The following is a 144,179-nucleotide window of genomic DNA, read 5'->3' on the forward strand; positions in this document are numbered from 1 at the left end:
AAATGAGTGTTATTCCCTTCCAGCCGCAATGAAAAGTTAAGAATACTTAACATTTACAGACACTTGATAAGATACAGTACCAGTGCTGGCATATGGCATAATGGGTGATTCCATGCCAGCTTCCCATATGGGCACCAGTTCATGTTCTGGCTTCTCCTCTTCTTACCTAGATACCTTCTAATGACTTATGAAGAGCAGCAGAAGATGGCCTCTGTCACCCATGTGGGAGACTCAGTGAGGGTCCCGGCTTCAGTCTGGCTCATCTCTAGCTGTTGTGCCTCCCTCTCTCTTTTTTAAATAAATAAATATTGGTGATAATAGATAAAATTCCACCAAAAATGTGATGATACAGAATTTCCTGAGAAATACTGTGGGAGCTGGAGGGAAGGATGCAGGAAGTAGAGAGAAGAGAATCTGATTAAGGAGATACTGATAAAGCGTGATTTTAAAAGCCAGATGTGTTATGGGATAAAATTTGTAACTGCTGCAACTGTAGCATTATGCCAAACAATGGTCCTCATAGTAATTGTTGGGGTAAATTGCTGAATACACAGCAATTTGAAAAGACCACTCTGAGAAGATGCTATGGTTGGGAAAGTCCTTGTCACCCAAGGTTTCATGTGCTGGGAAGACGGATCTCCAGTGTAAGAGGTGGTAGAATCTTCAAGAAGTGGGGCCAGATGGGAGGTGCTTAAGTCATTGAGAGTACTACCTTTAGAAAGAATTACTGTAATTCTTATTGGTCCCTACTTCATTTCCAAGAAAGAAGGTGATTGTAGAAGACTAAGACTGGCCCCTTCCTGTCTCGAGCTTCCTGTCTTGCTGTGTGATCTCTTCTTCATGCAGTACCATGTGATATCATCTAGTATGAATCCTCACTAGAGCTGGTAACATGCTGTTTGGACCTTCAGCCTAAAAGACTGTATAGCCTCTTTTCTCAGATATTTTGGTGTAGCAACAGAAAATGCACTAATACTCATACATATGGATGTGGCTTGTGTTTTTGCTATTAAATACACTAAATTTCAATTTTGCTTTACAAAATCCTCAAATTAACAAAAACTAATTCTCCACAGTTCTATGCTTTAAAAGCAAAGGATTGGCATTGGCTTATCAACAACCAGATATTCTCAAAGTTAGTAGTCGAGGACTCACTTTGCATACTTTCTGGTGAAGGAATTACCCTGGAACCCTACAGATATTATTATTTTCACTAATTGTTTAACTAGCCACCCTCTCGCCTCACATATGCTCTTCTGGAAACCACTTAACTATGTTTATTGTATGTTCAATCATTTGAAGAAATGTACTTGGCCACAGTTGACTACACTGGGGGGACGACAACTGACCAAGATGGAACCATCAGACTTCCTGTTAGCAATTTTAGAACTTGGACAGGAAGAAAGAGATGGAACTCACTGTTTGGTGAAAAGCTGAAAAGATAACACTTTGTAGCACATTTCATTGTGCATTAGGATTCCCTAAAGAGCTCTTATAAAAATGTCTATTCCAAAGTCATTGAACCAGAATTTCTGAGAGCTGAGACAAACAATATTTCCCTTTCAATTTTTCATGCTGTATAATTTCATTATTACTGAAAAATAAAAATAATATCTATTTGAATAGTATTTTCAACAATACCCAAAGTTCATGTGTTACAGACTTAATCTTCGGTTAATGGATTAAGGATAAAGACTTGATCCAGTTATGATAGCTCAGAGACAGGTCATTAGGTCTTTAATCATTATGCCCTCTAACCATGGTTCTTGAGAGCAGGTTGTCTTTTAGGGCAGAGTTGCAGCTGGTTCATTATGTGACCCTTTTTCTACAGGTGTTCCACCATCTAGTGCCCTCATTAAATGGCACATCAATAACGTAGCTGAATCTTAAACTATGAACCTCTAAAATCTCCATTTATAAACACTGTGTCTTAAGGATTTGATTGCAGTGCTGAATGTCGGGCCAACACATTTCTCTTCACCTGAATTGAACTAATTATATTACATTGGTTAAAGAAAATGGAGCTTGTCAAACTGTTCAGTTGATATTAATACACAGATTTGAGAATAAATCCCATGTGACAGTAACATATAATCGGAAACCAGTACACTGCAGAAAAGACAGAGAAAAACAAAGCAGATATACCAAGAAGGACAAACCCTACTAAAGAGCTCTGATCACGCTCAGCCCTCACATTCATTCCTTAGATTCTATGAGCTATTCAAGTATCATTACAATCAAATCACTTTCCCAGCTTAAGCTAGTATTATTTATAAGTTTATCCACTGTAATCAAAATATTTAAGAATAATATGCAGAAAAAGTAAGCTTCTACCATCTCATTCTTAAATAAAGATAAAATTTGAGTTATCCTGGTGATATTTGTCTATATAATGGCTACTGTGTAAAAAAAGAAATATAAAGGATTAACAATTCCATATAGACATGAATCCCCAGGTAATGGAACTAATAAGGCAAGTGAAAGCTACAGATTCTCAGGAGTAGGCATTGTCCTAAATAAAACTTTCCCACCAGTGAATTGAGTACCTGTGGCAGGGGAAAATGGCAGTGACTGTGTAAGGCCCTCTTAGACATGGTTTACAATTACCAGAACACACTGATTATAAAGAAGAATACAGGTTGAATTTTTATTGCTATTATTCTTTTCGACATATTTAGAAATACTGAACTCTGTAGACATTTCACCTTATTATTGCCTGGATCCAGGACAAACAGACCCACAATAGACCTCTGCTTTCCTCCCATGTTCAATGTTAGAAAAGCCAACAATCACCAGCCCTTTAGCTCTTCCCTAATCATATTATCTTTGAATAAGTCCTGGTTTCTGTTTATAAATCCTCATCCATTTTACAAAAAGACAATGATACTGTATTATGTAAACACTGTCAGAATGGGAATGCAACCATTATGATCTTAGGATTCAATGTGTAAACACAGAAATACAAACTCTGTAATCATTTAAGGTTAACCATTTGTTAACAAAAACCAAAATCACTTACATGGGATGTAATAAGTCAATATTTTCTTGTCTTAAAGGTATAAACTTTGTAGGAAGAAACAATAAAATAGAAATAATGCATATGCAGTCAAGCCTATCAGTTTATTTTGAAGATGAAAAAATAGATTTTGTCAAAATTCAAACAAAAAGTGTTGTAAACTTTCAAAATTCACAATTGGGTCAGGCATTTGGCACAGTGGTTAAATTATTGCTTCAGATTCTGCATTCAATATTGAGATCTAGGGTACTCTGCTTCTGATCAACCTTTGTGCTAATGTACATCTTAGAAGGTAGCAGGTGATACTGAGTCCTCGCCATTCAGTGGGAGAAACGGATGGAGTTTCAGGCTCCTGGCTTTAGCCCAATCCCACATGTTGGAGTGTTGCCAACAGCTGGGGAGTAAACCAAGAGATAAAGAATCTCCGTGTGCCTTTCCAATTCTTGCCCTCTTTTTCTGTCTCACACCATGTGTGTGTATAATTCAAACAACATGAACACAGATAAGAAAAAATTTATAATTCACTTCCAGCAAATACTAATAAAGAATCCATCAGTAAAAGGAAGGAATACATTTAAGCATGGATTACAAAAGTATTTTAGGACTACTATCAAAGGCAGTATAAATGAAGGTGCTTGAGTATTCTCTCCCACAATGAAGATCAGCTCAAGAACTAGGAGAAAACTCTCCAAAGTTAACATACCTCTTAAGAAGTCTCTTCTAAAGGAAAAATTGTCTAAGATCAACAGCTTTCTGTGCCACAGGTTGGTAGTAGGAAATGCAGGGTTCTCACAAAGGTGTAAAATAATAACCCTTTTGCTTTCAAGGAGGATTTTAAGTTCATGGTATCTTAGCACTAAGTCAAAACTGGAGACAATACATTACAAAGTCTAATGACAGGGAAAAAAATGATTAAAAGAATCTGTGAACCTCTGTATTGGCACTTAGTCACTTGGAGATTACAAGGAAAACAATGAAGTTCTTAGAGATTTCAGGTTTTTTGTTCTGGTATAGGATGGATGGGATCAGAGGAACACAGAGCAGAGCGATAGATAAGTGACAATAAAAATAGCTTCCCAGTAGACCAGTGCTGTTGCTGAGTTGCATGAAGTGGTTCCAAGTTACCAAATTTCTTGTTAATACTTATCTACCATCACGTTATTACTTAAACCCCAAAGTAACAAAGCCTTGCATATATAGAATTAAAACTGGCTGCTCTTCTCTGGAATTCCTCTCTCCAAAGTAAGTCGGTTGGAAATAAAGGACATGGAATTACTCACTGTTGCTGGCCAACAACAAGTTCACTGACAAATGTGCTCCCTGGTGGCTGGAGACAGGACATTAGTGGTTTTCCTTCGTCCTATCTTGCTACAAATCAACAGGCTAGACTCCTGTACCTCTGAGCAGTCAATCAGTCCCAAATGGCAGATCCAAGGGCTGAGGCTGCTGGGTTAGGTCCTGCCTTCGCTCAGGTTGTCAGCCCCACGTGCAGGGGTGCCCCAGCCTGACAAACAAGTCCTGACTGGGAGTAGCTCCCGCAGTGGGAGGGGCTGTGGTGGAAACGGATGAGTCACACACGAGGTGGCACGCATGGACTCTCACAAAAAGCAAAGGCTTTCATCTTTGTCAGAGATCCAGGAGTGTGGTGGTGGCCCAGGATCCTAAAGTACTTGGCCATGGCTACTTCCTGCTTATGATTCGGCCTAAGCCTGGAATGCAGATATAGAAACCCCAAACACCTATGAGTGGGTCTGTGTAACTGGCGTGTGGTCTTTCTATCACCATGATTATGAGATATGCATGTTGTACTCCTTGTCCATGGTGGTCCCCACTTACAGACAAAAGGTAACATTGCAAATTCTAATCTCCTTGGGATTGGACAGCGCCCACCCATTCTAGTAATTCTAACATGGTGATCAGCAATTCATAATGGTACTTCTCCATCAGCCTGAGTCACAGAAGGACTGTGTTAAGTAGAGACACCTGATCATTCATGATAGGCCTAAGAAAAGACTGATCTTTACTGTCCTTATCCACTGAGATTTGGGGCTCAGCATCACCTGGCCTGTATGACTAAGATAAGGGCAAAGACTCCAGAAAAGCAACAAGATCAGTGACATATCCCTCTTTAACCTTGAAACACTCAAAAATCTTTTCAAGAGCAACACTTGGCCTAATGATTAAGACAACGGGTAGGATTTCCACATTGCATACCAGAGTACTTGGGTTCAATCCTTGGCTCCACATTTGATTCTAGCTTCCTGCTGGCGTGAGCCTTGGCAGGCAGCATTAATAGTTCAAGGAGTTGGGTTCTTGCCATTCACATAGAAGAGCTTGATTGAAATCCTGTCTCCAGGCTTCAGCATACCTGGACGTTTGGGGCATTTAAGGAGAGAATCAGTGGATGGGAACTGTCTCTCTCGTTCTTTCTGTATGTATATATGACTTTCTAACTTTAAAATAATCATTTCCAATGAAAACCTAGATTGCCAATACTCATGGACATTTCAACATTCCTAACACCGTGCTTGAAAACTCCCTCCACAAGTATCTCAAGTGGTCATTTTTTTTAAGATTTTTTTTTTATTTGAAAGTCAGATATGCAGACAGGAAGATCTTCCGTACATTGATTCACTCCCCAAGTGGCTACAATGGTCAGAGCTGAGCTGATCCAGAGCCAAGAACCCTGAGCCTCTTCCGGGTCTCCCACGTGGATACAGGATCCCAAGGTTTTGGGCCATCCTCGACTGCTTTCCCAGGTCACAAGCAGGGAGCTGGGAGGGAAGCAGGGCTGCTGGCATTAGAACTGGTGCCCATATGGGAACCCAGCACGTGCATGGTAAGGATTTGAATCACTAGGCTACCATGCCAGGCTCTCAAGTGGTCAGTTTAAAGCCCTCCATCAAGAGGTTACCATAATCTTGTGGAAGATACCCTTGACTTTAATCCCTGCACTTCCCCATTTTTACTCTTTGTCTCCTGGAATGGGCAAGTTGGGAAAACACATGACAGCAATAATTTGTTTCTATGTTTCACTATCTTTAGGTTTGTGAACCCCCAGATCCCCACTAGAGAGCTAATTATTCTCCCTCTTGAATCCACTCTCATGGAAATATTTTGTGGATTTTTACATAGATTCTATTTTTTAAAGTAAGTTGGGGTTCATAGGAAAACTAAGTCAAAGGGGCAAAGATTTTCTGTGTGTTCTTTTCCCCGCACATGCATACCCTCTCTTGGCCATGGAGATTGCACACAAGCATGATACTTTTGTTACAATTAGTTAACCTCTACTGATACATCCTTACCAGCCACATTTTCATCTTGGAGGTTAAAAAAAAAATGTCCTGTGTGCCATGCATTTGTGGATATACACATTTGCTTAAAAGATGACGTCAGATTACACAGAGCACTTAAGTTGGAAGTAGATGACACAAATATGGAAAATTTATCAGGTCTTCTGTGTTAAACACTGAAGCAGACGGGAGAGGTAGATGGAGGCTGAGCGGGTCAGGGGCCACTTTGTGGAGCATTCACAGTCCATTTATTTTGTTGAACAAAGTTGTGTCAGCAAAAGAGAGTGAGCTTGTTCCCAGCTCATTTGTTCAGCATATGTTTATTGAGCACCTGTTATATATTCTTGATGATCATCCAAGTCCAACCCCAAACTATACAAATGATGAAGCAAACTCAACTAGTGTAACTAGCTCTGGGACCCAAAACTGTTTTAATAGGCAAGGGTTAGTCTTAACTGAAACACACACACACACACACACACACACACACACACACACACTCCAAGTCATGACTCCAGCCTCACCACCTCACTCCCTCACTCCCTCACTCCCTCACTCACATTACTCTGATGAAAATGTGCAGGTTTTATTTCGTGTATGCTTCTGTGCTCTCAGGACATTCTTCTCACCTCTGATCACTGGTTGATGCTTTATAGTTGGTCAGGATTCAATCCAACTTTCTTTAGGAAATTTCTTCCAAAACCCTCAGTGAAACTGGATACTCCCTCTCTTTTTGCATCTACACTATCACTGATTTTAAATCAGTGCAGTTTCCATCAAGACTGTAAACTACCCCATCCTGTTCCTCTTGCTCTAGCCAGTCACAATGTTCACACCGCCTTTGCTTTCCATTGGCTTTGGCTGAAGCCTGAAAGGCCTCCACCCATCTCCACCCACAGCTTCACCTGGCTGACTCATTCTTGTCCTCTAATATCTATTCACTGCCAGGCCTTCCATGACCAAAGTCCCTATCCAACTTCCCCTTTTGCACCATGATGCCATGGTCTGCATGGCACAAGATTTCAGTCGTAATGTCATCTACTCAGGTCCTTGTGGTCACCTATGGTTGATATTGTTGTTGTTGATCCCTGAACCAGATAAGGCAGGTGACCACCTGTGTTTAGTAAGGTACGGAGAAAACTCCATGGTGACAGGAGAGATTCTAGGAAGACTATTTTTCTGATAAAACAAAAGAGATGCACCAGAGGGAAAGATCTCCCCATCCACTGCTACACCCCATCCCTCCCTCCTCTCTGGATTTGGATACTAGGAGAGACTATTAGGTTGAAACCATGCTAGCCATGTTGCAACCAAGAGGCAACCAGCCTGAGGAAAATGAAAATAAGCTGAGGATCAAAGAATATGCTGATAGAAAAATGCTTGATCTTTATAACTTTAAAAACTTGATCTGTACAACTTTACAAACTTGAAAAAGTTTCAAATAGAGGCTGGACATGATAGTCTGGTGGCTAATATCCTAACCTAGAATATGCCAGGATCCCATGTGGTTGCCAGTTTTGTGTCCTGGCTGCCCCACTTCCCATCCAGCTCCCTGCTTGTGGCCTTGAAAAGCAGTCAAGCATGGCCCAAAGCCTGCATGGGCATGGGAGACTCGGGGAAAACTCCTGGATCCTGCCTTTGGATCAGCTCAGTTACGGTGGTTGTGGCACTTGGGGAGTGAGTCAGGGGATGGAGGATCTTTGTCTCTCCTTCTCTCTGTAAATCTAACTCTCCAATAATAAATAAATAAATCTTTTAAAAAATGTTTCAAATAGATAGTTAATATTCCTTAACCTTATGCTTTTATTAAAATTTCTGTTATTTGTAGTCAAAAAAGATGTTTGATTGGTTATTCTTAACATTCTATCCCTGATCATTCTCTGTAATACTTCACTTATTTTCCTCTTATTCAGCCACGCATAGCTTCACCATGACAATATATTCTGAAATGCATCATTAGACAATTTAATCACTGTGAAAATATACTTTCACAATATCACATCACTTACACAAACTTAAATGGCACAGGTCAATCACTTCACATCATCTCATGATGCAGTCACAAGGCTTAATAAATACAAAATGCATGGAGCCTCCGGCTGGCACACCACAGCTCTTCACTTCACAGGAAACTTGTTCCTCAACAAGTAGAAATACAATGCACGATAAGGAGAACAAATGTAATAAAGAAAATATACAAATATCCAAGTAACTTATCATCATCAAATGTTATGCACTCTCCATAACCATATTGCTATTCTTTTGTGTGACTGGCAGCACGTAAGGCTCATTTGCAACAGCAGCAACACAAACAGTGAAGTAATGCATTCTGCTACAGCAAAGATTACTAGGCTATAGTAATTTTTCAGCCCTATCACAATATTGGCCTGCTAAAACACAGGTATGTGTTAGATAACTGTACATCACTTATTAAAATGACCATGTTTATTGGTGTTATTAGTTAACTGTCTCCTCTCCATGAAAGTAAGGACCATAGAAGATGAGATATGATAATTTTGTCAATACTCTATTTCTGTCAGCAAGAATAATACCTGTCACTTTGTAGGAGCACAAAAATATGTTGCACAATAAATTGGCTGAATTAATACTTCTTGTGCAAACTCTGGTGTCAGACTACATTTCTTCAGAATCAGACATCCAGATATCATTGTTATTTTCCCCCAAACCAACAGAGTGATGAGATTATGTAGGTAATTAGTGCAAGTATGACAAATGGAGATATATGATTCCACTTCTTTTTAATTTAAAAAAAATTTTTTTAAAGATTTATTCATTTTATTACAGCCAGATATACACAGAGGAGGAGAGACAGAGAGGAAGATCTTCCGTCCGATGATTCACTCCGCAAGTGAGCCACAACGGGCCGGTGCGCGCCGATCCAAAGCCAGGAACCTGGAACCTCTTCCTCCAGGTCTCCCACGCGGGTGCAGGGTCCCAATGCATTGGGCCGTCCTCAACTGCTTTCCCAGGCCACAAGCAGGAGCTGGATGGGAAGTGGAGCTGCTGGGATTAGAACCGGCGCCCATATGGGATCCCGGGGCTTTCAAGGCGAGGACTTTAGCCGCTAGGCCACGCCGCCGGGCCCAATTTTTAAAATTTTTTTAAAGATTTATTCATTTTATTACAGCCAGATATACACAGAGGAGGAGAGACAGAGAGGAAGATCTTCCATCCGATGATTCACTCCCCAAGTGAGCCGCAACGGGCCGATGCGCGCCGGTCCGAAGCTGTAAACCTGGGACCTCTTCCGGGTCTCCCACACGGGTGCAGGGTCCCAATGCATTGGGCCATCCTCAACTGCTTTCCCAGGCCACAAGCAGGGAGCTGGATGGGAAGTGGAGCTGCCGGGATTAGAACCAGTGGGATCTCGGGGCTTTCAAGGCGAGGACTTTAGCTGCTAGGCCACGCCGCCAGGCCCGACAATTACATCTTAAACAACACTGGGAAACTATGAAACTACACTAGAATATATCTCAAATTCAGAGGCTAAAAAATGCACATCTTCCCATTGATAAGAGATAAGCTCTGGTAGTTTTACCTAGTAATGAACACAGAATTCCATCATCGCTGCATGCAGTTTGCCAATCCAGCCATGACTCACGGCCAGGCTTGCTCTTCCACAATCCTGATTAATGATACTCATTGGTTTTCTTCAAACTACTGATGCAACATCTCCTCAGCTTCACCTTGCATTTTACAGAGATAAGTAATGTCAGCAGAGGAGAATCCCACGGACTTCACACCAGCAGTTCCACAGTCTCACTCCACATGGGCTCCTGTCTTCACTTTCTTCTTGTCATGGGACGAAGTGCCTGTCTGCCTATCAAAATCATTGTCATCACAGGTCCTTTATCCTCTTGGTCTCTCTCAGGACCGTATTCCTTTCTATTTCCTGCATCATCAATCTCTTCCTTCACCATGGATCACACTATTAGCATAGGAGTGTACTCAACTACTTTCCTTCCTAACCCAAACTGCGGCCAAGCAAGATTCTCCCAATGGGATACAACATGATCACGGGGCTCATCCTCCTGAAGATTCTGATACAGATCCTACTTCTTGTTAACCTTTCCCTAAGAACTGCAGTTGTTAGTGTTGTGATTCTCTCCGTCCCTATGCTAGCTGGATAAATACTGCCAGTGTACTCCATCTACATATGCACTTCCTACCTTCATCTTATTTCAGCTTGTAGGCACTCAACTAAGGGAGCACTCAACTAAGTGGGTCACTTTTCCCTTCATTGACTATGTTTTTTTTCAAAAGTTGCTTTCATTTGCTTAACTTTAGGAATTTGCTCTTATGTTAGATTCTCAGCGTTATGGTAAATGAATAATAATCACTAGCACACAATTCTCATCAGTTCTTACATCAATGTGATATTAATACAAAGAACATATTCAAAGTAGTTCATGGAAGTAATTCTAAGAGTAGTATAATACTCCCCTCCAAGTGTTTTACATTGTAAGTGTTCAGCTCTGCAGTATTATCTCCCATGGTTGCATCACAGGGCATTAAAACTTCATTACAAAAAATTAAGAATCTGTACCTATTGAGAAACCACTCCTTTCCTCTCCTCCCAGTCCTTGACAGTCATGTTTCTGTTTCTACAAACTTGATTTTTTTAAATACTTCAAATACCCAGAAGTTGAATCACATATTACTTGGACTGTCTTTGAGATTTACCCAAGTTGTGACATATAACAGAATTTCCTTCCTTTTGGGGCTGAATAATATTTCAGTATATGTATATGTCACATTTTCTTTATTTTTTTATCCTTCAATGGACATTTGGGTTGCTGAAGTATTTCCATTCATAAGTTCACAAACTCTTCATTGTCCTTTTTATCCTCTGCTATCCCCGAGTGGACTTCTACATGTCATGAGCAACATGCCCCAAAAGGACTAGCGTTAATCAAGGAAAATGAAGTCTATAAAATCTTTCGTTCACAGCGAGAAAGAAATCCGCTCCCCTCACCTTGAGAGTAAGTTCCTGAAGGGAGAGGTCAAAGAGTATATTCAGAGTTTTCAGGCCTTGAAAACTAGGGAATTGGTGGGGTTGGGAAGACTTATTACATAATGGCTCAACTGGGTGGGCATTGGACACAAAAACTCTTAAATGAATTTGGTAAGCAAGCAATTACTCTTGATTGTGTGTGTGAAAAAATTTGTTATTTTATGACACAGTTCCATAGGTTCTGGAATTTCCTTTACCCCATCTTCAAATCCCCTGCTGATCTATATCTATATCTGTATCTGTATCTAGATAGTTAGATAGATAGATAGATAGATAGATAGATAGATAGATAGATAGATAGATATAAACACAGTGTCATTAGGAGTCCATCTTTGATCTGGAAGTAGAGATGCATACTGCATTGTATCCTTATATCCGGGTATGATAGCCTCCATTACACAGTCATTGTACATCCCTTTTAATGAAAAGTCACAAAACAAAATCAACAACAGGAAGAAAAATAGAAATTTGCAACAACATGAAGTTAAATAACATGCTACCAAATGACAAATGTGTAATGAAAAAGGAAATCAAGAACCTTCTTGAAGAAAATGATGCCCCTGTATGACCTATGAGTCAGTGAAGAATTTAATATGAGAAAAAAGTCTTTGAAGAAATAAAAAAAGGAACAAAAGTGTTAAAATCTATGAGATATGATTTCCACCGATCTTTGTTGGTGAGGTGTGTCTCCTGTAGACAACAGATTTTTTTTAATCCAGTGTATTAATCTATGGTGTTTGATTTATGGGTTTAAGCCATTTACATTCAGGGTTAATATGAATGGGTGGTAATTTGGTCCTGTCATTTCAGCAGTGGGTTGTTCATAGTTTAATTGAATCTTCTGTTGTTATTTTACTGTGATGTCCTCCACATTTGCCTTTGGTTTGGGTGGGTGCTATTCCATTTTTCTGTCAAGAGAGCATCTCTAAGTATCTTTTGTAGGGCAGGCTTGGAAGAGGCATATTCTTTGAGCTTTTCTTTATGGTGGAAGAATTTCATTGTATTTCCAAAGACAAAGGGAAGCTTTGCTGGGTGTGTTATTCTGGGCCAACAATATTTTCCTCTTAGACTCTAGAATATATCACTACATTCTTTTCTGGTCTATCGAGTTTCCTCTGAGAGGTCATCTGTGAGTCTGATTGGCATTCCTGTATAGGTCAGTTGATTTTTCTCAAATGCACATTTAAGGGTCTTTTCCTTCTGTTTGAAGAGAGCTGCACTATCATGTGTATGAAAAATTGCTTTTGGTCAATCCTGTGGGGAACTCTGTGCCCCTCTTGTATTCTGTTTCTTATTTCGTTCTCCAGGTTAGAGAAATTTTCCTTTCTTAAATGCATTTCATTAAATGCATTTTAAAGCCCAGCTTCTCCCATAACTGTTATATTTGGCCTTTTAATGGTGTCTCTTAATTACTGAATAATTTTTCTTAGCTTAGTCCAGCTGCACTTCCAGCTTTTTGATTGTTTCCACATCGTGGCAAGAAATACCTTCCAATTTTGAGATTCTTTCTTCTGCCTCATTCATTCTATTATGGAGACTTTCGATTGAATTTTTATTTTGCTCCATTGTGCCCTGCATTTCTGATAATTCAGCTTCATTTTACTTCGGTGTTGTTATTTCCTGTGTGACATATTCCTTAAATTCCTTAAACTCCTGTGTTACGTGTTTCTCATTGTTAATAAGAAGCTTTATGACAAGTGCTTTGAATTCTTTGTCCCCCATTTTCTTGATGTATTCTTCAGTTAACTCTGAGGTTAGCAAAGGTTTTTGTTCCTTTGAGGGGGAGTCTTCAGTAATATTCATTTTGCCTCTGTCTCTTCTTTTGCTCTTGATTACTATACTTCTGCTTATCAGATTCTTCTCCTTAGGACAGACTTCTAAACTGTGTCACCCACAGGTCTACAGTTTTACTTATTGCGTTTGGTACCTGTTTCTTTGCAGTCACTTGTGCCACTCCCTCCAGCAAGTTTCAGGCGTGTATTCTTTTGTTAGACTTCCGCCACAGTCTCTGTAGTCCCAGCTCCTGGCTCACCATCTCCTCCTCCTGTGATCCCTTGTGTGACTGCACTGTTGTCTCTACAAACTTTCTCCCACTTACGGGTTGAGCAGTCCCCAGGATTAGGGAGACATCAAGTGTCCTAAATTATTAGATTGTTGGTGGTGCTGATCTTTCTGGAACCTGATGACTGTTAGGTCTGAGGATGTATTTCAACCCATAGGATGCCAAAGACAGTATTATTTTCCCTGTGGGACCAGTGCAATGCACTGAACTGAAAGTGAATTTGCTCACAGCTTAGTGCATACACATCTCGCTGTTATGTCTCCAACTTGAAAGCTTTTGCCACACTATACAGAATGGTGCCTGATATGCCTCTAGTAGAGTTCTGGGTCTGCTGACCATAAGATCTAGGGGCTACCGGGACCTATTTTGGGTGGTATCTGTAGGATGTCACATCATTGCAGTGCAGTGAGCTAGTAATGAGTTCTCTCTCAGCTCAGTGCATGCACAGTCCTGTCCCACAAACTTTGCTTGCCCATGTGGCTCTGGTCGGGATCTGGGCTGTGAAATCCATTCTGTTCCTATACCGCCTGTTTGGGGTATATTGCTGTGTCTCTGCTCCTAGTTAAATCAAACCAATCAGCAGGATGGGCAGTTCTTTGCCTGGGTTCACCTGCTGAGCGCCTGATGAACTCTACTCCCCACCTTGCTGCTGGTGCATCTCTGGCCACTGGTGGAGCTCAGTCCACCATTCGTTGACTGCCACTGGGGTACTGCAACATCACACCGTTGTCTCCTTTGCTTTCCCATGTCCGTGGGTTTCCACGAGGCCCGCTGCCATCAGTCTGTCTTTTCCTAATTTCTGGAATATGCCCTCTCTGCTTCATTTTGGCTAATGATTCTTCATCTATTTAAATGTGGCCTTACTCTATTCTGACACCTTAATTTTTCCCAAGCAGTTACTCTTGATAATGAACTATTTTATTTGGTTCGAAAGTTTAACCTTCTAAGAAAATATTTCATGGAGAGCAAATACCTAAACTATTTTTGCTTTTATTATTATTTTTAATTAGCATAGGGAAAATATTCATTTCTACTATTTGTTTCTTAATACAATAACAGGAAAGTATGTTGGATTTGTATTGTCAGTCATCATAAAATCTTATTTAAAGGTCCCAACATCATGTGCACAATTTTCATTCCCTTTCCCTACCCTTTATGTACTAGCCAGCTTTCTTCAACAATTGCCTTAATTCTCATTTAGCCGCTAAATAGACGTTTAAGCTCAAATTGATCAGCCGGCCTCCGATCATTTTTTTCTCTCTTACAGGTTTATTATCTACCACACTCTTTGCCACCTGGCTAATTTTAAGAGTTTAGTTGTTGGAATTGACCATAAGGACAAATTACTCCTGGGCTAAAGTGCTTCCTTTTCATTACATTTGTCAATTTCCTTCAAACTGCTTCGTTGCTTTCTTTTTAAGGACTGGCCCTTTCAGCTGATTTCCTGTGTTAGTTATTATATTTTTACTATCTGCTCCAGTCACATTTCTCTCACACATGCATCTCCCAGTACTTTTATTCTGCTGTCTGTGTGCTGGTCTAGGCAAGGGCTTTCTGGTTTCTTCCCTATTTCGGGGGTTGGTTGGGGGTTCACTGCTGGACACTGTTGATCAATGTTGACTACCACTGCAACTCAACATCTATAATTTTCTAAAAAAATGACTTGAAACTAATTTTCTTATTCTTACAGTTGACATAAAGAGCAAAAAATGGAAGCACCTTAAAAAACAGGATGTTAGTTAGAATTGGTCTTAAAATTCAAATCAATAATTTTTTCCAGTGAAATTAAGAGATCCAAACAGATGGCAAACACCAGGCCAGGTTACAATGTCATATATTGAAAGCCTGTTTCTCAGCTGAAGAGTAGAAAAATCACTCATTAGTAAACTAAAATTCAAAAGTGTAACCTTTTTTTCACATGTTGTCTTTTTTATCCTCTCTTACAAAACTATCTTACTAGAAGGAAGAGGATTAGTTCTTATCAATGTGACTTCGCACCATCAAGGAACCTAAGGGTTCCTATGACGGTATCTATTCATCAGCTTCGGGCCCAGCACAGTGGCCTAGTGGCCAAATCCCCACCTAGCAAGCACACGGATCCTACACAGGTGCCAGTTTGTGTCCCAGCTACTCCAGTTCCTATCCAGCTCCGTGCTTGTGACCTAGGAAAGCAGTAGATAGTACAAGGCCTTGGCACCTTGTATCCATGTAGGAGACCCAGAAGAAGCTCCTCACTCCTGGGTTTGGATCACCTCAGCTCTGCCGTTTGCAGCCATTGAGGAATGAACCTCACTGTGGTCATTTCTTTCTCTGTATGTCTCCTTTTACCTGTAAATCTACCTTTCCAATAAAAATACATAGATCTTAAAAATCCATGAAACAGATTGCATGCAAAACTGTGTATGTCCATGAGTACATTTTTTCCCCTATGGTGAAAAAACATAGCTGTTGGGAGAGACGCCAGATGGAATTCCAAACTTCCTAACCAGCTCTGTCACATTTCCTTTACCTGCCCCCTTTTTTTTAAACCTAGGTTGATTGTTGGGTTTAATGGAAATCAAATGTTATTATCATTGATGTATTCCTGAAGACTTTTTTTTTTAAAAGAATTTTTAATTTTCGCGGAAAAGGCAGATTTACAGCAAAGGAGGAGGAGACATAGAAAGATCTTCCATCTGCTGGTTTACTCTGAAAAATGGCTGCAATGGCCTGAGTACAGCCAATCTGAAGTCAGGAGCCAGAAGCAGGTGCAAGCTGCTCCAGGCTTTGGGTCACCTTCTAATGCTTTCCCGGGCAAGAATCAGGGAGCTGGATTGGAACTAGAATAGCCGGGACATGAACTGGCACCTAAATGGGATGCTGGTGCTTGGGAGTAGAGGAGTAGTAGCCAATTGAGCTATCAAACTGGTCCCTCTTTTTTTCTTTTTAAAGGAATTCACATCCACTAATTCAATCTACCAAATGTTCTCTGGTTCCTACTGTGGCTAAGGCTGGTAGCCAGGATCTTAATCCAACTACCTGAGCCACTGCTGCTTTTTCTAAGGGTATGCAATAGCAGGAAGCTGAAACCAGGAGTTAAAGTTAGGCATTTTTAAAAATTTCACTTTATGACACAGTTTCATAGGCTCTGGGGTTCCACCAACCCCTCCCACCGCCCAGGCTAACACAGAACTGACTTCACTGATATCTCATTTTTTTTCACATTTTACATTTTTATTACTATTATCATTTTACGATACAGTTCCATAGGCTCCTGGTATTTCCCTTATCCCAGCCCTAATCCCCCCACCACCTAGTTTCTCTATTTCATTACTAAAGTATATAGTTCTTTATACACAGTCATATGTCCATCATTGAGGGCATGGGCAGTGGCAGAGAGTCCAGAATCCTATTGTCAAGATACAGTAAACAGTTTCATTGTAAGTTCATCTTTGTCTGGAAGTAGAAATGCATACTACATTGTATCCTCACATCTGGATATGTTAATCTCCATTTCACAGTTACTATGCATCCCCTCAAATGAAAAGTCTTAATACAAAATCAATAATAGAAAGAAAAATAGAAATTTACAATGCCATGAAGTTAAATGACATGTTACTAGATATGACAGTCTCCATTACACAGCTACTATACATCCCCTTAAATGAAAAGCCACAAATCAAAATCAACATCAGGAAGAAAAAGAAATGAACAACACCGTGAAGTTAAATAACATGCTACTAAATGACTAATGTGTAGCTGAAGTAATGAAAATCAGGAACCTTCTTGCAGAAAATGATGCCACTGCATGATCTATGAGTCACTGAAGAATTTGATCAGAAGAAAGTGTTTTGAAGAGATGAAACTAACAGAAAAAATCAAAATCCATGTGGTATAGCTTCCACTGATTTTTGTTGGTGAAATGTCTCTTCTAGACAACAAATAGATGGGTTTTGTTTTTTAATCCAGTCTACTAATCTATGACATTTGATTGAGCTTAAGCCATTTACATTCACAGTTTAATATGTATGGATGGTACTTTGGTCCTGTCATTTTAGGAATGGGTTGTTCATTGGTTGAGTCTTCTGTTGTCATTTTACTGGGATGTTCTTCCCATTTGTCTTTGGTTTTGGTAGGTGCTATTTCTCTTCTCTGTCAAGAGAACATCTTGAAGTATCATTTGTAGGGCAGGTTTGGAAGAGGCAAATTGTTTTAATTTTTCTTTATTATAGAAGAATTTTATTTCATTTTCAAAGTCAAAAGAAAGCTTTGCTGGATATGTTATCCTGGGCCGAATACTTTTTCTTTTAGAATCTGGAATGTGTTACCCCATTCTCTTCTTGACTGTAGACTTTCCTGTAAGAGATCTCCTGTGAGTTTAATTGGCATTCCTTTATATGTCAATTGATTTTTTTCACGTGCACATTTCAGGATCTTTTCCTTATGTCTGATTGAAGAGAGCTTGAAGATCATGTATCTTGGTGAAGCTTGCTTTTGATCAAGCTTGTTGGAAGTTCTGTGCCCCTCCTGGATCTTGTTTCCCAATTCTTTCTCTAGATTAGGGAAATTTTCCTCTATTGTTTCATTAAATACATTTGCAAACTCAGCTTCTCTTTCTGCACCTCTGGGACTCCCATAACTCTTATATTTGGCCTCTTAATAGTGTCTTTCAATTCTTGAATGCTTTTTTTGGCCTGATCCAGCTCTGCTTCCAGCTTTTTGTTTGCTTTCCCCTGATGTCAGGATATATCCTCCAATTCTGAGATTCTTTCTAGATTCTTTCTTCTGCTTGCTTCATTCTATTTTGGAAACTCTCCACTGTACTTTTAATTTGCTCTACTGTGTTCTTAATTTCTGATATATCAGCCTTGATTTGCTTTATTGCTGCCATTGCTTGTGTAAAATATTCCTTAAATTCTTTGAACTCTTGCATGAGCTTTGCTTCATTGATCAGAAGCTTTAAAATGAGTTTTCTGAATTCTGTGTCCCCCATTTTCTCAATTTCTTCCTCAGTTAACTCTGAAGTTGGCATAGGGTTTTGCTCCTTTGCAGGGGAGTTTCCAGTAATATTCATTGTGTCTTTGTCTCTTCTTTTGCTCTTGGTCATTGTACTTCTGGTTAGCAGTCTTCTCCTTGGGGCAGGTTTCTAAGCTGTGCCACCCACAGGTCTACAGTTTAATTTTACTTATTGCAGTTGGTACACAATTGATTGTGGCTTGCAGCCAATTGTGCAATGCCCTCCAGTGAGTTTCAGGTCTGGTTTCTTATGTTATATTTCCACCATGTTCTCCATAGCCCCAACTCATGGCTCACCAGTCTCCACCTCCTGTGATACCGTGTTGAGGCTGCACCGTTGTCTGTACAACCTTCCTCCCACTTTCGGTTGGAGCAGTTCCCAGGATTAGGGAGACACCAGGTATCCTATATAGTTATGTTGTTGGTGGCGCTGATCTTGCCGGAACCTGTTGGACATTAGGTCGGGGTGCCACACGGACCTATTTTGACTGGTATGATGCTACAGTCAGTATTGTTTTCCTGTGGGATCCGTGCAATTCACTGAACTCAGTGAGCTCTCGTGAGCTCCGCACATGCGCAGTTCATTGTTGTCCCCTGCAGTCCTAAACCTTTTGCCACAGTGTACAAAATGGCATCTGATATACTACTACTAGCGTTTTTGATCTGCTGGCCATCAGGTCTGAGGGCTACCCAGACCTGTCTTGGGTAGAACCTGTAGAATTCCACGTTGATGCAGTTCACTGAGTCAGAAATGAGTTTACTCCTAGCTCAGCGTATGCTCAGTCCTTTCCCTTGCCTTTGCCTCTTTACACAAAATGGTGCCCAATTCAGCTCTAGGGGGCTGACTGGGCTGTGAAATCCACCCTGTTCTCTGTTCTCACACTGCCCATTTGGGATCTGCTGTTCTGTCTCTGCTCCTGGTCAAATCAAATGGACCAGCAGAATGGACAGTTCTTTGTCTGGGTCCCCTCCCAAACTCCCAGTGAAAGTCTCTTTCCACCTGGTTGCTGGTGGAGTTCAGATCATGGCTCCTTGAACACCACTGGGGTATCAGTCATTGCAACAATACACTGTTTTGTCTGCTGCTTTCCTGTGTCTGTCAGTCTCCAGGTAACCCTCTGCTGTTGTTTTGTCTTCTTCTATTTCCTGGAATATGTCCTCTCTGCTTCATCCTGATTAAACGTTTCTCCATCTGTTTAAACGTGTTCTTATCCTATTCCGCCATCTTGATTCCTCACTGATATCTTAGTAAGCCAAATACCCTTGTCTTGGGATGTTTGCAAGTAGAGGGACAAGGAGGAGTAAGAACAAAGACAAGAGTGTGACCAGAGTGTGAGGTGTTAAACAGTGGTCTTTTTTCCATGCCTCAGTTGGGAAAATCTTCAAGAGCTTTGGGAGAAACTGAGCTGGGCTGAAGAGGTATTGTATTTGCAGACTTGCTATGGGGGCTTTTGATGGGAATCAAGTGCAGATCAGCCTCAGGGCCACATACATGACAGAAATAGCAATGACTCAGTATACATTAGGGGGAAAGTCTCCACTTGGGTGAGTAGCAGGGGCAGCACAGAGCTGAAGTGTTTCCTTAATGCCAGGATGATGCACCCACTTTACACTGTCTCCTCTCCCAGCCCAACACACATATTGCACTAAAAATATAGATGGGTCCCTAGAGTGGGGAGAAACAGAATTTTGTTTTGAGATAAATACATATATATATACATATATATATTTGCCTTTGAGTAGCAGATTTTATTTTTCCATCAATTAGTAAGGAAGGCCTAGATTAAGATGGACTTCATTAACAAAAAGATATTTTTGCCTTCATACATGCCATTTACTGAAAATAATATACATAGTGATACTTCAAAAAGCTCATGGAAATTGCATATTATGAGGTAATTTCACATAGATCTCAATTATTTTTTTGCACCAAATAAACATTCTTTTTTTCCATCTTTTTCCTTGAACTTTACTAAATTCCCTCTTATTTTACTTTATTTTCCATTTATTTCCCTCTCAATGGCTCTAGTGTTAATTCTAGTGAGACTAAGAGACTGACCCCTTTTACATCTGAGTAGTTTACTTACTCCATGTGGCTATTCATATACCATAGGGCATCTATTACTATTAGAAATCATTAGTTTTGTCCCTTGCTTGGAATATTGCAATGTCTGAGCCAAGATAAGCTGGTATCTGTGGAAGGCTTCATTTTTCCATAAAATATGATGTGGTTGACTCTTGGTTTACATGTTGTTGGAAAGAGCTATGTAAAATGTCCCTGCTGCCTACACAGCAAGTTTCAGATACCATGTCTTTCACATGACTATGTCCCTTCTAGGGCAATACTGATCTCTGCTGCTGTGATCCTATCATCCTGACATTACTACATGTTGGACATTTCAACCCCACTTCAGAGACAGAAATCATTCCCTGCTTAGAATTTGAGCTGAAAATGGATGCTTTCAGGGTATGATTCACTGGCATCACAGAGACCTCACTGACCACCTGTCCTGGGTTGTACTGTCAGTTTTTAGCTCTGGGTGAATTATAACAGGCCATTCAGGAGAAGACCAAGTGTTAAAACCAAGACATGATACACACCAGTACCTCCTTGGGAAGCTCACAGCTTAATCTCCCTGTCTTCCTTACATTTGTAACCAAACAGGAGTCTTCTTTCCTCTTAGTTATGGTTGAAGGAGGAGCTCATGCCAGATCAAAATGAAGAAACAAGACCTGAGAATAAACACTAATACATGGTAACTTGATATGGCGAAGGGCCTTGGATTTCCTAAAGAAACAGGGATCAAAGGAACCTTCCATGCACCAACATCCAATAGCAATGACACACAGTAGTAAGATGGTATTGTTACTGAGTGCTCTCTCGGAGCTGAGCATCCCCACCCCTTCTCCTGAGTATTTGACGAGAGGAAAAGCTTTACTTGTGGTAAGGAATATTTTAGGCCTCTTGCAGTTGTCAAAATTTGAGTGATTTCCCAAGTTCACTCAGCCACTAATTTTTACAGCCAATTTCATTACCTGGGGGAAATGGTTGATTTAGGAGCATGAGGCGTTTGTGTCCTAGATCTGAGTGAATTCAATGGGACAGAGCTTTTTGTGATTTGCAGCCTCTCCATGAATTCATGGTTATCATCACGCAAAAAGCAGTTGAGCTTTATTTGCCTGCCATCTAGTGGTCATTCAATTTCCCCATAGAAGTTGACTCAAGGTTTTTGTTACTTTGTTAAGAGCTGTAAAAATTTGTAAAAATGTACACAAAGGAATGAAGAATCTTCCCAATAATCTCATGTATGACTATGATATACTCATAAATAGAAGCATACTATAGGTCCACTGGCAATGGATATAATAATTTACCTGTGAACAAATTTACCAGAAAAATTTTCTCAGTTAATAAAAAGCATCACAGAATGGAATAAAACTAGAAGAAATTCTTTTTTTTTTAAAATTTATTTTATTGTATTGTTGTTGACAATCTTTACATAGTTAATTGCGGTTAAAAAAAAAGGTTCAGGGGGTATAGGGAAGTGGGTAATACTATTATGTCCATATTGTTTCCATCAATTGTATCTGAGGTTAAGGGGGATATTGAGGGAGAAGCCCCACCCGGTTTCCCGCCCACCCCAAGTCCCGGATGTGGGGCATGCTCTGAGATATCTGCTCAAGTGGTTTTAATAGTTCTCCAGTTATGAATCGCTGCCAGTTTTGCTCAATGAGGTCATCCACTGATTGATATGGTCCATCATAAAGTCTCCGTTTGCCCAGTATTTCGCTGCCGACATATAGCTGAGATGAATGATTGACCTGTTCTGTCTTCTGTCTTTTCTTGGTTAGAGTTCTGAGTCCAGCAGTTTGATTGGGGAGATCTCCAAAGAAACCTTGAGGTATTCCCAGACCAGATTCTTGTATGTTCTAGCAAGCACATGGCCTGGCACAATACATCACCCCGATCAGCTGGTGTTTTCAATTGCTGGGTTGGTTCTGTTTTCAGTCCCGAGTTGCACTGGAACCAATGGGTGTTGCAGTCCAGTCTGGTTCTGCCCAGCACATACTCGGCCCTTACATCAACCAGTGGGAGCTGCAGCCTAGTCGGGGCGACCCACAGTAACCCCCACCAGGCCCGCCCCCTACCCTGATTTGCCAGTATGTGTAGCAGTAGACCAGTTTGTCCCCCATCCCATTTGGCTCTTGTACTTGTCAATGGGTATTAAAGCTTAGTTCCATCTAACCAACTCAACCATCCAGCCCTCATGGATGTTGTTGAGTGCCTCTCTGTCTAGCCACCCCAGCCCCCGTCCTAGTTTTCATGTCCTCCCGTGGGAGTAGTGACCCAAGAAGGGGGAACCCACTTTTTCCCTCACAGGTCTCTCTCAGTCCTGGTTTATGCACTCTTTAGGTGGTTCTGTGATTTGACTTGAGAGAATTAGTCCCCAGTGCCAGCTTCTGCCAGCTGATGCTGTGGCTAAGCCCAAACATCCCTCACCCACTCTAATTTATGCTTGCACCCTCAGGAATAATCAGCCCAGCCTGGCTTTTCCCTGATCTAAAACTAGAAGAAATTCTAAATTCCAATTCAGAATCCTTCTTTTATATAAATGATTTAAGTAGAATATAAGCCATAGAACTAGTGTGGGCGTTGCAGTGCTTAGGTCATTTGGGAGGTCTACGTTTCTCATCGGAGTACCTTGTTTGAGTTCTAGTGTCTCAGTTTCAGATCCAGCTTACTGTTGACACTAATATGGGAGGCAGCGGGTGATGACTCAGGGTGATGTACTCAAGTTCCTGCCAGATGGAATGCCATGGCTGTTGTTGGCATTTTGATGACTGAATCAGCAGACTGAAAACTTCCGTCACTCTGCCTTTCCAATAAACAAACAGTAACAAATATATCAAGCATATGATCAGGACTGCAGGCTTAAAAAAAATCACTTTCTCATCTCTGAAGGATAATACCAACTATCTCATGGGATCAATGTCTATTACCTTTACATGATTCTTGGACACTGTTTCGTAGTTAACTACCACACAAAATCATGTGGATTACACATAACTTCCTTTAGGTGAATTACTAAGTTTACCATCCAATGTCCAGTTATTAGTTAAATACACCAAGATTCAGAGGCTGGTGTGGTTCAGAGGCTGGTGTGCTGGCAGTCCAATCCTCCACTTTCCGGTGCTTGCATTCTAAATGGGTGTTCGTCTCTGTCCTGGCTGCTCCACTTCCAATTCACTTCTCTGTTCATGGACTGGAAAAGCAGCAGAGGATGAGCCAAGTCCTTGGGCCCTTGTTCCCATGTGGGAGACCCAAACAAAGCTCCTGGCTTCAGATGGGCTTAAATCTAGCCTATTAGCCATTTAAGAAGTGAAATAGCAGATGGAAAATTTGTCTCCTCTTTTCTTTGTATCTCTGCCTTTCAAAAATAAAAATCAACATTTTTTCCCCAGTAGAATACTCTAATGCAGACTCCCTAAAAGCGTGGCTATTTATTTATTTATTTCAAAGCCAGATATACAGAGAGGAGAGACAGAGAGGAAGATCTTCCATCCAATCATTCACTCCCCAAGTGAGTGCAACACCTGTACCTTGCTGATATGAAGCCAGGAGCCAGGAACTTCCTCCACATCTCCCACACAGAACCAGCACTCATATGGGATCCTGGTTGTGTTCAAGGCGAGGACTTGAGCTGCTAGGCCATCCTTAGCTCAACAGTGGCTAATCTTAAGAGAATATTTCAAATATGTTTTTAAGAAATTTTTTTTTTCAATGGAAGAGTTGTAGAGAGAGCAGGAGAGACATAGGGGACATTGAGATGAGACACAAGATGGCTTCCTCTGGATTCACCTTTGACAACTCTGGGACCTTTGGCAAAATCTTTTTTGTGTGGTTTTAAGGTTTCTTTTTATTTGGATGGTAGATTTACAGCTAAGTGAGACATGAAGAGAGGTCTCCTCTCTGCTGGTTAACTCCCCAGCTGGCTGCAATGGCTGAAGCTGAGCCAATCTTTAGCCAGGAGCCAGGAACTTTTCTAGGTCTCTGACATGCGTGCAGGGTTCCAAGGACCTGGGCCATCCTCTGCTGCTTTCACAGGCCATAAGCAGAGAGCCAGACAAGGAAGTGGAGTGGCCAGGACAGGAATTGGCATCCCTATGGGATGCTGGCATGGGCAGTAGGAGTATTAGCCTGTTGAGCCACTGCACTGGCCCAAAACACTTTAAAAAAAGGAAAAGCAAGGTGGGGCGGGGGGGGGGGGGGGGCGCTTACGAAGGAGACCATGACCTCTTTCATTACTTACCAATTGATCCACTAGACATTCAAATTACCATTTTGTAAGTCATGGGATAAACCAGGTTATTTATCATGCTCAAAGAGTGGTCCACAAGGCCAAACTTACCTTCATAATAACACTATTTTGGATCTTTTCAAGTGTCTTATAAAAGCAATGGACGGCTGAGGTCTCATCCACAGACACTGGTACAAACTCACTGCATTATTTATCACCAACAACCAATAAAGGAAATGCCCATCTGCCTTTCTCCTGCCCTCTGTAGTTGTCCTCCCTAATTGTATACATAAGGCATTAAGATGGGTAAGTTTCCCATTACAGTCTCCTCAAGACTGGTCTATGGTGACCAAGGTTAAATATTAAAATTATGCTGAGTTTATATAAGGAATGTGGGCATATTCCATTTTTCATGCTTTGGGTAAAGGTAAACTCAATTACATTGACTCTGTTTCTTGTAATATTTATAATTGTTGAAAATTGTGTTCTAATCATCATGTATTTTCTGTGAGCCTTAAAGTACTAACACATTCCTTAAATTGTTTGAAACAGCTATGATCCTGACATTGCTACCTTTAAAGCCTATGCATATTTTTAATTTTCAGATGGCATGATAGTCTATTAAAATCTTCAAACTTGCAGTCAATAGTTATCCTTTAACATTCTGTAATTTGGGCCCAGTGGCTAAATCCTTACCTTGCATGCGCCAGGATCCCAAAAGCATGCTGATTCCTTTCCCGGCTGTTCCACTTCTCACCCAGCTCCCTGCCTGTGGCCTGGGAAAGCAGTTGAGGACGGCCCAAAGCCTGGGGACTCTGTGCTCAATTTGAAGGAAGCTCCTGGCTTCAGATAAGTTCAACCACAACCTTTGTGGCCACTTGAGGATTGAATCAGCGGATGGAAGTTCTGTCTCTCCTCTCTGTAAATCTTTCTAATAAAACTAAATAAATCTTCAAAAAACTTCTAATTTAAGAAACTCCTTGGAGTCCCAATTTGTCCATTTTGCCTCCTGAAACACAAGGAACTTTAATCAAGCCCTTCTCTAAGAGAATTGCTTTGTTAGTTTAATGTAAAACGCATTATTGAAATACTTTATCTACCTGATGATACACCTTTGAATACTATCAGTCATTTCCTGAATACCTCAATGAGAGTGATAAATTCAGTACGTTATGTAAGGCACCCTTTCATTGAATGCTGCCCTCAGTTTTCAAATATGGCTTACAGTTACTGTAGTCCACATTCCCCAGGTAGGGCTTAGGCCTTTCAAAAAAATCTGTATCTTGCACTAGTAACTATCAGGAAAAATTCAGACTTAACTGTTCTCCCATTTTGTTCTAAACCTCAAAGCATTGTGAAGGTATCTTTGCCATTATCACTTCTTTGAGAGGACATGTTAGCTTAACCTTCCCTACCTATTTTTTTCATTCTATTTGTCTTTAATAGTTTAAAGGGAGAGGATGAACAGTAGTATTATCATTATCCTGTGAAACAAATTATGTCAGGTTGCTGAAAATTTTTATGGGAAGATAGGATTGTTTTTTGGTACAAAAATTGAAATTAATGTGTGAATTTTTCATAGATTTTTGAAGATTCTTTGTTAACCATTTGTATCTTGCTCAATTAACATTCACATCATTCCTAAAACTACACCAAGACATGAAATATTGAGAAATTTTCTTTATAAAATAAAAGTTTACTTTTAACTTTATTCACATGATTTTAAAGAAACTGGGGTGTGGTTAATAAGAAACACTTGTAATCCAACAGGGAAACTGTCACTCAACGGTTGCCAAATAAAAATCCTTCTAGGATACACAAATAGGCTCTCCACACAAATCCTGGTATCTATTTTTTAAATCCATTTTCCTTGTACAGAACAAGCAGACTCAGAATACAATTTGACACTGTGAGCCACCCTCTTTTTCAATCTTAACTGGAAAATAAAACCACCTAATAGATAACAGCTACGTTAAACTGCTAGGAGCTTTTATTTCCTGGAATGTGGCTAACTGCATATTTTGTCTTCAAACTACATCATCTGCACAGGGTCGCAATGACAATCTCCAATATGCTCTCAAACACTAAAACTCCATAGTCCAAAACTTTATCATGTGTACATAAGGTTTAATTTTCATTCAGTGGTTACACAGACCAATAAACAAGAAAAACATTTTACACTGAATTTTTTTTTAAAGTAAATGACATACACTTCCTATATGGCTTCATAGTAGTGTCCTGTTCCTTGTTTCAAATCTAGAAAACCTAGAGCAATGCATTTGGCATATTTCCCTTCAACAGGATGTGACTCTTGCTGTTCTAATCCACCTTGTTTCCTGTTATTTATGAGGATCTTTTCAGCAGTGAGTTCAGAAGCCCAACACACTTCCCAGCAAATGTTGCTCACAAAACCAAGCAATGGGTAACTGAGGCTGAACAATCAGTTTCAAAATCTTTCTGGATTGGATTCTGTTTCTCTATCTCTACAGTGTAACTGAATTTTGTTCTTTCAAATCAGTTTTTAATCAGATGATAAAAAAAGATTCCACTGTGGAGAGAACACCCATACTGAGTCTGGTATGTTTTGTTTGTTTATTTATTTCAGGTTTTATAAACATATCAATCTGATAAACTCAAAGCCCAGTACTCTTGGTAGAAGTAGTCACTGGCTGGCAGCAGAAGCTCCCCTGAGCAACATGACACTGCACAAATACACAAAATCTCTCTCTCTCAGAGAAAGGAATGCAGCATTCAAAAACTTGTTGGAAAACTCAAAATAATATAATTTTCATCAGACTCTACAATAAGCATTTGGTAAATAAAAAATACAGACTAACAATAGGCAATTCGATTCTTTTTTATTATTAATTTTTCTTTTTGAAGAAAGAAGCTTTTTTACAGCACCTGTAAACAAGTCAGTGAAATACTACTTTGAGATTCCTCACATATGTATGTACTTGTATATGCAGATTTTTGGAATGTTAAATTATCACATCAATTGCATTACATAATAGTTATTGAAGGAGAGTCAAGCTAAAACAAGGGTAAAACTTTATAGCTAAAATATTCATAGCAGCAACTTTTAAAAGATGATTTTATTAAATCAAGTCATTGCACTTGGTCATTTTATTGCTACAGCAAAAAAAGGCCATTAGATTATAACACTTTTTATTTCTGATTCTAACTGATTGTCTCATTCTATTCACACACTTCAAGTTTAAATGCAAGCATAAGACGTTTATCAAAAAATCTAGAGAGCATCTGGATTGTTTTCTGATCTCTGATAAACAGGATGGAGCATTAAAAAGGGACTCCTCGGTCACACAAGGCCCAGTCTCCTTCAGCTCAGACTTAACTGTCAGTTGTACAAAATCCTTACAACTTAATTCTGTAAAAATCTGTGAAGTTCTAAAGAGGCAAGCACTTTGCAGTAAGAAGCTTAATGGTTTATCTTTCTCTCTCTCTCTCTCACACACACACACACACGTACGTACGTACGTTCCACTGAAATGCAATTTAGAAATTAGTAGTACATGTCTTAAAGAATAGCAAACCTGAACTATACTTTCACTAAGAGTTTGGCAATAACAGATTCCATGCTATTCATCTTTAAACTGTTATCTGCATGTATGTGTGTGTGTGAAATTATCTCTCAAGTAAGGCTATTTTTGTTACATATCATTGCGTGATACGAACTTAGTAAGTCTAAACATTAATAATGTTGCCACGTCAAGAGCAATACTGGTAAACTGCTATAATAAAGGAGTAATTTTCTCCCTTAAAATTGCTTATTTTCCTTTATTATTTTGTTAAGGGCAGAAAAATAGACAATAGTACTTTAGTCACTTTTCTATTTGGTTGAGAGGTATACAAGCAAAAACTTTAAATGCTATTTCAGTACTCAAACAACCATTTTGATTTTATGTATAACTGAAAAATGACCAACAAAAACTTCAAGAAGCCTGTGATGTGCTAGAACACACCCACCTCACTATTAATGTAGGGAGGGGTAACTTAACAGATTTTTCAGAGGGAAAACTGAAGGATGGTTTCTAGAATCAATGTTTTTAAATTTTTACGTGAAGATGAAAAATAAGATCTAATTTACTTAACAAGAACAAAATTATCATTAAATAGAATGTAAAGAAACAATTTTGTTCAGCAGAAGACCCCAAGGATGTTAAAGAATTCAAATATGCATACTCAAAGGACAATTAACTTTCTTTAGAAGTACAAATATGAGTTGTAAATCAAACATTAAGTAATCAAGTATCTGAATTTCTATTTTTTACTCTCTTATATTTCAAATAATATGACAAACTTTCATTTGCACAATTTCTGTATTATGAGATTAAAAACATAAAAGAAACAAGTATTGGTTTGGTGGTCTAGAATAATGGAAGCATGATAACTGGGACTCCTCTGCTATCATACAATTTAAAAAATATTTTTCTGTGAATGAAAACATTTTCAATTTATAGATTTAAGTAAACTCAAATGTATTTTTAGACATCTTATCTATTACATTTAAAGCATTCAACTATTCATAAATGACTGTGAAATCAACTCACTTTTTCTATCAAAACATATTTTGACTATCGTGAACTATATTTGGTTTAAATAAAGGGTGGTGATATGTTTTACGACATGCAGGTTGAATACCCCTTATCTCAAATCTTGTGATTAAGTGTTCCAAGTTTTTAGAGTATTTATTTGCATGTACATAATGAGCTATCTTGGAAAAGAGACCCATGTCTAAATATGAAATTCATTTACATTTCAAATATACCCTATACACCAAGCCTTAAGATAATTTAATACAATATTTTGTGTGTATTTTGACTACAGCGCATCACAGAAGATATGTAAAATTTTCTAGTTGTGTCATGTTAAGGCTCAAAAATTTTCAGAGTTTGGATCATTTTCGATTTTGGGCTTTTGGATTAGGGATGTTCAACCTGTAGTGACACTCCTTCTGCAGCTAGCTGGTACACAAATGACAGCCTGTAATAGCTCCTTGAGTTAGTTTGCTCTACCATTGTAAAACCTGAGTGGTTACATGATGATAAGTTAAAGTATGAAACCTCACATGTATTTCTGAAAAGATTTGGGCTTTGTATTCCTAATATGAACTCAATTAAAAATCAGAGGAAGGACCATGAAGAACTAATTAATGAATGAGTAATATTTGAGATTGTAAAATAAGCAGAAAAGTACAGCAATAAGGCTGGTGTGTACATATTTCATATGTGCTGTAGTTTCTAGGCACAAGTTAAGGGTTAGATTGACATTTTTAGATATTTTCAACTTAACAAATTTAAAATAAAGCTCATATTTCCCTAAATGTTTACAGTCAAAACATTTTACCTAAATTCCTCTTATGAATGCCATAGTGCAAGCAATATAAAACTGTTTTAAAAGTTGAAGAAATATCTTGATCGTTTCATTAGTCATCACTTTAGGCATGGCAGAGTAATCTGGCTTACAGTTAGTAGGCCTACTTTACCATCCCCAATATCAACAGCACTGCAGACAAACAGGAACAGCAGTGTGACAGAAGTAAATACATACACACATACCCACCAAGTCTATCCCTTATGCATCATGGAGAAAGTAATGACTACAGTTACTATAAAGCTAATTTGAACCTCTGAAATAGTTTATCTTACAGATTACTTGTAAAGATATTACCATATTTATAGATCTCTTTAAAAACAATACTACAAGTTTCAATAAAAAACTATTATGAACTTTCTTTCCTTTTTATACAGATTCAGTAGTATTTTCAAGCAAACAGATAAAAAAAAGTTTGCAACCTCAGCACAATAAGAAATAAGGCCTCTTTTTTTATATTGGCAAAACAAAATATATATAAAAAAATGTTACCCTCCCTTACTTTTCTGCAGACATTATAGTTCATACACTAATAGCTCTTATCACAACACCAGCATTTGTTAAGTAAGAAGTCAGCTAAAGTCCACAGTGTTGCTTCGGAATCCCTGTAGCAATTAGAACCTTAGGGGCCACACCACCTCAAGAAGACGGAAGAACTTTCTTCAGCTTTTCTATTTCCACCTAAAATGCAACACATAAATTGATCAATAGATGAAGTCCTTACTTTAGTAAGCTACTATAATCCATGTGATTAGGATTTTGATTTCCACCTAAAAATCCAACTTCTTCTAAGTGCAACAAATATTGTTGAATGAAGAGTCATCAAAATGTACTATAAGACAGGTGACAAGAAAAAGCACAATGCTAAGAAACATTTTAAAACAGAATGGGAACAACGTCTGAAAAAAGGCAAAACCCAACTTTCTCTGATATACGCAGCACAAAGAATACAACTGATGACAAAAGTGAAGTGAGGAGAAAAAGAAAGATCAGGAAGGCAAATAAATTAAGTTAGAATGCCAATCCTTGGAAAAGAATGAAAATATGGTAAACAGAAGCTGGGAATCTAACAGCCTACCCATAAACAGCAGCTTTGTACCCGGGAACATACAAAAAGAAAAAAACAATTAACTGCAGAGGAAAGGGAACTGTATACATACAACCTAAGAAAGAAGCAGAAAATCTTAAAAGGCAAGTTTGATTTATTTACAAATGTACACTTTTTGGATCACACTACCTAAGATGGTATTCAAAACATATTTATTACATGAATTCCTGGAATGTTACAAGGGAGACAAACATTTTAATTAAATAGCTACCAAGTGGAAGGGAGTGTCTAATTCTTAGTAGAACCAGTCATTCACTTAAACTGAGAAAAAGCACAGCAGTTTATGCTGTTTGAAATCTCAGCGCTGAGAATAAATTAATTACCTCTAGATTACTTCTCAAAGCCTTCTCTTCTTCCAAATCTTTTCTCAGTTTTTCCAGTTCTTTCCTAAAAACAAATAAAGTACTTATTACTGTTAAGTTTTTTAATCAAACAATCTACTTGAATGTTAATAAGATCCTGGTTGCCCAATCTTTCAGAACATGAGGAAAACATTTTTTTCCCTTCTGTTTTAAATTTATGATATAATTCCATAAGCTCTGTACTTTCCCAAAATCCCACCTCCCAAGTGATTTCCCCCATATTACGACAGTATAGCCCATCATAAGCAGTCATAAGTCCGCCATTCTGCTATATAAGTATATCCTTTCATTGCAGTTACAGACACTGGCAGAGTCCAGCATCCTATTGTCAAACTATATCCAACAATTTCATAGGGAGTTCATCTTTGGTTTGGAAGTAGAGATGTATACTGCACTGTATCTTCACATTTGGATATGATAGTCTCTATAAAACATTTACTATACATTCCCTTAAATGAGAAGCCAAAAAACAAAATCAACAGCAGCAAGAAAGTCAAAAAACATTTACAGTACCATGGAGTTAAATAACATGCTACTGAATAACCAATTTGTTAATGAAGAAATGAAAAGAAAAACAAAAACCTTCTTGGGTAAAATGATATGACTATGTGATTTAGTGATGAATTTAATGAGAGAAAATTATTTTGAAGAAAAAATAAAAACAAAAATATAAAAACACATGGTTGCAGCAAAAACAGTATTGAAGGAGTTATTGATCTTATAACTTGCATGAAGGTTGCCTATATCAGAGAGAACAATCTTTTTTATTATTATTTTATTTTTATAATCTTTACATAGTTGAATAGGGCACAAACGATCAAGGGCTACAGGAAAGTAGGAAACACCATGTTTCCACATAGAGAACATTCTTAGAAGATACAAAAGTTCATCCAAAAACACAAGACTATGAATAGCCAAATTTATCCTGAAGAATAAAAATCGAACATGGAGGTATCACAATTTGTGGCCTCAAGACATACTACAGAGCACTAGTTATCAAAACAGTCTGGTATTGGTACAGAAACAGAGAAGACCACCAATGGAACAGAATAGAAACACCAGAAGGGAGTCCACACAGGTAGAGCCAACTAATCTTTGACAAGAAAATGCAAAACAATCCAGGGAAAAAGCCTGGTCTCTTCAACAAATGCTGTTGGGACAAATGGATAGCAGCCTGTAGAAGGAAGAACCAAGATCCCCACTTGTCACCTTATACAAAAACCTGCTCTAAATGGATCAAGGTCCTAAATCTGCGTCCAGAAACTATAAAACTATTAAAGGCAAACATGGGAAGCACTCTTTCAACATATAGGAACAGGGAAATACTTCTTGAAAGAGACACCAAAAGCAGAGGTAAGTCAAAGCCAAAATAAACAAGTGGGACTACATCACACTAAAAAGTTTCTGTACAGCAAAGGAGATTACCAACAATATGGATATTTTCAGTCTCTTAGAAACAAAAGGTTTAATTTATATTGCTAGTGTGTTGTATCTAATTTCTGTAGTTTAAATGACTAGAAAATCATCTATTTTGTACGTAAATTTAATTTTTATCAGAACTTTTGAAGATAATCTGCAACTCGGTTTTTTCCCTAGAGCATACTTTGGTTTGTGGTATAAAGGTGGCTTCCATCTGAATTTCCTAATTTCAGAAAGTTACCCCTATATTCATGCTTCCTTTTCTGGCTATTCAAAATTCTGAGTTTTTAAAATGTTAAATTTACATCTAGGTTAAGGTCTAGTCTTTGATTATCTATCAGATTTTTAATTATCTGCTTTATGACCTAAAGACTGAAATAGTACTCATATTTTTTATTTAAAATTTTTTTTACAATGTATAGTTTTATGTAACATTTTGTATTCTTACTACAATTACAGAATCAATTACACATCTTATTCTGCAACCTTAATACTGGATACATAAAAAGTAGTTACAGGTTTCCAATATGTAAAGGTATAATAGTAGAGCAAAACTGCAGGAAGTCCAAGATAGTACAAGAAAAGCAACAATATATTACTAATACCTCTGTTATCGGTACACCCTCTAGGAAGTTTTATAGTATTTATTATATTCATTTGCTTCTCTAATTATGCCACATATACAAATATACATTAAAACAATATAGTTTCTAGTTTGTATTTTTTTATCATATAAATAAAATCATATGTTTCTGATTTGCCCTCTCATCTATTTTGATTAATTCATGTTTCTCTGTTAAAGTGGTATAAATTTGTCCATTCTGCTGCTTATGTGTAAGTATATTTTATATATTTATAAATACCCAACTCAATCCATGCATAAACAGGGGGTCAAAGTGCTTTGAGAAGTAAGCTAACTACATGTGCAGATTCTTGGGGATTTAAACCTGCCAGCAGGCCCCGAGGTCACCAAGGTGAGATGATGGTGTTCTTCAGCGGTAAGAACCACGAGACAAGCTGGTGAGGAATGCCCACTTTATTATGCAGAACTTACAGAGTTTAAAGGTTAAGGAAGGGGAGGGCAAGAGGGCATCTTTCGGTAGGCTGCCCACCCACCAAAGACACTGTAATTGGTTACAAGACATGTCTATTTCCCTTGACTTGCTGGTCATGTAACACCATGTGTATTCCCCTTGACCTTCTGGTCATGTCACAGGTCATGCTCAACATGTAGGGCTGGAAGCTGTGCCTCAAGTCATGGGGAGGTAAGCCTAAGCTATACCCACCAGGTAGCAGGCAGCGACCCAGAAGTGCTTGCCTACATCAGACAGACATCAGATTCAAAATGTAATACATTTTCCCTAATATTTTCAGATGAATTAAACCAGTCTAACCATAAGATCTCCAGCCTAAAAATGCACGTACATATGTACTGTTTCTAGAATGAAGCTAATGGAATAAATTTTTCAATTCAAGTTGTGTTTTTTTTTTTGACAGAAGAAAAACACTTAAAAGATTTTATAAAAGCAGTACTCGTAGAAGAAAATAATGCATACTCACCCATGATCCTTTTTCAGTGCTTCCACAATGCACAATAATTCCATAATTTGGGCTCTAAGTTCATCCAGAGAATTTTTTTTACTGTCATCTGCTTCTAGCTTAGCTTTGGTTTCTAATGGAGTTAGGAATGCAGCTGTACTTCCTTTAGATGCACTTGAAGGTGTGGAAAGGTACACAGAAGGCTGAAAACAAAGTTTTTTTTTTTCCTTAAATCATTTTATATTCATGTAATATATTTATTTGAGATTTCAAGATTTTAAAAAATTGTTTATTGGAAAGGTAGTGACAGAAAAAGAAAAGATCTATGTTTCACTATTTCATAACCTAATAGTAAGGTCTCCCGTGAGTGGTAGTGGCCCGAGTACTTAAGACTATTTTCACTGCCTTCCCAGGTATCTTAGTAGGAAATTGCATTTGAATTGGAATATTTGGCAGTCAAGCCAGCACCCCAATATGGGATGTTGGTGTGGCATTCAGAAGTTTAACCCACTGCACCTCATTGATGGTCTCAGTCCAGATAAAATTTTTATAGCAAGAAGATAAAGAAATGTACATTGGGTATCTCTAACCTAAAGGTTAGCAGACTCAAAACCTAAAATTTGTTGAGCTGACATAATGATTTAAGTGGGAACTTTCATGTCTATATTGTAGTCAAAATACATGCAAATCAAAAATACTGTATAACAGCATTCTCTTCAGGAGATAAATGTAAGATACATTTGAAGCATGATTTTCATTTAGGCATGGAATTCTAACCCAAGATACCTCATTACACACATGCAAATATTCCAAAATTCAAAAACTACAGTCTAAACCAATTCTTAACCCCAGCATTTCAGGTAAGAAATATTACATATTTACTTCAGGATAAATTACAAGCTTGGAAATTCAAACAGCAATTTGATGCTCCTAACTGGAAAAACCCTGTATAATCATTAGGGTTTGGTTAAGTGAAGCCAACGGTTTTATCAATAACAATAATGAAAATGGGGGGTAGGGGTAAAAAATTGCCCATCAAATTTATCTTACGCATGGTTTGCTAGTAAAACATTCAGATGTAAAAATATATCATTATTATTAAAGCTATTTTAATTTCCATATTGAGTTTCATTGTTTAGAATGTACAAAGAGCTTCACTGGAAAGTGATTACAGGGCCCAACGTGGTAGCCGAGTGGCTAAAGTCCTCGCCTTGCATGTGCTGGGATCCCATATGGGTGCTGATTCGTATCTTGGCTGTTCCACTTCCCATCCAGCTCCTTGCTTGTGACCTGAGAAAGCAGTAGAGGATGGCCCAATGCCTTGGGACCCTGCATCAACATGGAAGACCTGGAAGAGGCTCCAGGCTTCTGGCTTTGGGCTTCAAATTGCCTCAGCTCTGGCTATTCTGGCCACCTGGGGAGTAAACCAGCAGATGGAAGATTTTTCTTATCTGTCTCTCCTCCTCTCTATAAATCTGACTTTTCAATAAAAATAAATAATTCTTAAAAAAAAAATGATTGTGAAGAAACCTTGTGGTAAAGATGCCTCAATCTTTGTAGCAGCCCAAGTTCAGTTGTAGCTTTACTCCCAATTCCAGTTTCCAAACAAGCTTCCAATGAGAAGCTTGAAGGCTGAGTGTTTGCCATCCAAATGGGAGACCCCTGGCTACTGCTGGCAACTGGGGAGTATAACAGATCTGACTTCGAACACTCTTACTCTTTACCTCTGTTTTTTTTTTTTTTTCCTCTCTCAAGCCATTTTTTCCCCTTAAATTCACGGGGGGGGGAAAAAAAACGTCTGGAGCTTGGCACCCCTTTCCACTAAAATAATAGTAAGCCAGTTGTAATAAGATTTCAACAGACTGGGCCTGGTGGCGTGGCCTAACGGCTAAAGTCCTCGCCTTGAAAGCCCCGAGATCCCATATGGGCGCCGGTTCTAATCCCAGCAGCTCCACTTCCCATCTAGCTCCCTGCTTGTGGCCTGGGAAAGCAGTTGAGGACGGCCCAATGCATTGGGACCCTGCACCAGCATGGGAGACCCGGAAGAGGTTCCAGGTTCCCGGCTTCGGATCGGCGCACCACCTGTTGCGGCTCACTTGGGGAGTGAATGATCGGATGGAAGATCTTCCTCTCTGTCTCTCCTCCTCTGTGTATATCTGGCTGTAATAAAATGAATAAATCTTTAAAAAAAAAAAAAGATTTCAACGGATTGCAGACAGCTCAGATTACCCAAAAATAAGTGTATCTGATTAATTGGCAAAGCAGCCAAATGCCTGGAATGAAATTTAGAAATAATTCAGGAGGAAATATAACCTTTTAAGTATGTGTTCTAACTGTGGAAAAGACACTTATCAGCATATTACTGATGGGAGGACTGATGCATTCTGCCATTCATTCTGGTTTATGCTAGTGCTTAACTAGGATGTCACCTACCAAGCTGCGACAGTTTACAAGTAGAAATTTAATCGAAAAATAAAACAGATGCTCAGCTATGCCTTTAAAAATATTCACATTATTCACATTAGTCACTCAAATAAGCTTCTATTAAAAATCTATGGAAGTGTATTTTAAATTTAAGAACTCAATTGCTTATAAAATTAGATTTCTTAGTAACAGAAATAATACTTCTCAATACATAACTTAACACTAAGAATTTTGATGTTCACAAATAAATAAACAAATAAGACTTACCTTTGAAGAGTAGGATGCATCCTTTTTCAACTCAGATAGCTTTAGATTGGCACTGTCTTCTTCCTTTGGTAACTTCAAATTTTTCTCCGGGCTTTGAGTTGGCTAAATGATTTTGTAAATTTCAAAGGACAGAACATATTAAAGAAGGGAAATTAGCATGCATTCAGTTAATTAAAAAGTGACTTTTAGCACTCTGCTTTTAGCAGCTACAATTCCTGATTCTTCATTATTGTATAACTGGATGCTACATAATTTCAAGCAAAATAACAAATGTGCATATTTTGAGGGTAAAATAACTTGCCTCTTAAGTTATTTTTTTCACTTAAGTATTTTTAAAGTATCACAGTGTTGAAGAACTGATATATTAATACAAAACAGAAATTACACCTTTAGATACCCATGGAACGCTACAACAAAAATGAGTATTTTGAGGGAAAATACTTTCCCCATTCTTTCTTATCGTATCCACTGCGCAGTTGGAATCATAATAGCTGCACAGGTAGACTTAACAGGTTTTCTGATCCTCTGTTGTTACAGTCTCATGACAGTTTCTTACTTCTGATTCTAAAAGCTTCTACTCTAGGTTAAGGAAATGAGTATACTCCCCTTCTTCCTGCATTTCTTAAATTTGCTACTTGACTGCAATATCCACATTCCTGACTTTTAAACTTAGGTGGAGATATAAATTCTCTCATTTTTATCTTCAAATGGACTGAAGATAAAACAACTCAGTTTTAAATCCTGCTATCTTAGCCCCAATAACTCACAGAATGTCCACCATTGAAGCGTCCAGGCAATCTTCTTCCAGGCATCTTAGGTCTATTTGCAGTGAGATGTAGCAAGTTTTCTGAAGAAGCTATGTCATCAAAATTTATAAGATCTAGAGAATAAAAATAAACATTATCTACTGCATCTTTTAAAAGACAAAAAAAAAAGGCTTAGGATTTGAAACATCTATGAATAAAAACAGTACCACTACTGAAGGGCTTACAAGTTGACCTGTGCTTTTCATATGCATTTGGAAAACAACACTCACCCTTAAAATAAAACCATTTTATAAGATTTTATCAACAATGTAAGGGTTATAGTCTCAACATTTAGAGTTCACCAAGAAATCCTTACTGATAAATCTGTGCCACAAATTGTTAACATAAAAAAGTATCATCCTAAGATTTTGTTTATATAAAAAGTAATCCACTTTTAAGCTTATCACTAATTACAACATAGAACACTTATATGTAAAATTTGTTTTAAACTCTATTACATTAAAATTCAAAATTTAAGGATTCAACTGTATTTGGCATCCTGCTTCTTTCCATTTAGATCTATCAACATAAAGAGAAGGCATGCTTTATTATGTTTTTATTCATTTATATGTGAACAGTATGTTATGGATGAGAAGAGTTCACGGCACCTATGCTCACACAGTATTATTTTTAGGAAGCAGAAGATAGTTATGAATTTAAGGAAAGTCAGATACCAAGGTAAAATGACATATAGATTGCCAATCTGATTTTCCACCATCAAAAGCTGGTTGATCTTTGACCTACTAATTTGAGTTGGAGGAAAAATCCCTGGCCTTCATCTAGAAGAAACCAGAAAAATTTGTGGGGTATCAATTGTAGCACAATGGTTAAATCACTGCTTCAGAGGCCTTTATTCCAATATTGATTTGACTCCTAGCTGCTTCCAATCCAGCTCCCTGCCAGAACTCCTTGGGGACAGTGCAAGATCCAGCTGAAGTTCCTGGCTCCTGGCTTTGCTCTGGTCATTTAAGAAGTGAACCAGCAAATGAAGTTGCTTTCACTACTGTGATATGAGGATGAGAAATATTAAGGGTTGTCAATATAACTTTCCTTTAACCTAGATTTTAAGCTAATATTAACAACAGCCAACATTTTCTGTATGGCAGCAATTATCCTAGCTCTTCTAGCTTTCGATTATGCTTCAAATAACCAAATGTCTGGATTTTTAACACTTTCTGTCAGATATTTAAATTTCCCAAAATAGTGATTTGTTATTTCTTTAAAAAAGACCTAAAGATATTCATCATTATAACCTTTAAATCCTATTCATCAATTTTCACAGAATTTAGACAGATCATTTCTAAAGGATGTAGAACACAAAATCAAACATGAAAAGGATGCATAACTATTTTGCAACATACATTATATAATAACTGAAAATATTTGTTGAGTACTTCTACTTTTTATCATAGATTATTCTGGTGTGCTCAATCTTGGATCAAGTCACTAAGCTAACAGTTTTATATAATAACAAGACACTCTGATATACTCAATTTTTTAGTTTCTTAATTTTTTAGCATGTTAATTAACTGTAAAATAACAAACCACAAGAAACAAGTGATTAAAATGGAAGATGCATTATATTATCTGAAAGAACCTGAATTTAGGCATGTATTTTAATAATAGCATATTTGCAAATATCATAAACAAATAATTAACAATTACATAATACATTTAAAGGTGTTGTCATTTGAAAGATTAAAAATATTTTGTACAGATAAATGGAATTGAGAACCTGCCAAAACATTGAGAAGGTAAAATCCAATCATTTTGGCCCATAGAGATTATTTTCAAATGCATATTTAAGCAAGGGGATGAAAGAAAAAGAAACAAATGGAAAAACACAGGAAAAAATCAAACTGAAAGGGTAAACAAAATGAAAGTCTAAAAATCATACACCATGCTGATGTAAAATGCCTTCTGTATACCCCATTTTGGGCTACAACACCAGGACAAAAAAAAAAATTGCCATTCTAAAACTCTCTCAGGTTCTCCATTTAAGCCATAATTAGTAAAATGGAAAAGTGCACATTTTGGATTCATGACATACATAAATGCTTTTGAATTTATCTAAGAATGGTAACAATGAAAAGGAATGACAACCACTGATTCCAGAAATTGTATTTGTTAATCTGCCAGTCTAAAGTTACACTTTTGCAAGCTGTTACAATGACATGAAACTTTTAACTAAAATATCCATAACCATCCATAACCATATTGCTTATGGTTGTCAACTAAAACACACATCAAAAGATTATTTTTAATTAACCAGGAAGAATGTTTTAATAAATTTCATTTTACTTTAAAATGGAAAACCAAAAGGGTTAGAATAAATAGACAGACAAACATATACACTTTCAGTAAAATTACAAAGAAAAAATCAATGTGCACTACCTATTTATACTGAATATATTATCTTGATTTCTTTTATAAATTGTTCTCTTACCAAAATGGAGAAGGGTAGGATAATTTCCTGACACGTAAGAAGGGAAACATGGCAAACAGGCTAGGAAACAAAATCTGGAAAGAAAAGGCAAGGATAGGAATGTCTAGAAAAAAGACTAAATAAAAAAAAAAATCATTTTACAAAGCAGGAAAAAAGAATAGTAGAATGAACAGAACCATTTCAATGTTAAGCATATACTGATCGTAGGTTATCTCATTTTACCTAAGATGTGTACCACATCTTAGCTTTATTTCATTGTTTCAAAAGGAATTTTTCCTTTTAATTTTTAAGATTAGCAGCAACTTCAATATAAATTAACTAAAAAGCAGCTTTGTTTCACTATTCACTGAACATGAAGACAGATTCAAAATAGTTTACTGCTCCAACATGTTAGAGTTCAGTATGTTAACATCCTATAACGTATTATAACTAAAATTAAACCACCTTTTTTGTCAATTCTTAAGCCCTTAAGTATAATTAGTACAATGAGGAAGGGAGTCTAAATCTTAATGAGAAAAAAATTCAAATATTATTTTGAAATCTAAATCAATACACCTCTTAAAATATTCCATACAAATATAAACAGAAAAACCACTAACACTATATTATATCCTAATACAGAATTATCAAAGAAACTTGATGGCAAACCCTATTTGCTTAACTCATGCTTTAGATAAAGGCTCATTCTGTATATTTACTACTATATAGACACCTTCTAAATTTAAAATTTACCATACATTTTTTTCTGGAATAAGTGGGTAAATACTGGGAAAGAAACTCACAGAAAAACAGACCAGCTACTGAAACTGAAGGAAGACAACGTCACCTTAGTCATCAGTAAGTGGTTTATAGTACATGTATTTTAAAATCTCCTTTAAATTCTAAATAAATAAATAAATAAATAAAATCAGAAGGAAAAAAATACTATACTCTACGGACACTGCCTTGTCTGGATTCCCTCAATGTAATACCTGAGATACGACTAAACTACATCTCCCATTTTAAACCTAAGAATAATTTTAGGGGTCAGAATGTAACACAATAGGTTAAGCTGTCACCTGCAAGGACAGGATCCCATATAAATGCCAGTGTGGGTCCCAGTTGTTCCACTTCTAATCCACCTCCCTGCTAATGTCTTTGGGAAAGCATAGTAAGATGGTTCAAGTAGCTATGCTGCCTTTGCCACAAAAAAGAAATTTAGCTGGAATTCTGGGCACTCGCCTTGGCCTGGCCCAGCTGTGTTAGTGACTCAGGAGTGAACTAATGGATGGAAGATTGAGCATGAGTTCTCGTTCTTTTTCAAATGTATAAATACAAAAGAAAAAAAACAACTTTATTCCTCAAAATACTATAATATTTGGATCATTGAAACTACATAATTAACTGCTAGAAACAGCTTTTTCTTGAAACAACTTTACATGAAATATTTGAAAAAAAGAATTTAAACATAATCCCAGTGAGTTCTATAGTCTGTAACATTACACTTCATCATCTAAACAAATTTGTAAGAGACACTCAAGTTACTTATTGATATTAGAAAGAAAAAATAAAGCCTAACTGAAGGTTCCACAACTATGCATCTTATGTGTGTAAAACTGACATATGTCTGTATTCATAAACACATATACACACATAGAGGATTATCTGTGATTCCAGACTATCTGGTAACAGTCAGGAATTTATGTCTTCTGAGATTATAGTATAATGCAATAAGGGAAATTTAACAGTGGAGGAGAGAGGGAAAAACAAGAATGGTATTTATATAATTTCTACGCTGGATAGGTCTTGTAGACATAGTAGATACAAAATCATTAAATGGCTACTTTTTCAGAGTCAAAAACCTGCCTGTGACCAATCAGCGAATAAACAAAACATAAAATAATATGTATTTATTTATTAGCTTTGAATAGAAAAGTCAATGCACTTCTTTTCTAAGAAATTTATTTTTATCTGAAAGGCAGATTTAGAGAGAAGCAGAGGCAGAGAGAAAGAACTTCCATCTGGTGCTTCACTCTCCAAATGGCTGCAACAGCCTGAATTGAGCTGATCTAAAGCCAGGAACCAGAAGCATACTCTGGGTCTCCCACAAGGATGCAGGGTACCAAGGACTTGGGCCATTCTTCACTACTTTTCCCGACCATAAGCAGGGAGGAGCTGGATCAGAGTTGGAACAGCCAGGACATGAACTGGTGCTTACATAGAATGCTGGAGCTTCAAAGTGGAGGATTAACCTATTGTGACAGGTGCCAGCCCCAGTACACCTTCTAATATACCATTTCAGCTGTAACCATTACATTACATAACCGTGAGATTTTCAGTAACAGGTTTTCACATATTCTAAATATTCTGAAACGTATCTTAAAAGGCTAGTTCCATACATCATTTCAAATTAGACAAAAAAATATTAACTATTCAACCTGAGGCAAAATTCAAGAATTTAATTTAGACACTTTTTTGGAAACATGTTAACACATTAAAGAAGAAATTTTAACTGGAGAAATTTTAAGTGGAAAGTATAAACCAGCAACTCTATTTCAAAAACTGCAAAACCGAAAATACCCAAAAATACTTAACAACATAGAAAATTGCAGATGTGCGATTGAACATGACAAGATGCAATCAAAATATAGGGACTTTAAAAATACTGTATTAGGGCCCGGCGGCGTGGCCTAGCGGCTAAAGTCCTCGCCTTCAACGCACCGGGATCCCATGTGGGCGCCGGTTCTGGTCCCGGCAGCTCCGCCTCCCATCCAGCTCCCTGCTTGTGGCCTGGGAAAGCAGTCGAGGACGGCCCAAAGCCTTGGGACCCTGCACCCGCGTGGGAGACCCGGAGCAGGTTCCTGGTTCCCAGCATCGGATTGGCGCGCACCGGCCGTTACGGCTCACTTGAGGAGTGAAATATCGGATGGAAGATCTTCCCCTCTGTCTCTTCTCCTCTCTGTATATCTGACTTTAAAAAAAAAATACTGTATTAAATTATATTTGTGGGTCGAAGTTATAGCACAGAAAGTGAAGCTGCTGCTTTCAGTGTTAGTATTCCACGTAGTTGCCAGTTCATGTCCTGGCTGCTCCACTTCTGATCCAGCTTCCTGATGGTGGTATGGGAAAAAAGCAGTGGAAAGATGACACAAGTACTTGGGGCCTTGCCACCCATGTGGAAACCCAAATGAAGCTTCTGGGTTCAGCCTGTCTAACGCCACATGGAGAGCAAACCAGCAGATGAAGATGTTTCTCTCTCTTTGTAAACCTGACCTTCAAATAAATAAATAAATATTACATATATATTCAGCCTAGATGCATATGATGTACTGAAAACATAAATGAATTCTGCCTGTATGGATCATATCCCAAAGATACCTCATTTGAGGGCCCGGCAGCGTGGTCTAGCAGATAAAGTCCCTGTCTTGAACGCACGGGGATCCATATGGGTCCCGGTTCTAGTCCCGGCAGTTCCACTTCCGATCCAACTCCCTGCTTGTGGCCTGGGATAGCTGTCGAGGATGGCCCAATGCTTTGGAATCCTGCACTGGCGTGGGAGACTTGGAGGAAGTTCCTGGCTCCTGGGTTCGGATCGGCTCAGCACCAGCCATTGCGCTCACTTGGGGAGTGAATCATCGGATGCAAGATCTTCCTCTCTGTCTCTCCTCCTCTCTGCTGTATATCTGACTTTGTAATGAACATAAATAATTCTTTAAAAAAAAAAGATACCTCATTTTACATAGGCAAGTATTCCAAGAATCTTAAGAAGCCTAAACATTTCTAAATCTAATCATTTTGGATAAGGGATACTTAAACTATCAGACATATGTGAGATTCTATAAAAAAAAAAAAAGAGAGAGACCCTGAACTGATATGTTAGGACTTGTCTATTTACTTTCAGTAGCTGTGCCTTTTACCTTTGTACACCATCGATGACAAAAAAACTAACTGAAATATTTGCTCAGTAAATATTTACTGCTTAACATGAACCAATTCCCCAAACTAACACATTTTCTGAACTTTACCTAAAGTATGTATAGTACATTAAAATAGCCTAATTAAGTAGAGAGAAAAAAAAAAAAACTAAAGTTTGGAAGTTAGCTGTTTGTTTTCTGATGTGCGTTAGCTAAGTCTTAGTTTCACCAGTTTTTCTTAAAGAAAACAATAAGGCAAAAATTAAAGTTGTCAAAATATTTTCTAGAAAAGCCTCTTCATTATGTAAATGAAGACAAAATATAATGTGGGGGCTCAAAAATCAGTAAGATTTCAATCACCAATAGTTAGAAATTACTGCATGTATTACTTTTTAACAGAAACAACAAAACTTGTTAGTGATTGCATATAGAAAAAAATTTGAAAGAACAATCTTCAGCAGAAGAAATATACAGAATATATTTTGATGAATTTCCCTGAATATAATTAACAGCTTAATTACCTGAAATCAATACTGAATACGGTTTCACCATAGCAGGCAATCTCTAAATAGATGACCAAAACAAACCAAAAAACTACAAGATACTTCAATTAAGATTGAAAATAAGCCATATTTAAGATACAGCCTTAGCACTGGTAAGCTTAAAAAAGAAAAGATCATCAAAAGAATAAGGTATGCAAAAATATATTTTAAATTATTACAAACAAGAAAAGGTTCATGTTACAAGTCTTAAGGTTTAAGTGGAAGTATGAAATGCTAACAATAAAGCTAAAATATATAATGACATTCTTAAAAGATTATCACAGAAGGCTTATTTTAAGGGAAAATTTAATTCTTAAAAAATTTACATGCTTGTATATATCTCCTGCGTCTACAGCCTAATGTGGTTAGATGTAAAATAGAGCAAAATACTGTTTGATTCCTAGAATTACTGTAAAAATAACATGAGAAAACTTCGTTAAAAAATAAATATAAAGTACTACACAAAATGCAACCAAAGTATTGCCCACATAGTACTGTTAATACTGGGACCACACTGACTTTTATGTATTAACTATTTCATTTTACAGTTAGGACAGTATAAAAGTCTAGGAAGAAGTATAGAAAAAGATGTTTAATAGGCTGAAAAATAAATCCTAAGCTGAAAAGGAAACATTTAGCAGGAAAAAAATGTCACTTAGAGAGACAGTCGTAAAAGTTGTATTTATCTGTACTAGAAACAAAAGCATATTCAGAAGAATAGAGCAAATTTTTAAGTCTCATTAAATGCAATTTTGTAGTGGCACTAGTGGTCTCTGTTATCTTAAATCTTCAAAACTAAAATGTATTCATACCTCCCTGTTTCAGATGGTTGACTGCACTGTTAAGGGTCGGAATAACAGATGGACATTCTTTAACAACCATTTCACTGCTTCAATATGAACACTATCCCATTTTGATTAGTAACAAATTTCTGACCAGCATGAATAACAAAGACTTTGTCCATTTCTTATTTCTAAGTTCATTTTTTTTTAACTTTGGCTACTAAAATTTTAAATAATTTTGAGCTAATTTCACCTAACCATAAAATAACACACACATCTCATATTACATAGTTTCTAAAACTATGTTGATTTCTTTTTAACACATCAACTTTGTTAATGTTGACTTACCTGTTTCTTTAGGGCTTCTTAATGTAAGTGAATCGAAGTCTACTGATTTTGGTCTAGGTGGCAACTGTTCAAATTCTAACTTTGGTTTTGATACTGGCTCAATTTCAAATTTTGATGAAATGGTAGAAACTTCCCCATTAATCCTGAGAAGAGAAAAAGAGAAAAATAAACATGTAAAATCACTTGCATGTGGATATGCCTATTTTAAAAAAAATTGTGATTAAATAACATTAAAAAATTCAAAGGAGTAATACTAATTTCTGTTCTATAAATCTATCTCCATACATACAAACTTCTACCCTAGACTGATCACAATAAAATCACAAATGTAGAAACTTTCATAACTATATTCATCTATTCTGAAAAGAAGATATATTTAAGAGAAATATAATATAGAGAACATATGGAAAACATGTTCTTGAAAAATGCTTTCATACTTAAAAGTGATAGATGCATTTTGGTCAAAGCTGAGTAAACCAATAAAGAATTTCAGAATAGGGAAAATCTTACTTGGTTATGGGATGTGGTGGCAGAACTGGTTTTTCTGGTCGCTTTGGATACACTGAGCCAGAAGATCTCAACAAATTATTGGCTTTGGTGGGTGGAGTAGGCTTCTTGGGTGGAACTTGTGGAGCAGCTGGTTTAGAAGGTTTCTGTTCCAGCACTGATTTTTCATCTGATGATTCAAAAATATTTGACACGTGAAGAAGGATTTGGTCTACCCATTAAGATACCAGTAAAGGGCCCGGTGCGACAGCGTAATGGTTAAGGTCCTCGCCTTGAACGTACTGGGATCCCATATGGGCTCCAGTTCTAATCCCGGCAGCTCCACTTCCCATCCAGCTCCCTGCTTGTAGCCAGGGAAAGTAGATGAGGACGGCCCAAAGCCTTGGGACCCTGCATCTATGTGGGAGACTCAGAAAGAAGTTCCTGGCTCCTGGGTTCGGATTGGCGCAGCACCGGCCGTTGCCGCTACTTGAGGAGTGAATCATGGGATGGAGCATCTTCCTCTCTGTCTCTCCTCTTCTCTGTATATCTGCCTTTCCAATAAAATAAATCTTAAAAAAAAAAAAGAGATACCAGTTAAGATATCCACATCATATATCTGAATGACGGTCTGACACCCAGCTCAGGCTACCTCCATGCGACCCTGGCGGGCAGTGTCACCACTCCATGACTAGATTCCGGCCGCCCACATGCAGACCTAGACTGGAAACCTCACTCCTGGCTTTAGCCCATGCCATCGTGGTCCTATCACTCAGGAGATGGGAGCTCTGTCCATACAAAGATACACATACACATATAAACTTAAGGTTCCCTATCTTTTAAAGTAAATATCAGGCTAGAAAAGTATGAAATGAGACAGAAACATCTTGCACTGCAAATTTACATGATGAATAAATGTAATGAAATTAAAGAATACATAATGTTTCTACAAATTGGAGCAAGGAAGTTATTTAATGTGGTTTTAAAATATATTTTTGTTGTTGTTACTGTTCTAAGATTTACTTACTTGAAAGGCAAAGTTACAGAAAGGTTTAAGATACAAAAAGAAGAGATCTTCCTTCTGTGGGTTTACTCCCCAAATTGTCACAAAGCCTGGAGTTAGGCGGACTCATTGCCAGGAGCTAGAAGAAACTTCTGGCTCTCCCATATGGTATTGGAGCCCAAGCACTTGACCCATTTTCCACTACTTTCCCAGGTGCATTAGAAAGGAGCTGGGTTGCAAGTGAGCAGCTGGGACTTGAACCATCACAAGGCAGTTTTACTCACTACACCCACAGTGCTAGCCAGTTCTCTTATGTTATTTGAAATGACTATGATTAATGCCACATCCTACAGCAGTAATGTTTTCATTTTTTAAATGGCTATAAATTGGTATGGTTTGAGTAAAATCTCAATTGCCTATCAATTTGATAAATTATTTACTACCAGGAAATTCCAAATATCATAAAATAAAATGGCTGCCAAAATTCAAGTATAAATGACTGATTTCAAAGAAGCATATTTCTTAAAAAAAAAATATAATAAACAAATGATTGTCATTAAATGGCAAAAAAAATGAGACTCACCTTTTTCTTCAGGCTTTAAAGGGAAATACTTCTTTTCTGCAGCAATCAAGTCAGGCTTTGGAGCTGGGGGTTAAAAACAACGTTGATACTTTTCAAAAATAATTTGAGAGCACAGCCATAAATACACTGCTGAAAGGTAAAGATGAGCTTAAAAATACTATCAGAAGAAACCATGTAACAGAACAATGCAGCTAAATCACCAGGCTTGATTCCTTTTCTTCTTTAAATTTTTCTTTAAATTGTTTTCACTGCTTGGCATTAAAAGCTTGACTCTTTTTTTCTTTTATTTGTATTTTTTTTTAGATTGGAAAGGCAGATATACAGAGAGCAGGAGAGACAGAGAGGAAGGTCTTTCATCTGATGATTCACTCCCCAAGTGACTGCAACAGCCCGTGCTGCACAGATCCGAACCCAGGAGCCAGGAACTTCCTCCAAGTCTCCCACGTGGGTTCAGGGTCCCAAGGCTTTGGGCTCTCCTCAACTGCTTTCCCAGGCCACAAGCAGGGAGCTGGATGGGAAGTGGAGCTGTCGGGATTAGAACCGGCATCCATAAGGGATCCTGGCGTGTTCAAGGTGAAGACTTTAGCCACTAGGCCACACCACCGGGCCCAGGCTTGATTCTTAATACTGGAACTGTTACTGTTCCTTTCAGTGACAGCTCTGTGGGTCTGACTCCATTGAAATGTGACTTCTGTGACTGAGGAACTAAAATTTTCATTTTATTTAAATTCAATTTTATTTTAGTTAAATCTGAAGAGGTTCCATGTGGCTGGTGGCTAGAACACTTAATAATATTGCTTTACAAGAAGCCTAAAACACCAGATTTTATAAAAATTACTTTCCACTTATTTTCCTTGCTCTAGGATTTAACCAGCAAATAAAAATATAAAGTGGAAAGGACTTAAATGATGCTAAGAAGCAGCAAATTTTTCAAGAAATAGAAAAATTCACAACACTTGCAAAACTCAGCTATTTGGGGACAGAACTTAAGGGAAAAGAGAGCCAAATTACAAAACTTTAATTACAAGAAGACAAAATTTAGTTATCTGTTTTAAAAAAAATGCAAACCCTCATCTTTTTTTTAAACACCGATGTACTTTTTGAAAGAAGGGTAATCATTAATATTTAAAATACTATCAATTATATTTCATTTGAAAAAACGAATAGTGAATAGGATAGGCCAATATGTTCAATTATCTAAAACAAATGTAAATTTCATCAGTTTAATGTTGACCTTTTGGCACTCTTGGGTAAGCTGTCTCCTATGGTGCTAGCATCCTATACGGGCAACTAGCTTGGGTCCCAGATGTTCCACTTTTGATCCAGCTCCTTTTTAATAGTCTGGGAAAAGTAGTGCAAGAAGGCTCAAGTGTTTGCACACCTGTCACACATGTAAGAGACCAAGGTAAAGTTCTTGGCTCCTGGATTTGGCCTACTCCAGCCCTGGCCATTGTGGCCATCTAGGGAACGAGCCAGAACATGGAAAATTCTTCTTCTTTCACCTTTTATCATTATAACTTTGACTGTTACATAAGTAAATAATTAAATCTTTAAAAAATAAGTCATCAGTTTAATAACTCAAAATGCAATGTAACTGAAATGTCCAAATTATTTTTAAAATCATCTTTACCATTTCACTTAATTTTTAAAAAATTGATACTGATACATGCAAACACACTCAATTGTTATGCCTTTCTAAAATATTTTTATACTACACATTGTACTTGTTTTTGTCAAAAAAAAAAAAAACAAACTAATAGTTTCTATCAGACTCAACTTTAGCATTTCAGGATACAAATACATGAAAATCAGCCAAATAAAAAGTGTGCTTTAAGAAGCATACCTGGACCCTTAACAGGAGGTGGTGGTTTCTTTGGTTTCTGTAAAATAATAACAGAGAAAATGGTTGATTCTTTACATATTGAAATAAATTACATATTGAGCTAAATTCTGACCATTAACAACTTAAATGACATAAATGTCTTAATCTCATTCTTGCTAAAAATTACAAAATGCTCAGATCCTAATTACAAAGGTCACTGATAAAAATTTAACTCATTTGAAAACCTGCTTAACCAAATCCAAATTCATATAACTCAAACATCATCATTAGACTGCATAAAAACCCTAAAATCCTGAGTAAAAAAATATTATTCCTGCCTTCCCACAGCACGATTCCACCCCTCCTTCAAACCTTAGAGTTGGGTGAGAAGCAGGTAGGACAACGGGACAGAAATCCTATTTCTTAAAATATTATTACTACTACTATTACTACGAATAATAATAATAAAAAAATAGAATAGCATTATCCAACTTCAACTTATTTCTTCAGGATTCTAAAAGGAATGTTTACAGGCAAAGGCCAGGCTTCCCTCAATTTATTCATATTAATATATAATTAAAGCTTAATGCTTTTAAAAAAAACTGGCACAATTTTAAGCATGCAAATTCTTTTTCCAAATAAATAATTAACTGGGATAGGCATTTTCTCTAGAGGTTAAGACGCCAATCAGGTCACCTGCGTGCCACATTGTGGTGCCTGGGTTTGATAACTGGCTAAATTCCCGACTCCAGCTTCCTGACATTGAAGAAAATGGGAAGCAACAGTGATAGCTAAAGGAACTGGGTTGTGCTATGTAGGTGGGAAGCCGGCACTGAGCTCCTGGCTCCTGTTTTCAGCCTAGCCCTTGCACAGGGCTGTTGTGGACCTCTGGGGAGTGAACTGAAGAACAGGAGCGGTGGGTGAGTGGCTGCATGTGTATTTGTGTGTGTGTGCCTCTCTCTCTTCCATCTTTGTCTCTCAAAATCATGTTTAACACACTTAAAAAAGAACAAGCCACTGTGCACATGCACATAATAAAGTAGAAAAAGGAACAACACTATGGTAGAGCAGGTTAAGACAATGCTGGCATTCAGTTCCTGGGCAATACAGTTGGGAAAGAGTGGAAGGCAGCCCAAGTACTTAGGATCCTGTTACCCACATGGGAGACCTGGGTGGAGTTAGGTCCCTGGTTTCACCCTGAACTAGTCCTGGTCCTTACAACCATTTGGGGAGTAAAACAAAGGATGGAAGACCTCTTCCTCTAACAATACTTTTAAAATAAACAAAAAAAAATTTACTGAAGTAGAGAAATTGTGTTCATTAAGAAAATCATAAAAAAGGAAAGCTTACTAGAAGGATGAATCAGTAATGAATGCAATCTAGCAAAGTAAAAGGCCTCGGCCAGCTTAAGCCTCCATAGGGTGATCAGGAATATTAGTTTGCCTAAGGAAGGGCTGGTAAAGGCTGGTAAAGGCTAGCATTCTGAATTGGGTTAACCCAAGCATGGCAGATGCTTTGCTGTAAGCTTCCACTACCTTAACTCTATATCCGCTTTAAAAACTCCATCTGGTGGGTGGGATGTTGTGGTCACTTGGGACATCTACAGCCATGTCTGAGTGCAAGTTGTGAAATCCCAGCTTCTCTGCTTCCAGTGCAGCTTTCTGCACCTGGTAAATCAGTGATGACAGCCCAAATGCTTGGTCCTTGACACCAGGTGAGAGATCCAGATGCGGTGTCTGGAACCTGGCTTTGGCTTAGCACAGCCCAAGGTGTTGTAGACATTTAGACAGTGAATCAACAGATAGAAAATTTCTCTCCCTCTCACATCGTTGTCCCACAAATAAATGAATCTTTCAGAGTACCTTGTATGAGTCCTGCTCCTCTGCTTCTCATCCAGCTGCCCACATATGGTGACTGAAGTACCTGTACACTTGCCACCTATGTGAGAGACCAGGATAGAATTCCACAATCCTAGCTTCAGCCTGGTGCATCCCTGGCTGCTGAAGCCATTTGGGAGTGAATTATTGAGTAGCAAAACAATCTGTTACATCAAAATACTAACCTACTCAATTAGTATAATCAGTTTTTCCTTTCTTTTTAAATTATAAAATAAAGTAGCCTAGGACATTTTACAGTTCTGGGATCAGAAAGTGAAAATAATGTATAGAAATGAAATGTTTAAAATTGCTGGTATTCTTCTTTTTGCCCCCCCCCCCCCTTTTTCTTCTTAAGTTTCACTTATTTGAAAGACAGTTATAAAGACAGAATGGGGAGAGACATAGGGAGAGAACTTCCACCCACTGGTTCACTACTTAAATGGCCACAATGACAGAAACTGCTCCTGTGTGAAAACCAGAAGCTTCTCCTGAGTGCCCTATGTGGGTGCAGGGGTCCACACTCTTGGGCCATCCTCTGCTGCTTTCCCAGATGCATCAGCAGGAACGTGGATACAGACCGGAGCATCCAGGACACGACACGGTATCACAATAGGGCAGCTGAAACATTATTTGCTTTTACTGTTATTCAAACAACGTGTAAGTAAATAAATAATTTTGTGACACTCCATAAAACTATTTAATAATACAAAACTCTTGCTTAAAAAAAAGTTTGTAAAATATTCTTTTAATATTATCACCATAGAAAAATAAAAGCTTACTGGGTAATCTTTATCCACTTCACTTATCTGAACAGCAAAATTGTCTGGAAATACACCTTCTTTACCGTTAAGTTCACCTTTCCACCAGCCAGTTTCTCCAGTATCCTAAGAAGAAAATGAAACAAACAAACTCAACCCAACAGCAGTTATACTTAAGAAAACAGTTTACAACAAAATTGGAAAATATGAAAACCCCATTCTTGAAAGAAAAAAATAGGTATGAACAGCCCAACTTTAATTATTAGACATTACGTAGATTAAGGGATTCATTCTAAATGAGTATGTTTTTAGCTGCTTTTGCTACACATACATAGATGATAATGTGAATAATAAATGTTAATTTGTATCACTAACATTTTTAACATCACTTAGAATGTACAATGTCACAGACTTTAATATAAACAGACAAAATTTAGTTTTTAAGACTGCATATACTAAACCACCCAAGTAAATAGAAAAAAATGGACGAAACTACACAATTTAGTATATAGGGCTGTAGCAAAAACAAGTATTTATAATTTCCCTATATTACAAATAGTTATTTGTAATATAAACAACCATTTGTTATTTTGCCCATGCCAAAGTACCACTGGGTTCCATGTTTGTCTCAGAGTTTACTGCAAATTATAAAAATCACTTCATTCCTTAAATAGCTACACCATCTTCTATAGTATGAATAATTTCAACACCATTTACATGCTGGTAGACTTCAGTTTTCTTCTTTTTCTTTTTATATTCTAAACAACAATCCGAACAGCAGATGGGTGGAACAAGTACAATGAGGCAGAACAACAGGAAGAAAAGAATTCTGCAAGGTTGGGGTTAGCATAGAAAAGGAATAATATCACAGCTAGAAATAATTCTCAGGGGGCCAGCACTGAGGTATAGCATTTAGGCTGCCACCTATAGGGCTAATATCCCATCTGGGCACCAGTACCCCATACGGATGCCCCCAAATGGGTGCAGGTTTACGCACCAGATGATCTACTTCCAGTCGAGCTTTCTGCTAATAATGCTACAGGGAAAGAGTGGAAGATGGTCAAAGTCCTTGGGCCCCTGTTCACATTCGGAGACCCTGGGTCCAGGCTTTGGTTTGGCACAGCCCTAAATACTGCAGCCATTTGAGGGAATTAACCAGCAATGGAAGATTTCTTGCTCTTTGTATCTCCCTCTTATACAATCATGATTTTCAAATAAATGAATAAATAAATCTTAGAAAATAAATTCTCAAGGCAGCTGTTTGGTGTGGTGGCGAAGATGCAGCTTGGGACATCAGAATGCTGGGGTTCCACACCCAGTTTGATATTCAAGTCCAATTTTCTGCTAATGTGTACCTGGGAAACAGCAAGTGATGGCTTGAGTCCCTGCCACCAAAGTTTCTCTGCTTTTGTCTGCTGCACAAACATTTTTTAACAGTGAAAATTAGAAAAAATTTTTAAATTCCAAACATATTAATTATAGTAGGAATAGACAATGAAATTTAACTCAAAAGAGCAAACAAAAGAGACCATACCAGGAACATGAGCACTTCTGCAACATGTTATCAGGACTTAGAAACAAAGTCATAACTTATTTGCAGTTTATATTCTAGCTAAAACACAAGAATATTTGAAAAGCTTTTCTAGAATAAATTATAAAATTCACTGAAATACTGAAAAAGACTTTACCTTACTTATCAAGTGGATTATCTCCCCCTCTTTAAATGTAAGCTCATCTTCATTAGTACCTTCATAGGCAAATAATGTTCTACAATATTCCTTTGCTGGAATAAAGAAGGTAAATAATGCGCCTTATAAAAATGAACTAGCACATAATTATTAAGCTTCTATTTTGTGTAATGTACATTAAAGCTATTAAAGATTAATGTAACTTAAAATTTTTAAATTTATTAAAATCTAGTCAATACTATGTTAACATAGTTATTAATCATTCATTTCATTATTCATTCAAGTATTTACTAGGTGCCTTTATATCACTCCTTTGACAGCTTCAAATGAATGGAACATACTAAAATGCTTGCCTTCCTAGGTCACATCTCTTCATCATAATAGTCTCACTAAACAGCAAATGTAACAAGTCTCTTTAATGATTCTAACACTAGACGTCAATGTTTCACTATATTAAGATTTTTGTTTAAAATCTTACCTTTTATTTTACCTTCAATGTCTGTTTTTATCTCCACATTCTGACTTTTGGATCCTCCTGGCTGTAAGATCGATGGCTAATACACAGAAGACAGCATCAATTATTTCATGTTAGAATAAAATCAGTACATTCAACACTTACCAAGCTTACGCTGAAGGTATTTACAACCAGGTTAGTACTGCGACTGAAAATAACAACAAAGACCTGAGAGATTTCTTAAAACATGGCTCAGACAATAAGCATACTCTGATGCTCTTGATACATTGTTTAGAAATATCTTTAAAACAAATAAGAAACTAGCTGTATCCCTTCTATAGTATAGCAAGCAAATAAGTAATATGTCCACAATCGTAGTAATTTAGCTGAGAAGCTCTGGCTTGAAGCTAGAAAGAGTGACCCCACAGAGTGAATTCTTAAGACAACAGCACAAAACATGCTCTTGAAAATGAGAACAAAAAAAGAGTTAACTGCTCAGGGAATGTTACAATCCTTATTAAATGAAAGGCCACTAAACAAGGATAATCTTGTAGCTTAGCACACTATGCCCCTACTTAAAATGATGACATCCTATACTGGAGCGCTGGTTGAAGTCCTAGCTGTTCCACTTCCAATCCAGCTCCATTAATAGATGTGGAAGGCAGGAGATGATGGCTCAGGTTCACAGATACCGGCTACCCATGTGGGAATCCTGTGCTCTTTGCTGCCATTTGGGTCGGCCCTAGCTATTCTGGCCATTTGAAGAATGACAGGATGGAAAATAACCATCTCATCTTCTCTCGTGTCACTCTTTCACTTAAATCTTTTTTTTAAAAAGATTTACTTATTTTATTACAAAGTCAGATATACAGAGAGGAGGAGAGACAGAGTAAGATCTTCTGTCCAATGACTCACTCCCCAAGTGACCGCAATGGCCGGTGCTATGCCGATCTGGAGCCAGGAGCCAGGAACCTCTCCTGGGTCTCCCTCGCGGGTGCAGTGTCCCAAAGCATTGGGCCGTCCTCAACTGCTTTCCCAGGCCACAGCAGGGAGCTGGATGGGAAGTGGAGCTGCCAGGATTAGAACCGGCACCCATATGGGATCCCGGGGAGCCCAAAGAGAGGACTTTATCTGCTAGGCCATGCCGCTGGGCCCTCTTTCACTTAAATCTTAAAAATAAAATCTACTAGACATGTTTCTGTTGAAACTGACTACACTAAGCCATTTATCATGTCAAAACTAATGGTACATTTGACCTTAATAATCTGTGAACACACTATTACCTTGCTGATCACCGGGTTCTCTGTATACCTCTCAATTCTAACTACTAATCTGCTGTCACCTACAAACACAGCAATGAGCTCCTGCTTCCTCAGTTTCTAAGGTCTGCAATCAAAGACAGACAAGGTCATCATACAGCATTCCTTGAGATAGATTACTCTCACTAGTAACAGATTTGGGTAATGGATATCACCACTGGTGACTTAAGGATTACTAACCTAATGGTTTATCGAACAGTGTTCAACACAAATTTTAGAGTAGCAGAGGGCCCTGGATCTAGTCTAATGTTCTTGAAATGCAAAAATTGTTTTTCCAACATACGTGTTTTATAGCTGTAATGCATCATGCTAAAACCTTTGAGAATTCCATTCTTTTCATAAAATATAGAGTCAATTAGACCTCATGATCTTTCAAGCTGATAGTTTCAATACTAGGAGACAGTTGGTTAGAAAGAGAAAAGTTTTCTCTCGTGAACTCAATTTACTATTACTATCATTGCATGAGATCAAAACAGAACTAAAATAAGTCTATCTATTTGATGTCTACATTAAAAGAACACATGGCCTGGAAAAACAGCAGAAGATGGCCCATGTGCTTTGGGACCTGTTTACCCCTGTTGGGAGAGGCAGATGATGACCCAGCTTGGCCACTGCAGCTCTGCAGAGAAGCAGCAGACGGAAGAGCTCTCTCTTTGTAACTCAGACTTAAAAAGAACGGTTGAATCTTCATGAAAACATTAAACAATGAAATAAAAATAAAAATTTAGCCTAAAATCAAAAACAAATCCCTCCTTCCATTTAAAAGCTTTTATTCACCAGTGAATAAGCTACTGAAAAAATTTACACTAATTTCTAAGATAGAACATAGAAACTAACCACTGAATCTTTCTTCTTTTATTTTTTTTTAATTTTTTTTAAAGATTTATTTTTATTACAAAGTCAGATATACAGAGGAGGAGAGACAGAGAGGAATATCTTCCGTCCAATGAATCACTCCCCAAGTGAGCCGTAACGGGCTGGTGCGCGCTGATCCGATGGCTGGAAGCAGGAACTTCTTCCAGGTCTCTCACACGAGTGCAGGGTCCCAAAGCATTGGGCCGTCCTCGACTGCTTTCCCAGGCCACAAGCAGGGAACTGGATGGGAAGTGGAGCTGCCGGGATTAGAACCGGCGCCCATATGGGATCCCCGGCCGCGTTCAAGATGAGGACTTTATCTGCTAGGCCAAGCCGCCGGGCCCAAAACTAACCACTGTAAATCTTGAGAGAAGTTTCTTACTATAGTCTTCTCATTTACAAGTAAAATATTTATCTCAAAAATCAAATATTGTGGAGGCCTGAGCGTCTCAAACCTCGGGCAGCCATGCTGCCCGGGGTGCTCGGGTGCCCCGCCACGAGTCCAGCCTAGCACAGCCAGGCTTACCACCACGTACGCAGATACATGGGGTGAGCGGCTCGTGGGCCACCCGGCCAGGAAATTCTGGAATTTGATTCCTTTGATATGCTACAGGAGTCACTCCATGCTGAATCCACAGTTCTCTGAGAATGTGTATTAGTCCTTAAGATTCTCAATGGCAGTAAATCTTCCTCTGAAGAACTTGTAATTACTTTATAGTGTAGATTACCAACACCAGTCCCTTCAAAAGCAAAATTCTGGGCTTGTCCAGCAGGATACCCCACTACCTGATAGGAGGAGGGATCAGCAGAGGGGTCACAGAAGGCAAGACTATGCCATTGTCTGGCATTTGAGAACCATACTCGGGGCTAGAATGTGTCAGGTATGCGTGGACCAATCCCTGTGCAAACTCTGACCCCACTGGATGGTTTAGAACGGCTGGAGGAGTCTATGCAGGAGGCAAGACAGTCTATGGGGCGCGCTGGGCTGACCCAGAGCAACCTCTGGCACAGTTAACACTGGCTGGGAACAGGCCTGGTTGGGGAGCTTGGGGGAGGCCTTGGCTGAGTGGAGGTTACCAGTAAGGGGCGCAGGAACTGGAAGGGGGCTGAGTTCTGGTCGGGTCACAGTTGTAATCCCTTGGCACAAACATGGATTCGGACATGACGCACCATGCTGGGTTAGACCGCAACACAGTTTGGTGCTCTGGAGGACCAGGGTGGATGTGGGACAGACTCGGCTAGGTTTCAACCCCAACTGAGCCATATATGAGCTATCTGTGGGTATGGACGAGCCGTGGCTGGGCTGAAACTCTCAACAGCAGGAACCAGAATGGGTTGAAGAGCGGTGCTGGCCAAAGGACCTGCTGGTATGCGTGAAACCTGACACCAGGAAGGAGTCTGATGGAGGAATCTGAACAGTTCCTCTGACAGGACACTGACCCTACAAATAAACGCAGGAAGTATGGAGGTAAACAACCCAGAAGAGGCTTTGGAAAGTGACCTACTGGCATACATTTGGCTCCGGTTGGGGGCAGACCAGGCTGAGTCGGTTCACGTCATCCACTGGCAAATCCGAGTGCTGGAACTGTGTGGGGGCCTGGCCAGGTTTGGTTGTGATAAAAACAGTACAAAACACCAAATGCCAAGGTGAAATGGCCTGTGCCAATAGGGAATGCAGCACCCAACCAGCACACCTCCCACTGATTAAGTGAGGGACGAGTGTGTGATGGGCAGAGCCGGGAAGAGCTGCAATACTCATTGGTTCCAATGGAGGTCGGGGCTCAGAATAGAACCAACCCAGGGATTACAACCACCAGCTGATCGGGGTGATGGACTGTGGCGGGCACTGTGCTTACTAGTAGTGCATGTAGGAGCCTGGACTGGGAACACCTCAAAGTTTCTTTGGGGATTCCCCTGGACAAAATGGAGGAATCAAAACATTAACCAAGAAAAGATAGAAGATGAAGTAGATCAATCAACCACCTCAGCTATATGTTTGCAGCGAAAAACTGGACAAGGGGAAACTCTAAGATGGACTATGTCAATCAGTGGACTCTGCACCAGTCTCATAGTACCTGGATTGTTGCTGATGATATGTTGGAGCTTCTAATTGATCGGGGTGACGCTCTGCTGGCTCTGCCCTCAAACCTGAGAGGGCCTCCCTAAGAGGCTGTTGAACTTGACTGGACAAGTGGGATTCTGTATGGTGTGAGCTTTTAATTAGGGAATCTCAACGGAACTTGAGCTGTGGTTATGCATCAAGGTGAAGGAACTCACCATGGGGGAGGGGTTTGAGGTGAAGGGGGGAGAATCCCAGTACCTATGAAATTGTGTCATGTAATACAATGTAATTAATGAATAAATGAATAGAAAAAAGAAAAAAAATTATAACAAAAATGTAATACCAGACATATCAAAAAAAAAAAAAACCTGTAACTGTGAAAAAAGATACTTGAGTGATATCACTTGTCTTTGGAACTGAAGTAAAACTGATCACTCAAAAAAAAAAAAAAAAAAAAAAAAAAAAAAAAAATATTGGGCCCAGCGGCGTGGCCTAGCAGATAAAAGTCCTTGCCTTGAACGCGCCAGGATCCCATATGGGAGCCAATTCTAATCCTGGCAGCTCCACTTCCCATCCAGCTCCCTGCTTGTGGCCTGGGAAAGCAGTCGAGGACAGCCCAAAGCCTTGGTACCCTGCACCGACGTGAGAGACGCAGAAAGAAGTTCCTGGCTCCTGGCTCCTGGCTCCGGATCGGCATAGCACCGGCCATTGCGGTCACTTGGGGAGTGAATCATTGGACAGAAGATCTTCCTCTCTGTCTCTCCTCCTCTCTGTATATCTCACTGTAATAAATTTTTTTTAAAAAATTATTAATTCTTATGTTTTAAAAATTTTGTAATGAACGTTGGGAAACATGGAAATCATGGCTCAGTCAGTTAAACTTTGCCACTTGGCATGCCCAAATAACATATCAGAGTGGTGGTTCGAATCCTACCTGCTCTATTTCTAAGCTAAGCTGCCTGCTAAAGTATAACGTTCCTGTAACATATATGGGAGTTCCAGAGGGAGTTCCGGCCTTTGGCTTCAGCTTGGCTCAGTACCAACTGCTGTGACAACTTAGGGAGTGAACACACAAATAGCAGAGCTAGCTCCAACTGTGCCTTTCAAATAAATCTTTCAAAAACTGTTAAAGGAGACAGTAAGTTAATCCAAGTTAAATTCACCATTATCACCTTTTCTGTTTTTTTTTCTTCTGGTTCACTATTGGATGTTCTTGTCCTGAGTTTCACAGAGCCTTCTTTAAAAATATCTCCAAATCCAATTCCTCGAATTTTCTTTGGCTGAGTGGTTGATCCAGTTGCAGTTTCAGTCCCATTACCCAGAGAAGGTATAGGTGAGGTAGATCCAGTCAAAACAGTTTCTGAAAGAATAATTACATTTTAAAAATTACACCCAGAATCACAAAAATCTTGAAATTTCCTTACATAACGTTTGCATTCTACTTATTATAATTAAAAAAATAGGAAAACAAAATTATTAAGTGATGAAGTACTAAAATACCCAAAGGAGTAATGTATTCTATATTAAAGTGTGTGTGTGTGTATGTATGTAACAGAGAGAAAGAATAATTTCAGGTACATTTTATTATTAAGGTATTAATAGATCCAAGATATCATTTCATAAGATGTATAATAAAAGGATATAAAATTTATAGTTTTTGGCCAAAGAGGGCATAAATATAAATCTGAAACAACAAAATGATAAAGGATAAACATTTTTAGGAGTCACTATTGTGGTGCAGTGAGTTGAGCTACTGCCTATTGTGCCAGTATTCCGCATGTGCTCTGGCTGAGGATGGCTTTCCTACTTCTAATCCAGCTCTCTTTAATGTACCTGGGAAGATGAATCAAGTGTTTGGGTCCCTGACAACCAACATGGGAGGCATACAGATGGAGCTCCTGGCTGCTATTTTTCGCTTCACCTAGCCCAGGTCAACGTGACCATTTGCGCAATGAACCAGCAGAGGAAGACTGGCTCATCAATCAATTTATCTCTGCCTCTGAGGCTAGTAAACAAACAAACAAACAAACAATAAATCTGTGTAAAAGTTATAAGACTCCATCTGATCTAAAAGTTAGGGCAAGTTTTTCAGTATAAAAATTAGAAATAAGTTTTTACAGTGGACATTTAGTCTAGTGACCAAGATGCCCATACCATACATCAGAATATCTGTGTGTTCAATTCTCAGCCCTGGCTCCTAAACTCCAGCTTCCTACTAAAGCAAATTCTAAGAGCTTCAAGTAATTAAATTGATTTCATCATCCTGATCTGTTCTTCTGAGCCCCATTCTTCTGAGTTTCCATTTCCAACTTTTCCTCTACTTATTCTTTACCATTAGCATCTAAAGATACTTAAGATTTTTATTCTCTAAATTATAGGAAACATTCCCAAATATACTCAAAGAATGTTCACTGCTGCACTGCTTTATGCTTCCTTTCTCCACTTAACCTCCCTTAAATTTACCTTCTTCTCCAATCACTTCTCCAATCCAGGTCTTTAAATGAGTTTGTCATTGTTAAACCAGAATTTTCCTTATATGCCAAACAGAATTGCATAGGGCTGGATTCCACATTGTAGAACAATGTTTATGAAGCCAGCACATGCAACATCAGTGTCTTCTACCAGAGCTCTGGTTTGAGTATTGGCTACTCTGTCTCTGATCCACCTGCCTACCTTGGAAAGCACCAGAAGATGGCCCATGTTCATGGTCTCCTGCCTCCCACATGGGAGATCTGGATGGAGTCCCTGTCATTACAGCTATGTGGACAATGAATCAGCAGATTTCTTTCTCTGTCACTCTGACTTCCAAATAAATAAAATAAACCTTTAACCAACGTTCTCACGCTAGCTACCAGTTACATATTTATCCTGGTTCTCTGTACATTCTTGCTTTCTTTTTCACTTTCCTTGAACTATAAGATCCTACCCCAAGCTCTTTTCGCTTTACTATGCACATAGTTCCTGGTGATCTCTTCTAATCCGATGGTTTCCTACACTACTTAAAACACTATCAAGTTCTAATTTTGGAAGGTTCAGATCCATAAATACATCTCACAATCAAATATCTTTACTTGCTTCCCCTCCAACTCAGCTCCAAAAACTGAATTCATCATGTTACCCCTTGAAATCAACCCTTATTTCTACAAATGACATCTCCATCTACTCACTCACTAAGCCAAAACCTTGGTAGCATTTGACAGTGATCCTTGCATATGCCATCATCACTAGACCCTGATACCGACACAGAGATCCTATTCTACCTCTCCGAATCCAAGGTATTCTTCTAGTTTAGGTTAGTATTATTTCACCTAAATGATCAAAAAGGTCTCAACTGCTCTAGTCACTTGAATCTCACTCTTTGGTAATCTACTTTCCACATCACAATTCCCTTTCCACATGTACCAATCTATCTTTAAAAAAAAAAAAAAAAAAAAAAAAATCTGGGGCCTGGTGTGGTGGCGTAGCACCTAAAGTCCTCACCTTGCACATACCAGGATCCCATATGCATGCCGGTTCTAATATCTATGGCCTCACTTCCCACCCAGATTCTTGCTTGTGGCCTGGGAAAGTGATCGAGGACGGCCCAAAACCTTGGGACCCTGCACCTGTTTGAGAGACCCGGAAGAAGCTCCTGGCTTCAGATCGGCTCAGTTCCAGCCATTGCTATCACTTGGGGAGTGAACCAGTGGACAGAAGATCTTCCTCTCTGTCTCTCCTCCTCTCTGTATATCTGACTTTGCAATAAAAATAAATAAATTTTTAAAAATTTCTGATCAATTTGCACTCTTTTAAGATATTACTGTGACTTAATATTTTAAGCATTTTTTAAGCCTGGTTCACCCTAAATATTTTACCACACGTAACTATATAAATTGGATCTGTTTCAAGATATTGAAACAGATCCAATAAACTTCAATTCTGGATCTTAACAGGAGATCTCTTATGTTCATGCTCTCATGTACTGCCAGTCCATGTCAGCTGTCTTAGATATATTAGCACCTTGAACTTTCCTGTCAAAAACATTTCTCATACTGAATGACAATCACTGGTTAGAATATTTTCTTTCTCGGGCCCAGCGGCGTGGCCTAGCAGATAAAGTCCTCGCCTTGAACGTGCCAGGATCCCATATGGGTGCCAGTTCTAATCCCGGCAGCTCCGCTTCCCATCCAGCTCCTTACTTGTGGCCTGGGTAAGCAGTCGAGGATGGCCCAAAGCCTAGGGACCCTGTACCTACGTGGGAGACCTGAAAGAGGTTTCTGGTTCCCGGCTTCGGACTGCTGCAGCACCGGCCATTGCAGTCACTTGGGGAGTGAATCATTGGACGGAAGATCTTCCTCTCTGTCTCTCCTCCTCTCTGTATATCTGACTTTGTAATAAAAATAAATAAATCTTTAAAAAAAAATCTCAATTGAACAGAAGATTCAAGAGGAAGATTAGTGCATGTTTTTCACTAACTATTTTCCTAGAATTTTAATAATATGCTCAAGAAGCACAATATGCACAATGAGCAAATATGACTAATGAACAAACAGCTGCATTTATATATAGAAATCTTCTAAATTTCTGAAATATTATGCCATTTGTAAACTCAGTAAAAATGTATCTCATGTAAGTATTTGAACTAGCTGTTAAATGCCAGTCAGAACACCTTCATGTTACATCAAAGAGCTTGGGTTGGAGTCCCAGCTCTGGCTTCCAATTCCAGCAATTAGTGCAGGCAATGGAAGGCAGATCACCTTATGAGACATGGAATAAATTCTGAGCTTCAATTCAGCTCCGAGCTTGGCGAGCATTCTGAAAGTGAAACACAGATGGGAATGTGTATGCACAGTCAGTCCCTATCAATAAACCTCTTTTTACCCCCCCCCATCCATATCAAAAGAAAAAAAAAAGGTATATATAAATATATCTTATCTAGGAATAAATCGTGTAACATGAATGGCACCATTTTATAATCAGGATACTAAATGTCTACCTAGGGTTAAAGCAAGATACTAGAGAAAAAAATTACTTGTGCAGATATTTTTAATTCAAGTCGAGTATCCATCATAATATATATATATTTTTTTTTTTTTTAAAGATTTATTTTATTTTCATTACAAAGTCAGATACACAGAGAGGAGGAGCGACAGAAAGGAAGTGGAGCTGCCGGGATTAGAACCAGCAGCCATATGGGATCAAAGCGAGGACCTTAGCCACTAGGCCACACTGCCGAGTCCCCATCATAATATATTTTTTATGAGTAACTGAAGATGACTGAAAAGGTCAAAACTAAGAAAGAACAGATCTTCAAAACATACAAATAAGCACTGGAGTACACACAGTTTACTTCAGTCAGAAATCTAGTCAGACGTCTCTTATTAGTCTACCTGATTCTTCCTGGGCGTCATGAGCTTCATCATCGTCTGCTATCTCCAGTTCTTTCACAAAATTTGAGGGGAACAGTCCCGACTTGTTGTTCAGGGTTCCACTCCACCAACCTTCTTCTACCTGAAAGAAATCACAACTCAAAAATAATAAAAATCTCTCCTCAGTGAAAATAAATTCCATAAAACTTTAGAAAACAATAGGGAAAAATGCATTAAGTGATTCCAAGTAGATAAATTTACCCAAATAAAGAAAAAAACCTCAAGTTAGAGCTCCATGTCCACAGTTTTCATATAGGTGGATCTAACTTCAAGTCAAAAATATTCAGAAATCAAAAACAAAATTGTACCTGCACTAAAAATTAAAAAGACTTGTTTTTCCAAATGAAATATAACAATTATTTTCATGTTGCTATTACGTATTATAAGTAATTTAGTTTTGATTTAAAAGTATGTCAAGGAATGAATATATATGTATATCTATGTACTCACACATGTCTATTTATATAATACATGCAAATACTTTGTCATTTTCTTTAAGGTTTTTGAGGATATGACAACTGGTTTTACAGAGGGGGAATCTTAAGAATCTACAGATACTGTCAGAGATTTATACATTTAAAAATCCGTATGTTACACTGTACTAACCCTTATTCCTAACACAAATATTTCCATGAATCCATTCACTGATAACAGTTACTCAATTTCAATGAAATTATTTACACAGTATCTGCTCAGAATATTAAACAATTGTAATCAGCAAAAAATTTTAAATAGTAAATTAATCAGTGAAAAATTACTTAGTAGCAGGGCCCAGTGGCGTGGCCTAGCAAATAAAGTCCTTGCCTTGAATGGGCCAGGATCCCATATGGGTGCGGTTCTGATCCCGGCAGCTCCACTTCCCATCCAGCTCCCTGCTTGTGGCCTGGGAAAGCAGTCGAGGACGGCCCAAAACCTTAGGACCCTGCACCCGCGTGGGAGACCCAGGAGAGGTTCCTGGCTCCTGGCTCCGGATCGGCATAGCACCGGCCATTGCGGTCACTTGGGGAGTGAATCATTGGACAGAAGATCTTACTCTGTCTCTCCTCCTCTCTGTATATCTGACTTTGTAATAAAATAAATAAATCTTAAAAAAAAAAAAGAAAAATTACTTAGTAGCAGTGCATGTAATAGCATACTTGGAAAATACTAAATTTTCTGTTTAAAATATTTCTAACAATTCTACCTCATCATAATTAGGAAGCTATCGTTTAAGAAATTATTCATCCAACAGACACTTTTGATGTATAAGTCATGGTGTTATCTGACAGGGAAAGATACAAATTTATAAATAAGTAATCAGTGTCCTTGAATAAAAAACTGAAGAACGCGAACAATAGAAAGTAATAATGCAATATAAGAAACACTGCAACAAAAGAATAAATAAAATGAAATAGCAGCACACAGGAAGGACTTGAAAGAATGAAAACATACTTCATTAAAAGGAATTGACAAGCTTTGGGCAATGGCAATATCATAGCAAATCAGATTTATCTGAGGCATGATTACTGTTGATCGAAAAGGAAGTGACAAGAGAAAATGATAGTAAAAAAAAAATGATACTAAAGGCTAAAAGAAGTTCTCCAGGTAAAATATAGGAATAAAAAAAAAGCTGATTCATGAAAGTGTAGCTGGATACAAGCTATATGAGGAAGGGAGGGCAGGATCAGAATTTTAGATTTAAGAGGTCACCAGGGGCCTCAGGATGGGGCGTTTTGCTCGGATCCCAGACGCCAGCCACCATGTGCAGGTGGTGAGCTGTCACCGGGCGGCCAGTGGGCCATTTGGTGCCAGGCTCTGCTTGCTGGCTGCCCGGCCAGGGAGCTCTGGGGTTTTGGTTCTTTGAATTACTGCTCAGGTAGTTCCACGTTGATCCCACTGTACTGGGATGAGTCAATTCTAAAGATTCCCAATGACAGTAACTCTTCCTTTGAAGAACTTGTAATCACTTAACAATGCTGAGCACTGAACAACAGTTCATGCAAAAGCTAAGGCTCGGGGCTTGTCCAGCAGGATGTCCTATTACCTGACATGATGATGGATCAGGAGACGGGTCTCATCAGGCAGGGCCATAACATTAACTAATGCTCAAGAACCATATTCTGGGGTAGATTGTGTGGGGGATGTGTGGGCCACACCCTGTGGAAATTCTAGCCCCACTGGTTAGCCCAAGAGATTGGGTGGTGATGGACTAAGCTAGGTGTGATGAAGGAGCCTGCCATCAATCACAGGTAAAGGAATCCACAACAGTCTGGACTGGTCAAGGCAGCAGCACCCGAATGTGCATCCTGAATAGGGTATGGGGTGGGCCGGGCTGCAACATTCACCAGCTCATACACGGCCAAATGGAAGGCCAGACTGCGCCGGGCACTGGCCTAAAAGCCATTGGCATGTATGAGAACTGGGTCTGGGAGTGGATCAAGTGGAGGAACTTGGGAAACGCCTCTGGCGAGTCATAGCTCCTGCTGGTGAACATGTGGTCCAGACTTGGGGGTCGGACAAGCTGGGCATAGTAGTTCCAAGATTTGTAAATTGGTAATGGAATGGGATGTACTGGGCAGGACTGAGCAAACAGCCTACAAGCAAAACTAGAAACCAGCATGGAGCACAGATCAAGCCGAGCTAGGCTCTTGCACCTACTGGTCTACGTGAGTCAAGGACACTAAGCCACAGTGTCTAAGGCAGAGGCCAGGACAAGTGAGGGACTGAGCTAAGCTGAGTCAGAGCAGCCACTGGCATGTGCATGATCTATGGCTGGGAACAGGCCTGGTTGGGGAGTTAATGGGACACCCTAATTGGGTTGAGGTTCCCACCAAGGGGCACGTGTGCTGGAATGGGGGCTATGTTCTAATCAGGAAACAGCTGTAGTCTCCCTTGGCACAAGTGTGGACTGGGACTGGATGCACCTGGCCAGGCCAGACCCCAACACTATCTGGTGTCCTGGAGGACCAGGGTAGATACGGGATGGACTAGGCTAGGTCTCAACCCCTGAGCCATATGTGAGCAGTATGTGGGTATGGACGAGCTATGGCTGGGCTGAAACATCCAACAGCAAGAGCCAGAGTAGGTTGAAAGCCAGCCAAGAAAAGCCACTGTTCCTGCTAGGGCAGGAGGTGAACTGAGTAGGGCTGGCTCATGGACCCCCTGGTATGTGCAAAATCTGGCATTGGGGAAGGTTCTGATGGAGAAGCCTGGGCAACTCCTCTGGCAGGACACAATCTCTGCAGGTAAGCGCAAGAAGCATGACAGGAAACAGCCCAGAATAGGCCATGGAAAGTTTCCCACTGGCATACATTTGGCATGGGTCAGGGGCAAACTGGGCTGAATCAGTTCTCATTATCCACTGGCAAATCTGAGTCCCAGAACAGAGTGTGGGTCAAGCCAGGTTTGGTCACGACAAAAAGCAGTGCACGATATGGAATGCCAAAGTGAGGTTTCCTGTACTGGATGTGACCGCAGCACCCAATCAGCACACATGAGAACCAGGAAGGGAGGGGGCAGAGCCGGCAGGGGCAATAAGGGGGTGGTTCCCTTGCTGGACAGCTATTCCCCCTGGAGAGCGTGGGCTGGGATGGGGACAGACCAGACTAGGCAGGGCTACAACACCTGTGTGCCTCCTGTGGACTAGATCAGTGAAAAGCCAGGATGGGCTGATTATTCCTACTGGTGCCGTGTACAATTAGAGTGGGTGAGGGTTGTTTGGGCTTAGCCACATCATGAGCTGGCAGAAGCTGGCACTGGGGGCTAATTCTCTCAGGTCAAACCACAGAACCACCCGAAGAGTGCATAAACCGGGACTGAGAGAGACCTGGGAGGGAAATAGTGGGCTCCTCCCTCTTGGGTTACTACTCCCACAGGAAGGCATGAAAACTAGGATTGGCGCTGGGGTGGCTAGACAGAGAGGCACTCAACAACAGCCATGAGGGCTGGATAGTTGCACTGGTTAGATGGAACTAAGCTTCAATACTCATCGACATATACAAGAGCCAAACGGGATGTGGGACAGACTGGACTAGTATGCCACACATACTGGCAAACCAGGGTAGGGGGCGGGCCTGGCGAGGGTTATTGTGGGTCGCTCTGACTAGGCTGCAGCTCCCACTGATTTACGTGAAGGCTGAGTATGTGCTGGGCAGAACCAGGCTGGACTACAACACCCATTGTTTCCATGCAAGTCGGAACTGAAAACAGAACCAACCCAGCAATTGCAACCACCAGCGGATCATGATGATGGACTGTGCAGGGCCCTGTGCTTGCTAGAACACACAAGCATCTGGTCTGGGAATACCTCAAAGTTTCTTTGGGGATCTCCCCAATCGAAATGGCGGGCTCAGAACCCTAACCAAGAAAAGACAGAAGACAGAACAAGTCAATCAACCACCTCAGCTATATGTTGACAGCGAAATACTGGGCAAATGGAGACTCTGTGATGGACTATGTCAATCAGTGGATTCTTCAATGACCTCATCGTGCTTGGAGTGGTGAGAGTGGCAGCGATTCATAACTGATGAACTATCAAAACCACTTAAGCAAGTATCTCAGAGCGTGCCCCACATCCGGGACTTGGGGTCAGTGGGAAACTGGGTGGGGCTTCTCCCTCAATTTCCCCCTTTACCTCAGATACATGAAGGAAACAATATGGAAATAATAGTCTTAGCTCATCTCTATAGCCCTTGAACCTTTTTACCATAATTAACTATGTAAAGATTGTCAAAAATATAAAAAATAAATTTAAAAAATATGAACTTAAAAAAAAAAAAGAGGACACTAAAAGGATTGGGAGTGATTAAACCAAGTGTGACAAATTCCCACAAACAATGGAAGAAAACATCAGCTACCTATTATCTATATCTGGAATCCTAGCTGGCAGAAATTGTACAGTCAGGGTGATTTATTTAGTTAAGGAATTCTTAGGAGGCATAACAGCACAGTGAAAAAGAATACCAATAAAAAATGAGCTGCATGGACTCAAATTTAAGCTCCCTTACATGTCAGGCAAAGACTGCTGGAAGTAAGGTGTTCCCACCCACTCCCCAAAGGTAAATTCTCCCAATAGAAATGGAAGTATCTTTTCCCCATTTTTTCAATTCTGGTTACTTAACAACCTACTTGTTGCTAACAGAACATAATAAAAGTGACACTATCATTTCCAAGGCTGTATTACAAAGACAATGAAGCAAACATTGCATTTGTTAAAATGCCTCCTCTTAGAGATATAAATTGCCACATGCTAAATATGAGCAACCTGAAGACCCCACCCATACCATAAGCAACCAACACTAAGGGCTCTCCAATCAGCAGAAAATGGTCTCAAAGCACCTAGGAACCAGGCAGTTGAGAGCAAGAACCTTCCTTGGATTCCAGCAACCCCATCACTGAATCTTTCCAGGTGAGGACCTCAAACACCACGAAACACAAATGAGACTTTGGCACCACACACGCATAATAAAATGTTCTGTTCTTTATCATTAGGTCTGGGATGGTTTGGTAAGAGCAATAATAACGAGAACTGCCAATTACATATTCTGTGATTCAACCTCTTTATATGTAAAATGGGGTTAAACATTTGTCTTGTTAAACTGTTCAGGAGCTTAAAAAATAAAAAATGTGAAACAGCACATTATTAGTCAGCAAGCAGGTATAAATAACACAAATGCCTTTAGTATAAATATCCTGGAAGTCAATGTAAACATGCCAAATTACAAGTTGTTATGAAAGAGAATCAATCCCTCCTACAAAACATATCCTTTGAAAATGGGATCTTCAGGGCCTGGCACATTAGCCTAGTGGCTAAAGTGCTTGCTTTGCACGCACTGGGATTCCATATGGGTGCCAATTTGTGTCCTGGCTGTTCCACTTTCCTGTACAGGTGGAATGACTGAAATTCAGCTGAGTTAGACTGGATTCTTCTGAGATTGTCTCCAAATTTCAGACGGTGCTCATCCTTGCTCAGTGAGTATTCCATCCTCCTCCTCCTGCAGCTGCCCCAGACAGACTCTCAGCATGCAACAGAACACATGCTAGCTTGCAATACTGTCTAAGCCCGTGTACACGTTGTATCCTCTAACATTCCACTGGTCAGATAAAGCCTCTGGGAATTTGCAAAGTTGCAAAAGCACACGACTGTACTCCATCTGTGAGGCCTTAACAGGAGTGAAAAGGTATTATATTGCTTCGTAAGGGAAGAAAATGAAGAACGGAGAAAAATTATTGAGCCATCTGTGATGTAATAAAATATACTAAAACACTGACAGCTTAGTGTAGCTAGGAATCATGCTGCCTGTATTTTTTAATAGATTGACTTTTTTATTCCTTCAAGCAGACTTTCTTGACAATTAAGCAAGGCTAAAATTTTAAATGTTCATCACCAAATGGTTAAAGCAAATGTGGAAAAAGCATTAATAATAATGTAATAATTCATACAAGGTGAAGGTTTTAAAGATTTTTTGTATTCCAGCATAATTCAAAAGGTAAGATTTCTTCTCTTCTACTGCTTTATGCCTCGAGTGAATTCAGAGTCATAGAAAACACTTCTCATATATGATCTTTACTATTGATTTCATGAACTTAAGCATAAAAAGCTTTTTACTTCTGGGGAAAAACATACATACAATATATAAACCACTAGATATAAGTAAAGAAAACAAAGTCTTTACTTTTTATGTTTCACAAAGGCAAACTGGCAAAATCTCACAGTTACAAAGTGCTTTTCAAAAACCCAGGATATTAATCAAAATTGCTCCTTCATGTCTAATAGGTTTTTCTTACCTCTTCATTAATATCAATAATATCGCCCACTTTCAGCTCCAGTTCATCCTCATTTTGTGGAATGTACTCAAAAAGAACTTTACACTGACGCTTCTTGGTCTCTAGAGATGTAACATAATAAAAAATTAATTTAAGAAATATACTATTAAAAAACCCACAAGCTTATTTACCAACCCTATTTAGTTACAGAACTTATATGAACAAATAAAAACAGAACGTATAATCATTCCAAACAGCTAACTACAATTAATCCATACTGATTTTTCATCCTGACTCCATACTTTAATGTATTCATCTGCAAATAAATTCAAATAAATCATAAGTCTCTGGCTATGGAATCTATCTGATCCTGTCACTTACTCCTAAAGAAAATATTCATTAAAGAGTTTGAATCTCTCAAATATAAAAGGGTTTTTTCTCCACCACATCCTGGATTAACCAGAGCACTTTCTCCCAAGAGATAAGTGCATATTTTAACATATCAAGAACTGGCTTCCCTAAGAGGCAAGGGTGAATTAACATATCAAGTTCCCCACCTAAAGCGCCAGCCCAATTCAATCTCCAGCCATTACCAAAGGGGTAGTTTCAGACTGCTCTCTTTTTTATTTTTTAATTTTTTTATTTTGAATTTTTGAAACACGTGGTACAATTTCACATAGAGTGGAATTCCCCTCCAAACTCCCACCCCCAACAGATTTTCCCCATTTTGTTACAATGGTATAGTCCTTTGTAAAGAATCATAATTCCATCAGTCTCTTATTTAAGTGTACCCTGACATTGCTGGTACAATGTCAAACAGTCCAGCATCCATCCCATTGTCTGCACATTTCCAAGTTTCATTGAGAATCCATTTTTAGTCTGGAAGCAGGGATGCATGTTACATTATCTCTCAATCATTTAAAATGTTCTCTTTATCATTAAGAAGGGACTGAAGAAGTACTATGAAAACCAGGAATTCTCCTTTGTTTATGGACAAACTCCTTTGAAGTGAAGTTTTAAAAGACACTATCCCCAGTTTCAGTAGGGGTTCTTTCTTTCCTCCTCCTGCCACTATGGCAGGAGGCCTAGGGTTTTCTCTTTTCCTCTAGAAGCCCCCCTCCCGTCACAAGGACTGGAGCTCCTCTTCTCAGCTTTTCTAATAAATCTTGCTTTAAAACTACAAAAAAAAAAAAAAAAATCTGAATCTACAAAGAGAAATGACAGAAGATACTTTAGATACAACAAATTTAAGTTCTACAGGCCAGTGAACTTGAGACCACTTACTTTACAAAGTATAAAAATATAAGAATATTTAAGACACATTAAAAGAAATGATTTCGGGCTTGGCAGCATGGCCTAGTGGCTAAGGTCCTCGCCTTGATCCCATATGGCCGCTGGTTCTAGTCCCGGCAGCTCCACTTCCTCTCTGTCTCTCCTCCTCTCAGTATATCTGACTTTGTAATAAAAAATAAAAAATAAATCTTAAAAAAAAAAAAAAAAAGAAATTATTTCTTTTTTGGAAAAACAGAGTAGCAGATAGGAAGGGAAAGAAAATCTTCCACTGTTGGTAGCACCCACCCCACCAACATGGTCGTAAGGGACAGGGCTGGGGTGATCAAGGAAGGAGTCAGAAACTCCACCAGGGTCTGCCACATGGATGCAGGGACCCAAACACTTGGGCCACCCTCCAGTGTTTTACCAGGTGGGTCAGAAGTCAGAACAGCAGGGATTCAATGCCCATCTAGGATACTGACATTGTAGGCAGTGGCTTAACCCATTGCAGCACAAAGATGGTCCACATTAAGAATGTGTGATTTTAAAAAAAAGGCAAAATGTGTAAGTCTAGTTTTTCTTTCCTTTTTCTAAAAAAAAAAAAAAAAAAAAAAAAAAATGTATTTATTTTTATCAGAAAGGCGATGTACAGAGAGGAGAAACAGAGAGAAAGATTATCCGGTTCACTCTCCGAACGGCTGCAAAGACTGGAATGGAGCCTGTCTGAAGCCAGGAGCTTCCTCTGAGTCTCTCACGCAAGTGCAGGGTCCCAAGGTTTTGGGCCATCCTCCACTGCTTTCCCAGACTGTCAGCAGAAAGCTGGATGGGAAGTGGAACAGCCAGGACATGAACTGGCACCCATACAGATCCCAGCACACGCAAGGTGAGGAGTTAGTTATTGAGCCATCACAATGGGTGCTGAAATTTTTCTTTAGCAGCTATTTTATGACAGACAAAAATCAAATTTTCAAAGGTGAAGACAAAAGTAATTTGTCAAAAACAGGCTTTTGTTCTCAACATTTTGCCAGTTCCAAGAATTAAGAGTCCAGAGTCACCCTACATGTTAAAGTCAGTCACTAGGAATAACACTCACCAAAACAAAAGGCAAATGTGAAGAACATGCCAGTAAAGTAAGAGAGGACTACATCAATTTGCAACCATTTGCTAAAACGACAGAACCAAACTACCACCCATTCACATTAACCTTGAATGTTAAAGGATTAAACTCATCAATCAAATGCCCCACAGTACCTGGGCTTCTGCATCTAGGTGTACACCAGGAGGAAGTTCCTGGCTTTGGCCTGGACCAAACCTGGCCCTTGTGGCCATCTAGGTAATGAACAAGGCAATGAAAGATTGGTTTTGTTTCTGAAACTCTGCTTTCAAATTAAAAAAAAAAAAAAAGAATGAGGAAGTAAAACAAAAAGGGGAACAAGGAGGGGTGGTGGTGAGAGAGGGAGAGGAGAAAAGGGGAGAGGAGAGGAGGAGAGGGGTGGGAAGGGAGGAGAAGGATGGGAAGGGGAGGGGAGGCGAAAGAAGAGAGGGTGAGAACAGAGAGGAGGAAAGTTAAAGAAATACAGTATCTCAGGTCCTAGCAGACCTCACTGTGGACTAAAAATTTTGTTGAAGTTAACATGCAATGTGTTTCTAGCCATAGGATTTACCGAGAAATAATTAAGTTTAAGAGAATTCAAAAGGATACTAATCAGATAAGAACTAATCAGAGAAGTGACACTAACTCACTACTCTCCTCCCCTTCCTCCCTCCTCCAAAAGAGGAAAGACCATATGAAAAAACAATGTGGCCGAGGGAGGCATCACCAGAAACAAATGCTAAAAGCACTTAGGTAATGGACTTTTAAGGCTTCAAGATTCTGAGAAATTAAATTCTGTTGTAAGGAATCACACAGCTTTAACACTGCGAGGGAGTGGCAGCTGCAGATTACCCAGGGCAGAGGGTCTGGGGAGTGACAGAGGGTGACAGAGGCCCAAATACGTAGGCCAACTTCTGCTGCTTTCCCAAGCTGACAGCAGAGAGCCAGGTCCGAAGTGCAGCAGCCAGGAACTGAATTGGCATCTCCACACAAAATCAAACACTGCAAACAGTGGCTTACCCTGCTACCCCATTAACAGAAAGCCCTTGTTTTATTTGTTAATAAGAATATTAAGATAAATTTTATTGATTGATAAGCAATATAACAATTTTAAAATAAGCAAGTTATGGAGGATCCTTGGAGATAAAAGCCTAAGCAGGATTCCTGGCACCTACATATAATAGTTTGTCCTAATTCAAGAAGGGAACTACACCAGAGGTTCTTAAGATGGTGAGATCACTGTGTCAGTTCCTATCAGGAAACAAAATGAATAAAACAGCCATGATATTGATTCTGCTTAAGAAATGTATTTTTTATGGCCCCATAGGGTGAAAAAAGAAGTTCCAAATCATTTTGGTATAGGTAGGAGTTATAAATGATTTCCGTTCCTAAAAATTCTACAGGAATACTACATGGAGATTCAACTAGAGGATATAGATTTTAGTTATTTCATCCCAAATCTCCAAGGAAAGAATTTCAAATTCCAGGACCAGTTTCACTACTGATGTATGCCTTTAGGCAGTTAGGCTAAAATAAAAATAATACAGGTAGTATTTAAATATTATTTGGACACTGCATATTCTGGGGAAAAAACTTTTAACTTGTTTGTCTTGTATCATAAAATCATTCCAATTTCATGAAAAGTTTTCATTTTATGAAAATCAAATAGACATTTAGCACAGAAAGTAGAGGCCTACCCAAACAAAAGGTCAGTGGAAGCAGTGTAGGAAGCATATATAGGAATACGGAGTTGTAAGCATTCACTATAAAATTCATAAAATACCCTTACATTTATAATTTGGAAAACATATATAAACACATTTCTTTACACTACATGGAATCAGAAGGAATTTACAAATCACAATTTCCAAAGCATTAATCTAAGATAAATGTGGTTACTTGTTCACTACTTAATTTGAACTGACCATTTTAATAAGTGCTCAATCTTATAAAAAGCCTCAGCTCTCACTATATAAAAACACTATTCCCACAATTTCTGTATTTGTGAGAACAAGTACAATATTTTAAACGTTTTTACAGTTTTGAGATGACAAGCTCTTTAAGAACAGCAGTATTACCTTCTTTGTAGTCACTTTCTCAAAAGGAATAAAAACGCAAGAGGGTTTAAATTATGTTTCTGAGGTCAAAGGACAGACACAAATCTGCATGTAATTTCAAGCCATTTTTCCCTTTCTCTGCCAAACTAGACTCCTAACATATTTACAGAGTCCCAAATTCCTTAAGGGAACTTTGCTGGGCTAATGACTGAAAATTTTATGCTCAGATGGTTTACCACTAAAGAAAAAGCATTGTCAAAATTTTTGTATCAGGCTGGGTATCGTGGCAGAGTGAGTTAAGCTGCTGCTTGGAACAACTACACATCATACCAGAGTGAGGGTTCAAGTTTGAGCTTCTCCACTCCTGAACCAGCTTTCTGCTAATTCACTCTGGTAGGCAGCATGTGACAGCTAAGCGCTTAGATCCTTATCACCCACGTGGGAGAACCAGATGAAGTTCTTGGCCCCTGGCTTCAGTGTGTTCCACACCTGGCTGTTATGAGCATTTGGGGCATAACCAAGCAGATAGATCTCTCCATATATGGCTGTATTGCAAGTAAATGGAAACAAACTTACACATTTTTTTCTGCATCTATATTACTAAGCATCACCAACATTTCAGTATTCTATCAAGTAAACAGTATTAAAATATATTAAGGTGGGCAGGCATTATTGTATGTTATGTCAAATGTCACTTGAGATGCCTGAATCCTATGTTTGTTCAAATCCCAGCTACTCCACTTATAACCCAGCACCCTGCTAATGTGTCTGTGAAACAGCAAATGATAGTTCAGCTACATTAGTTCTTACCATCCACATAGAAATCTACATGGAGTTCTCAGCTCCTGGCTTCAGTTTGGCTCAACCCTGGCTATTACAGCCACTTAGGGAGTGAACCAGCGGAAAATTCTCTATTACTTGGTGTTTCAAATTAAAAAGTGCTTAGAAAAAAAACCTACTTCAAGAAAAAAAAGTAAACAATAAAGATACAATGCAAGGCATTCAATGGAGTCGATAATATTAATAAGAAAACAAAGCCTCATGTTGTACTCTGTCTTTGTTATAAATGGTTATCAGCTACTCATGATGAATTACCACTGTTACTAATGGCACATGATTCAAAACAAATATTGACTACTCATGTCAATAACAATAACAGCAGCATAATAGTAAGCTACTGCAGTCAGTGGCAGAAAGCCAAATTAAAATACCCCTCAATGTTGACGTCATTAAGTGGGAAAAGAATCAGTGACATACTTTTCTTCAGGTTTTTGGTTTGTGGATGTGGCTGAATTCCTCCCGCTGGAAGTCCATAGGTGCTTATTCGTTGTACAAGACTAGCTACATTCCCATGCCTTTCACGTTTGATAGGTAAGCTGTCATCCTTGGACTCTGTCTCTCTTTTAATTTCCTATGAAAGAGGAAAAATCAACAAGATGCAAATTAAACTGAATTTTATTTAAATTCTGAAATATGCTGAAAAACAATTACAGTGATTAAAATATAAATCACAATATTAATAGTTTTCAATCTTTTGCATTAGCAAAATGCAACTTCAGAATGATACACATTTTGGCTTATTATTATGAGTTTAGGACTTACCAGAATTAGAGATAGAAAAAAAGGAAAAAAAAGCTAAAACTTGACCCCATATCTTATTCCAACATATCAAAAGACCCTGATTCAGAGTTCAGAAAACTTTTTCCATAAAACAGTAGATAAGATACTTTATAACATACAGGCGAGGCAATACAATCTCTTTTGTAACAATCAACTCTGCCATATGCAGAGAAGGCAAAAGCATAACTATATTTCAATAAAACTTTATGGACAGTAGAATTTTAACTCCATATAATTTTTATGTCATGAAAAAGTCTTTTTCCCAACTTTGTAAAACTCAGAAAAACAGATGGTGTTCAGATTTTGTACTGTGGACCTTAGTCTGAAGTCTTAATGTAAAACATCAGAGAACATAAATATCAAGAGAGTGGCGCTGTGTTCAGTATCAGTTCTCAGGGGAGGTACCTGGCAGGACAACTGTTAGGATCCCCGCATCCAGGGATGTGTGTATTGTGGTAACGCCATCGCACGTATGACTATATCCCACACTGCAGTGCCTGCCTGGCTCCAGCTCCTGCTTCTCCACTTCAGATCCAGCTTTCCTGCTAGCACACACTCTGGAAGGCAGCAGATGAAGATCCTAGTACTTCGGAGCTCTGCCACCTACATGAGACCTTTGATTTGGTCTGAAGCATAATGATATTCATGAATATTAGATGGAAGAAATCTTCTGAGGACAACAGGAAGGAAAGCAAAAATAGAATGCACTGAGAATTAAAAACTAAAGTTGAAAGCCTTCCAAATACATAAAGCCAAATGAGTTGCTATCACAAGAATGAAATGACCTCCAAGTTCTAAGCAGGATTAAGGTCAAGTTTTCTTTAAGGTCCATCAGCTCCTCCTCTGCATCTTATCTCTCTCCCCACCATAATCCCATATTACCAAATGCACACACATCAGCTCCCATCAGTCTACTCTGCTCCCCTGTTTCTGCACAGAGTACCTCCAGACAATCCTGGGTATCAGCTAATTTTAATGAACATCTACAAAGTGTTGGGCCTCTGGTGTCTCTTCCTTCATGACCTTTATCCCCCAAACAGCCAGCAGATAAAATACAGAGTATACCACAGTATTTACTTTTTATCAGCTTCACTTCCTTTGAAAATGTTTTCCAGGATATTCCACTTAAAGAAAAAAGAACCATGTAGGAAGCACAGGAAGACTACAACAACTGAATCCCACTTCCCAAATAGAAGCTTTCTACACAGTAGGTTGTATCAACACAAAATTGGAGTAGGAAGATAATCTTGATAATGTCCATGAAAATAGTGAAAAATAGAAAATTCACAAAACACTCCTTAAAAATAGTATACTCATGGTGGCCCAGTGCCTAAATCCTTGCCTTAAACACGCCAGGATCCCATATGGGCACAGGTTGGTGTCTTGGTTGCTCCACTTACCTTCCAGTTCTCTGCTTGTGGCCTGGGAAAGCAGCAGAGGATGGCAAAAAAAGCCTTGGGACCCTAAACCTACATGGGAGACCCAAAAGAAGCTCCTGGCTTCTGACTTCAGATCAGATTAGCTCCAGCTGTTGCAGCCATTTGGGAAGTGAACCAGTGGATGAAGATCTTTCTATCTCTCTCTGTAAATCTGTTCCAATAAAAACCTTTTAAAAAAAGTTATAGGGCTCGGCAGCGTGGCCTAGTGGCTAAGGTCCTCGCTTTGATCCCATATGGCTGCTGGTTCTAATCCCGGCAGCTCCACTTCCTCTCTATCTCTCCTCCTCTCAGTATGTCTGACTTTGTAATAAAAATAAAATAAATCTTAAAAATAAATAAATAAATAAAAAATTATAACATACTGGGGTCCAGCACAGTAGCCTAGGGGCTAAGCTACTCGCCTTCCATATGGGCACCAGTTCTAATCCTAGCGGCCCCACTTTCCATCCAGCTCCCTGTTTGTGGCCTGGGAAAGCAGTCAAGGATGGCCCAAAGCTATGGGACCCTGCACCCATGTGGGAGACACAGAAGAGGCGCTAGGCTTCTGGCTTTGGATCGGCTCAGCTCCGGCCATTGTGGCCTCTAAGGGAGTAGATCAGTGGAAGATCTTTGTCTCTTTCTCTCTGAAAATCTGACTTTCCAATAAAACTAGGTAAATCCTTAATTAAAAATTATAATATACTCATGTAATAATTTATCTATATCTATATATATATATATTCATTTTCCCCTAATAAGCTTTTCAGAACATAATTACTGTCCCTACACTTTGGACAAAGGGACACCTTATTTAACCTCATTTTTGATTTGGAAAAGACAAAAGCAGGAAAGGGCAGATAAATATCCATTATCACTGACACCATACCTGCCTCCTTTTTCTGTTTCTAGAATGTTTATGCAAATTAAGTGAAGTACAGGGGAAAAACATTCAGAACTCTTTCTGTGTCCATATTTTTTCAGACATGTCATGCCAATTAAAATGGACTGAAAATACTTCAATGTATTATAATGATCATATTTTTCAAACCAGTTAATTTTTTAAATTATTCATACTTTAAGTCCTAGGAAGAAGAGGCTTTAGAATAAGGACTGCAAGAAATGAAGATTAGTGTGACTAAAAAGCCACCAAATCTATACCAGAGATCTTACACAACTGGTTAGCTCCTGGAGGCCACAGATCTCAGTGAAAAACAGGCAATCCCTGCTAGTCTAAGAAGCAAAAAGCAGGGGATAACACTGAGGGCCAACTTTCAATACTCAAGCTTTCCTGAGAGCCTCTTCTCTTTGGTAATAACAAACTTGAAATATATTAGAAGAAATAAAGCATACTATTTCTTAAGGGAAAAAAACAAGAGTTTAACTTATCAAATTCCCAAGCAAATGATACGATTTATATAGAATAATGTCTTGATTTTCTATTTATACTAGATGAGTAAACAGTATATAAATAATGCATTGTGAAAGCTTTTTTCATAGAAAAAAAATCTTTCAGGCTTGGTGGAACATAAGGAAGTATACTTTCATACTAGATACTTCTACACTGCTTTCAACCTGCTTCTGCAGGCATTACTGTGGTGAAATCTTTTTTTTTTTTTTCAAATAAAAAATCTTGGACGAAACTGTTATAGGACAACTTGAAAAGATAAATCTGTTTTGTAAGTGCAACTTACCAAATCTAGGTTCATATAGCTCTTTTCCAGCATTACCTTTATAATTAATTTTTATAACTCACTGAATAAGATCTATACAGGATTCAGAATACCTGAACACAGCTCACAAAATAAATTTGTGTATAAAAGTTAATGCTTTAGTAGTATGTAACATAAGTGTACTAAGATATTACATAAATGCTTCCATATAACTGTGCTATTCTATCACTTCCGTTTTCTGTTTTTGTTTTGGTGTATTTTTTCATTTCTGCCTAAACAACATATCTTAAAAGGCTAGAACTGCCTTCTTTCTAAAAAATTAAGAGCTGTGTATATTTAAGGTACAAAAAATGCTTAACACACAAACACAAACCTACACATTGATTAGTAGAATCAACCTAATTAATATTCAGTTTTTATTATAATTACCATTTAGAAGGAAAATTGTCTTCCATGTGGTACTCTGACACCTGCTGGGTTTTTCCAGTAATTTGTATTCAACTAACAAATAAACCACTCAATGTTCTCCAATTGAGCTGTTCCAGAACAAGCGAGCGTCCTCCTGGTTCAGCTACAGCTGTTGTGGACATTTGGGGGATGAATCTGTGAATGGAAGACCCCTGTCTCTCTCCTCTTTCTGTAAAGTCTGCCTTTTAAATAAAAATAAATACATTCTTTTTTAAGAAAGCTAGCTTCCTGAAATAATCTAAAGTCACCAGTATTCCTTAATACTTAAAGATATCACTGGGGTTTATCCTAAAAAATAATTTTCATAAAATACAGAATTCTTATTAAAATGTCATAAAATCAAATTTCTCACTTCATCTCAAAATTTTTCAAATTTCAAATAAATTTCAAATTTTAAATAACATATCTTCTTATGATGACAGTAGAACACCAACAGATTCAAAAAGTAAATTGGCATTCTAGCAAAAGCACATGGAGTTCAAACATTGTGGCACAGCGGGAAAAGATGCCACTTGCAAGTCATTATTCTGTACACATGCTGGTTCCTATCTTGGCTACTTTCTGGAATCCACCTTCCTGCTAACGGCCTATGAAAGGCAACATAGCATGGCCCCTGCCATCCTTGTGGGAAGCCTGGAGGAAGCTTCTGGCTCCTCTGACTTTAGCCTAGAGGAACCTTGGCCACCGTGGCCAGCTGGGGACTGACCCAGTGGATCTCTCTCTCTCTCTCACTCTTTCAAATAAATATAACTTTAATAAAGAAAAAAGCTGAAAATTAAAAGAAAACCAAAATTTAGACATTCTGAAGTAGTCAGATCATCTTATTGTTATATTACTACTATTGTTTCTATTTTGGTAGTCTGTTTTTTAATGAAACTGTAATGATTTCCTTCATAATCAGAAAAAAAATTCTCCATGTTTTAATAAATTAATTATAGTCACTGAAAATTATCTTTGTTCCTACTGTTTATTATTACTCATAATAAGGTTCCAAAGGCACAGGAATTTTCCGCTCCACCTTTCCCAGTTCCTCAAATTGTTTTCCCCCATACTATTACAATAGTATAGTCCTTCAGCAACAGTCACAAGTCCAACATTCTGTTATTTGTATCATCTGCATATGTATCGTGGAACTGTAAGTACAGACAATGGTAGCCAGCCTAGCATCCTATTTTCAAGGGATATTTAACAGTTTCATTGGGAGTCCTCCTTTTTTTCAGAAGTGGAGATGTATACTATAAGTATCTTCACTTCCCGGTATGGTACTCTCCATTATACATACACACATACTCTCATAGATGAACTGTATAATGCAGACTAGCATCTTACTACTTAATATCTCTTTAAAAGTAGCTTTTAAGAAGATTGTAAATATATTAAGCCAGCTAATGTCTACTATTTATCTGATGGAACCTGGTAATAAGCTGAAAAGAAACATCTATAAACATAAGTTCATACACTGTCCTGGCCATGGAAACCACTTGAGGACTAAACTATCAGATGGAAGACCTTTTCTCTATTTTTTTCTGTCTTCTCTCTCTCCACAAAATCTGCCTTTCAAATAAAAATACTCTTAAAAAAAATAACAAGATTATTTTTATAAGGAAACATTGAATTGGACCTGTTTGTCATAAAGAATTGAGTGTCCAAAACTCTTCACAGAATGTTTTGTGAAAAAAAGGACACAAAAATGTTGTAGCCTTGGGCCCGGCGGTGTGGCCTAGCGGCTAAAGTCCTCGCCTTGAAAGCCCCGGGATCCCATATGGGCGCCGGTTCTAATCCTGGCAGCTCCACTTCCCATCCAGCTCCCTGCTTGTGGCCTGGGAAAGCAGTCGAGGACGGCCCAAATGCATTGGGACACTGCACCCGCGTGGGAGACCCGGAAGAGGTTCCAGGTTCCCGGCTTCGGATCAGCGCGCATCGGTCCGTTGCGGCTCACTTGGGGAGTGAATGATCGGACGGAAGATCTTCCTCTCTGTCTCTCCTCCTCTGTATATATCTGGCTGTAATAAAATGAATAAATCTTTAAAAAAAAAAAATGTTGTAGCCTTTCCAATCCATTCCTAGCCAAATTTGACTATCATCGTTCTTCAGCATAGTTAATTGAAATAATAACAGGGACATAATTTTGTTTTTTATACACAGGAAATCCAGTTCTACCGTGCTCTCCACATTCATACAATTACAAAATTGCACAGGTAATTTAATGTCTCACAGAATGCTTATTTTCAACTAGACAGTGACTTTCAAATCACAGCTTGCCACTGGACCTAACATACCTATCTGAAGTATAAGCGCAACTACTTTAATGATCTGTGGATTACTGCTGTGTTGATTACTATGGTTAACTGTTTTAAAAACAAGTTTTGCTTGGGAAGTTTCTCTAGAAGAATAGCTGACGGTCATTCACAGTTCCCATACACCCTTCCCTCAGTTTTACTTCTGTCTGCTAGTTCATTTTTGGTAGTCAGTTTTTTAATGAAACTGTGTTAGACAAAATAACATAATCATGTTTCACTTAATGAAGTATGAGAAATTAACATTTATACACTCTTATATAATCTATTAATAGTGATTTTACCAATTGGTCCACTAATGTGATCTTTTTGTTTTAGAACTCAATCTATAATATCATAATATATTTCATCATTAAATTTCCTTTGTCCCTTTCCATAAGTCAATTTCTCAATCTTGCTCCATTTTCAGTAATTTCTTCCATTGATGAGAGTACTGGCAAGGTATTTTATAAAATGAAAAATACCTCAATTTGGCTTTGTCTGAGATTTTTCTTACACTTTGATCAGATTGAGCGTTTGGGAGAATACTATTACTGAAATATACACTATATTATTAATAGAACTTATCACTGAAGAACATTAACAGTGATCACTTAGTAGAAGCCTAACTTTTAGTTTTTGCATTATAAAATTATTGCATGTATTTTTCCACAGATTTTTCAGTTTGATACTAAGAAAAGCTTCGAAAAGGAATGAGGGGCTGGCACATTGGCTCAACTGGCTAATTATGGATGCCAGTTCACATCCCACCCATCCCACTTCATATCCTGCTTATGCCCTGTTAAAGCAGTGGAAGATAACACAAGTCCTTTTGACTCTATATTCATGTGGGAGACCCGGAGAAAGCCCCTGGTTCTTGGCATCGGAGCAGCTCAGCTCCGACCTTTGTGGTCATTTGGAGAATGAACTAGCAGACAGAAGATCTTTCTCTGTCTCCCCTTCTCTATTAATCTACCTACTAAAAGTAAAAAACTTTTTTAAAAGGGGGAGGGGGAAGAAGTAGGAAGAAATGTGAAGTATCTACAACTGTTATTTGGAACTCCCCAAACTCTTCCCTTCTCTATCTACTCCATTATTCATGATTCATGCATGGATGGATTCGTATATACAAATGTATTTATGTTATACTTTGGGCAATAACAAAATTTATTTTGCTGCTCAAACTATTCCAGATCTATGTCCCTTACATTTGGGTCTTCCCTTCCCCATTCTCCCCATCTCTTTTTTAAAGCATTTACTTTCTGGCAATGTAAGATGATAAAGGTTTATCTTAGTATCATCATATTTATGCCAGAGCCAGAATCAGCTAGCCCTCCAAATATCCAGGCTTCTTTTACAGGAAAATATTTAAAAATCAAGTTCTGTGCACTGGGTATACTCATGGCTACTGAGGTGTCAACAGTTATGGGTGTACCAACATGTATATACACGCACATGAGGGCACTTCAGAAATTTCCTGAAAATTTAACAAACAGGCTGTTCCACTTCAACTCAGCTCCCTACTAACAGCCTGGGAAAGCAGTGGTGAACGGCACAAGGACTTGAGTCCTTGCAATAACGTGGGAGATCTAGAAGAAGCTCCACGTGCCCAACCTTGGGAGGATTCCAGCTCTGTTTATTCAAGCCATCTGCGGAACGAAGCAGCAGAGAGAAGATTTCTCTCTCTTTCAGGTAAAATAAGTAAAACTTTTCTTAAACAATGAGTTTATTCTGATGCAAAAAAAATTTTTGAAATTCATGCATGAGAGATCTTGAAAAAAATTAATCAAAAAAGTGTATCATATTGGGCCAGGCACGATGGCTCAATTGGCTAATTCTCCCATTGCAAGAGTCAAGATTCCATATGGATGCCGAGCTCTTGTCTTGCTGCTCCAATTCTCATCCCACTCCCTACGTATGGCCTGGGAAAGCAGCAGAACACAGCTCAAAGTCTTGGGGCCCTGCACCTAAATGGGAGACCAGTAGGAAGCTCCTGGGCTACTGCTTCAGAACAGCTCTGCTCCAGCCATGATGGCCATTTGAGGAGTGAACCATCTGATGGAAGATCTTTCTTGATGTCCTTCCTTTTCTCTGTAAATCTGCTTTTCCAATAAACATAAAAATATCTTAAAAAGTTTCTGAACTATTCAAACCACTTGGACAGAACCCTCGGAATATATACACACTGAGACTCTGGGTTGATATAAGGTGGTGGTTCCTTATCCCTGGGTACTGGAACGTGTGGGAAGTTGTGAGTGGTTCCCGCTTTATCTCTTCCTTTCCCCCAGGAACAAGAAGAAAAATTATCAAATTTGGAAGCAATGAGTTCACTATTTTTCCCTAAACTTCGATCCTTCCCACCCTGATCAACCATGTAGTCATTATTAAAAAGTAAAATTTTTTAAAAGATAAAATGAAAACATAAAATATGTATTATGTCAAAACTGTACAGGGATTTCAAAAAAATTCCTCCCTACAAAAACTTATCTTTAAAAAAATTTTTTTTATTTATTTTATTGGAAAGGCAGATGTACAGAGAGAAGAAGAGACAGAGGAAGATCTTCCGTCCGATGGTTCACTCCCCAGTTGGCCACAATGGTTGGAGCTTAGCCAATCCGAAGCCAGGAGCCAGGAACTTCTTTCCAGGTCTCCCACGTGGGTGCAGGGTCCCAATGCATTGGGCCGTCCTCGACTGCTTTCCCAGGCCACAAGCAGGGAGCTGGATGGGAAGTGGAGCTGCCGGGATTAGAACCGGCACCCATAAGGGATCCCGGTGCATTCAAGACGAGGACTTTAACCATTACGCTATTGCACCAGGCCCCACAAACTTATCTTTTAATCACATTTTCCACAAAACTTTCAAGTATTGTATGTTTTTTTTTCAAGTATTGTATGTTTAACTATTCCTGTATTTCCCTGTCCTTTTCAAAAACTAAACAAGACTTCACACTGATGTTTCTGATTTTAGTTAAGTATGTTGTGGCTACTCTTTAACCCAAGTTTCAGCTTCCCTCTATTACCTAGCATACTCACAACATCCTCTATTAGTAGATATTTCATTAAACTCAAACCTGAAAGTAAAATATATTTCAAAATGAAGTCCCATAATAGACCATTCCCACTAGAAGGCACATATTCCACCACACAATCAAGAGAATTACACAAATACTGGTTACTTATCCTTTAACTTATTTTTTACATAAATGCTTCATTACTGCTAGAAATTTTCTCTGAAAAGCTACTTTCCTTTAAATAAAGAAAATAAGGAGAGTTCAACACTATGGCTTACCATAGTCCACTAACACACAATTTGAAGAAATAAAAAAAACAAAAAACAAAACAAAAAAAAAACAAACAAAAAAACCCGCACAATTTAGAATGGAAAAAATGAGAAATTACATAATCATAATGCCAGTAAAGGACAAAATTAGAACTTGCCTACATTTAAATTCAGTTAGTCTCACGTCAACTCTATTGAGATCCACCATTACACTCCACTGTAGTTATAAAAAGCAAGCCACTTAATAAAACAAAACTGACTTTTCCACACCGAATTTTCACAGGTGTTTCAAGAGATAATACTACATAAGATAGAGTTAGACAAAATGCAGTTACTTTAGCTTCTCTGAAACAAACTGATAAAACAAAATGCATGTTCGTACTAAGATGCTAAACCATAATTAAACAGAAACTTATCCTGGGCACAAACAATAGCTAAATATTCATGCTGATTCCCGCACTGACGTGGCCAGGGATACAGCTGCCAGCTCATGGCAGCCTGGGGGTGCAGGCTTGCAGGGGATCATGGGGATAGTACCGGCTGGGGCTTGCGGGAACCCAGGGGCTCACATCTAGGCAGATAAAGCAAGCCTGAGGATTTCCCCATGAGCCTGATTGTGGATGGGATGAGTGGAGGGGAGGGGAGAGCCCCAGGCTAGTCTGTTGTGCTGGTAGATCAGACCTGGGAAACTGAATGGGCCTGGATCTTGGGTGTGTGGAGAGGTAAGGTCCCAGGCCAACAAACATGCCAGGAGCTTGAGACCCTGGTGGGTAGGCAGAGCTCCAGGACAGCACATCACCCACTGTGCTTCAGGGAAATCTGGAATGGGGAACTCATGCACTCCTGGGCACAGTAACTGTGGATTGATTAGGAAAGGGGCAAGGGAATGTGGGGCAGGCAGGGAGGAAGGACTGTTGAGGGAGTGTGTTGCAGGTGAGAAATGACTTCTGAGGAACTCCCAATGGCAACACCACCATACTTTCAGATAAAAGAAGGCACTGAGACTAGAGGACCTTTATGGATCATACTAATGCACCAGCCCATGGGGAAGACAGGAACTGGGTTAGTTACCATGGATTACTGCCAGCCATGCACCAGCTCACATTAAAGCTAGGGCTGAGGGCCATATCATGTGAACTGGGTTAAGGAGAGAACCTGGCTGGGGTCACTGACTATGCACTGGTGTAGGAATGAGCCAGAGTAAGTGTAGACTGGCTGGACTTTGCTGCACCACTGGCTGGCAAGGGCAAATCCTGCCAAGCTGGGTTGCAGAACCACTTGGAGAGTACAAGATCTAGGACTGAGACTGGGCCCAGGAGCAAGACTATGGGCACCTCTCTGATGGGTTGAAACTCTCACTGGTGAGCATGAGAACCAGAAACTGGGGTGGTCCCTGGTCTGCCAGCACAAACGGGGGCCGGATACTGGGGTTGGTTGGGTTCAGGTAGGTTTCAAAGCATACTGATGTATGCAAGAGTTTAATGGGATGCGGGACAGACTGGACATTTGAGGGTGTAGGTGAGGGTCAAGTGTGTGGTAGACAGGATCGGGCTGGGCAGTAGCATCCATTGGTTTGCATAGGAGACAGAACTGACACAGCAATTGCAACCAACAGTGTGTGAGTAGACTGATGTGGGTGACGGACAGAGTTGGATTCTGTTCTGGCCAGGACACACAATAGTCAGGTCTGGAATCACCTCCGACGAGGTCTCTTTGGGAATTCCTCCAAACTGAACAGCTAGATTCAGGACTCCAACCACGGGAAGAATTATAGCATCTGTAATCGACCATGGAGTGCAGGTATCAGATGTGGGCTTCTTTAGTGGCTTGGATGGAGCAGTGGATGGCTACCCAGATGCATAAGGAGCACATGGCAGTTCACTGGTGCCTAGGAGGGCACAGCAAATTGGTCAACTACACCAGCTAAGTGTTGACACCAAATATCTGGCCGAAAAGAAACTCTAAGGTAGACTATATCAGCCAATGGACGTTGGAAGGATCTCCTCATCCTTGGATCAGGGGGAATCGACAGCATTTCAGAACTATGAAACCATCTGAGCAGAACCCTTGGAACATGTTCTACACTAGGAATTCTAAGATGACATCAGGAGGCGATTCCCCATCTGGGTAATATGGGCCATTGGGAGGCTGGGTGTGGGTTCTACCCTTATCTCCCTCCCTCCCCCAGATACTGGAAGAAGAAAAAAGAAAATGTAGAAACAATGGTCTGATCCACTTTCCCCTAACCCTTGACCTTTCCCAGCCTAATCAACTACGTAAACATCATAGAAAATAAAATAAAAATATATATTCATGCTGTGTAAATATACTGCTAACTACTACTATGTAAGTTACAAAAGTAAATGAAATACATGCATTAGCTTTTCCAGAAGAACTCACAATCACAAACTATGCTACGGTATATGTCTACATGTAAAAACAAAACAAAATATAGAAATTAATATTATTATAAGTGATACATAAATATACAGTCTTTGCTTTTTTCCTACTTTAAACTTAATATTTTATCAAGTTATAACAAATTTTAAAACCCTGAGCACTATTTTCTGGCTCGAGTGATTGAAATATTTCCTAGAAAAGGAATGCTTGGTATTAAATGAAGAGTAATTATTACAGTGATGACACTGATACTCAAAAAAGTGTGATTCAGGGCCTAGCAGAGTAGCCAAGCAGCTAATGTCCTTGCCTTGAACGCACCAGGATCCCATATGGGCACCAGTTCTAATCCCGGCAGCCCAGCCTCCCATCCAGCTCCCTGCGTGTGGCCAGGGAAAGCAGCTGAGAACAGCCCAAGGCCTTGGGACCCTGCACCCGCATGGGAGACTTGGAAGAGACTCTGGGCTCCTGGCTTCTGACTGGCTCAGCTCCAGCCATTGCTGCCGCTTTCGGAGTGAATCAATGTACGCATCTTCTGTTTCTCCTCCTTTCTAGATATCTGACTTTGCAATACAAATAAACAAATCGTCAAAAGGGGAGGGGAGGGAGCTGGGAATTCATTACATTGCAAAAGGTACGACAAAAGCAAAAATGAATTTTAAAATGCAATGAGAAGACTTTTAAGGTAATTGTTGAGGATCTCAGTTCAGATTCAGTCTCTTTAGCTATTGAACTATGGGGAAATTATTTAAATGTTTTAAATAAAGATTTAAATATTTAAAAGGGTTTATTTTCTGTCCTGTGCACCCACCTAACAAAGTATAAATAAGAGTGTATATGGAAAAACTACTTTACAAATTACAAAATGTAAACCAAATGCTAAATATTAATTTATTTTTAAAAGTCAGACAGATACATAAAGAGGCATAAGCATATACAAACAAAAACACACAGTATCATCCAGCAGGACATAAAGCAGCACTATTAACATAGAAGCATATCCCTGGAATTCTTTTCAAAACCTTTTTAAAGTATTTCTTAATATTAACAGATGCAATTCAATAAAGCAATAGGTAGAAACGTAACCAAAAACACTTACCTTGACAAAATTATCAGGAAACATTCCTCTTCTCCCGTTTAGTTCTCCTTCTAGCCATCCTTCCTCTTGGAGTCTTTTCACATTCCTGATGATTTCCCCAACTCGAATAGTTAATTCATCATCATGGACAGCATCATAGTCATATTCCACAATATAGTCAACTAAAAAAAAAATGTAGAATATCTAATTCACAAAACACTCTAAACCATATTAATCAACAAAATAAGACATCATTAAAGCTTGTAAGTTTTTCTTTACATCAACAATTATCTTGGTAATCTCAGTATACGGCACATCACAGCTTTTAAATAGAAGCCTCTAAAGAAATACAAATCCTAATTCATGCCATCAAACATACTCATTCCATAGAATATTACTCAGGCATTAAAAATAATGAAACGTATACCATTTACAACTAGATGGCCCCAACTAGTGACGAATATACTCAATGAAACAAGTCAATCCCAAAAGGACAGATACCATATGTTCTCTCTGATACAAGGCAGTCTTCATGCAAATTTTAACATCAATAACCCAGGCCCGGCACAATCTTGTAGCGGCTAAAGTCCTCACCTTGAATGCACCAGGATCCCTTATGGGTGCAGTTCTAATCCCAGCAGCCCTGCAGCTCCCTGCTTGTGGCCTGGGAAAGCAGTCAAAGATGGCCCAAAACTTTGGGACCCTGCACCCACGTGGGAGACCTGGAAGAAATTCCTAGCTCCTGGCTTCGTACTGGTGCAGCACTGGCCACTGCGGTCACTTGGAAAGTGAATCAATGGATATAAGATCTGTCTCTCCTCCTCTCTGTATCTGACTTTGTGATAAAAATAAATCTTAAAAAAAAAAGATTAATAACCCTTTCCTTACTGTTTTTGCTATAGCCCATGTGTTTTGAAGTTTTTGTTTTCATTTTCATATCTTCCAAAGTTTCTTTTCTCTTGTTGAATTCATCACTGGCTCATGGATCGCACAGTGGCATCATTTTACCATAGAGGTTTTTCTATTTTCTTCACCCATGTGTCGGTTATTCACGGACTTGTCGGCTTGTTTTTTGACTACATGGTGCTGCAATTTTTTTGTTTTAATTTTATATTTGTTGTTGACTTTGTTTCATGGCTTCTCATATAAGGGAATGTATAGTGATGGCGTAATAGAGAATATCATATTCAGATGAGAAGATACAATGCAGTATGCATCTCTACATCAAAATCAAAGATGCACTCCCAATGAAACTGTTGGACATATCTAGACAATAGGATGCTGGACTGTCTGAGGTTGTCGTGCCAGTAATGTCAAGGCACACTCAAATAACAGACTGTTGAACTTATGACTGCTTATGAAGGACTATACTATTGTAATCATATGGGGAAAATCACTCAGGGGGTGGATATTGGTGGGGGAGGGTGCAGAAATCCCAGACCGTATGGAATTGCACTATAAAATTCAAAATCGAAAAAGGAGAAAAAAATTGGAGTCTTTCAGTATTTAAAAAAAAAACAACAAATTAAAATTAAAGGAAAGAATATCGTGTTGGTCATACCAACAGCCATCCCAACAGTGCCCATTCTCTTTAATCACAGAATCTTGACTTCATTTAAATATTTTGAAATCATGTACTCACAAATGAGGTTTCTCAGCCCCAATAGAGCAAATCCTGACTAACCTAGATCAGTACTTTTCATCAAGCATATTTATTCTGATTAAGTGTCAACATATCTAAAGTTGCTGGCCAAAAGTGAAAGTCTACAGAATCCATTTATAAAAATTCCAATCACATGCAACTACATACAAGAAATAACTAGTTTTCAAACAGGCATTGCGTAAATGGTTCCCAATCCTTTTTGGTTTTTTTTTTTTTAAAGGCCTTTCTTGATCTTAAAAATACTATAAAGAATGTCCTCTTGCAGAATCTGCATGTTCTTTAAAAAGACACAATGACCCCAAACAGCTACAACAACTTACAAGAGAAACAGAAGATAAGATTATGATACAGAAAAGATGAAAATTACAGGGGTCTCTGCTGCATTCAAAGGGCAAAAATAAAGCAAGCCCCAAACTATAATATATTTAGATCTGTTACATGAACAATTTAGTTCTTTTGGTAAATTTTTCTTACTTTCTGAGTAAATTACAGACAAAACCTCTATTTGAAGTTGAAAACATCCCAACATGCTAATGAAGCTCACAAGAAATTCTAAGTTTCTGGAGGTAGATCATAGTTTATAAAGGTGTAAAGAAGCTAGATTATTTAAGGAAGTTCCAATTGGGATTGGAACTTCACATACACAACTTGTGTGCGAACACAAATCCTAAAAAGATGGAGCCATGTAAGATGCAGCACTGAAAACCTGGGCTGCGGGGGTGGCACTGTGGTGCAGTCAATTAAGTTGCCACATGTGCACCACTTCAAGTCCTGGTCTGCTCCACTTCTGATCCAACTCTATACTAATGTACCTGGGAAGGTAGCAGCGTGCATGATGGCCAGAGTATTTAAGCCCTTGCCACCCACATGGGTCAGCACACCTGGCTTGTGCTTGGTCTGGGCATGGCCTAGCCCCAATTTTCATAGCCATATAGGGGATGAACCAAATGGAAGACCTCTGTCTCTCCTTCTATCTCTTGTAACCCCATTTCAAATAAATAAAATACATTTCTGAAAAAAGAAAAAGAAAATTGGGAAGTTATTCAATCTCTAACGCAGGTGTAGAGAACTTTTTTTTCTTGCCCAGGACTATTTGGACATTTATATCATATTCAAGTCACACAAAATTATCAACTAAAAATTTAGTCTGGGATCTGGTGCAATAGCTCAATGGCTAAATCCTCACTTTGTAAGTGTGAGGATCCCAAATGGGCGCCAGGTTCTTTCTGGGTGCTCCACTTGCCAACCAACTCCCTGTCTGTGGGCTGGGAAAGTAGTAGAGGATGGCCCAGAGCATTGGGATCCTGCACCCACGCAGGAGACCTAAAGAAGAATCCGGGCACCTGACTTGTCATGATGGCTATTTAGGGAGTGAACCATCAAATGGAAGATCTTTCTCTTTTTCTCTCCACAAATCCAATCTGCCTTTCCAATAAAAATAAATTAAACCTTTAAAAACATTAACCTGTTGTAGATTTATTGAATTTCCAATACCACCTGTGACTGCTTTGGAAGGATCAAACCAAATTATTTCATGGCCTTCTATGGCCCAGGGGCCGGATATTCTTCACCTACACTCTATGTACAAGAGCTAATATCCATAAGCACTGTTGTATCAAGGCAAAAAACTAAAGGGCTAACACACACACGTACAAGTGAGGGCAAGGAATAACTGTATCATGGCTGTCCACTTTCATTCAGCTCCTTGCAATGGCCTAGAAAATCAGGAAAGGATGTCTCAAGTATACTTGGGGCTCCACAATCCATGTGAAAGACCAAATGAAGTTCCTGGCTCCTGGTTTCAGCCTAAACCAGGGGATGGAAGATTGATCCCTATCTTTCTCTTTTCCCTTCCCTTCCTTACTTCCTCCTTACCCCATTTTTACAATTCCCTTTCAAATAAATTCAAAAACGCTAAAAAAAAAAAAAAAAAATTAGGTAAAATAGCATAGGTATTGTGCCAAGAATGAATACTCATTCCTCAGTGCAATCCTCCTGATCAGTGTGCAGAACTTATAACCCAATTCCAAATAGCTCCAAGTTCTATCCATATAAACAAACATTTATTTTTTATTTTTAACCACGAAAGATAATAGTTCACCATGATAGGTCATGATAAACTGGAAAATTCCTAGAATAAACAGTAATAGTCCGAGAACAGGGCATTTGTGCGATGGTTGGGAGGGACAGCAAAGGAGGCAGACTGGTTACAACCATCAACAATACAACAATAAAAATATTATCTCTGACAGATAAGGAGTTACAAAATCAAAACAAAAAGGTAAGATTAAATCCTGTAATGTAGGATTGAAATCAGTCAGCTTGAAACACAACTGTCAACAAAAAATACAGATATATACATCAGAGTACTTGGATTTAAGTCTTCAATCTATCAATTCTGGTGTCCTGCTAACGTACACTGTGGGGAAACAGCTGCTGATGGCTCAAAGGTTTGAATCCCTGTCACACACAAGGAGAATCCAAAATCCCTGGCTCCTGTCTTTAGACTGATCCAGCCTTGTCTTCTAGCAGTGAAACGAACCAACCTTGCCTATCCCTATCTCCACCTCTTTCTGTCTGCCTTTCAAATAAACACAATCGACTAATTTTAAAAAGCTAAGTAAATAGAAAATTAATGAAATGCTAAAATGATACAAAGCTGAATGAAAAAACTATTCAAATACAAAGAAGTTTGACAGAAACTGAACAAATTTGCCATCACCCACTTAGTCTTACAAATGATGCTACAGGATGTGCTACACACAAAGAACACTAATCACCACAGTGAAAGAATCTGAAGGCAGAATATGATACAGGTACAAAGGGAAAAAAAAAGAGCAAACAAGAATACTGACAGAAACCAGTAAGACCAAGTCATTACCTTTCAATAACAACCCTGAACAACGATGGACTAAACAACCATTTGATAGATGCAAGATGGCAAATGAATTAAAAAGCAAGATCCATCTATTTGCTGTCTACAAAAAACCCAGTTCTGGACCCGGCGCGATAGAGTAGTGGTTAAAGTCCTCGCCTTGAACGCGCCGGGATCCCATAAGGGTGTCGGTTCTATTCCCAGCAGCGCTGCCTCCCATCCAGTTCCCTGCTTGTGGCCTGGGAAAGCAGTCGAGGATGGCCCAAAGCTTTGGGACCCTGCACCTGTGTGGGAGACCCGGAAGAGCTCCTGACTTCAGATTGGCTCAGCTCCAGCCGTTGCGGCCAGCTGGGGAGTGAACCATGGGACGGAAGATCTTCCTCTCTGTCTCTCCTATTCTCTGTATATCTGCCTTTCCAATAAATAAATAAATTAAAAAAAAAAAACAGTTTTGGGGCTGGTATGGTGGCACAGCATGCAAATCCTCCACATGTGATGACAACATCCTATTTGGGTGCCGGTTAACAACTCAGCTGCTCCACTTCTGATCCAGAACCTGCTTATTGGTTGGAAAAGCAAAGCAAAATGCCTCAAGAACTGGGCCCCTGCATCCACGTAGGAGGCCCTTGGAAAAAGCTCCAGGCTATTGACATTGGAGCAGCTCAGCTCCAACTATTGAAGCCACTTGAAGGATTGACCAAGCTAACAGAAGATCTCTCTCCCTTCTCTCTTGCCTTCATTCTGTAAATCTGCCTTTCAAATAAAGAGAACCTAAAAAAAAAAAAAAAGCAATATACTTTAACAATAGATACATGCAGAATGAAAGTCAAAGGATGAAAAAGGAGCAGGTAACCATTCTAATATCAAACAAAACAACCTTTAACCAGACTGCTGAAAGAAACAAAGAAGAAAATTACATAATGATTAAGGGATCAATTCAACATGAAGTGACTGTATTAAATGTATATACACCCAATGCAGGAGCACCTGGCTATTTAAAACAATTGTCAATGGATCTGAAAGGAGATACAGATTCTACTACAATAGCAATGGAGGATCTCAAACACCACGTTCATCAATGGACAAATCCAACAGACAGAAAATCAAAAAGGAAACAAGTTAATCTGTACTATGGAGCAGATTAACTTAAAAAGAAAACAGAAAAATTCCTGGAAATGGATGAAAATGACAGCACATCATATCAAAACTTATTGGATACAGCACATACACTACTAAAAGGGAAGTTCAAGGCCCAGCGTGGTAGCTTAGTGGCTAAAGTTCTTGTTTTGCACGTGCTGATTCTAATCCTGGCCGTCCTGCTTCCCATCCAGATCCCAGCTTGTGGCCTGGGAAAACAGCTGAGGATGGCCCAAAGACTTGAGAGCCTGCACCCGCGTGGGAGATCTGCAAGAGGCCCTAGGCTCCTGGCTTTGTATCGACACATCTCTGGCTGGTTGTAGCCACTTGGAGAATGAATCAATGGACGGAAGATCTTCCTTTCTGTCTCTCCTCCTCTCTGTATATCTGACTTCCTAACAAAAATAAGTCTTCAAAAAAAATAAAAGAGGGAAGTTTACACTAATTAGAAAACAGAAAGGCATCAAATGAATGATTCATCAAACCACTGAGGGCCTAGGGAAAAAAAACCAAATTCAAATTCAGAAGCAAAAAAGAAATACTAAAAATTAGAGACTAGACAAAATTGAAACCAAAGAACAATATATTAGATCAGTTCCCAGCTGTAAGTAACTCACTAGGTCAGTTTTTACCTAAGCAAGTGTTACACTGCTGGAAGAAAAGCAGCAATAGTTTGCACACAAACTGGGCCTGGTTAGTGCCAATTTTGTGTTAACTATACTAGTGTGCCAGCAAAGTTACCTTTTCTTTCTTAAGATATGTTGGGAACGTGGAGAAGGCGAGGAAACCTAGGAAAGGACACACCACTCCTGCCACCAGGTGGAAAGGCTGCATATTGCACAGGGTAGGGAGTCTGGAAAAGTACTGGAGTAGGTGTGACTGAGGGCATGTTTGACAGGGCAGAAGTAACAACTGGGGTCTTCCACACACCAGGCCACTGCACTTGCAGATATAGTAGGTAGCTGGTAACCAGGCATTTTAGAGAGAAAACTGCAGGGTGTATCTGGGTCAAGCCAAGGTACCAGGTCATACGGAGACATGGGCTGGGATAAACAGCATTTCCTGCCACTCACTGGCATACATGAAAGCTGGGACTGAGAGGAATGACTGATTGGGCTAAGTAAGACATAGCACCCACTGCCAAGTTACAGAATAGGGGTGGGTCACATCAGGCTGGGTGCCAGAACTCACCAGAATGTAAAAGAACCAGATCTGGATGCAGATTCTGTAGCGCACTTGTGGCCTTCCCTCTGTAGGACTGCAACACCCACCAGTTTGCACAGAGAGCTGGGAGTGATGACCTGCTGAACCAGACCTGATGACACAACTCACCAGATCCTCAGGGAAACTGGGGCTGTCAGGAGAGCAGGCTGAGTCAGACTGCAGCACTCACCAGCACATGCAAAGGCCAGGACTCCGGGCAAACCATTCCAAGTAGGGTTATGACACTTGATGGCAGGGGTGAGGATCTAGGGTGGGGAGCAAGCTTCAGAGGGGATCCTGGGGATTTCCCCTGCTAGGCCACAGCTCCCACTGGGGAACACAATAGCTGGGACTGGGGACAGGGCAGGTTGCAACACTCCTCAGGATATGTGTTAGCCGGGTCTGGGGGCAGGTCTGACGGAGCCGCAGCACCCACAGGAGTGCAAGAGAGCCAGATAGGACATAGGACAGGCCCGACTAGAACGCAGCATACATACAAAACCAGGGCAGGAGACAGGCCTGTGGGGATTACTGGGAATTGCTTGGATTAGGTGGTGTCACCTGTTTGTACATGGTGAATTCCAGGCCTGTGTTGGGTTGGGCTGGACTAAGCTGTAGCATCGTTAGTCCATGAGAGAAATGGGATGGCAATGGAACTGATCAGGCAGCTGCATCCACTGCTATGTCAGTTGGCTGGAGCAGATGATGCACTAAACCTGACCCTGCACTGGCTGGCACACACGAGAATCAAGTCTAAGATCACCCCAAGTGAGATTTCCTGGGGGACTACCAAACTAGATCACTGGACTCAAATCTTGAAGACAGTGAAAATAGCAATCTAAGTGGTCTGACTTTGGAGTACATGTGTTAGGACTGAACCTCTTTCATTGCTGATGCCTGAGCAGTGGAGAGCATGTCCACATACACACAGAGGATGTGACAGTCAGCTTGTGTAGGTCAGCACAGGATATATCAAGTGCCAAGTCAGAGGATCAAAAGCAGAACATGTTGGAACATTCTCCTGGCCAAACACTGCAACATGTTCCTAGGCCTGTGGGTGCACTAAGATGGACTTGGTCAGCCAGGAGACTTTGGAAACACTTTCTCAAGCATGGTGTTAGGAACCTAATACTATCTCAGAACTAACAAAACTACTCAAGTAACACCCTCAGAATATGCTTCACCACATCAAGGTCTCCACAGAAACATCAAATGACTGCCTGACCCCCAACCACAGGTGTTGATATAGTTTGACAGCATGGAGTTGCCTTCCCCTCCCCCTGCTGTGTACACAAGAGAAAAAAATTTAAAACAATTGTCTCACCCACCTTCCTCCATGCCTTGACCCTCTTTAACTATGTAAAGAATATTTAAAACTTAAAAATAAACAAATAAAAACTAAAAAAAAAAAAAGAACAAAATATCAGTCATTTGAAGAGCTGTTTTTCTGAATAGTCAATAAACCACTGGGCCAACTAACCAAAACAACCAATCAATTCAATAAAATCAGAGATGAAAAGGAAATAATAGATAACACAGATATGGAAAGTCTAGAAAAAAATTGGATAGGTTGTTGGACACAATCTACATAAACTGAGTTATGATGACACAGAAAACCTAAGTAGACCAATAACCAGGACAGAATCAGTAATAAAGACACAACAGAGAAAGATGAACACAGATGCAAAAAATCATCAACAAAAAATTAGCTAACCGATTCCAAAAACAAATCAGAAAGATAATTCATCCAGAATCCAGATCAAGAGGGATTTATCCCTGGTATGCAAGGATAAATGTCCATGCTATTGAAAGCAAGTTAGATTCAATGTAATCCCAATTAAAATATCTATGATATTCTTCTCAAATCTAGAAAAAAATGTTGTTAATATTCATATGGAAACACTAGAGACCTCAAATAGCCAAAGCAATTAAAAAAAAAAAAGCACCAAGCATTAAAATATCAGACTTCAAGACAACTATGTAATCAAAACAGCGTGGTACTGGTGCAAAAGTAGACATGAAGATCAATGCACACAATAAAAATCCCTGAAATAAACCCACACATCTACATTTAACTAATTGTCCACAAGCAAACCAGAATCAATCCAGGAAGAAATGGTACTGGGAAAACTACATAAGCATGAAACAGAATACCTAGCTTTTACAAAAATTGACTCTAAATGGAGCAAGGGTCTAAATCTACAACCTGATACCACCAAATCATGTCAGGAAAACACTGGGGGAACACTAAACACTGCAAGATATTATGTGTAGGAGAAGACTTCTTAGGAAAGACTCCAAAAAGCACAGAGAATTATATTAAAAATAAATGGAATTATATGGAACTAAGAAGTTTCTTCAAAGAATCAAGTAAACCATCAGCAAAAAGGCAGCCAGTAGAATAGGGGAAAGTATATGTAAAATATGCAACTGAGAGAGGATAAATGTCTGTGAGTTAAAGAGCTCAACAACCACAAAACAAACAATCCAGTTAAGAAACGAGCAAATGATATGAATAGGCATTTTTCAAAGGATAAAATTCAAACAGCCAATAGACACATGAAAAAAATGCTCCTGTTCACTAGCCATTAGGCAAATGCAGACTAAAAACTACAACAACATTTCACCTCATCTCAGTTGGAATGGCTATCACACAGAAATCAGAAAAAAAAAAAGTGATGGTGAAGACATGGGGAAAAAGGTACCTAATCCACTGTTCATGGGTATGCAAGCCAATGCAACCTTTATGGAAGACAGTAAGGAGATTCCTCAGGAATCTGAAAATAAGGCTCAATGCAATGGCTCAATTAGCTAATGCTCCTCTTCCAAGTGCCAGGATCATATATGGCTGCCAATTCATGTCCTGGCTGCTCCATTGCTGTCCAGCTCCTTGCTTGTGCTCTGGGAAAGCAGCAGCAGATGGCCCATAGCCTTGGGACCCTGCACCTATGTGGGAGACTGGGAAGAAGCTCTTGGCTCCTGGCTTTGAATCAGCTCAGCTCCAGCCAATGAGGCCAGTTGGGGAGTGAACCATCTTTCTTTTTATCTCTCCTTCTCTCCTTAAAATATGCTTTTCTAATAAAAACAAAGAAATCTTCAAAAAAATTGAAAATAGATCTACCATACAACCCTGTTATCCCATTTCTAAGAATTTAATGTAAACCAAATGAAATCAGCATAGTGAGCTACCTATACCCCCATATTTATAGGAGTCAAATTCACAATGGGTAAGACATGAAATCAGCCCTGACACCCATCAATGAATGATTAGATAAGAGCAATTTTGTAGATAAACAATGCAATACTACTCAGCCAGAAAAAAAAAAGGAATGAAATTTCGTCTTTTGCAACTAAATGGATGCAATTGGAAATCATTACATTTAGTGAAATAAGCTAGTCTCCAAAAAGATAAATATCATGTTTTCCCTGATGTGTGATAACTAACTCATAGAGTACAGGAAAAAAAATGTAACCTACATGAGCAAAACTGATATCCTGAGACTTGACTAATGTTTACAGCCTTTTGCTATACTTTGGAGGAACAGAATCTTTTTCTTAAAATTTCTACTTGCTTTGTGTTGATAATACTTGCCTAATGGAAGGTTAAGCCTATGACTGTGTTATGGGGTACAGCCAGTGAAGCCAGCACCCATTGGCATGGGCAAATGAAATTTGGCTGTGTACCCTACCCTCTGTCCTGAAGGTGAGTCTTAACAGCAATGGAATGTTAATTCCATCCTCAACCACTTCCCCCACATCCTAAATTAGCCAGGATATTGGAAGTCCAATTAGTCTAGGTGTTTTAGCTACAAGCCCAGTTCCTGTTCCTGCCATCCCAACGAGCACTAATTAACTCCTTAGCCCATAACACTCAGGTATTCACTCCACCTGTGACTCACCTATCAACTGAGAGGGGACGGTATTGCATTGTCGTGTAACCACTCCCCTCACAAGCCCCTTTAAAAGGCCCATGAAGCAGGGGCTTTCACTCTCTTTCTGGCCAGGTGCTTCCATTACACTAGCACCTCGACTCTTGGCTGACCCAGGACAGGTAATCCCCTGAGCATGGTCCCTGTGTACTGCTTAGAAGAGGCAATAGTTATAATAATGTTGTTTCTGCTTTATGTACTATCTGGAGTTCCAGAAGAGGTGAGGCCAAGCAGCAGTAGAATGTGGGCAGAAAAGCCGGGGAAAGGTGAATGTCTGCAGCTTTGTAAGTGTGTCCAGGTTCTTTGTGAGTGTGTCCCAGTTATTTGTTGCATGTCTCTTAGGATAACTTAAATTGCTGGGGAAGCTGGGACATAGGTCTTCAGCTTAATGGATGGACTTAAGGATGATGACCATTTGTTTGTTTTGGGATTACGACTGGTTGGATGGATTGCTGCATGGACTTGTGATTTGCTACTGTGCTCTATTATCACCAAGCTTGGTTAATAAAGACTCCTTAATAAGCTTTAGACATGTCTGGTGTGATCTCGCTCACATCCTGCAACAACTGCATAGTTAAATGGTAGTATGCCACTGTAAAAATTAGATTAAAAAAAAAGACGAAGGAAAAAGGGTCGACGGGGACTGAGGGAAAGGGAAAATAGCATGATACTCCTACCTCTGTAATGTGAAACACAGGAAATCTGTTCACTTAATATAAATTTTAAAAAGGTTTGCGAAGAGTCCAAGATAATGAAAAAAATGTACAAAGTAGGTGCTCACATATAGGCAAAATTTTCAAAGTAATAAACACATCCTAGAAAGCTTTTTGACATAAAAAATAAGCAAATGAAAATGAAACCACTGAAGTATATTAAAGGAAAGTTAATTACCTACTCTGGCAAATTAGTATTAAGCACGGCATATAAAGTTTTTAGAAACAAAGAAACTAAATGTCATGCATAAAATTACTGATATAATCCAGTGCAACTAAAATATGAACCAAAACAGAGAAAGACACTAAAACTGGTGAAGGTAAACTGAAAGTTTATAACATCACTACAAGTCTGAATATGTTCAGAGTAACTGTTGAAAAAGGTTAAGAATTGTATAATACTTATAATCATCACATTGGTTACTTTTCTATACAGCAAAAAAAAAAAAAGTCCACAGTCCTGATAATGTACAAACTAATGACTTTAACTTTAAAATAAAATTATTTACAGAAAAATAAAAGGACTAAATATATTATATTTGCAGAACAAGATGGAAATGTTAACAGCAATGATACTACAAAGAATAATAATCATCGTAAAGGATTGGTAGAGGGGAGTTGATAAAGGGAAGGCTAAAGTCAGTAACATCGTTATCATACAACATGTGAAGTACAGAAACATTGCATTAGTTACTGGGAAAAGAAAAAGGTGTAAGCATACACACTTAAGGTAATAAGAGGAAAACAAATCTAACAGGGTAAAAGAAGAAAAAGGTATGAAGAATTAATTTGTTTTCACTTTTTTTTTTTTAAAGCACAGAGAGATTTTTCTTTTTTCATCCACTGATTTGCTTCCCAAATGTCAATAATATCCAGGATAGGCCAGACTGAAGTGGAGAACCTAGAACTCCATCTGGGTCTCCCAAGTGTGTGAAAGGAACTAAAGTACTGAGCTACCATCCATTACCACCTGGGATGCTGGCTCAGAAGAGGAAAACCCAGGCCATAAACCAAGCAGCAACTTTACTGTAACAAACACTGTCCCAGAGGTGAGATTTTAAAGCCAATTAAATCTGTTACATTAGCAAGTTAAAATATGAAAGTATCAAATCAGAATCAGTAGTAGAAACATATTGTTTAGAAATATGAAAAGCAAAACAGAAAGCTTTACACAGTTCAAATTGTTTCTCCATTGCATAATGAGGACAGGAAATCAATCAGTGAGGCAAATAGCTTCTTCATTACAGATTATTGGATATGTATCTGTATATCATATGCAGGTCTAAGTTTGATAAGATTTTTCTTACAGGGGTATATACTGAAAATAGCTTCTCCACACATAAATGCATTAACAATTAAGAAACGCATTGAATCAAAGATAATCTTTAACCCTTACTGAAAATACTATATATACAGTAGATATATAAATACATACAGTAAATATATACAGTAAATTTTCTTGCATACTAGTCAACTTTTCAAGGCTGTCACAAAATATACTTCATAGACTTACTTTATAAAGAAGACTTTCATTTATTTTTTTTAAATCTTTATTTATTTTTATTACAAAGTCAGATATACAGAGAGGAGGAGAGACAGAGAGGAAGATCTTCCATCTGTTGATTCACTCCCCAAGTGAGCGCAATGGCCAGGCCAGTGCATCCAGGAACTTCCTCCAGGTCTCCCACATGGGAGCAGAGTCCCAAGGCTTTGGGCTGTCCTCAACTGCCTTCCCCAGGCCACAAGCAGGGAAGCTGGATGGGAAGTGGAGCTGCCGGGATTAGAACCAGCGACCATATGGGATCCCGGCGTGTTCAAGGAAAGGACTTTAGCCACTAGCCCACACCGCTGGGCCCTATAAAGAAGACTTTTATAGATAGAGAGGAAGATCAATGGAGCAGAATAGAAACACCAGACGGGAACCCACACAGATACAGCCAAATAATCTTTGACAAAAGGACAAATGATAATTCTGGCAAATGGGAAGGTCTGTTCAATAAATGCTGCTGGGACAACTGGTTGATAACCTGCAGAAACAAAAAGATAGACCCACATCTCTCACCATACACCAAGATCAAATCTAAATGGATAAAAGGTCTAACCCTACATCCAGAAACCTTCAAACTTTTGGAAGAAAATGTTGGAAATACTCTGCAAGATCTAGGCGTAGGTCCCTACTTCCTAAAAAGGACTCCAAAAGCAATAGAAATCAAGACCAGAATAAACAAATGGGACCTCATCAAACTAAGAAGCTTCTGTACAGCAAAGGAAACAATCAATAAAGTAAAAAAGCAACCCACAGAATGGGAGAAGATCTTTGCGCACTACGTAGGTGATAGAGGGCTAATCTCCAGAATATACAAAGAACTACAAAACAGCCAAAACACCAAAACAAACAAGCCGCTCAAGAAATGGGCATGGGAAATGGGCAGACATTTCACAAAGGAACAATCCCAAATGGCAAACAAACATAAGAAAAAATGCTCAAGTTCCCTGGCAATAAGGGAAATCCAAATTAAAACATCAATGAGGTACCACCTAACGCCAGTAAAACTGGCCCACATGAAAAACACCAACAACACTTGTTGGCGAGGTTGTGGGGAAAAGGGTACCCTACTTCACTGCTGGTGGGGCTGCAGGCTGGTACAGCCTCTATGGAAATCAGTATGGAGAATATTCAAACAACTCAAAATCGACATACCGTATGATCCAGCAATAGCACTCCTAGGAATATATCCAGAACAATTGTTTTACAAGAAACCAACATGCACTCCTATGTTCATAGCCGCACAATCAGTAATTGCAAAAACATGGAAACAACCAAAATGCCCATCAACAGAGGATTGGATAAGAAAGCTATGGTTCATCTACTCCATGGAATACTACTCAGCTATTAAAAAAAACAAAATGCAGTTCTTTGTGGCCAAATGGGCCAAACTGGAAACCATAATGCTAAGGGAAATGAGCCAATCCCAAAGGGTTAGACACCACATGTTCACCTTAATTTAAGAAGATATGATGTTATGCATAACATGTTAGGTTATGGATGTTATGTCATATGTAGTATATAAACTAAAATGGAAATGTGAATAGGGTGGTCACAGAATGTGGTTAAGAAATCGCATTTAGTTTTAACATGTTGGCTGCTCAATACTATGTCAATTAATTCCATAACTATGTTAATTGTTGCTGATAATATGTTAGTGCTTTTATTTGATCGGGATGATACTCTGCCCTCAGACCAGAGAGGGTCTCCCCAATAAGTAGCTGGACTTGACTGCACTATAAGATGCTGGACTCTATGCTTGGCATATGCTTGCTAAGAGGGAATCTCAACTGAACTTGAACTATGGTTACGCAACAGGGTGGTGGAACCCACCATGGGGGGGAGGGTGTGGGGAAGTGGGGGGAGAATCCCAGTTCCTATGAAATTACAACACAATGTAATTAATGAATAAATTTAATAAAAAAAAAAAGAAGACTTTTATTCACCTTACAGTTTGGAGGTTAAAAATCCAAACAGTACAGCATCAGCTTTCACAAAAAGCTTTCTAGGATCTATTTATTTTATTGTTTAAACAAAAGTCTTTCATCAATTTTGTCTGATTAAAAAAACGGGTTTGCATTAACTTTGCATAAAGTGAAGAAATAAATTTGGCTAAACACAGCACTGGCGTAGGGTGGGGGAAGGAAGAGAGGAATGTAAACCTCGTGAAAAGCAAGTGTGGAGACAAGGTATACGAGGTATAAGAAAGTCCAAAGTTACACAGGAGGTATATGTCACTGATGGCTCTCTTTGACCTACTCCTGTGTTGTAGGAGGACATTGTGACCCTAGAAGGTCAGCAAGCACAGGATTACAGTTGATTGGATAATATTTGTGTGAAAACAAGTGAACGGGTACCTTTTGTGTGACTGATTGGATATCCTTTGCATGGGAACAACTGAATGGCTACCTTTTGTATACCTGATTGGATATTATTTGTATGAGAACAGTTGAGTGGACAGCATGTGAATGAGAACACTTGGTAGAATACACAAGACAAAAGGAGTTCCAAACAAAACCATAGAAACAATTGATGGGTTTTGTTGATAAGCTCAATACTTTCTCCCTTATCCCATATGACCCTCAGTGCATAAAGTCTGATGCCACTAACAAACTTTGGCTTTTGACCATCAGTCAGAGTCCATGCGTGTTATTATCAGCTCCGTGCACCAAGTCCATCGCTGTGGGACAGCGACACTGTGTCAAATTAATAATCTAAGTCTAGACTCTGGTTGTTGATTTCCATCTTTCATTTCTACTATGATTAAGAAAAAGTCAAACTTCAGTAAATTACTTTGGCTACCCATAAGTTAAACCTTTTTCTCTTTCTTAAATATTTATTTAATTTTATACTTGAAAGGTAAAGCAACAAAGAACAGGAGGGATAGAAGGTTTCCATTTGTCCATTGGTTCACTCCCCGGATGGTCCCCAACAGTCAAGTCTAGGCAAGACTGAAGACGAGAGCCAGGAAATTTACCCTGGTCTCCCATGTGGGTGACAGATCCCAGTACTTGGGACACCTTCCAATGCCTTCACAGGTGCACCTGCAGGAAACTGTGTTGGAAGCAAGTACCCAGGAGTACACTCAATACTCTGATATGGGATGACAACATTGCAAGTAGCAGCTTAGCCCTTTGTGCCCCAATTCTGTCACTCAGTTGAGTGTCAAAGTGTGCACAAAGCAATGCAGGCTAGTCAAACATAGACTGAACTCCCTAACACAAAAATCAAAAGCAATTCAAAGCCTGTCCATGCATATTGGTTAAGAGAGACGCATTCTGTATTGTGTTTCAGCATTTGTTCGATCTGTAGGAATAACATTTAAAAACAAGTCATCAAAGGACCTGAATAGAACATCAGACAATCTAGACCAACCCTAACAGGAAAAGAATTAAAAAGCTAGTTGGAGTATGAAAACTAATTCACTAAAAGCTAAAAAACTAATATTGCAACACCCATATGAAAATTGGAGTCAGAGACTTAAGCACCATACTGGAGCCTTTTTTGACATGGGAAACATCTGTCAATCCTGAAGACATGATGACTGAGGAGGTAAGCTGCACATCAGCTGCTCTGCCATTCTAGGGTTCTGACAGTAGTACCTATGATAAGTCACATACAAATTGGGATAGTGATCTACATAAGTGCACCCAAACACGCAATCCAGTAAGTATAATGTTATTTGGATGACTTCCTTAAAAGTAGATATAAGTGGTTTAAGACAAAAATGATGTGACCAAAATTTTCTGTAGAAGACATTCTGCGATTCAACCATATTAAGAAAAAAATTTTAATTTATGAATGTATGTATATATTTATGATTGAGAGAGTGACAGATCTCATCTACCAGTTTAGTTCTCCAGTTAACAACAGCCAGGGATGGTCTGATGACAAAGTGGGGAGACAGGAAACAGACCGTTCTTTTGTAAAGGTGGCAAGAACTTACTTGAGCCCATCACAAGTGTTTTCCAAGATCTATAATAGCAGGAAGCCACAGGCTGGCATTGTGACATATTGGATAACGCCACCGCCAGCAACCTGACATCCCATTGTGTACCAGTTGCTCCACTTCCCATCCAGATCCCTGCTATGGCTTGAGAAAAGCAATGAAAGATGTCCCAAGTGTTTGGGTTCCTGCCACCCAAGTGAAAGACACAAATCTGGCTTCAGCCTGGGCCAGTGCTGGCTGGTGTAGCCAACTAGGGAATCAATCAGTGGATGACATCTCTCTTAGTCTCTCCCTCTCCCTACCAAGATAAATAAAACAATCTTGGGGGGGGGGGATAAATGCAGAGTGAGAATCAGGAGTTAGAGCAAGAACTGAACCAAGGTATTACAATGCAGGCTACAGGAATCTTCGCCAGCATCTCTACTGTTAAGCTAAAACACAACACTCACTCCAAGAAATACATATATTTAAGATTTAGTTATTTTTCATTTGAAAGGCAAACTTACAAAGAGAGAAGGAGAGTCAGAGACAGAGAAAGAGATCTGATATCCAGTGGCTCAATCCCCAGATGGCCACAGCAGCTGGAGCTGGGCTGGCTGAAGCCAGGAGCCTGGAGCTTACTCTAGGTCTCCCACTTGGGTGCAGGAATCCAGAAATACTAACTGAGCTTTCCCAGAAATACTAACTGGGGACAGGATCGGAAGCAGAGCAGCCAGGACTCGAACTGATGCTAATACTGGAAGCTGGAATGCAGGTGAGGCTTAACCTACGATGCCAGGGCACCAATCCCATGAGAAATCTGTTTTGATTTACAACATCCACAGACAAGTAAAGCTAACTAGAAACATTAAGTGGTAAAATGCCACAAATCAGTACATGGCGAAACAAGATATAACAGAAATACATCAAATGAACTAGATATTGAATTCATCAGAAACAAGACTTTTTTAAAAGAGTAACATTTCACTTTTGCATAGCTATGAAGGTTCAACTTCAAAATGATACAGAGCTAAAAACTAGTCAGAGAAAAATTACAAAAAAAAATTACATAAGCAGTATAGAACTGAAAACAACAAAAAATAAGAATTCAATGAGTAAAGTTAAAATCATATTATATGGCCAGCTATAGGCAACTGCCTAGGTTGTCTTGTACCTAAGCAAGTGTAACACTGTGAGGAGAAAAGAAGCCAATAGCTAGCAGACATTCTTGGCTTGGTTAATGCCAAATCTGTACTAACATATGCCAGCATATTTTCCTATTCCTTTTTTTTCCTTAAAAATATATGTGGGGGGCCCGGCGGCGTGGCCTAGTGGCTGGAGTCCTCGCCTTGGAAGCCCCGGGATCCCATATGGGCGCCGGTTCTTATCCCGGCGGCTCCGCTTCCCATCCAGCTCCCTGCTTGTGGCCTGGGAAAAGCAGGAGAGGACGGCCCAAACCTTTGGGACCCTGCACCCGCGTGGGGGACCCGGAGGAGGTTCCTGGTCCCGGCATCAGATCGGCGCAGTACTGGCCCGTTGCGGCTCACTTGGGGAGTGAAGCATCGGATGGAAGATCTTCCTCTCTGTCTCTCCTCCTCTCTGTATATCCGGCTTTCCAATAACAATAAAATATTAAAAAAATATATATATATATATATGTGGGGAGGCAGGGAATGGTGACCCAGGACACACCACCCTGGACCCCAAGGTGCTGCATATTGCCTTGGGAAAAGGGTTCTGGGGATGTACTGGAGTGGGAGTGCCTGAGGGCATGTTTGACAAGAAAAGAATGACTTCTAGGAGCTTCCATGGGCCCTAGACCAGACTACTATACTTGCAGGTAGGCAAGGGAACTGAATTGGGGTGGTTTGGGATGTCAGGGGAGAGGGGTAAATGAAGGGCATGTCTGGTTCAGACCAAGGTACCCGTCCACAACAGACTGGGCTGGCCAAGCAGCACTGCCGGCAGCCTGCCAGCACACATAAAAGCTGGACCTGGAGGACATGTACGGCTGGGGTAAGTTATAGTCCCGGCCTGCAAGAGTTGGGACAGAGGACGGGCCATAACAGGCTGATTCACAGCACACACTGGAACTTGAGAGAACTGGATCTTGGGGCAATTTGTATAGTGGACTTGTGGGCTTGCCTCTGTGGGACTGGAGCACCAGCCAGTTTATGTAAGAGCTTGGGGTGGTGAGGGTAAAGTCAGGTTGGACTGCAGAATTCACCTAACATTCATTGGAGCCGGGGCTGGGAGGCCAGGCTGCAGCACCCGCCAACACATGGAAAGGCTGGGACTGAGGGTAGACCATGCCACAAGTACACATGAGATCTGGAGCTGGAAGCAGACGTGGCGAAATTTGGGCAACTCCCTTGGCTGGGGAGCAAAGTAGCCAGGGCTGGCGCAGGTCAAGTCAGGCAAGGTTGCAGCATTCCTCAGCATTTTATAAGCTGGGTAAGTGGACAGGCTGTGCTGGGTCAGGCTGAAGCACCTGCTAGAACATGGGAGAGCAAGGACAGGGTGTGGACTGTGTCAGAGATGGCATGGAGGTGGAACTGACCAGGCAGCTGTTATCTACAGCTATGCATGTTGGCTTGGTGCAGGTAAGGGACCAAATCTGACCCTACACTTGCTGGCACACACAGGAGTCAAGTCTGAGGTCTCCCAAGGCAAGGTTTCTTAGGGAACTCAAGTAGATTGCTGGACTCAAAACAACAACCATGGGGATAATCATAAAATACTCAGTCTGATCTTGGAGTGCACGTGTCGGGATTGGGTCTCCTCAGTTGCTGATACCTGTGCAGTGGACAGCACGCCTACATGTACATGGGCAAACATGACAGCCAGCTCACCTAGGCCAGCAGAGGATGTCGAGTGCCTCACCAGAGAATAGAATGCAGAACATGCTGGACAACTCTGTTAGCCAAACTTTTCAAAAAGTGACTGGATCTGTGGATGAGCTAACGTGGACTTAGTCAGTCAACAGACCTTGGAGAGATTTTCTCATCCCTGGTGCAAAGAAGCCAACAATGTCTCAGAACTATTAAAATCACTCAAAGTAACACCGTTGGAACATTAATTCTCTTCCCCACATCAAGTTCTCTAAGGCATCATCAAACAGTTTTCCCCCATCCCGCGAGCTGATGTAGTTGTCAGCAAAAAGCAGCCCCCTCCCTGTTCAACCCTAGTGAACCAAAAAAAAAGAAAAGAAAGAAAAGAGAAAAAAAGAAAGCTGAAACGTTTGTCACACTTACCTTCCTCCATACCTAAATCCTCTCCACCCTAATCAGAGACCCACATGGGCATGCATCCCTTTCAGCTATGTAAACAATATCAAAAACCAAAGTGACAATTAAAAAAAATCATATCAGAAACAGTGGATGGGGTGGGTACCGGCTATGCCATTAAGATACTTGGAATGCATGCACCCCAGGTTGAAGAGTCTGGCTTCAACTCTGTCCCCAACTCCAGCTTCCTGTCAAGGCCCAATCTGGCAGGCAGCAGGTGATGGCCTAAGTCCTGAGGCCATTATATCCACATGGAAAAGTGGACTGAGTTCCCGCATGCTACTTCAGCCTGGCCCAGTTCCACTTGTAGCAGGCAATGGAGAATGAATCAAATGATGGAAAATCTCCCTTCCTTCCACTCTGTCTCCCTCTCTGTCCAGGTCTCCCTGAGCTCTTTGTGTTTCTCTGGCTTTCAAATAAATACAATTTTTCTTTTTAAAGAAAAGAAACTAAAGAGCTGCTAGGTAAATGAAAAAAGTCAAAATATGAAGATATGGAAAATATATAAAAGATATGACAACACAGGAGTTATACTAGAATAAGGTAACATATTTAAATAGAGTCCGAGAAGATAAAAGCATTCACAGTTACGACTATAAACTTACAAACTGGTAAACATCAATCTACAAACTAAAAAAGTCCAAGCAATTCCAAGTGGAATGAACAAAAGTAATTCTACAAATCAATGATAGAACTGCAAAAAGTCAACAACTAAAATGAAAAAAAGATCTTTCCCAAAAAGATGCTTTTTTTTTTTAAGAATTGTTTTATTTTTATTACAAAGTCAGGTATATAGAGAGAAGGAGAGTCAGAGAGGAAGGTCTTCCGTCCGATGGTTCAATCCCCAAGTGAGCACGACGGCCCGTGCTGATCCAAAGCCAGGAACCAGGAACCTCTTCCGGGTCTCCCACATGGGTGCAGGGTCCCAAAGCATTGGGCTGTTCGACTGCTTTCCCAGGCCACAAGCAGGCAGCTGGATGGGAAGTGGAGCTGCCGGGAATAGAATTGGCACCCATATGAGATCCCGGTGTGTTCAAGGTAAGGACTTTAGCCACTAGGTCATGGAGCCGGGCCCCCAAAAGATGCTTTTTAAAAATCTTATTAGAGAAACAACTCTCAGACTAAAACTAACTTCTCAGTAAAGGAAGTCAAAGGCAACATGTCTGTACCTTAAACATGCAGGAAGAAAATAACTGCAAATCATAATCTCTATATGAGGAAATATCCTGGCAGAAAAAGAAAAAAAACTAAGATATTTCTGATAAACCAAACCAAGCTTAGCACACTAAAAAAAAATTTTAAATAAGCTCTGAGAAAGAGGAAAGGAAAGAAAAATATTCAATATAAAAAATGTCAGAATTATTTTTTTAAAAAAGGCAAAGATGTGGTTAAATATATAGAAATACTGCATGAATAAAACAGGAAAAATAAAGGAAATTAGAAATATGGGAAGATTACAAGGGACTGAAACGTATTGAAAAATCCTTGCATGGCAGAGTACTAAGTTATCAAATAACATTGCACTTTCATAATATAGTAATAAAAAACAGCAAAAAATGCTAAAGTCTGTAAAGAATAAAACAATTTAACTCACAATTTTAACTTCAACACACAAAAAGTTTGAAAGCCATCATTCCTGCCCTAACAAGAAAAAAAAAAATTAAACACTGAAAATAAATAATTTTCCTTAAACTCATGGGAGAACTAAGGAGACAAGAAAGCTGCCATTGCAGAGGACAGTAAAAACCAGAGAGCCACGGTCAAGATCAACAAGAATAGCAAAACTTAATTGTCTTACAATAATATTGGATATTCTTACAATAATAATGGATTACAGCTAAAAAAATATGCAAGATATAGATTCTATCTGAGAAGTTCTTAAAGAAACCTAAAAACAGCAGAGGAAATAAAAAAATGAAAACCCGAGACTAGCATCTACAGCTACAGCAATTACCAAACACAGCTCCAAGCTAGATAAAAATAAACTTCACACTGAAGATTCATTTACCCTGGTTCCTATTACCTGACAGATTACACCCACAGCTTTCCAAAAATTTTGTCATGCTACAAAGACTTCAAGACAGTCTGATGAGACAAAGCAAGCCGACTCAACTATAAAATGTTTTAACTTATCCAAAAATTAAAAAAAAAAAAACAATGTTTAACCTACTAAGAATGAAAATATTAAAAAGCACAGAATATCCAAGAACTGTGCAAAAATTTCAGGAAGTATAACACATAATTGGAATTCCAGAAGAGGAAGAAGATGAATACAAAAATACATAAAACACAAATTAGGATACAAGTAAAGTTTTTTAAAAAATCTATACATAGGTATACCATTTATTTATATCAAAGAAATCCTGAAAACAGCCATCAGAAAACAAACAAACCTTACTGCAAAAGGATAAGAAGCTTGCCATTAGAAACTACAACTCTGTGTCTGTCATACAAATATATACAATTTTTAAAATGAATGCTTTGTGCAACAATTAAGATGCAGACTGGCATGCCTGTCTCATGTCCTAGGGCGCCTTGGACGTCCTGACTCTGCTTCTGACTCATCTTCCTGCTGATACTCACTCTGTGAGACATCAGCGATGGTTCCAGTGCTTACATCTCCACCACCAGCAAGGAAGACCTAGACTGACTTGCTACTTTCCGCCTTCACCCTGGCCCAGTCCCAGCTGCTACATGCATTTGGCAATAGCAGGCCCCTGTGTCTCTCTCTGTTTTTTGTCTTTCTGTTTTAACATCTTGTATAAATGTTACACAAAAATTAACAAAAATATTTTTTATTTTCATTGCACGATCAAAAACAACTATGTACATTAATGCCTAAAAAGTAGTAATATGATAGAAATATTTTAGTGGTTTCACTTCCTAATTTCAATAAATATACATAAACATAAAGAGAACATTTTGTTCCCATGATTAATTCTTTTAGCATATGTACAAAGTCATCATATATTATTTGCAGGAGTATTTATTTTGCAATATAAATGGAAAAAGCAAAATTTATTAGCAGTTTAATGTCACTGACCAGTGACATTTCATTAAATATTTTTTATCAATATTAGCATTTCTCATTAACTTTCTCAAGCATGACAAACACAGAACTTGGCAGAGGTGCACTGTGACTCAGTTTGAGCACCTGCTGCGCAACTTCCAATCTTGCTTCCTGATAAAGAATGCAGAGGCAGCAGATGATGGCTCATGTGTCTGGGTCCCTGTGACCCACAGGGGAGACTAAGATGGGGCTTTGGGCTCTTAGGAAGTGAATCAGCAGACAGAAGACCTGTCTCTCCCTCTCTCTTCTGCCTTTCAAATAAACTCTGCCTTTCTTTGAACTAAATAAACTCATGAAAGGATAACTAATTATTAGCTTATCTAATTAAATTATATATTTAAAGGCATTACAGGGAGAGACCCTTTTGTTTTTAAGATGTATCTTTATTTGAAGGCCGGTGTACAGAGCAAGGAGACAGAAAGAAACAAGAGATCTTCCATCTGCTGGTTCATTCCACAAATGGCAGCAACAGTAGGGAATGGGCCAGGCCAAAGCCAGGAGCTTCATCTGGATCCACGTGGGTGGTAAGGGCCCAAGCACTTGGGCCACGTTACTCTGCTTTCCTAGATGCATTAACAGAAGTGGGGCAGCCCCAACTCAAACCAGCACTCAGAGTGATGAGTAGCAATGTAACCCACTCTGCCACAACACAGCTCTTTAAAAATGAACTACTGGGCCCGGCTGCATGGCCTAGTGGCTAAAGTCCTTACCTTGAACACACCGGGATCCCATATGGGAGCCGGTTCTAATCCCGGCAGCTCCACTTCCCATCCAGCTCCCTGCTTGTGGCCTGGGAAAGCAGTCGAGGACGGGACCCTGCACCCGTGTGGGAGACCTGGAGGAAGTTCCTGGCTCCTGGCTCCTGATCAGCACAGCACCGGCCGTTGCGCTCACTTGGGGAATGAATCATTGGACAGAAGATCTTCCTTTCTATCCTCCTCTCTGTATATCTGACTTTGTAATAGAAATAAATCTTAAAAATAAATAAATAAATAAATAAAAATGAACTACTGTGAAGTAATCATTCTATCATCATTGGTGAAATTAATGACAGCCTATTTGCTATAAAACATTTATATTCTCATCTTCTTTATCTCTCTCTTCATTTTAATACTTATGACACTTGAACATATCCCCCTGAAATACTACATTCCATATCTTGCACAGATTGCTAATGAACTCACATGCTGACTTTTTTCAGTTTTGTTTATTTATTCATTTGAAAGAGAGACCTACCACTTATTGGTTCATTCCTCAAATGCCTGCAGCAGTCTAGGCTAGATCAGGTTAAATGCAGGAGCCTTTACTTCAATCCAGGTCTCTTATATGGGTGGCAGGAAACCATACCATCTGCTGACTCCCAGGGTGCACATCTACAGAATGCAGGAATAATCGGCAGAGCCAACACATGATGCAGGAGTGCCAGGCAACATCTGAACTGCTACACCAAATACCATTTATCTATCCTAAGTTTTCCTTCTATTAAATGATGGTGTTCCAACCACAACACTTACAAACAATGCAACAGATTTTTGGGGGATCAAAAGTAAGAAGGATGGAAAAATAAAAGCATTTGTATAAGAATCTGGGGGTGGGGAGGGGTACAGCCTAGCGTGGAGGCTACTCCTTCCCCTGCAAGCACCTGAATCTCGTAAGGGCACCAGTTCATGTCCCAGCTACTCCACTTCCAGCTTCTCCCTTGTGGCCTGGGAAAGCAGTGGAGCATGACCCAATTCCTTGGGATCCTGCAACCACTTGGGAGACCTGAAAAAAGCTCCAAGCTCCTGGCTTCAGATCAGCTCAGCTCTAGCCATTGTAGCCATTCGGAGAGTGAACTAATAGGGGGAAGATCTTTCTGTCTCTCCTCTCTGCAATCTGCCTTTTCAATAAAAATAACGAAGTCTTTAAAAAAAAAAAACGATATGGGGCTCAATGTCCAGTGTCTTGGCATAGTAGGCTAAAGTTTCCACCTTCAGCGCATGCATCCCAAACTTCAAGTCCTAGCTGCTCTACTTCCCATCCAGCTCCCTGCTTACGGCCTGGGAAAGCAGTCGAGGATAGTCTAAGTCCTTAGGCCCCTGCACCCATGTGGAAGACCCTGAAGAGATGCTTTCTCCTAGCTCTGGACCAGCTTAGCTCAGGAGTGAACCAGCAGATGGAAGATCTTTCTGTCTCTCCTCTCTGTAAATCTGCTTTTCCCAAGTAGGTAGGTAGGTAGATAAATAGATAGATTAAATCTGTTTAGTTTTTCACAAATAAAAATTCACATATAGTAACAATACAGGTCACCTGTTTTCTATCTTACCCCACTTCAAAATACAGATCTTTACTTTTGGAAAAAGAAAGTAAGTATTGCCTTCTAGTTCCCAAAAGCTCTCCCCAAGTCCTTCACACAGAATGTAACGAATACAAAAACAAAAAACATTAGTATAGCACAACATTCAAAGAATCCTTTAATAGTATTCTTCCCACTTACGAGTCTTTCCTAATCCATTAAATTTATTACCAACAGATAACAGTTTCCCACAGTATATTCAATACTAAAAGAATCTTCCTACATAAAGTTACATGTCACAAAATTCTGTATCTGCAACGGTATAAAATCATCACATCTTACTGGTTCTTTAAAGTACCCCGATTCTAACAAAGGTCAAAAATCAAGAATCTGGGAGCGGGCATTTGGCACAACAGGCAAGACACTGGTGGAAACACTTATATTCCATGTCAAATCTGACATGGCTTGAGTTTCTCATCTATCACCCAGTACATGCACATTCTAGGAAGCAGCAGATAATGGCTCCAGCCATGGGGTCTCTGCTGCCCACATGAGAACCCCAGAGTTTGGGGCTCCAGACTGCAGCCTTGCCCAGCAAATGTTGATGAACTCTCTTCGCCCATCTCTTCATCCCTTTCTCTCTACCTCAAACTAAAAAAAAAAAAATTTTTTTTCAAAAGTTAAGAATTTTATTGTTACAAGAATTGGTGAAACAATTTGAAAATGAAAAAATAACAACACTGAAATAAAAAAAAACATTGAAAATGAAAAAAAAAAAAACCACTGGCAATGATCTAACCACTTTGCAGGTATCAATGATACTTTTATTCCATTTACAGATGAAGAAACCAAAGGCACCCAGATACTATGTACTTTGTTCAAATACACTGTTAGTGAGACAATAGGCACCCCCTCTATCCACTGACCATGTTTTTTTTAATTATTAAAAAATTATTAATCTATCTGCAAGGCAGAGGGAGGGAGGGAGAGGAAGGAAAAGACAGAGAAGGGAGACAAGGAGAGAGACTATCTTCCACAGGAACGAGGGAGGCAGGGGAATCCAAGTACTTGGTCGATTATCTGCAGCCTCTCAGAGGCACATCAGTAGGAAACTGAACAAGTGCGGAGCAGTGGGGATTCAACTCAGGAACTCCAACTTCACTGCTGGACCAAAACACCTGTTGCAGGATCCATGCTCCTAACCTCCAGCTGCACCACCTAGGACAGGCGCCTGTCTAGCTGCACAAGTGAAATGTAGGCACCAGATCCTAACAGGGATACAAACAAACTATCTCAAAATTAGGAAACTGACAAGTTTTTCACTTCTTTACAAATTAAGGTACCATATAAATATTTTAGCCTGAATGATTACAGTAGAGTTGACCATAAAAGCAAGCAAATAAGATTTATATTAAAGACATTTCATTTAAATAAGCTTGAGGTGTTCTTAAACATTTTTTAAACTTACTATTTGAAAAATAGAGTTACTGAGAGGAAGAGAGAGAAAGAAAGATATTCTACCCACTGCCTCACCAAGGCTGGCCCAGAGAAAAACCAGGAACCAGGAGCTTCTTCTAGGTCTCCCCACAAGGGATGCAGGGTGCAGTGGACTCGGGCCATCTCCTGCTTTTCCAGGCACATCAGCAGGAAGTTGGATAGGAAGTGGAGCAGTAAGGTGTGCTGGTGTGCACACGGAATGCAGGCCCCAATGTATTAATAATATATAACCAAATTTAAACATGAAAATGTCACTTTTTCAAAGATTAATCACAAATGCCGCAAATAATCGACCTTGAAAACACATGTTGAGTGCTCAAGTTGAGAACAGAATAATGAACTTAACCAACACTTTGGCAGCTCACCTAACCAGACACAAAAAATAAGTCATTACACAAAGGTCTCTGGACAATCAAAAAAAAAAAGAGCTTTCACAAGAGTTCAAGAACTGGTACTCATTTATTTATCTCAAAAAAAAAGGCTTCATGTACTATTTTCCTGCAGAGCTGCTGCAGAGTAACAATTTTGTTCTTTAAAAAAAAAAAAAAATTCATTTGTTTTTATTGGAAAGGCAGATCAGATTTACAGACAGAAGAAAGAGGGAATGATCTTCCATCCACTGGTTCACTTCCCAAATGACCCAAACAGACAGAGCTGGGTGGATCCACAGCCAGGAGCTTCTTCTGGGTGCAGGTTCCCAGGGCTCTGGGCCATACTCTACTGCTTCCTTAGGCCAAAAGCAGGGACTTCGATCCGAACTGGAGCAGCTGGGACACAAACCGATGCCCACTTGGGATCCAGATGCTTGAAAGGTGAGGATTTAGCCATTGGGCCATCATCAAACCAGGCCCCGAAATAGCAATTTTGAGTATTTCCATATTTCCAGAAAAATAAGAGACAGTGTGATGGGCACTAACCATTTGCAATCTAATCAAATACCAAGCAGGTGGAGTGGTAGGGAATACTTACTTTCAGTAACTTCAAAAGGCAAAGGAATATGCTATTTAACATTTAGACCGACAGTCCTATATAAGATTCAACAGACTTCCAGGTCATTACAGTGGACACTGATTGAAACCTGAAGTCATCAAAAGCAGCTTAATTACATTCCCCATCCCTATTTAGGACAGAAAGGAACTGGAAACCTAATCTTGGTATGATTTTTTACCCAAAGAGCTTGAAGTGGTTTTACAATTTGATGCTTAAAGGAATAAGACCATAATTATCCTGTAAACTAATCAATTAAAAGGAATTCATTTAAACATTTCAAATAGCAAGCATTTTTATTTTACTGTTTGTGTTCAGGAACGCCTCCTGTATAAAAGGTAGCTGCAAGCCAGGAGGAGGAGGGCAGCACACAAAATTAGCAAGTCACAGCCAACAGAGCAGCCAGGCAAGTGTCTATAATCAGTGTGCTCAAAGCATCCCCCACAAAACAAAGTGTGGGCAGAGGCTGCCACATCAGCAGTACTCACTTTGTCCTGCCACTAAATCAGCTGTTGGTTTCATGAATTATTAATTCCAGTAATGGCTTGTTGACAGCAAGCGGCAACAACTCTCAAGTGCAAAAAGTGATAGCGTCCTCCTGATTTATTCTACAAAACCAAACCTGAGTCTACTGTCACTGACCACGTTCTTATGGTGGCACCGATTTGATTTCTTAAAAAAAAAAAAGCTATTCCCTTTTACATTCATTTTAACTTTGAAGATTGAGTGCGTGCCAAGTCCACACCGAACTTTCTTATCAAAATCGTTGCCACTTAACAAAACTCCTTTTCAAACCAAGCTGCAACGCATTCTTTCTCTAACAAAACTGCAGCACACAGAAGAAGGGAAAAAAAAAAAGCCAAATATATAAGGCCTTGCTTGTACTTTCCTCCAACAAGGAAGTCTAACTCCAAACAGGAAACTGCTCTTCAGAGGGTTCAGCGCTGAAATCCTATCACACCCCAACCTAGTCCTCAGGAGGAGCCCCGAGGTTTGGAAGGTAACTGGGCAGAACCAAAGTGAAACACTCAAACTTCCAACCTCGAGGCATCCCCAAATCACAGAGCAGGGGGTTTGGGGAGCAAGTGGGAACTCCTTTCCTGACCAAAAAAAAAAAAAAAAAGGAAAGATGTATTTACAAACGTTCTATACAAAATCCTTACAAGCCCAACCGATACAAAGCCTCAGAGAAGACAAAAAGGAAAACGCGCGAGCCTGTCAAGTTTTTCCGCTCACCCTCCCCCAGCCGAGGCGCAGGGAGGCGGGAAGGAAGGAGCAGCGGGGAGGCGGGCGAGGCGCGGGGGTCGGCGGGGGTCGGCGCCCCGGTGCCCCCATGCCTGCACCCTTTCCGGTCGGCGCCGGGACGCGAGCACAAGGTGGAAGGTAGGAGGGAGCGGGGCGGACCCCGTGCCACGGCCTCCGGGGCCGGGGAGCGTGTGGGTGGGCGGCGGCTCTTACCCATACTGGGGGCTCCGGCGCGGAGAAGCCTGGCACCCGCGGCTGCTCCTCCTCCGGTCGCTGGCGCGGCCGCTCCCGCGGCAGGCGTGGGGCCCCGCTCGTCCCGCTCCGGGGCTCAGGCGGGGAGCGCAGGCGTCTCCATGCGCCCGCAGCACTCTCGGCCAGTTCCCCTCAGCGCGGCCCGTGAGGCGCCGGCCGCCGCTTCTCCTCACGCCCCGGCCTCCGCCGAAGCCGCGGCGGCCGCAGGGCCTGTCGCGGCCGCTGGGTTTTCCCACTGCTGATGTCTGCCCGCAAGGGAGGCGAGAGGGCAGCCGGTGGGCCCCGCCGGGTCCGCGCTGGCCTGCGGCCCCGAGCGCCCGCCCGCCCCGTGTCGGTACCCGCCCCTTGGCGCTCCCTCGGCCGCGGCCCCAACGAAGGGCGACGCCGGACTGAGGTGGGGATCGGGACCCGGGCCGGGAAGGTGCGGGGAGCTGGGCCCCGAGGAGGCAAGTCTCGCGAGAACGGCCTGCTTGCCCGTGCCTGCCCCGCCCCCGCCGCCTTGGCGCTCGCCCCGCGGGTCGCGGCGGGTGCCAGGTGCGCTGACGTCACGGCCGGGGGTCGCGGCGGGCGCCTGCAGGTGCGGCTGGCGGAGGAGGAGGAGGAAGAGGAAGGCGTCGGGGGCTGGGGCTTTGCGGCCGCAGGGCTCGTGGGGGCAACTGGGTCAGGCGCTTCAGTTGGATCTGCCGCCTCAGAGGGATGCAAAAGTGTTTTTGCAGATAGGCAGTGAGCTTGGCTTGCCCCACTTTCCCCAGCAGCAGCAATGCGGTGCTAGTTTCTGAAACAAGTCACCCTTTTGGAGGACCTAGAAGAAGAGGAAGCGACGGGGAGAAGGAGTGTGCTTGATTTCCACTTGGTAGCTTCTTGCTGATAAGAGGCGTTTGTGCGTCAGGAAAGAAAGGCGTAGGGAAAAAAAATGTACTATAGGAATGAATTACTGAGTTCTTAGAGTCTCTCCCTGCCTAATGACAACTTTCTGAATCCATTTTCTGCCTTCAAAGTAATTTACTTTGTTACCTGATTTGGGGCCGGGCCGGGTGGGGAGGTCCAGGAGATGCTGGCTTGGTTTCAAATATTGGCAGACATGTTTTTAATAGCAACACTGTGAAAGAGGATGTAGGGTTATTTTAATCCAGTACGAGCCTTTCTTGAGTTGGGGACGAGTGTAACTATTTCATCCAGCCTTGTTCCCCCTCCCGTTTTGAGTAGACTCTGTTCCTGTACAGATATGTGGGAGAACAGTGTTTGTTCAGTAATAACTGTTGTGCCTAGAGTTTTTGCCAGAAATTCCATCTTTAACGCTTGCAACCATCCATCAGTAAAACTGTCCTTTGGAACCAGGCAGCCCTGGGTTTCTAAACTCAGCATAGTCATTTACTTTTTCTGGGACTTGGGATAAATTAAGAAACCTGTCTGGACTCTGGTCCTTGAGTCTGTTGAAGGAAATCGCAGTGCAGAGCAGTGCTGGGCACACAGCAGCAGCCAGTCCCATCTCTCCTGGAGACCTGACTTTGCTGTCTGGTCCTCTATTACTTCAGAAAAGGTTACATGTGGCAGTTTTATAATAAACATTGTCAAATTCAAGGGTAGGAGCCCTGAACAAGTGCTGGGCTATATTTTCTTAACCAGATGTCACGACACCTGACCAAATGTGATAAAACATGTCTCAGAAATTCCAGGATCTCTGTTCTCTTCAAAATAAACAATGTTTTTAAGAGCTATTAAAAACATATTTCCTTTGCACATTTTCAGGGTATTATTCCATTGCAGTAATGTACAGACTTCAGATCCTGAGAGTCGGAAGAGAATAGGAACATGGAGAAAATTGCAATGAAGTTATGTAATGGAGGCTGGCACTGTGGCATTGCAAGTTAAGCTACTGCCTGTAGTGTCAGCATTCCATGTGAGCACCAGTTGAGTCCAGCTGCTCAGTTCCAATCCAGTGTCTGCTTATATCCTGGGAAAGCAGCAGAGGATGAATCAGATAACTTGGGGCCTGTACAGCTACATGGGAGACCAAGAACAAGCTCCTGGCTCCTGCCTCAGCCTACCCCTAGCCTTTGAGGCCATCTGGGGCCTGAAACAGTGACTGGAAGATCTCTGGGTGTGTGTGTGTCTCTATGTAACTCTGCCGTTCCAATAGATAAATAGATCTTTTTTTTAAAAAAGTAATTGAAATCCCAAAATTAATGCTGTCTTCCAAAAACAAAGAAAGTTGGGAAAAAAATTAAATCTAGAAATTTATTTAGTGTATGAGATACATGATATGTAACTGTTAGTTACTTATTTTCCCATAGAACATTCTCATCTTGCTAGTCCACCTTAGCCAGCCTTAAGAGGCTTCTGATGGCTGGCCCCATGCTTTCTATTTTGTATGGTCAGTACTAGACTCGGGTTAGAAAATAACCTCACCTACCACATCTATCAATTTTAACCTCAATTTTCTTTTAGCTAAAAGCAAATTAGACTTTACTTTTTATCTTTACTTCCTTCACTGCTTTTTTGATATTGAATTAGGTTTGATTTCATCTGTCTGTTCTCATGTTTCTTTGTATTCCAGAACAAATGGACTTATAGGACAGTGTTACTTTTTATCCTCTTAAGTACTGAACATTCTGGTCTTACATCAACCAGAATATATCTGTAAATGCAACAGTTTCAAACTAACCTAATTCATGCTAGCCTCATTATTTCTCCGTCTTCTTAGGCATGTGTCAGAAGTTACCTGGATCGAGAAGATCATCTGTCTGCTCTTCTTTCCTTGTTATAAAACTGTTTTAACCGAGATGGATTATGTTGAAGCAAAATAAATATTAACTAAGCTGTGTTATTTTTAAACAAGTGTTGCCAACAACTAATTCTTTTCTGTTTCTTTATTCTTGGTTCCAAGGCACAAGGCTTCCTGGGCAGGTTTCTTATTGTTATCTTGTTTTGACTGGGCTAATTTATTGTATACTTAAGCACAAATTACATCAGTGTAAAACCCAAATTTTAAAAATCTTTCTTTAGAAAATAATTGCAGGAAATAATAGCCTCAATATAACAATGCCTATATCCTGAGTTCACTGAAGCTGTAAAAAATCCCCCAGCTGCAACTCTGACCCGTCAGCCTGCAACAAAACCCTGTTACTACACTAGCGATTCAAGGGATGTGCTCAGATATGACCACTCCAGTAAGCACTTTTCATGACTGCACTTTAACCAAAGGCTTAAGCCCATCCAAATAAATCACCACTTTGCCAATTGCAACAGACTGTTGATAGATGTTATTTGCACTTTACATAGGAAGCTAGTGTCAGCTAGCCCCTTTTGAAGGGTCAGATGATTTAAGTAATCCAAAGTGACAAATATGTATTTTTCAAGATGGTGAAGTTATAGATGTACATAGTATTACATGCAAAACTTCGAGTCATGCGCACCCATTCTACTCATCAAACATTTTGTTAGTCACCCATTATAAACGAGCAGTTGCTGGGTTATGAATATAGAGATGAAGAATACAGTCTCTTCACTTAGACTAGGGAATATTGGGAAGTTAGTTGGAAATATGTTGTGATTGCTCGGTAAGAACAAGGAAATGTAGTCAGAGAGCAAAGAGAACAGGCAGGCATATAGTCCAAACCCCAGATGCCTTGTGGGAAGCCAGGCTCAGTGGATTGAAGTCAAATACTGAGGACCTTGTATATCATGGGAATGAGACAAGGTCTTAGTCAAAAAATTATAGGCAGTTAAGAAGGGTTTTAAGAAAGGAACTAATTTATTCTTTCAGCTACTTCTATCGTCAGAAAAAATACACATGTATCTCAGAAAACTACATGCAAACAAATTGGGTTCAGCTGGCATTGGTTAATCTGTAACCACCCTCAATAATTTAATGTGATTTTTAGTAATACGGAAATGTTAAGAGCAGTACTATATACACGGTGTCTCATAATGCTGGGAACTGTGAGAGATGTACTGCAGTGTACTTTGCCTTCAAGAAATGTGATTCTCAGACAAGAAGATTGGTACCCTTGTTACAACCTGCTCTTCCTTCAGAAAGTCACATAATTATAAGCACACAGCTTTGCAACTAAACATGGCACCAGCCAATCAATTAGGTACATCCTCAGATTAGTAATGTGTTTGTAGTGTTCCTATTTGAGCTTCTGCAGATTTTGGGCAGTAAACACAAGTGACCTGTTGCTGAAAAATCAGGTGACATTTGTGCATCTCACAAGTCACTCTACTGCAAGGTAGCCATTTTTGAAAACATTGTTATTAATCTTTTTTTGCGTTGGTCATGAATGTATGTAAGCTTACAAAGTAGGTTCTATTGCTAATGGGAAGCCAAGGGAATGACCAAAAAAGATCTCAACCATAGTCCTTATCTCTTATACATCTTGCCATTTCTTCATCTGGCCTAATGTGACACCAAAAACATTCAGCAAATTTTGAGATTTTCTGTGTTTCTTTCCAGCTAGCCATAAATTCTTTCTGAAACAATAGTTAGAGACTTTATTTCAGATCCCTGGTTTTTTCTTTTTTTCAGATTTATTTATTTTGATGTAGAGGGGCAGAAGGAGGGAGAGAGAGACTGATATTCTACCCATGAACTCACTCCCCAAATGCTCATAGCAGCTAAATCTAGGCCAGACCAAAGCAAGAAGCCAGGTACTCCATCCTGTCTCCCACATGGGCAGCAGAGGCCCAAGTACTGGGTCATCTGTTGTTTTCCCACACTTATTAGCAGAAAGCTATATTGGAAGTTGGACAGCCAGGACTTGAATGAGCTCTCTGATACAACATGTTAAAGTGTTGCTAATTGAGGCCCTACTTGCTACACCACAATACCAGCCTGTGTTCTTCTTGTATTTGAATGCCAGAGATACAGAGATACAGAGAGATCATCTGCTGGTTTACTCCTTAAATACCCAAAGCAGCCATAGCTGCTCTAGGCCAAAGCCAAGTGACTGAACTTCTATTCAGGTCTCCATGTAGATAGCAGGGGCCTAAGTATTTGAGCTATCATCTACTACTTTCCTAAATTCAGTGCCAGAAAGCTGGATTAGAGCAGCCAGGACTCAAATCCACACTTCAAAATTGGCCTCCTGTGTTACAAGCAGCAGTTTAATGTGTTGCACTACAATGCCACCCCGTAGATCTCAACTGCCCACCTGCTTCCTTAAATGCATAGATGACAGTGAAGTTTATATCCCATCAGACACTGGAGCTTTTAAATCACGTTTTGTGTTCTTATTTTGATGCCCCAAATTTGACACCTTCCAATGCAGAAGATACTGCTGAGCAAGACTGTTCTGTGTTAATTCCATTCTGCAGATTTCCAAGCCTTGTTTCATCATTCCCACTATTACACCACATCCTATACATGTGTTGCTCATAGGCAGAGCTCCTTAACCTCTGTTTACACCTCTTCATTCAACTTCTGTCTTTTCTGACAGCTACTTAAAATACCCGGTGGGTAGCTGAAGTGAAACATAGTACAGTTGAACCTTTTTATTCACAAGGCTTCCACCAAGACCTTTACTTTATAACTAGGGAAGCTAAATCTTTCTAAATAGTCCCCTGGTTCTTCTTTCACAGATTCTCCTCTTTTGACATAGACTATGCTGTTTTCATCTTCAACTGTTATGTGTCTAATTAGCATCATAGATACTTGGGCTGCTATCTCCCGACCCCCTTAATTTCTTGTTCTATATTCTCATCTTTTTTTTTTTTTTTTAAAGAAAAAAAGTACTAATTTCTTTATCAAGAGACAAAGAGAAGGAGATAGATCTCCCATTCACTGTTTTGCTGCTCATTGGCCGACAGCAGCTAGGGGCTAGGCCAATGAAAAGACAGAAGCTTGGAGTGCAATCCAGATCTCCTAGGTAACTTGCAGCGACTTGCCTCCCAAAATGTGTTAGTAGGAAGTCGGAATCGGAGCAGAGCCTCTTCTCAAACCTAGGCATTCTGATATGAAAGGCAGGTGGCATCTGAACTAGGAGGCCAAATACCCATCCACCTCATCCATCTTTTTGACACTTCTCTTCCAACCGTTTTGCTATATCTTAGACTATCTCTTCTCTTTACCATTGTCCTTAGATTGTCAATCCAGTTTGCCCAGTTTAATAACCCTACCTAAATGGCCTCTTTGATCTCCTAACCCTCCCTTGGCACCAAATGTGTTGTCATAGAATAAGCTTGAGCCTTATAAGGTAACATCACTTTCTGTAAACTGACAACCTTAAATATCAACGAATTCTTTAAAGTAAAGCAGTGAAATTGGTAAATATTTCTGTAGTTTTACAATATTAGCAACATCATTAATAACAACTGTCTGTAAGTGTTAAGCACAAACTTAAATGCGTCATATACATCATCTGATGTGGCCTTCATTATGATGCTGTGAGTAATACTGTTATCATCTCCATTTTAAAGACTAGAAAATTTGAGATGGATAATTAACTTGAATGAGGTTACATAACCATGAGGTGGTAGGGCCTGTGCTTCAGTTCAGGGGTGCTTCCGCTGCCAGTGTTCCTTCTGTACTTGTTTGGTAGTTGTTACAAGGATCAATAAGGAAGAACCTAGCACAGAGTAGATACTTGATGCTCAGTTATTTTCCCTCCTTTATTAATTGATGACCGACTGTGTGGCAGATACAGTGCAGGTGCTTGTGTACACGGGTAAAGGGAGGTAATAAAGACACATCCTTAATATCCTCGTGGAATTTATGATCTGATGAGAGGGAGGAAGTCATATTTCACAATCATGACTCCTTCTGTCTTGAATGTTTCCTGTCTTTCACCCTAAGACCTATGCTTATCCTTTAATAGGATGTTTGGTGCATTTTCTGCTATAAATTAGTTACTTTCGTACAACTTTTACTTCCTGTTATGGAGGTGATGTCTAAAGACAGGGACTAGGTTCGACTTATCTTCATATTCATGCCACCTCTTGGGCACACAGGAAGCTTTCAACAGTATTTGCTAAATTCGTTAATAGAAAGGATACAAAATCATTTCTACTGTGTCTTCAAGATTGCAAGTCAACAACTCATTACTTTGATGATTATATCAATTTTTTTTAATTTTTGCAATTTATTTAAATTTGGTTATTTTATTATTTTATGATACAGTTCCACAGGCTCTGGGATTTCCCTTGCTTCTCCCCAAATACCTTCCACCCACTGATTTCCCCTATATTTACAATAGTTTAGTCCTTCATAAGCAGTCATTAGTCCATAATTCTGCAATTTAACTGTATCTTAACATTGTGGGTATACACAATGGCAGAATTCACCATCCTATTGTCAAGATGTATTTTACAGTTGCGAGAGAATCAAGATGGCAGAATAGGGTAAGGACATGCTTAAACAGATGGAGAAACATTAACCAGTGTGAAGCAGGGAGGGCACATCCCAGGACATAGGAGAGGACAGAATGACAGCAAAGGGGTACTGAAGACTGACAGACACAGGAAAGCAGCAGACACAATGGTGTGGAGTCGCAGTGACTGATATTTCAGTTGCATTCAACAAGTGGCAAATTGCACCATCAGCTGGAACGCCACCAGCAACCAGGTGTAAGGGATTTTCACTGGGAGCTCAGGAGGTGAACCCAGACAAAGAACTGCCCATCGTGCTGGTCTGTTTGATTGGAACGGGAGCAGAGACAGCAACAGGTGCCAGACGGGCAGTGTAGGAACAGGACTAATTTCACAACACAGTCCACTCACTAGAGCTGTATCCGGCACCATTTTGTTTAAGGAGGCAAAGGCTACAGGACAGTACTGTGCATGCCCGGAGCTAGGAGTGAACAAATTTTGGCTTGGTGAGCTGTAACAATGTGGCATCCTACAGGTTCCACCCAAGATAGGTCTAGGTGGTATTCAAACTTGATGGCCAGCAGTTCAAGAACTCTAGTAGTGGCACATCAGGCACCATTTTGTACAGTATGGTAAAGACTAAGACTTCAGGGACAACAGTGCATTCGCTAAGCTTGGCAAGAACTCACTGAGCTCAGTGCATTGCACTTTTCCCACGAGGAAAATGATACCGACTTTGGCATTGTATGGGCCAAAATAGGTCCGTGTTACCCTCAGACGTAACGGCCAGCAGATTCCAGCAAGATCACCACCACCAACAACCTAGCTACATGGGACAGCTGGTGTCTCCTTAATCCTGGGAATGGCTCCAACCAGAAGTGGGAGAAAGGTTGTGCAGACAACAGTGCAGCCTCAGCACAGTATCACAGGAGGTAGAGACTGGTGAGCCAGAAGCTGGGGCTCCAGAGGCCATGGTGGAAATCTTTTTTTTTTTTTTTGAAGATTTATTTATTTTATTACAAAGTCAGATATACAGAGAGGAGGAGAGACAGAGAGGAAGATCTTCCGTCTGATGTTTCACTCCCCAAGTGAGCCGCAATGGCCGGTGTGCGCCGATCCGATGCTGGGAACCAGGAACCTCTTCCAGGTCTCCCACGCGGGTGCAGGGTCCCAATGCATTGGGCTGTCCTCGACTGCTTTCCCAGGCCACAAGCAGGGAGCTGGATGGGAAGTGGAGCTGCCAGGACTAGAACCGGCACCCATATGGGATCCTGGGGCGTTCAAGGCGAGGACTTTAGCCGCTAGGCCACGCTGCCAGAGGCCATGGTGGAAATCTTACATAAAAACCCAGACCTGGAACTCGCTGGAGGGAGTGGCACAAGTGACTGAAAACAAAGAGCTATGTACCAACTGCAATAAGTAAAATCAAACTATAGACCTGTGGGTGACACAGCTTATAAACCTGCACCAAGAAGGAGAATCTGATAACCAGAAGTATAATGACCAAGAGTAAAAGAAAAGACAAAGGCACAATGAATATTACTGAAGACTACCCTGCAAGGAGCAAAACCCTTTGCCAACCTCAAAGTTCACTGAAGAAGACACTGAGAAAATGGGGAATATAGAATTCAAACCACTTGTTATAAAACTTCTTATCAGCAACGAGAAGCACATAAAGCAGGCATTAAAGGAATTTAAGGAATATGTCACACTGGAAATGAATCAAATAAAAGCTGATATATCAGAAATGAAGAATATATTGGAGCAAATTAAAGTACAATGGAGAGTCTCCAAAGTAGAATGAAGGAGGCAGAAAAAAGAATCTCAGAATTGGAAGATATTTCCTGTCACCAGGGGGAAACAAACAAAAAGCTGGAAGCAGAAGTGAATCAGACTAAAAAAAGTATTTACCAATCGAAAGACACTATTAAAAGGCCAACTGTAAGAGTTATGGGAGTCGCAGAAGGTGCTAAAAGAGAAGCTGGGTTTACAAATGATTTAATGAAATAGTAAGGGAAAATTTCCCTAATCTAGAGAAAGAACTGGGAAACAACAACCAGGAGGGGCACAGAACTCCTAACAGGCTTGGCCAAAAGTGATCTTCACCACGACACATGATAATCAAGCTCTCTTCAATCGAACGTAAGGAAGAGATCCTGAAATGTTCACATGAAAAAAAATCAACTGACATATAAAGGAATGCCAACTAAACTCACAGGAGACTTCTCACAGGAAACTCTGCAGGCCAGAAGAGAATGGAGAGACATATTCCAGATTCTAAAAGCAAAAAATTGTCAGCCCAAGATAATATACCCAGCAAAGCTTTCCTTTGTCTTTGAAAATGAAAGAAGATTCTTCCACAGTAAAGAAAAGTTAAAAAAATATACCTCTTCCAAACCTGCCCTACAAATGATACTTAAAGATGTTCTCTTGACAAAGAAGAGGAATAGTGCCCACCAAAACCAAAGACAAATGCAAAGAACATCCCAGTGGAATAACAACAGAAGACTCTATCAATGAACAAACTATTTCTAAAATGACAGGACCAAATTACCACCCATTCATATCAACCCTGAATGCAAATGGCTTAAACTCATCAATTTAATGTCATAACTTAGTAGACTGGATTTAAAAACAAAACTGTTTTATTTGTTGCCTACAGGAGACATATCCTACCAACAAAGATCAGCGAAAGCTATATCTGATGGATTTTGATTTTCTTTAAATTTAGTTTCATCTTTTCAAAACACTTTCTTCTCATTAAATTCTTCAATGACTCATAGATCATACAGTAGCATCATTTTCTTCAAGAAGGTTTTTGATTTTCTCTTTCGTCAGCAACACGTTAGTCATTCAGTAGCATGTTATTTAACTTCATGGTGTTGTTAGTTTCTTTTTTTTCCTTCCTGTTGTTGGTTTTGTTTTGTAGCTGTTCATTTAAGGGGATGTATAGTAACTGTGTAATGGAGACTATCATGTCCAGATGTGAGGATACAATGCAGTGTGCATCTCTACTTCCAAAGATGGACTCCCAATGAAGCTGTTTCCAATATCTTGACAATAGAATGATGGACTCTCTGGCATTGTCCATGCCAGCAATGATGGACATAGGACTGTGTATGAAGAACTATACTAGTAATGATATAGGGAAACTCACTGATGGGGGAGGGAATTGGGGAGGAGGATAAGGGAAATCCCAGGGCCTGTTGAACTGTGTCATAAAATGATCATAATAAAAAAAATTATACTTTTAAAAAAGATATATTTTGCAGTTTCATTGGGAATCCATCTTTGTTTTGGAAGTAGAGATGCACACTATATTGTATCTTCACATCTAGATGTGATAGTCTCTATTACAGTTCTCCTACATCCCCTTGAATGAAAAGCCATAAAACAAAATTAACCACAGGAAGATAAATATAAAATTTATGACACCATGAAGTTAGATAATATGCTACTGAGTGAATGACCAATATGTCACTGAAGAAATAAAAAAAAAACAAATAAAAAGCCTTCTTGAAGAAAAAGATGCTACTGTGTATATATATATAATTCTTCTTAAAAGCGATGCACCACTTTGGGACAAACTCTTGATGAAAATAACTGGCCAGTGTTGCCTACCTATTCTTAACTGAGTTTTCCAATACCTTTTTTTAAAAGTGAACACTCCCTGGCAAGCAATTAGGTAATAATGTTGATTTTTATATATTTTTATGTATTTGAATTTTCCTAGTGAATATTCTCAGTGAATATCTGGGCAAACGGAGACTCTAAGGTGGACTATGCCAGCCAGTTGATTCTGGAGGTGTTTCATTGTGCTTGCAGTGGCGAGACTGACAGTAATTCAGAACTGTTGAACCATTAAAACTACTTGAATGAGACCCTGGGAACATGCCCCACAAAGAGGACCCTGGGATGGTTTGCAGACTGGGTGTGGCTTCTCCCCTTGTCTCTGCCCTTCTTCCAGATACAGCAAGGAAAAAAGAGAATGTGGAAATAATGATCTCACCCATCTTCCTTTAGCCCTTGATCCTTCGCACTCTAATCATTATGTAAAAATCATCAAAAATAAAATTTTAAAAATAACAAAATAAAAAAAAGAAATATCATCTTGCAAAAAATCAAATAATTAATTCACAATACATTACATTCTATTACAAGTCATCATGAATTACCGGATGGGAAGAAGTATTGAAAAAATTGCCAATAAAATGCTGGGTACAGTCTTAGGTATTCCATAGCCTACATCTGAGCAGCTGCTTCTGACAAAGTGAAAACAGAGCGACATTGGCCCAACCTCCTAACGTACGCACACATATCTGTTTATTGCTTATCTGCCTCTTCTCTTTTCACCTTGGAGCCATCACCTTATTCATCAAATCTCATCTAACATTCCTAAAAGAGTTTTTACATCCTGCTTAGGTAACTAGTAACAGCCTGTGTAATGTCACACCTAAAAGAAGGTAAGGAATGAGTACCCAGGGTTCACAGATGCATTTAATGTTTTAGAATCCAATTAAACAAATGAAACATTTGTAAGATGGAAAGATACTGTGAGCTCCTCCTATCAGAGTTATGTTAAAACAACATTTTTTCTAGTCCTCGGGAAATGTCATTATGCGTGCGAATCAAAGGAGTTAGTTAGCCATTCCCATTGCTAATGTAAGTTCACATACCAATTTCTGTTCCCCAAATGAATGCGTTAGGTCATGGGTCATGGGGGCCATTTCTTAAACTAAAATGAAAGGGAAAGGGGCTTTATAGCAGACAGTTTGTACAAACAGGAATTGAAAGTACAAAGGGACAACTTCTTCTGGGGGGGAAGAACCCTGAGAAAGAAGAACTCTAAACAAATCTAGCGATGGAAAGAAACACCAGTCAACTAGAGGTCTGAAACAAAATCCTCCTGACTTCCTTATTCATTTATTCATCCTCCATTCATCAGTGGGGCAAGAATATTAATAACCATGACTCATGGTGAATCATTTTTAATGAAGTGAGATTTTAAAATCAAATTTAATTTAAATAAGAGTTTGGGTTATTCTTAAACACACATGAGAGATTTTCTAAAAGCACACATAGAAAAATATTTTCATCAAATAAACATCTTTGTTAAGTTTATCATTTTTAACAGAGAGAGAGAGAACAAGAGAGACAAAAACATGTACAGAGACAGAGCTGCCATCTGCTGGGACACTCCACAAATACCTTTCACAGCCAGGGTTGGGCCAGTACTAAACAAGGCTAGAGCCCAATCCCATCTACCAGGTGGCCACTCAAGGTTCCCAACATTTAACCTATCACATACTGTCTCTTAGGAGTGTACCAGCAAGAATAGAATCACAACAGGGCTTCCAATCCAACCCAAGCACTTCAGTGCACGGTGCAAGTGTACCAAGCCACATCCTAACCACAAAGTCAAACATCTGCCTCTAAGTAAATTTATCTTTGAATTCCATTTTTTATATGCATTACTTGAAATGCCTTTGTGGGTTTTTTTTTTTTTTCTTACTTGTTTATCCAAGGGGCAGAGCGAGAAGATACAAGGAGAGTTCCCATCTGCTAGTTTACTTCCCAGCTGTTGCAGTGGCATGTGGATGGCAGAGGCTCAACTGCTTCAGCCGTTCCCTCTGCTTTCCAGGGTCCACGTTAGCACAAAGCTGGAACCAATTACCAGAGCCAGGACTCTAACCTACATACCCAAAGTGGAACCAAGTCCAAACCAGCATCTTAACCAGTAGGAAAAACAGTTGTCCCAGAAGTATGTCCTTGCTAATTGGATTCTATAAGTTTATATTTCCTCTTCCAATTGTGTAAAAACTACAAGTATAAAATTCAAACAATGCAGGAATGTATAAACTAAACTGCTAATATCTCAAAGAATAAATACTGCTAACTGGTTTTATATTCACAAGGATTTTTGCTCATTCTTTAACATAGTTTATAATTAAACTCTGAAGCGGACTTCTCCTAACAGTACTCATATAATGCACATTTCTGAGCATTCTATTTCCATATCAACCTATTTGCTTCAAATGGTGCATCCCATTGCTTTACTGAAATGACAAATTCTGTGTTAAGGAACATTTGAAATACTTCCAAGTGATTTTATTTTATTTTTTTTAAGATTTACTTATTTTTATTGCAAAGTCATATATAGAGAGGAGGAGAGACAGAGAGGAAGATCTTCCATCTGATGATTCTCTCCCCAAGTGACCGCAATGGCCAGAGCTGCACCAATCCAAACCCAGGAGACATGAGCGTTTTCCAGATCTCCCACATGGGTGCAGGGTCCCAAAGCTTTGGGCCATCTTCTACTGCTTTCCCAGGCCACAAACAGGGAGCTGGATAGGAAGCGGGGCCGCCGGGATCCCGGTGAGAACTTTAGCTGCTAGGCTACCGTGCTAGACCCAATTTTATTTTTTGGTATTGTAAACACTGCCTTAGTGCGCGCGCGCACACACACACATACACACACACACACAAAGACAGAGAAAGTGTATCGCTATGACTTCTTATGAAAGTAGAATCGCTAAATCAAAAACCATTCACATTTGCATTTTGACTAGGCTTTGTCAAATTGTCTTCCCAAAGAGTTGTACCAATTACCCTTCTTTAACAGAATAAACTATCCTCCAAACTGGATATTAGCAATATTTGGACTATAGTTTTAGTTCATTATTTTCATTTGTATCAAGGACATTGAGAAACTACATATATATAGACCTTTTTTTTCTTAACCTGACACTATCCCCAGCCTGTTTTTGTTGTTGTTGTTGTTTGCCCCCAATTTGCTAATCTAACAGTCTAGATCCTTGTCTAACATTTCTAGTCTGTTATTATTTCCTCATTTTGCCTCCAAAGAACACTTTATTCTCATGCCCTTTGCTTTTAGATCCATTCGTCGCTCTCCCTTGGGTTGGTGTTGAGTTGGAGGCATGGAAAGTGAAGGTCAGGAACACTCATCCCTACAAACTGTGCCCTCACCCTCTTGGCTTCCTGCTGAGCTGGATCAGTAGGATGCCCTGGTGGAAGACTGAGTGGATTGAAAGGCAGAATGTCTCTAAGAATATCTAATTCCTAATCCATGGAACCTGTAAATATGCTGTTACATGGCAACAGGGAATTAGACTGCAGATGGAATTAAGTTTACAAACCAGCTGAAGTTCAAATAAGGTTACCCTGGAATTTCCAATAGACCCAATATAATCACAAGAGAATTCTAAAGAGGGAGGGGGTTGGGCATTGTGGCGCGATGGGTTAAGTCACCATGCTATGCTTGGTTGCCTGCAACCCATGTCAGAGTACTTGTGTCAAATTCCCACAGCTCTACTTCCGCTTCCTGCTAATGTACCTAGGAGGCAGCAGATAAGTCCTTGAGTCTGCAACACTCACATCAGAGATCCTGATGAAGTTCCAAGCTTTTAGACTTGTCCCTGACAGCCCTGGCTGTCAGAGCCATTGGAGAATGAACCCGTGGATGGAAAAATCTCTCTCCCTTTCTGTGTCATTCTGCTTTCCTGCTTATCATTCTCTTTTGGTTTTTCAATTCTTCCATCCACGCTAAAGTCAATTGCTATATTAGACTACTTCTCCTTTGGATATTTAGGATAGTCTTGCCTGGACTCAGGCTAATCCTCTCCTTACTGGCATAGGCATCCCTATGGGCACTAGTTTGTGTCCCAGTTGTTTTATTTCCTATCCAGCTCTCTGCTATGGCCTGGAAAAGCAGTGAAGAATGGCCCAAAATATTTGGCTCCTGTGCCCAGGGAGACTCTAAAGATGCTCCTGGCTCCTGGCTTCAGGTCAGTTCAGCTCTGGCCATTGTAGTCATTTGGAGAGTAAACCTGTGGATGGAAGTCGTCTTATTCTATCTCTCCTTTCTATAAAATCTGCCACAATAAAAATGTAATAAATCTTTAAAAAAGATAGTGTCTCATTTTCCTAGCTGGACTGAATTTTATACAGTCCAAAGGTGTTGCAAATATCTTCTCTCAATTTGATGGGACTATTTTGACATTTTTATGGTGTTTTTATATCATTTAGAAATTTTAAATCTGCATGTCCTTAAATTTTCCAATCTTTGTAATTATTTAGTTCCATGTTAAAGGCTTTTTCTCCAGTTAAATTATCATTTTTTTCAAATTTTTATTGATGAGTAGTATACAATCACCTAATCCTATGTACAACTTGCTGAATTTTCACAAACTATAAATGCTTTAGGTCATGTTGTTATTTCTCCTTTTATATATAAGTTTGTGATACAGGGGTGGGCATTTAGCCCAGCAGTTAAGATTTAAGAGGGGGGAGCAGATTATGGCATAGTGGGTAAAACTGATGCTTGTAATACTGTGGCATCCCACAAGGGTGCTGGTTGGAGTTCCATCTGCTCCACTTGCCATGCAGCATCCTGCTATTATGACTGAAAAAGCAGTGGGAAAATGGTCCAAATTCTTGAGCCCTTGCACTGACATGGACCCTAATTGCCACCCACATGATAGACCTGGATTGGGCTCCTGATTCCTGGATCCAGCTACTACAGACATTTTGAAAGTGAACCAGATAATGGGAGCTGTCTCACTCAAACAAGTTAGTAAATAATTTTTAAATAGGATTATGATGTATCTGGACATCACTTGAGGGAATATGGATTAAAATTGTAATTATTGTTTTTCTCCTTCAGTGACCAGTTTCACATTATTTGAGAATAATAGCTCATATTTCTCCTATAGAATTGAAATGCCACGTTCATCATATACTTATTCTAGATAACTGATCAATTTCTGGTTCACAGTTTATTCCTATATTTATAATGCATATATTATGTATAGTGCAACAGAATACAGTTGTGTTGAGCACTGCCCCTACCCTAATTACTCAGAATATAAACTGATGTTAATGTTTAGAATTACAAAGAGACCTGTCCCTTCAGAAAGACTGAGTCAGTAGGAAGATAAACGCCCTAAGCCAGGTAACAGAGTTAATAAGGTGTCCTGTGTAACTCTGTACAGATATTTATCTTTCTGTTGCCAGCTTATCCAGGACCTGGCACATGTAAATATTCAGCCACGTAATTGGCTCCCAAGCCTGGCTGAGCATTGATAGTATGCCAAACACATATTTGGCTAAAATCCAGCCTCTGGAGTGTTAAAATCAACAGTTACCAGGCTTCATAATCAGAACTGGATATTACCATCATAGATTAAACTTCTGGCATATAAGAATAAATCAGAATTTTATATTAAATTTATTATTCCCCCTTTTAAAAAACAGCTGTAGCAGTCAAAATTTTAGTTAGCATTTTATACTAGGAACAATTATTTCTCAATGCTCTTGCTTTTCCGTTGCTACTATGGTCATTCTTTATGTATACTTTCAATGCTGAAGACATGCTGATTTTGACAATGACATTGGGTGTAAAAGCTTATTTTTCAGAATGTCCTTGCTGGGATAGAGTGCTGCCGTGGAATTGCCACTGAGTTTCCCAGCTTACCTCTGCCGGTGGAAATTGACCAGGGCAATATAGCCACAGACTCAAAAGTATATGGATTTGTCTTCTTTAAACTTGTTTTAAATTCTTATTTTGTTGTTTGATTAGTGAAATTTTTTTCTCTTCTTTTTTTTCTTGTAAGGATTTATTTGTTTTTCTTGAAAGGGCAGATTAGATAAGGAGAGACAAAGAGAAAAATGCTTCATTGGCTGGTTTACTCCTCAAATAACTGAAACAGCTAGAGCTGAGCTTGTCCAAAACCAGGAGCCAGGAGCTTCTTCCGGGTCTCCCATGCAGGTGCAGGGTCCCAAGGCTATGGGCCATCCTCCACTGCTTTCCCAGGGAACTAGAAGGGAAGTGGAGCAGCTAGGGCGTGAACAGGCTCCCATATGTGATCCTAGCGCTTGCAAGGTGAGGGGTTAGTCATTAGCCATCACACCAGGCTTTTTATTTTCTTTTTTTCTAAATATTCTATGAGTGTAATTGAACATATTTATTCTATGTGATTTTGAAATTTTTCTTTCTGTGAAATGTTGAAATGGTAGAATTGGCATTCTACCTTTCGTTTGTCATCACATAATAGGAACATCACATATAAGAACTCCCAAATTAAGACTTTTTTTCTTGGAAGATTACTTAATTGAAAAGACATATCTCAAAATTAAATATAATTGCTAAATACCTTATTTCCTTGGTGCAGTGAATTCTAATAGTCCCAGTAATTCTATGAAAATTGAAATAAAAAAAATATGATGTTTTCCCCCTTGTACTGTTATTTGAATCTTCATGAGTAGTTATTATTCCTCCCAAAAGACAATGTTCTTTCTAGACTCCTTTTCAGTGTTTAATTTCACTATAAAGTTCATTGTGCTTTGTATTTTCCAGATGTCACCCAGAATGCTTGCTCTATTCTCGAAGTCAGCAATTTTCCAACTCGGATCATTGCACAGTGGCTGTATCTTGCTCAGAATCTCCTTTTCTGTCTTCTTCTCTTCCCTTTTAAAGTTCCCTGTAATTACATGATGCCATTGGGAAAGTCTGGGATGCTCACCCATGTTAGAGCAGTTGATTAACAACACTGATTCTACCTTAATTCCCTTTGGCTGTGTATTGTAGCTTATTTACAGACTTCAGAAATCAGAGTGTAGGTATGTTTTGGGGAAGGACATATTAGCCCCCATATCATATTTATATGTGTTATATAAGCCAAATTTCAGTACCAGCTAAAATAAGAGATCCTTGTAAAGCTGCTCTGTGTGGCCTCTGCCACAAAACAAAGCAGCAAATAATTGCTGCTACCATGGCTCTATGCTCACTTAGCTCAGTTTCAAAATCCTTGCCATATAAATACATCATATTGGGAGAAACTACATCACATCAGGAACTTTGGCTATAATGCAATCTGATAACTATTATTGTGACTTTGCTAATTTCTTGAATACACAAAGGCACACTAGAAAGATACCGGAAATGAGTTGTATACAAATTAGTCTATATATCTGCTAGAATAATACATGCACTATTTCTGGAGAGAGCTACAAGAAACCAGTGCACTCATTGCAGCTGGCGAGGGAAGAGGAGTTGTCAGAGGATGAATAGAAAAGATAGTTTTCAGTATATACCTTTGATCATGATTGAAATTTTGATTGAATATACATACTATTCATAATCAAAGAATATTTTAATAATTTAAAGCAAAAAAAAATATTGTCTTTCATAACTGAGACACCTGAGAGATGCTACTAAGGAGGGAGGAGGTGAACTTTGGCTTTTACTTTTGCGGGTTCACAATCCAAGACAGGATGACCCCATTAATTTGGTATTTAATGAGGATGCAGTGGTGGAGTGTGGAATGCAGAGAGGGAGGATCACATGGCGTCCCCAGGAGCTAATGACTAGACCCAACTCGCACTTACAGAATCAGCACTGTCAGAATTCCTTCCAAAGCCCACCTCCACTGACCTAACGACCTACGTGCTGCTCCCAAATGACGTGGTAGATTAAGAATTCATCCTCCTTGGCACTACCAACCCATGACTTTGGAGCTTAAATACCTGCATTTTATGTCTATCTATGTATCTATGTATCTATCTATCTATCTATCTATCTTTATCTACTGGAAACTTAGTACAGATCTCTCACATAGATGGCAGGAACCCATGAACTTGAACCATTACTTTATGTCTTCCAGGGTATGCATTTGCAGGAAGCCGAAATCAGAAGTGAAGCTATTGTTGAACTCAGATACTTGAATTGGAGCTGTTGGCATCCCAAGCAGCTTATTAACTGCTGCACCCAACACCTGCCCTAGTCCTTACTGTGAGTTATCTGTCATGGATTCTCATAACCTGAAGCCATAGCTTCACTGTTGACACTTGCAAGGTTACACACATCATGCCAAAAAGGAAACAGTTCTATAGATAGTCTTGCAACATCAAACCTGTATTTGGAGAAGCAAATATAATCCTGAGCCAGAGAACCAAGAAAGGGAATTTATTTAAAGATACAGGGACAGAAATGGGGAATTCAGGGGGAAGGACTGTTTGAGCTGGGGAAGCTTAGGAGTTAATTTATGCAGTTTCTCCTGCTGATTGGAGATGGTCTTTCCAATAGCAGAGTCTGGGCAGTCATTTGAAATGAAGAACTCAGATTTTAAGACAGGACAAGAACAAGCACAATGCTGTGGGGCACATGCAGGTAATAATTACCTAAGCCCTGTAAGTCTGCATTATACAGGGCCACCCTAAATCTGCATTACCACAGACCGCTGGGCAAACAGATATGTTTCCCTTTTAGGAGTCTAAAGTGGAACCTCTCAGAAGGAAATGAGTAGGAACAGTAGCACAAGACTTTCTCAGATATGTGTTTGGGATATAGCTCTCACTGCAAGTGTGTGTGTGAGAAAGAGAGAGAGAGAGTTTTAGTCCTCTGAGCATGTATCAGAGAATTGGCCTGTAAACTCCTTCAGGCTAAAGGAGTACTTCAAGAACAAAAACAAACAAAAACGAGCTTATTCAGCCCTAACTCCTAACTCACCACAAGGCAATACCTTGGTAAATATCTCCTGATTTCCTTTCCATGATAGTTGAGAGATTTCTGAAAGGACTTTATTCTTTTGCTACTGAGTCAGTTTTAATCACAACCCTTTGTAATTGGGCCGTTGATTGGTCGAAGAGCCTCTAAAGGGGCTGATGTTGTGGCTGAGTGTGTTAAAGTGCTACATGCTATGCTGACATCACATCAGAGCCCTAGATCTGATCCTGATTACCCCACTTCCAATTCGGCTTTCTGCTAATGCACCTGGGAAGGCAGTGGAGGATGGACCAAGTCCTTGAGCGCTTGCCACCCAAGAAGCAGATCTGGATGGAATTCTGAGCTCCTGACTTTGACCTGATGCAGCCATTACTATTATAACTGATTAGGAAGTGAGCCAGGGGATGGAAGATTGCTCTCTTTCTCACTGTCTCTTTCGCTCTCACTCACTCTGCCTTTAACATAAATAAGATTAAAACCTGTGTAAAGGAAAAAGTGTGTAACTTCAAAACAGGTCTTCTTTTTCCTAAACACACACACATACCACACACATACACGCAAGCTTGGGTTGCCTTTAAAAGTTAATTACTGACTAGAACCAGGAAGACAGCTCTCTGCTACTCTCAGAAACACTAGATTAAACCTGTAGAAATCTACACATGCCCCCACTATTTCCTGAAAAATTCAGTGGGTGTGGAGGAAGAAACTGCTTCAAATAGGGATCTGACCCGTGACCAGTTACAAGTCAGAGACTCTGGTCAGATACAGTCTTCACCAATCACTGGGGAGAACTGCAGGAGCCAGGAGGAGGTACACCTGCCTGTGGCTAAGAGTTCAGGCTCCCAGATGACTCAGGCATCCTCTACAAGTGACAGAGGAATGCTGCTGTGGGTCTGTACCAGATGACTGGGGCTTTCCTGTTTCTGTAATCCCCAGTACAAAAGTTTTCCTTTGTTGATAAGGCGTCTTTGGAGGCCAGGATGCTGAGAAATGTGGCTTTTGGCACCAGGTAGCAGATAGAAGACTTACTGGAACACTCACCTCTGCTGTAGAAGAGGCTTCAATCATCGGGTCTAAATTACTCTCTGGATATTTTCTTCAAGTTCTTTGAATACAAAAGTGTTCCACCCAGTGCCTCCTTATCTGGGAGGCGTTGGGTGGAATGTTCCAGATGCCAGGGAGGAGAAGAGCCAGAAAGTTCACCAGGCTTGATAGATTAAAGCAGTGATTCAGTTTATTATTTTGAGAAGTGGAGCTGTCTTTACTTACCCAAATGGTATATTTTTTTTCTTTTAATTAAAGAGTCAGAGAAAGAGACCTCCAGTCCAGGGATTCACTTCCGAAATTCCTCCAATGGCTAACTCTGGGCAAGGTTGAAGTCAGGAGGCCTTGGATTAGATGGAAGCTGGAGTCAGGAGCCAAGACAAGGCATTAAACCAAGATGCTCCAACGTGGGACCTGAGTGTTTAACTGGCATCTTTTTAAAATTAATTAATTTATTTGAAAGTCACATTGGCAGAGAGATAGGGAGAGGAAGGGGAGAGAAGGAGAAATCTCCCATCTTCTGGTTCACTTCCCAGGTGGCCACAGTAGCCAGGGATGGGTCAGGCTGAAGCCAGGAGCCATGAGCTGTATCTGCGTCTCTCATTTGGGTGGTAGGAATCCAAGTGCTTGGCTATCTTCTCCTACCTTTCCAGGCCATCAGCGGCTGCTGGAAGGGATAGTGGAACAGCCAGGACACAAACTATCTCCCATGTGGGATACAGACATCCCAGGTGGTGGCATTCTACCTGCTGGACCACAATGTGGGCCTCATGTAACTAACATCTTAACCACTAGTCTAATTGCCTACGCCCAAACTGAAATGTACTCCCAGTCCTCAGAAAAGCAGAGCTTTTTGTATTTGAGACAGGTTTTTGAAATTTCTAGCCCTCCACTAAACCTCAAGAGTTGACTCCTAAATTTTGAAAATCGTTGTAATTCAGTTTAATCCCTTTAAAATGGCAAATATTCTTCAAAATATGAAAACCTGCAAAGCAGTGACTATGTCAAGCCGGATTCTACAACTCAGTGCCATTTGGTCTCATTAGTTACTTTAGGTTTCTCTTTTTCTAATAATAGGTTGGAATAACTGCACTGAAGAAAGTGAATTTTAATGAAATAAAGGAAAAGTAAAATTGCATTTGAGGTACATATCATTGTGATGTACGGGAGGTGTAGGATACTAGAATCAGAAAGAATGACCAGTATCACTTACTGTCTGTTTTAGGGCTGAACCACCAGATGGAAGGTCTGTTTGCCTCTCTCAGGCAAATCCTAACAAAGTAAGATATATTGTGTCTATTTCTCAGTAATTCCCATTGTCTGTAAAGAAACTTACCCACTCTTCACCCATTTGTGTTATTGATAAAATAAGAAAGCTACACTTAAGAACCAGTTAACTTTAAAGACACATCATGCTTATTCTTCAGAAATATTTAAGAAGAAAATGTAAATATCATTTGTTATGGCCTCAGAAATTAAGAAGTGAATTCATAAATTTATGTTCAGAATTTCTGTGTTTTTATCTTAAGAGAAAAATCAACTGCTCTTTTCAAAAAATGTGTTTTTATTTATCTGAAAGTCAGAGCTACAGAGAGGGAGAGAGAAAGGGATCTTGTATCCGTTGATTTACTCCCCAAATGGCTGCAAGGCTGGCGTTAGCTAAAGCAGGAAACAGGACTTCTGTCCTGGTCTCCGCTGTGGGTGGCAGGAGCCACCTTCTGCTGCCTTCCCGGGAGCACTAACAGGAAGCTGTATTGGACATGGAGCAGCCTGAATATGAACCCAACACTCACAGGGGATACTGGCATCACAGGCAGCAGCTTAACCCTCTCTGCCACAACGTAGGCCCAACTGCTGTTGCTGTTTTATTTATAAAGCATGAGATCATCAAGGTTATAAGCACCTCCCTGCAAATCACACATTGTATTAGCAGTCACCGTGCTGATAATCCTTATGATGAGTCTATATTGAATTTTGATTTTTTTGAAGCATTCAATACAATTCTTTATGCTGTTTAAGAATTTCACATGATGGGGCCCGGCGGCGTGGCCTAGTGGCTAAAGTCCTCGCCCTGAAAGCCCCGGGATCCCATATGGGCGCCAGTTCTAATCCCGGCAGCTCCACTTCCCATCCAGCTCCCTGCTTGTGGCCTGGGAAATCAGTTGAGGACGGCCCAAAGCTTTGGGACCCTGCACCCGCGTGGGAGACCTGGAAGAGGTTCCTGGTCCCGGCATCGGATTGGTGCGTACCGGCCCGTTGCGGCTCATTTGGGGAGTGAAACATCGGATGGAAGATCTTCCTCTCTGTCTCTCCTCCTCTCTGTATATCCGGCTTTCCAATAACAATAAAAAAAAAATAAAAAAAAAATTTAAAAAAAAAAAAAGAATTTCACATGATGGTTGAATCTTATGAATGTGGAAAGGAACCATATGATATCAATTAGGAAAATTATTGCCTTATTATATTTTGCCATTAAGATTTCTCTTATTCTGGATTTTTAGCTGATATCCCATTGTAGGTATAAATATAATAACATGAGTAGTAATGAGAAAGCTACATATTGATTAAAAGCCTCATGGCAACCTGCATGGTAGATGGAGGATCCGTGAGCCCTGGAGGCGGGCAATCCAGGAGAGCCTGGGTCACCTATCCTGGCTCCTTTGACCTGCCTGTGTGGTGCATGCCAGATCCATGAACCCCAGAGGTGGGTGGTCCAGCAGGGCCTGGGTGAGGCAGCCCTGAGCACCAGTGGCCACAGGCGAAGCCCACTGGCTGCCCAGCAGCAAGCTTTTCTGGCTTGGTGTGTAGGCTTGCCAGGGTTCTGGGGAGTGGCACAGGTGAGAATATGCTAGAACATGAGGTCTCAGGGTCCTGGCCCGGCAAGAGTCAGGTCTGATGCAAATGTGATAAAAAGAAACAATATTCTGTACGTTCTCATTCTAGTAAATGCATTTTTCCCAAAGTCATGAAAAGAAGTAACCAGCATTGTGCATTATCAAAAACAAGTACTTTTAGCTTGTTCTGAATGTTGTGTTTGAATATGGTCACAATGAAAGATATCTCAAGATAGGAATCCTAGCTGTATGAGACCTTCTCAAACTGTTTAGAGGACCCCAAACAACCAGAAAATGTGATTAAACTGCAAAATCTGATTTAGTTGGAGAAGGGGAAACTCTGGATCCGTATCGAGTTTCTGGAGGAGGTTGATGCTGGTGGTCTACCTCCAAAGAGCTCCAAGACCTTTCCAGAGCTGGAAGGATAATGCTACGTAAGAGTATCACCTTTTCTCCATGAGGCAAAGTATGTGGAAAAATTCTAAAGTGCTAAATACAAGCCACATAGCAGATTATTATACTCTGTCCTTGTTTTATTTCCAGCTCTGAACTGTTTATGTAGCCGGTAGGCAAGAATGCCATCCTTAATAATGACAACAAAGGCACATGATTACTCCAAATCCATCTGTCTTCTGTCCAAAAACATGCCACCCACTGCAACGTTGTTTGAGCATTATGAAGCCGTTAAAGCTGTGATTATGTATCAACACTGCTGATAAAGATGGGTATACAAATAGCAAATGATAAGGAAAGGTCAGAAGAAAGGAATCAAAACATTTGCTTAGTGGGAAAACCCCAATACAATAATTTTAATTTGCCTTGGAATTTAGGTTGGCTTACACTGTTTAAGAAGTATTCATGTATTTCTTGCATTTGGAAAAAATAAAAAACACATTTTTATGAAAGGGTAACATAAATGTAAGCAATTCATTATTGTGGAGCTGAGAATGAAGATTAAGGTGGACAGTGACTACAAATCATTAAGTGACTGCTGTAAAAAAAAATACATGAATCACATTATTTAGTTTCACCCCACTTTGAGAACTATATTAAAGACCCTATTTTATAATAAAGGAATAGGAAGCTCAAAGCAATTGTAGAATTTATCTCAGTTTATACATCAGCAAAGCCAGGATTTCAACTCCATA

General features: G+C 39.7%; 1 protein-coding gene across 2 annotated transcripts; it reads right to left on the bottom strand.

Moving 5' to 3' along the window:
* Window positions 1-27,283: 27,283 nt before the first annotated feature.
* CD2AP (CD2 associated protein) lies at window positions 27,284-119,557 on the bottom strand. 2 transcript variants are annotated; one of them, XM_058662253.1, is made up of 18 exons: window positions 119,287-119,557; window positions 89,740-89,900; window positions 76,769-76,922; window positions 71,111-71,211; window positions 64,307-64,427; window positions 60,110-60,297; window positions 54,726-54,801; window positions 54,248-54,342; window positions 52,581-52,685; window positions 49,946-49,982; window positions 48,103-48,165; window positions 46,541-46,706; window positions 46,031-46,173; window positions 37,981-38,093; window positions 37,214-37,315; window positions 34,544-34,725; window positions 31,526-31,589; window positions 27,284-30,775 (listed from the first exon to the last, which is right to left on the bottom strand). In XM_058662253.1, the coding sequence occupies exons 1-18, from the start codon at window positions 119,288-119,290 to the stop codon at window positions 30,734-30,736; spliced, it is 1,917 nt and encodes a 638-aa protein (XP_058518236.1). In that variant the 5' UTR covers window positions 119,291-119,557; the 3' UTR covers window positions 27,284-30,733. The 2 variants fall into 2 exon arrangements, with proteins under 2 accessions (XP_058518236.1, XP_058518240.1); XM_058662257.1 differs by lacking the exon at window positions 48,103-48,165.
* Window positions 119,558-144,179: the final 24,622 nt, after the last annotated feature.

Source organism: Ochotona princeps, chromosome 1 (assembly GCF_030435755.1).
Source record: "Ochotona princeps isolate mOchPri1 chromosome 1, mOchPri1.hap1, whole genome shotgun sequence".
In the NCBI taxonomy this organism is placed as follows: domain Eukaryota; kingdom Metazoa; phylum Chordata; class Mammalia; order Lagomorpha; family Ochotonidae; genus Ochotona; species Ochotona princeps.

Coding starts and splice junctions, on each gene's coding strand:
- CD2AP (XM_058662253.1), bottom strand. Junction 54,802..60,109: donor AAGAAAAAAAAACAGAAAAG/GTGATAATGGTG, acceptor TCTGTGTATTAG/CCATCGATCTTACAGCCAGG. Junction 52,686..54,247: donor TAATCCACTTGATAAGTAAG/GTAAAGTCTTTT, acceptor TTTTCTTCTTAG/GATACTGGAGAAACTGGCTG.